The sequence below is a fragment of the Cuculus canorus genome, chromosome 3 (assembly GCF_017976375.1).
Source record: "Cuculus canorus isolate bCucCan1 chromosome 3, bCucCan1.pri, whole genome shotgun sequence".
Classification (NCBI taxonomy): Eukaryota; Metazoa; Chordata; class Aves; order Cuculiformes; family Cuculidae; genus Cuculus; species Cuculus canorus.
Window position 1 is genome coordinate 26702264 of NC_071403.1, and position 144179 is coordinate 26846442.

Consider the following 144179-nt stretch of genomic DNA (forward strand, 5'->3'; position numbering starts at 1 on the left):
ATCATCTTTCCAGCCCTTCTCTGGACTCACTCTAACAGATCCATGTGCTTCTGAGGACTCCAGAAATGAATGCAGCACTCCAGGTGAGGTCCCACAACTGTGGAGTAGAGGGGGAGAACCACCTCCCTTGACCTGCTTCTCATATTTCTTCTGATGCAGCCCAGGATACGTTTAACTTTCTGGGCTGCAAGCGCACACTGCTGGCTCACATTGAGCAAGTCCTTCTCTTCAGGGCTGCTCTCAATCCATTCTCCATTCAGCTTGTAATTACACTTTCAATTGCCGCAACCCAGCTGAGCAACCTCATTCCTAACTTAAGCAGTAGCTGCTTCCAGTTAGGCAAGACAAACAAGCACCTATGATGGCCTGTTTTGTTGGATAGCTGGCATTTTTGTAGTAGCTACTGTGTTTGGGGTCGATCTCTATGCATGCCATTTATTGCTGTGTGTTTTGCTGCTCTGAAGACCAGGGGCTGCGTGACTCAGGCTGGACACGGTCGTTTAAATTATTTGTTCGGTATCATCGAAAAACTCTGTTTAGGGCCAGATCCAATTCTCCAGGATGGTATTACCCCGTTAAACCATTGTGCTGTCCTTTTGCTTTCTGCAGTTTTCTGTTTTGTTCACTACTCACTTCCCAACTTCTGCAAAAGAAACGCAGCAGAGGCCCTGCAGACCATAGTCTCTTCTACCACTCAGTCCTGATGCATTTCCTGCTCATTCTCCCACCTGGTTTCTGGCCTCCTGGCAGCTCTCCTGCCCCAAATAACCCCATGGTTTGAAGAAAAGGTAATTGAATGGATAAGTTATCATGCTTCCTAGAGAACTTTTCTCCCTCGTGCTGGAAAAAGTGGGAAAAAAAAAGGTTCACTGAAATCCATAAGAGTGAAAACAATGGCAAATAGGCTCATAAAGTTCCTAAGGTAAAAAATGTAAGGGCTTTTGAACTATATTTATACAGGTCTTTGCCTCCTTTCCTAGAATTATACACATCACATGCCGATCTTCCTGAGGAATGGAGAACATTTTTGGAAGGGTGCAGTCTGATAAGCAAAGGAAAAACCAACAGCTTTTTCAGGCTCACCAGTACGAACACAGAACTCACTAAAGCTTAAAAGAACCGAAATTAAGGGACACTGTGAAGAAGCACCAGAACTGATGACACAGTAAGAAATGAACATAACTGAGCAGCATCGGAGGGTCTACAGGATGAGGATGTTTTTCAATTTAGAATCAAAGGGAATGTTGCAAAGGGGAGATAAAAAACTGGTAATGAGGATAGCCTTTAGATACCTCATTGGAGCGAAGACTCCAGAGGAGCCTGAGACTGTCTAAATATCTAAACGAAAATTTAAAAGAGCCCCCAGCACCAGAAATGAAGAAATGTGCCTGGAGCTCTGACCTGCCCCAGCAAACAGCAATGCTCAATTACCAGGAAGCATAAACAGAGCTGTTTAAAACAAAGTTAAATACAGTATTCACTTGAAATTGTCTTGGTGATGAACATCAATTCAAGACAATGGAAAATCTTATTACTTTTACTCTTCTTCTGCAATTTTCTCAGTAGACTTATCGTCAGTCTCTTGAGATGCATCTGTGATTGTTCAGGATGTCAGAACAGTCATCGGAGCCTATTTCTGCATTAAGACAGTCCTCTTCGGATACAAAGACAGAGACTGCAAAGTACATGGCTTTCATTTGCCTTATAAATTTGCTCCATTAAAAGTGATCTTATGTAGAGAAATCAAGTTTGGGAACACCTCAAAACAAATTTTTGAAGGCCCACTGGAAACCAGCTAGCACCACATTTGTGAGAAACTGAACTGGGGCTGCTGTAGCAGGTAAAAATGACAAATAAATTTGGTCAAATGTATCAGAATTCCACTAGCATGCAGCAGGGAGGGACTTGATCTGCTGTTTTGACATTATAATTATCTGCTACTTGATTTATCCTCTAACCTTTATAAGATATGACAGTGCTCACTGATCAAACATAGCTTTTTCAATCAAAAAGGGTCAAAATCTTTTGTTTTGTGAGCCAATGTCTGGCTAACCAGATCTCTTTGCATTAGTATTCTGATGGTGCCCAGCAGCAGAGTAGCATGGAGGGGAGCAGTTGTTTTGGTTTGAGCCCACTTTGCGTTTTTTAGCCCTGAGCATTGCCTCCAGCCACTTGCACTTACCTAAGAGGATTATTTGCGAGTGATATTTTCTTGAAAAAACATCAGCAGAATGTGATGCTGTTGCTTTTGCTTAGGAAAATAAGAGGAGTTAATGACCAGGCATATGTCCAGGAGGGATTAATGATGTCATTAATATTTCCTGTTTATTTAGAGGGTTAAATATAACAACAGAAACAAAAACAAACATCTCAAATATTTCTTAGTGCAGACTAGCTGGTCTTGGTAACCCCATGTCCCTCTTTTCCTTTCCACCACCCACTTCCACCGTGTAGCCTGGGAGAAGCATTTGGCTTTCAGCTCTACAGGCCACAGAAATGGCTCCCAGAACCAAAATGTTCCTTTAGGTTGACAGGGATCAAAGTTTTTCAGTATTTCTCATGAATTTGGGCTGCAGTTGGGGTCATTTTTGGTAAAGACCAGATCACTGAGGGGGAGTCATTTTCAAAAAATATCTCCCATCAGGCGAGGTCATGATGGGGAGGACTTTGTGCCCTGGTGAGAAAGGCACTGATGGAGTTTGGAGTGTGTTGATACAGGGACAGCTGTGCTTCCATGAGAGCAGAGAGCTGAACTGAAACCCTCCATTGTTCTGAGCAGTGCCCTAAATCACCAGTGGTCCTTGACCTGCATTGTCTCCCAGAGAATGGCAGTGGGAGATGCTGTTTTGGGATGGCAGATGAGTCTCAACACAAACCTGCAAAACATTTTCTTTGTCCTTCTCCTGAGCCTACAGCTGTTGTGCTGAGGACTGTGGAGAGCAGATCTCTGCCTTGAAAGTGTTTATGGACCTACAGAGCACTCATGCAAAGCAGAATAGCTTCAGCAGAATGTATTGCTACAGACCACACAGCAGCTCGGTGGAAAACGCTTCAGTTTGGATCAGATTTTAGTTAGATGAGGAATTTGAAGTATTGTCTCCCACAATCCAAGTGACTGTCCTAACTCAACTGTGAAAATTTTGTCTATAACTGAATGATTTACAGGTAATAATCAAATAGAAGGTTAGAAGTCATTATGGTTTGGGACCGCAAGTAAAAATTTATATCATGCTCTGGAAAAAAAATTGTCATTTCTGTGTCCTGCTTCCTTCTTCCGTTACTTGCCACAGGCCTATGAACCATAGGCAATAATTCCCTTTCCATTTGGAAAAAAACTGTTTCTTATGAGAGAAATGTCAGTACTCCTTCAGTGGGGATTCTGTAGGTGTGTTCCTGGTGGGACCTTTATGCACTGTGGCACCTTTCCAGCCTTCTACACGACACCGTTTCCCTATGTCCTTACACATTGGTCCCAAGATAACAGCAATCAATATGAATACTTAAAAAATACCTACTATAGATATTCGTATGTCCCTCTTAATCTTAGGACAAGGGAAACTCACTGTTTCCAGTCGACTTTACCTCAGAAGAGGACAAAATCAGTGTATTGTTGCTACTTTATAAAGAGGGATCTTGGAGGCCAAGTGGGCTTCCAAGACCGCACAGCAAGGAGCTGAGTTTTCAGAATTGGTTGTTGATGTGCTGGGGAAAGCGACAGATATTAAAAGAATAAAAACCCCTTTACAAAAAAAAAAAAAAAAAGAAAAGAAAAAAAACCCAGGAAAATGCCTACTTATTGATACGTAGGTCACAAGGAACCACCTGGCAGCATGCAGTACTCAGTATTTAAAGCAGTAGAAATGGTCAATACCACCCACGTTGCATTAGCTCTTCGGTAAAGGTAAAACATTCAAGCATGTCTGCAGATAGAGCTTCTCATTTTCTTCCTATTATGTTACAAAAGTCATTTAGAACCTACTTTATCAAGAGATTTTTCTGTCAACACTTATTGCCTTGAATATTGAGGAAGCCAACAGAAAAGGGGGTGAGAATCTAATATCAGAAATGTTCTCCCTGACTCACCCCAAAAAAAAATCAGTTAGTGGTGGGCTGTAAGTGGGTTTGTGCACACACACGCACCACTGTCAGGTATGAGCCTGGAAGCTCAGTTCAATACGAGTGAATACTGAAAGCAATGCAGGTATATAGAAATCCCGCTTCTTTACGTTTACAATTATGGATGTACTGTAATCCAAGCCTTCAGCTGAAAGAATTGTGCTGCAACCCAAGGCCAGTTACAAAGGCCTTAGTCCCATGCAAATTAAAACAGATTTGTAAATCCATGTAAAACCACTGAGAGAGGAATAACATATGTACCTACACAGCAAGTCAAATCCATTCACAGTGGGCCTGTGGAGTCTGACCCAGCAAGCATCAGGCTGGCCAAATAGAGATTTTTCATCAGTCACTCCATGGTTTCTGATCTGCCCTTCCTGGTTACGGGTTAGGCTCCTTTTGCTTTTTCGGTGCCGTCTGAGCATCCCCTCCTGTCGGCGTGGGCATGCTGAACCACACATCGGGAACTGGTGACCAGCCAAACTGGCAGCTGAAATGATGGGTCAATAACGTATTGATAGGCATCTGGCCAGTATATCTATACACTGTCTGTTACATGGAGTCAAAGCTACTTCGGCACAAGTTGCAGAACTCCTACCTTGTCAGCTACTAGGGGATATTCTCCTATAATTAGCTGATGGAGCTTGTACTTGAGGAAATATTTTAAGTTTTTCTTCTGCTGCAACCTTCTTTTTCCACAGTACCTCAATAAAAAGACCATCCGCTCTATTCTAAACATCAAAAAGCTTCAAAATGCTTGTGTGATGGTTTTGGATAAAGTAGAATCAGTTTTCTACATTTTCAACTAAGCCATGTCTAATAACTTTATTTTCTGAAAGTTAACTGCGTGCTTTTTAGACAGTCTTTTTCACTAGCAGTAATAAATATGGAGCATCTGTATGCTGAAAGGCTATTGCTTGTACTTATTCGTACAGAAACCAAAGTCGTCCTCGAGCTGGTGGTGAAAGCGGAAAAAAAGGGTTGCATCTGCAGGGAGGGGTGGACAGGACAGGTGACCCAAAACTGACCAACAGAGTATTCCATTCCCTTGTACTCAGTATAAAACTGAGGGATCAAAAGGGTCAAGCTCTATTCTTTGGTGGCCAGTGTCCAATATGAATCTTGTCTGGTTTTTTTACCCTTAACCCTGGATCCGTGTGTTCCAGACTCCAGCTTCTGCCTGCTGCTGAGTCCAGTCCGGGACCTTTCCCTGTGTCTGCTCTGCAGCATCAGTGGTGATGCAGTAACAGAAAGGAGTTCAATTTTATATGTTTGTATATATTTTATTATTTTCTTATCAATAGTATTGGTATTACTATTAGTAATTATTATGAATAGTAGTAATTAGTACTACTAATTTCACTATTAATTAACTAGTAAAATTAAGTAGTAAAATAGTTATTAGTACTATTATTATTACTATGGTAATACTATTAGTATTAGTCTTCCGTTAAAGCTGTTTTAGATTTAGTTTCCAGCCTGCTATAGTCTCTTTCTCTCGTTTCCCTTTTTCTGGGGGTGAGGGGAAAGGAACTAAGGTTACAACTGTTCACAGTTAGCTGCCGTTCAGACAGGCTGGGGCTAAACCTTGGCAGAGCTGATAGTATGCAAATACAGATAGACACCCTCTCGCTATCATCAAAATGTTACAAAATCCGCTTCTTGACAGGTATTCAGAGGTACCTTTGTCATCACTTTGCAGTAGGGAAACTGAGGCATGGCAAGCGTGGGTGACTAGCACAAGGTCATACACACCAGAGGGAGTTCTGGGAATAAAGCCCAGAAACTTCTGGCATATTGAGACATAGGCATATATTTCATACTGCCTTGGCAGGCTGTGGATGCTCTCCTTTCCTCCCTGCACTCAGCGTGCCACAGAAAAAGCCTTTGTTCTCCCTAACTTGTGTTCAAATGTTTCAAACATTGCTTCTGCCATGAACTGTAAAACTCTTACACAGTCTCTATGAAGCACCTGTCCGGCCCACATGTGGTTGTTTCTGCTTGCTGCTGCCCTGGACTTCCTCTGATCCTGGGTATTCACCTTGGATCAGGTTATAGGGTCAGTCTGGAGGGCTTGTCCTGACATTTTTAGTTGTCTTTTGTCCATCACAGAAACTGTCTGGCGATAAGCACTGATCACAGAGAGAGCTGGTTTCATTTATTTTTATAAAAATGTCTAATTCTGGTTGTAATTACAATTTTTACTCTTTTCTGGCTTATGCTGGAGTTGGCTGAATATCATACTGGCAAAATACACCAGCCCATTAGCAAATCTTTAAGCCACAGGAGGGTCTAGAGCTATAGTTTTGTTATTAAACTGCTTGTTAGCTGAAACCTGGGCTGAACACAGGTCAGGTCTTTCAGTGAAGAAGAAAGAATTCAGGGTGCATGTAGGACAACTTAGCACCGCAGATAGCCATTAAACTGTTTGTGGGCTCTCTGTAATTTTTTTTTTTCTTGGAAGGAAGTCCTGACCTTGAAAGTTCTGTAAACATAGGAATTGTACAAACACATTTCTCTCAGCTCCGCTCCTGCCCTGTGTGCAGTACCAGGGATGGTATCACACACTCTCCATACACTGATGATAAGCTGAACTAACAAGAATATGAAGAAAATGTGCCAAACCCACAGAGGGAAATGAAAATCAAATCCCCTTTCTCACATCAGCGTCAAATTTTTATTTCTTGACAAGATAGGAGCTCGGTGGAAGGGAAGCAAAACGATTAGAAAACAGATAAAAACGAGAAGGAAACGACATATCCAAGTCATCCACTGCCCTCCGGTGGCTGTGTGTAAAGCACCTCCAAAGCACTTGGTGGCAGAGAACAGCCTCTTCTTGAAGTCTATTCAAATTTCTCAAATTAGTAGATTGTCTTTATGTTATCTTTCCTCAGCAGTTAATGCTTGGCAGTAGGCTGGAAAATCATTTCTAACTTAAATAGTGGTAGAATATTAATTTTTTTTTAAAAAAAAAGAAACAAGAGTTATGTTACATGTGTAATAGCATCATTGTCTGAGATTAACCCTCTATTTTTCTTTAATACCACATAAGACATCCCAAAAAATTCCTGGATCAGGTGTGGATAGGATTACAAACTCTTACATATTTTCCTGTGCTGTTGCCAAAGAGGCAGGATTGGGATTGCCAAGTGTATAGGAAACATTGTTTTGTGGCTTTTGATCCCGTAGCATTTTTGATGTGCAGTATATTAGTGGTCAACACATGCATGATTGAAGTATAAGAGATGTTCAACAATCCTAAATACAAAATTTAGCACATTTTTCAGAATTTCTGCTGTCTGCTTGAGCTGCTTCCCACTTCTGCCAATCAGTAATCTACAAATTGATAAATTACTACTAGACTGATGACGCTGCACAGGTGAGTTGTTTCTATGAAAATAATGGGAAGTTGTGCTGTCACTACCGAGGTGAATGTTGGAGGTCAGATGAAGGACAGGTTGTCAACCGAGGCGGCATCAGCACAGATATGATAATTAAGGGACAGCTGCTCTGCCATGGATGTCCCCAGAGGGGGAGGGTGACCCTGCAGCAGCAGGGGAACCTGGTGGAGGGATGTCCTGTGCTGCCCAAAGCCTTTATGGCCACACTGCCTGCAGCTCCACCACGGGCAGGGTGGGCACACAGCCTGGGCAACTCAAGGAAGCTGCTGCTGTGAAAGCTGCTGTGGGGAAAACCCTGAGTAATAGGACAAAGGAGGCATTTTGAAGGATGTACAAATCTTCCTTTTTTAAATAAGGGATCCACAGTAAGCAGCCCGACACAGAGTAAGAAGGAAGGGCCCTGGTTTCCTCTGCACCAGAACACAGAGGATGTGGCTGAGTTGATGACACAGAGTGAAGCCTGGAGGCATTAGTTTCAGCACAACATAACATCTGCAGAAAGCAAGTACGCTTGGACAGCTATGTCCAGGCACCCTAAAAAGAAGAGTAGGTGGTCAGGAACTGGAAACAAGAGAAACTAAGGAGGCAGATTTGTCACCACAGGGGGATCCAGGAGTCATTCGAGCATGTCAGCGATGCTGCGCTACCACCACATATCCATCAAGGCAAATGCAGAAGTGGTGTCAGCAGAGGAATGATTCAGGACACAATGGGGACCTTCCCTGCAGCTGACAGCAATTGTTCTTCCATAAGGATTCTGCAAAAGGAGAAGAAAGGGACACAAACAAGAGAATTATGCACGTTTCCTTGATGTGTAAATACAGCAAAATTGGATGGGACATCTCATGTCTCTCTTCTAGTAACAATACATAACTAAAATCAACAACAGCGCCACATGGGCAACACCGTGAAGAAAGATGTCAGGGTTTTTTTTGCAGCTTCTTCCAGAAGATCTTTTCAAACTCTCTTTCAGCTTTCCCCAGGAAAGAAAAAACAGGAATGTTTATGGTAAAAATGTTCATTGCTGGATCCATGGCAGACTGCACCAGCAGAAGGGTGCACGTCATCACGTGCAGGAGCATCCAGCTCTACTGGAGACTTGTCATAACAACCAGGAGGAGGTTGAATTGCAAAAGCGAATTAAAGGCAAGAAAGGTAGAAGTCCAACTTCAGTCCTCCACAAAGATGTTTTGCTGAACACAAAGTGGATTATTTGCTTCTGCTTCCTCCTATATGGCTGCTAAGAGATGAAGTACCCAGTAGGAAACACTGGATGTTTTAGAAACATGGTATATCTGCATTAGATGATGTAATTGTGTCACTGAAAGCTTGTGGCATGATTCACTCAGCTTGGATGTTAAACTGCCTGACTTAACCCTGTTTAGGATGGGGGAGATAAAGGAGGGGAAGGATCAGCACTTTAAATTAGAAACATCATTCCCTCATTTACAGTTCTGGATAAACAAAAACTAATGATATTTTGAATACTTATGGAACAAAATGCTGACTAAACTAGGCCAGGAGGGGGGCATCTGAGAGGTCTGACATCTCCAGTGTCAGTCAATCATTCATATCTGTTTCATTTCATTCACATGTCAAAGAGAAAAAATATTTACTTACTTAACAAAGCTTCATTTGCTTATGTTTGCAATGGCCTAATGACATGAGCTACCCTCAGCTCCAGTACAGAGGCAAATAGGCTTAGATTACAGTTAAAAAAAGCACTTCTGTTTGACAGAGATTACACACAGAGCGAGAATGAAAAACTAGCTAAACAGGGACTTTGTTGGGCCTTTCCTTATTCGGGGCATTGTTACACCAGATCAAAATCAGGGTGATTGACGCCTAAGTTGTCATTTTAACCCCAGTACAGAAGTTTGGGGATATGCAATTAATAACTGGCCCTGGCACTTCCTAGCAGCAGGGAATCGGATAAAAAGCATCATGTGAGGTTGCTGCTTGGCTCCAGACTGCCACAAACTTATTTCCCTAAAAATATTTTTACTTTGAAGAATCCTTCTGTCTTGAATCTGGACGGAAACAGGAAAGTTTAATAAGATTTCTAAGTAGAAATGCTGCAGGAGGACTCATTCTGCTTCAACATTTTTTTCCTTGTTGAGTGGCATGGTGCACGCAGAAAGGCTGCCCCAGAGGGCAGCATCCAGCACACTGCAGGGAAATACACAAGCCAAAATAAATGACTTGTGTCTCCTCTGAGTCATTCCAGCTATGTTTCGGTATCTGTGAAATTTAATCATCGATGTTTGTAATCAGGGCTGTACAAATTATTATTTTATAAACATGTTTACCTGAATGTTAAGTAATTTTTTTTATAATTTCCTTCTTCACCCCAGTTTCTTCTCCCTTATCCCGTCTCCTCAGCCACCAAAAGGCTGTAGAATACGAGATTGTCAGTAGAACTGGAAACTGTTTAATTTAGATGATGAATGAACCTCTTCCTGACTTAAAATTGAATGAGACAAGTATGGACTTATGTTTGTGCAAACGAGAGTTGTCACAGAATCTACTAATATTTTTCGCTGGTGCTAAAAGAAATCTCAAACAACAACAGCGAATCCAGAAGCTTCTCACCTTATTAACACAGAAAATGCTGGATTCTAAGATAACCTGATAGAAGACATTCTGAAGCCTTCAAGACGCCACCAAGCCTAGGAGTCTGGTTTTAGACACAAAATTTAGTTTAGCACAAAATCTACTTTGCCTCTTTGGCAGCATTAGCTACTTTAAGAGATGGACTGAATATCATCACAATAAAATAAGCTGTTTCATACAGACTTTGTGAATGGGAACTCACCCACTGCAGCCACACAATCTCTGTTTTCGGGTCTCATAGTGTGAAATATGATGGAGGAACCCCCTCTGTGAATCCCTTCCCTCTTCCTCCCTACATGACAGCCATTAGGTTTGCCTTTGTAAAATGATTGCTTGTCCTTTTCACCCTGTCAATAGCTTCTGGTTTACCCCATTTGTTTAAATGTTTGTTGTTTTCTCCCCACCAGCTGCAGCTATTTGTCAGCATGTATCATATACACTGTCCTTTCTGACATTTACCTACTGCTATCTGACTCAGGCGATGCATAGAATCATAGAGTTGTTTAGGTTGGAAAAGACCTTAAAGGTCATTGAGTCCAACTGTTAACCTAACATTGCCTGCTCCACCACTAAACCACATCCCTAAGAACACATCTTTTTATGATGCTCACGCTGTACAGCTATTGTATATGCCATAGGTGTGTGACTTATTAAAATATATGTATGTGGAGGGGGTAGCTCTCCAAAATCTATATACAGACTAAAAGTATCTAATAATAGGGCAAATCATTACTAACTACTTCAACTTTCTCCATCTCGTTAGCCAGCCCCAAAGTCATGGAGAGATCAGTTATCAGTCATACTATTTGTTCAATGTCCCCCCTTAGCCCAGAAGGCCAACTGTATCCCGGGCTGCATCAAAAGAAGCATAACCAGCAGGTCAAGGGAGGTGATTCTCCTCTTCTATTCCACTCTTGTGACACCCCATCTGGAGTATCATTTCTGGAGTATTGTGGAATCCTCAACATAAGAAGGATATGGAGCTGCTGGAACAGGTCCAGAGGAAGCTACAAGGATGATCAGAGGGCTGGAGCACATCCCATACGAAGACAGGCTGAGAGAGTTGGGGTTGTTCAGCCTGGAGAAGAGAAGGCTCCAAGGAGACCTTATAGCGACCTTCCAGTACCTACAGGAAAGCTGGAGAGAGACTGTTTACAAAGGCTTATAGTGATAGGACTAGGGGCAAGGGGTATAAACTGGAAAGGGGCAGATTTAGACTAGACATAAGGAGGAAATTCTTCATGATGAGCGTGGTGAGGCACTGGCAGAGGTTGCCCAGGGAAGCTGTGGATGCCCCATCCCTGAAAGTGTTCTAGGCCAGGTTGGATGGGGCCTTGAGCAGCCTCATCTAGTGGGAGGTGTCCCTGCCCGTGGCAGGGTGGTTGGGACTGGGTGATCTTTGAAGTCCCTTCCAACTCAAAACATTCAGTGATTCTATGATTGTTGTTTGTCATATGTTTAGGTTTATTGCAAAAGTACTAATGTTTTCATGGCTTTCAATAAAAGATTGAAGACTTCTTTAACAATTTGTATAAGGGATTCAATGCTATGAACCAACTCATTAAGCAAGCTTTAAAAAGATTGCTACTCACATTCATTCCCAAAGTGGGTTACAGAATTATCCATTATATAATTTATTATATAAGTGGTGTATCAGGTTTACTTACTTTTTTTCCCCTCTTCAGTTAAGATTCGCATTGCTCCTTCTTCCTCATATACAGCTGCTAAGAGATGGAGTACCAAGTAGGAAGCACTAGATGTTTTAGAAACGTGGTATATCTGCATTAGATGATGCGATTTTGTCGCCAGAAGCTTGTGGTACAATTCACTTGGCTTGGATGTTAAACTAGCTGACTTAACCCTGTTTAGGATGAGGGAGGTTGAAGAAAGGGAAGGATCAGCACTTCACATAACAAAAATCATATTCTCATTTAGAATTCTGGATAAACAAAAACTAATGATATTTTGGATACAGCACAAAGCAGATAAAGTCACTAACTAGTGCTAGCAGCTAGAAAGTCTCCACACCGTCCTCAAATTTCTACAACCCCTTTGTATTCTGCAGGGCTTTGGTAGCTGGTTATGAGCTACAAGTGAAATCCAGGCACTTCTCAAATTAGATTTGTTAGGACATCTACATTAAAGCAAATACAATCTGTTAAATTATTTCAATGGAACTAGCAGGGCTGGCATTGGCTTTTGGAAGATAGCTGGGAGAATATTTACTACTCAGATAGCAGTGATCCTGAGAATACAGAATAGCTACACTCCCACCTTTCAAATGTGTGACAGTACTTTACAGCTAAAATAGTATAGGAAAGTTTTCCGGAGCTGTAAGAGGAAAAGCATAGGCTGTTCACAACTTACACAATGACTTAGGAGAAAGGAGGCACAAAGATCACCCCTTGTTTATTCAAGAGTGAAAGATTTGGCAGCCAACTGCTTTCACTGTGCTGGTTTCTTCATCAGCAAACCTTCACATTTTCCCTTTCAGAATCATTGTGTGACAGCAAATCACTGATCATCTTCAGTGACAGGACCAAAAATAGGGCTGGGTGCAGAAAAAGGCTGGTGTAGGGGCCACTTTTCCTGAGCCCCAGGTCTCCCAAGTGGCAGCAAGCACTTTGCTCCAGCTCTGAGAACTTCAGATCCTCCTGGACCTTTCCCTGCTCTGCTGGCTATTTCTGTGATGTTGTATTCACAGGTTTAAAGGGGTTGCCAAGAAGCCACACCAACAAGAGCCACGTTAGCATGCAGTGAAGTTTACACACTGAATAATTACAGTTTTCTATGTCACAATGAATCACTGTATGTGAAATTACAGCAATTCCTCTATGAGTAGATATAGCTGGCAAGTGAAAGCTTCTTATTAGATAATAGCTGTGCTTCAGGTGGCTCCCAACTAAATGCTGCCTTCAAAACAATAGTGAAGCGATGCCCAACCTTAAAGCCTTAATGCCTGGGCACAGAAAACTAGGGTCCTTTCCTTATTGTCTGTAAGGGCAGCACATCCCCAGCTGCAGAAGGTTTTGCTGTGAAGGACAGAGAAAGGGCCTCTGCCTGGTGACAGCCTATGCTGCTTCTTTCCAAATCTCATTATTTCTGTGTCACATTTCTCTTTTAAATAATTTCCTTCCTGTTTTGACAAACAAGCTCTATTTTAGACTCTCAGCTTCCATCCTAAAGTAATCAGCACTTCTCCAAGACCCCCTAACCCACATAAAGTGCATCTGCTAAGAATATCTTTGATGACTATTTCTTGTTTCCATCTTTCTTTCCTTCAAGTCCCTACACTGGCTCTTCCTATATCACATTTCAGTTTCTCACTCTTAGTTTCAAGGCTCTTGATGACTCTATCTTTCTAGTCTTGTCTATTATTGCATCTCAACAGCGATGTAGTGAAAATAAAGTTGTTAGTATTTTTGAAGCACCCAGAAACCATGGTAATGACTGCCAGAGAAAAGCTCGCGAGGAAATTAATCATTCTGCTGCTATTGTAGAGCTTGAATCCCATGCAGTAAATAAGGCTTGGGTTTTACATTTCAAATTAAATCACCACCAGCTCATCATTAATTCACATCTCTACCTCTTGCACCAGATGAGGCAGAGGTCTTAAGGGAAAAAAAAATATTAAGAGACCGAAAAAAAAAAAATGAAATCTGCAACTCAATACTTATGCAAAAAAAGTTGGTATTAAAACTATACAGGCAATTGAACTCTAGTACTTCCTGACTGGCTCAACATTACAGCATGAAGTTGCCTTGAACAACTTCTCCTGACCGCAGTGCTGCATCATTTCCCAGAAAAACTACCAAGAGAGGTGATAGTTGGGCCTCCAGATTCAGACACAGCTGAATCCCAGTTTTAGGGTGGGATTCAGCCCAGGGTTAAGAGGTGTTAACTTTGACATCTGACTGTAGAGTACACTCATGAGCTGAATGTTTGGTTTCCACTACTGCTCACGGAGATCAGGGCTGTACAGTTAGCACAGTGGAGGCAGTTCAGCCCACCTGAAAGCAGTTACTTCTACTCCACTGAGGAGGTCCAGGGCTGCAGAGACCACATAGAGCAGGTCTCCATGGATTACACCACCACGGACATGTAGAGATGTCTAGCAAAGTCTTAATACAAAAATTAAACTTACATGGCCAAATACAGAGCCAAATATTGAAACAATAGACTGTTTTCTCACTCTCGTTGCACTACTGTTTTTCTGAGATTGCAAACATCACAGTAGGCAGTCTGAGCCTCTGAAAAAAATTGTACACAGGGACTCCTGCTGGTCAGATTGTTTGGGCCCTACTGTGACATAAACGTTGAATAATAGCGGTGTTGCAACACCACTATCACCACCACTTACTTTCTTTTTTCCCTTTAAAGTGGCTACATGGGGTGGGATTCAGTTGACTGAACACAGGTAGGTCATTAGCCACCCTTTCAGTTGCTGTGAGACAGCCTGCCTCCCCCCCCACACACACTGCTGCTCCTGGTCTCCCCTGGGTCCTGCCAGCCAGCTTTGCACAGTCACCCCACATCTCCCAGGATATCTCTGGAGGTCCTGGGCACCTACCTTGGCCAACTGAACCCCAGCCTCACAACAGGCATCATAGTGGGGACAGAGCTGGCATAGGGACTTATAAGCAGCCGTCACTAACAATTTCACTGGAAAAATGAGGAATATTCCCAACCAGTGTGTGACCAATGGATAAAGGCTAAACAGTGCTTTGGAGAATTTAACTGTGCAGTTCCCTTGAAGGACACTGCCCTGAGGCACCCTCAGACTGCTTGCCCCCCCCCCCCACCTCACATAAAGCACGGGTGCACTCACCATTCTGGAGTGCTCTCTGAAGGATCAGGCTTACCACCAGTTATTATGATTCCCCCAAATTCCTGCCAGCAAGGCTGCAGTGAGCAGCTGTATGTGCCCACATGGCCCAGAACAACTACATCCAGAATATTTTTCACATGCCATAATTTAAAGTTTTGGGGACTAAGGGATAAACAAAGTTTGTGAGTATTTCACCGAGACAGAAGTTCACTGGGACAGAGAGAGACACCCGACCTTAAACAGTGTTTTCAGTTTTGGCTGCCAGCTCTTCCGAGTCTGCAATATTTAATGATTCAGGTCCTGTACTTCAACCTAGGCACAAGTTTCTGACCGCATTTATTACAACGACAGTTTTAGCCTTCACGGAGAAAGTCTATAAACATCAGCCCCATTGGCCGTAAAAATTTAAGGTGATGAAAGGAGCTAAAAATCCGTTCAGAATGGTACTACAGGGTTGAGCCTGACTTGCTATTTTTAATGCTTAAGTGGGTGAAACTTACCTGTCCCCTTCAAGACACAAAGCTGGGTAAATGGCCCATAAATCTCAGCATTCCTTTCTCTTATCCTTCAGCCAGCACACTTCGAGGCACTACCCTGCTCTTAACTGGAAGGAAAGCATCCCCTGCCCCAGGCACTGCAGGCAGGGGGGACACAAGAGTAGGACCTGCAAACCCAAGAGCAGCAGCAGAGTAGATGCTTGCAGGGCTTCCCACCGTGCCAGCGGGACTGGGAGCTGTGAAGGCATCTGCATGCCATCTTCATCACTGGCATGCTGTTGCCCCATATTTCTTCCAGCAAGGCTACATCTCCTGTCATGCCATCCCTATGCTGCGTTCAGGGCACCATGCTGTCTGGCTAAAGACTTACAACTGCTGAAAAATTTCCAAAATATTATCACACAAAGAAAGTAGCCAGGACAGTGCTTTAAGCAAAGACCTTCAAGCTTATGCACTCCTGATGGATATCTCCTCTCAGGATTATTTATTTGCATGCTGGTGACAGTAGCCACGAAATAGATAAGAGAGGGGAGCAAGGACACCTCCTCATGCCCAGGTTTAAGTAAGTGCAGTCCTTCCTCTTGTGCTGGCCCCCGAAATCCTTCCTGCAGTGTTAAGAGGAGAGATGATCCAGTGTCAGAGCAATCCCACGCAAATAATGCCGGTGGCTGAAGTATTTGCCTAGGGAGACAAGAGTTTAACTGACTGGTCATTAACGTTTCACGCACTCCCCACTCCCACTCTTCAGAGAACCCTGTTAGTTCACAGCTCTACAGAAAGCACAGACACGTTCAAAATAAGGACATGAACCAGAAAGGTATTTTAGATCCATTAGTTATAATTTACACACCAATGACATACGGCATAAAGACAAAATATACAGATTTTCATATATATACACATACATGGATCAACACAGTGCACAATTTAAAGTTATGTTACAATTAAGTGTACAATTTTAAATATGGCTTTATAAACTAGTAGTAGTAACAGTGCTACAACAATGTATGTCTCATGTAAGTTCATAGACAAAAAACATAATGCAGCTACAGCATTAGAGTTCTCATTTAGCAATGTCTTGCTTCATTTTATTTGTTAAACCTTGAACACTGCTGCCAGCTGGACATATCCCTCCCCCTCCCCTATCTATATACACTTTATTCCCATTGTATTGCACACTCCAATGACTAAAACTGTGGGACTTGCACTTTTCAAGTACCCTGAAAAATAGAAACCTGTACATTCAAGGGAAGATTAATTTTAAGAACAAACTAAGAATTAAGGGAAGAACACACACATAGTGCCCAGTGAGAACATCAACACGACTAGTGAAGCTTAAAAACAACACTTTCTTTTTTTTTTTTTTTTACAGAACTCAAAACAAGGGTCACATCTTGTTTGCCTTACTGCCCCAAAGGAAAATGTGTAGGTGAAGATAATTAGGCAGAGGAATAAGAGAAGTGGTAAATTCTGTGTCAACTTGGAAGCTTGGTCGGAAACGCTGACTCCACTGAAGCAAATGGCACTTTTGTCAGTGACTTCAAAGCAGGCAGGATTTTATTTTTTCTGCGAAAGTTTAATGCCTTTTGGAAGCATATGCTCCATTTCAGCTTCAGTTTGTTGAGCTGAATGTGGGTATCGTTAGATGAAATCCCACAATCCTACAACATGCATGAGTCAGACTACAGGCCCATAACAATCTCGTCTGGCCTTAAAAATCTGGAAGTGGGGCAACCAGGACACGGTATTAACAGTTTAGAACTGTAGTGACCCATTGAATGCTTTCATCAACTGAGATTCCTGTGCTGTACACAGACATCTCTTTTCTTCTCCTAATTCCTCAGGGAACTGCAGAAACCTTTGCTGAGGAGTGCTTCACGTTCAGGTACATCCATAGGGAAAGAGAAGCCCTTCCTGACGGCCACCAAAGAGATAATTGCCCAAAACCACAGAGACAGAGCTGATTCATGTTGCAACACTTCTCTCCATCAAAGCAGAGCTGAAAATTAAATCCCTGCTCCTGCCAGCAACCCATGCAGTACAGGCAAACACCTTCCCTTCATGCGTTGCCAGTTGGACAAGAGAGCCCATGTTGACCAGTAAGCTCAAAGCTTTGTCCTTGCCCTTTGTCACCGGGATGCAGATGACCCTGCAGCACAGGTGTGGAACGACAGCACGCTGGCAACCCCACCAGAGCCACAGCTACCAAAAGGAGTCCCTCCACCATCTACCTAGCCCTATATATATATATATATATATATATATACACACACACACATATATATATATATATGCTATAGCCAAAGCATAGCACAGCATATACAAACACCCATAGCACTAATCCACCGCTGAAAACTACTGCGGTCATTCAAAGGTACCTTTAGTTCTCTTGGCCCACGGAATTAGACACTACTGCTTGGGTGCTCCTTCAGATCACAGGCACTGACACATATAGCACAACTCAGACCTACGCTATGTACATCCATTTCCACAGACCAGCTACTGGGCCATTCAACATAATTCTGCATTCAGAGAGCACAATTTGCTTTACTTCTATAACACACCTAATTCATAATTTTGAAATATTTGGGGACAGGGTGTGGGGGAGGCTGGCCTAAATAGCTTGTCAGATTTGAATTCTTATTCAAACAGTTAAGGACAAAACCCACTTGAATTCATCCTCTGCCACAGAAATTTCACTTGGTGAGCTGCCCTGCATAAATCTGCACATAACACACTTTTCCAACAGGCAATATTTTGTAAGGCTTAGTATCTGACAGATACAGCCCTTTCAATAAAACCAGGATGAAACTGTCATGATTACTTGAGCAGGCATCACTGACAAAAGGAAATTTGTGCCTGAACTGTTGCTGCAGAAATATTTCAGGTAGTATTTTTTCAAAGAGAATACAGATCTGGAGGGACACTGCCAAGGTTTTAAAGATCAAAACGTGTGACTTGCAGTGTTATAATTGGATGGGAACAGTCCTCCAGATCTGAAACATCGGGTTTGGTTTGGTTTTTAAATCCAGCACCACATTTGCAGGATTTCTGTAGGACCTACACATCCCGGCGACGGTTTCCCCCACTTGGTAACAGTGAGCTCTGCTGACAGAGCCAATGAGTCCAACAGGGGTAAACAAATCCCTTTTGACATGACAGTGTGTTACACAGTCAAACACTGCAATTCACATGGAAAAGAAAAAAAAACAAAAAACAGCAGACTGCTTCAAATCTAACTCTACTGGAAAAGCAGGGCTTGCTTTAAACTCCCATTTGCAAAACACGGGGCAGACCAATTATCCATTCCCTTAAAGCAGCAGGACTGAAACAAATGCAGCACTCAGCCTTTGGCAGTATTTAAGGTAAAGTAACTGGAAGGAACCATGCTCTGTCCTTGCCAGAACGAGGGGTCATGCTCCAGCTCGAGAGCAGGGCAGGGCTCCTGCCCAGCTAGCTGGAACAGGGCTGGCCAGGCCAATGGTTCAGACTGTGTCCTCCTGCAGTGACACCACTTGGCACCCCCACCACACACCACCCTCTGCTCTTCTACCCGCTGCCTCCTCCCCTACCTTACAAGGACCCCTATCCTGTTTCAGGAGGTGACGAACAGTGTGAAAGAGCCCCAGACTAGCTTTCTTCCTACCAGGGCCACGCACCATCGCCTACCAGAAACCAGCCTGAGGCCACAGCTGGGACCACATCCAGGTTTGGCTGTGATGCCCTCACCTCACAGACATCTGACTCCTGGGATAAAAGTCTTTGAACCCTTCCTGATGTCACCCAGCAATGAGTGCCTGACCAATGCAGCAGGATTCACAGGTGGGGAAAAACCTTGTGTGATCAGTATCACCTCTGACACAACACCGTGGCCTCCTTTGCCCTCCAGCTTGAGGTGGTCATCCCAGATCACCCGCTGGGCAGTCAGCACCCTGCGGGTGCCCCAGGTCTCACTGCCACAGAGACACCTGATGTCCTCAGCACCCACAAGCAGCACAGCCAGGACCTCCAACATCCCTAAGACAAACTTGCTGGCAGCTTTGATCAGTGAGGCAGAAAGAAACCACAGAAAATAAAGATGCATTCTGTCTATTTTCAGTTCTGTACAGACCCTCAGCACCAAGAAAAAGAAAATAAAGATGACTGAAGGGAAAAAAAAACCCCAAACACTACAGGACTAAGAAACGGTTGCTCTTTTAGCAGAATTTTGGAAAGTTAAACTGAAGGGAAAAAAAAACCCCAAACACTACAGGACTAAGAAACGGTTGCTCTTTTAGCAGAATTTTGGAAAGTTAAAACATCTGTTCTGTTTTTAATGAAGAAAACTCTTGTTTTCTCTTCCCCCATGCAAACCAAAATGAACGAGCACTTTTTTATAGATGTTAGAAAAGCATGGGTTTTTTTTAAAACATCCTTCCTTCCCCTCGGGCACATTTTGCCAAGATGAGATTCGAAAAATAAAAAAGCTTGGATCAAATCCTTTTAAACAGGTATAATAGTCAGTATTTGGTTTTGGGTGGGATAAATAAACCCAAGGATTTCATACCAAACCTGGACAAAACACAACACCTATAAATTCCTAAACACTGTTTCTTAATTTCACCTCTAGGTTGAAACACAGCCAAACACAAAAATGTAGACTTTATCTAGAGTAGCTGTCATGAGAAGAAAGTCAACTAAATTGTCTAAGGTAACCCTAGCAATCCCTCAGAAAGGGAAGGCATGCGATGCACTGCAAAATACATTCACCTTTACTGATAAACACCCTGAAAACCCTCAGATGGTAGCAAAAACCCACATCCCCTTCTGCATCCCATTCCAATCCTCTCCTTTCTTCACCCTCCCCAGGGATGAAGCCCATCACCTGGTCAGTCAGGATGAGGTTCAGCCTCTGCAGAGGCACATCAATAATTCGAAACAACAAAAATACCCAGATGCAAACGCAACTGTGGCCCTGTGACACACCTACATCCTTGGTGCAGGTCCCCATGCCGTAGTACGGCGATACCGGCTCTACCTGCCATGCCAGCAGTGCCAGAAACTGGTGTGCAAATGAGGCCATGGTGTGACACTTGCTGTGCACATGCTGGCATCTCCATCTCTGCACCTGCTGCTGCACGGCAGTCCTGCAAAATCCAGATCTGGCTGCACGCACATGGAGGGTTAAGTAATGCCACTGACTCCTGGTTAACCCACATTTGGGGTTGTTGCAAGGGCCGCTGCCATGGACACATCAGATAGCTCACCAAAATTATAAAGGTGACACAGCCCACTAAAGTCAGGCTGGTCTTTTAATGACTGTGCCTCACAGCTGGGACTCACCTCCTGCAAACACACCCTCCCAACGCTGAAAAGATGGAGAAAGCAGAACCTTCAAACATGCAAAGGTAAATGAATGAGAACATCTCCATCGGAATTTCCAACACCCAAACATTTTTAAAGAGGAGCTTTTTGACATGGATATCTTTTATCCAGAATACCAATACCTACATCTTTGCAGGAAGCATTTGCCCTGACTTGGCTATGGAGTTTCACAGGCATTTCAGGTCATCACCTCTGTGCTTTCAAGCCAAGACTTATCTTCTCATGCTCTGCTCCTATGCTTCATTTCCTAAGAAGAGTCCCAAGTAACTGGATGACATATTCCTCCTTCTCAGTTCACTTTGTATATGATACTTGCCCACAACAACAGAGACCATTGACTGGGATGTGGCTCCAAGATCATGCCTGGGAACTGAGGGAATAGGTGCAGACTACACCCGCCGTGGCTTCCACGATCCCAAACAGATCTGGGAACTCACTGCAGATGTGTGTCCCTCTGCTTTCAGAGCCATGGCTAGCTTCATGCTTCCTCAGAGCAAGCACTTTCCTCTACAGAAGACACTCCACGCTCCAAGAAAGGGAGAGTCTTTGAAAGCTGGAGTAATTTCAAGCTCCAGACTATCAGAACTACTAAAAATTTACATCCTAAAGCAATTGTCTGCCTTGTCTGCTCCCAGACTGCGTGGCACAACCAACACATTATAAAAACTGTGCTGAGGGATTCTGATAAATCTAACTGTAACTCACTGAGAAAGTTATAATTTAAATGTTTTTTAAACAGATCACCACCAATGTCTGCAGGCAAATACCAAATTTATTCACATGCTTACAAATACTGCAACTGTCTATATGTTCTATATGCTTTATCTGTACTAAACCAACAGTCACAGCAAGCAACACTGATGTACATGCTTACCTTCAAAGTGGTGAATAAATCCAATGGATTAATTCTCACTTCTAACCTGTATTTACAGAGAAACGAACATGAAGCATTTCAGCAGCTGTGCAATCATTCTGGATTTGCAGTTTCAGATTCATGGATGTGCTAGCCTTAAAATAAATTCTGGTCACTCTTTCAGCACCTGGAAATCCCCAAAGACAGCGGTGCTGACACAGACGTTCTGTCTCAAATGCCTCCCATGAACCAGTTTTAGAGATTGTGCACTGTAAGCTAGCACAGTGTCCAGCACTTACTGACGCACTCTCCAAGGCAGCTCTGAAACATTTGATTGCCTGGGCCAACATCTTGCATTTACACAGCACTACACATCTACAAACACACAAATCACTCTGCAAGAGCTTCATGGGTTTGACACGTCTGCTGGTAAAGCACACAAAGCACCCACTGCTGAGATGCACCACACTTAGTAACAAATCCCAATTCTTTAGCCTTGCCTATCAATAACAGACAACAGCCAGTGGCAGGAAGTAAAAATATAATAATAATAATTTGAAAACATGGGCAACAGACATTCCAGATGAGTGTCTGGGAGATTATATATTAAGACTGACATTTCCCTTCTGAGTAAAAATATTTGACAGTAGCAATTCCAATCTTCTGCAAAGGACAAGGATCACAAAAAAGCGCCTTTCTGTAGGAATAGGTTTTCCTCCTGTTCTCCTTGACTGTCTCTGAAAGATATGGGTGCAGTTCTTTCCTGCAGATGCTGTAACAACATACACACCCAGAGTACAGGTAGCTAACAAATGATATCCTCCCAAAACTATGCTACATCAATACAGTATCAATAATTTTCTCCCATGGGAGAAAGGTGTGCCAGCCATGCCTCCTCTATTTTTGTCCTTAACCCATTCCAGTAAAGGTAAGAAGTCAACACAAACCAGCTCTGACAAACGCTCCACTTCCCAGAAGTCTGTCCCACCTGGCTGTGGAATTTGGTCTTGAATGCATGAAAGGTCCTGTTCCCTTTGGATCTCCAGTTTGCCCATGTGTGTCTTAAATAACTGTTTACCTTGGTTCCACCTGAACAGTTACAGAAAATGAAAGACTAAAATAGTCCAGGTAGTATGTGACAGCTGAGTCAAGCACAATGGTCTCTTCCAAAGTGGTATAAACCCCTTCTTCACCTGGAGGAGAAAATAAATCAGACTGATCTCAAGAAACAGCTTGTCTGCAAAACGGGATATGCTTGTATGGATCATTTGTATTGTTCATGATCTCTGTACTCATCCATGTCCACATCTGAATCAAAGAGGGAGTGTCCAGTGTAATCTGTGTCAGGGGTTTGAGAAATACTGTTTCCTTCCTCATCAAATGTTTCTGTCCTTGAATAAAAACTGAAGTCCTGCAAAGGGCTGTAAATCTTGCTTGCTTCGCTGCTTTCCTCAGATTCATACAGAGTGTTATCATCATCATGGTGCCATTCTGGCCAGAATTTCCTCCTTATTCTTTCACAATACATAGCAAGGTTAATTAGTTCACCTGCAACACAGCACAACAGACTCCAGTAAATACATCCAGTCCATAATGCTCTAACTCACTTGCTGATGCAGAAACACATTAGCACTATTTGGAAACAAACTGTGCAGGTCCCTTCCAAAGAAGCTTCAAAATGCCAAGATCCCATCAATCCTCCTAGCAGCATTGTTTGTAACTTTCATGTAACTTAAAACACACTATTAACTTGCATGCAATAAAAAGGGTTACAGTGGAATGAATATAAATTCATGTAGCAAAATAACTATCCCAAATTCAACATCTACAGAAATAACTCAAACCAAGATACTAACATTAGACGTTTTTCATAGTAAAATTCTTGTTTATTTTGCAGAAACCTGGTTTCTAAAGGCAAAATTTGATCCTACAAATACAATATTTATAAAAATACAGTGGATTGGGGTTTTCCACCACCAGATGGCAGCGTTGTCTGCAAGATAAATCGACGTTTTAAAGCTTCTGTATGGACACTGTCTCATCCCTAATGTTCCTAGCCTTAGTGCCTTATGTTTCTATATAAATGTATGTTTAGAGTGTGCTTAGAGAATAAATTAGAAAAAACTTAAAAGAACCAAGAAATAATAGCATATTAAATGGAACACATATGTCCAGCCTGTATTCACAACAGCATGAGTAGGTGGATGGGCACAGAGAATCATCCACACTGCCTATGTATTTGCACCCATTACCATCTATTTGTTTTCTTCAGAGAAACTACTTCAACAGCATTCCTTCTTGAAAGCCATGGACCCTTCAGAATTTTATCCATAACTTCCCCAAACATCATGGTGAAGAACTGTCTACACAATACTTAGGACCTCAAGTACCTTTATTCCTCAAAGTTTTAATAATGAAGTCTATGCCTCTTAACTGTTGCATTAGTAGCGCTCTCAAGCACAGAGAAGATCTACAGGTCGGATTCATTCCTTGTACACCTATTTCACATCTTTTTCCTCCTTAGCTGTTCCCATTTTTTCATACTGCATGGTTTTATTCTGAAAAGGGATGCAAAGACACTTTCATATGCCTATGTTGCCTCACAAGAAAAGAAAAGAAATTGTGGGGAGGAGCATGCTGGTTTCCAATTAATGCAAAAACACAGTGACTCTAAAATCAGGCTGAACTTTCTGTGCCCAGCATCTTCAGTAACAGCAAAGGCTGTAATTTCAGTGAGACAATAGCATTTACAGTTCCACCATCAATTAAACTACTCAGTTCAGCAGAATCTGGCTCACAGCCATGCTTCTGTCTTCTCATACTTTACCTCAAAGGAATGAATGCTGGGTAATCAATCTCCGCTATGTTAAACAGGGAAAAGATCTAGTACAGGAATAGAAACAATTACCATGTAGAACATTAAAGAGAAAACAAACAACTTAAAGAGAAAACAACATTACAGGATACAAATGCTACATCAAAGGCAAGAACAGCCTGTGATGCAGTTGAACTGCTGCTGCAGTCTTCAAACGTCCTTACAAGATGCTCCAAGTTTAAACACAGTAAATGCCACCAAGAGTTTGTCATCAGAGATCAGTTAAGCTCTCTTACCTTTGATTAGCCTCTCTGGTCGAGTCCCTGGTAATGTCCACATTGCCTGTGCCAGATGCCCAAAGACAGTGGCATCAACAGTGGAAACATTTGGCCCCATAATGTACTTCTTGTCACCTGTAAATACAACAGCAAATATTTCTCAACTGAATGTCATTTCTCCACAGTCAAAAAAAATTAAGAAAGAAAACTCCTTGGTTACATCTTTAAGGGTTTTTTTTTACTGAAATAATTTATCCAAAAAGCTTCACTGGTTCAAAAAGACAGGGATTCAATGCTGAATATGGTTCAAAAGCTGTTGCTAGGGTTCAGCAGGTGAGATCCATTACTGCAGCTCCCCCTGTGCTCAGCACTTATATAACTAGGCCAATTACAGAGCCACCACTGGCCAAGTGACCTCCTCCACTCACCACAGCTGGCGGCACATACACACTACACTAGTTCTGCTGCATTTAATACTTCCTCTGCAGCCAGCAGGTGCCTGAAAGCATTATTTTCTCCTTTGGTGCAAATCCAAAACTGTTCAACCGTGGTTCTAATTCATGAATGCACTTGCTGAAAGAAGATGGTCACCCTGTACCTCTCATGCATGCAGCTCCAGTTTCAGATCTCTCATCTGATTGTACAAAGAAAGAAAGTCATACCCAGAGCTTTCCTCTCCCACCATTATTCAGGCTGAAATCAATGCACCAGTCAGACTGGCAGTGAGTGACTGCTCAGAAATGACCTGCATCTCCAGGAAGAGGACGCAGCCACAGGCAGGAGGAAACAGCTCTTCTCACACACTACCAGTGTGACGCCTCAACCTCCAAACACTGGTTTCTACCTGGAAGGACCAAACAGAGGCACACAGGAAGGTAAATGAAACAGCAGCCACTTGGGACTAGCCTGATCCAGAGGAAGGACATGTCTGTTCCACACCAATCCTCTGCTTACCTCTCTAAGCACTCCAATGCCATGATGGTCCTATGTAGCCACCACAGCAACAAACAGATGGACAACTAACTAAGATAGGGAAGAAAATCATTTTTCAAAGCCACTATTTGCAAAGAAACATGCAGTCAAAACTTGTTTCCTCATCACAAGCACAAGACCTGGAGCAAAGACCACACACAGGTAAAACATGAGGTATTGCAGAGATCAAGTTAGATAGTTGCACTGTCCCCGCCTTGGCCAAAAATGCTATGAACTCTGTGAAATGTGTTTCATAATTCAGTTAACCAAATCTAGGTAACTCATCTCCCCAGGAGATTCTTTTTCCCCTGCTCAACATAAGCTGCCTGTAATTCAGCAAGTTATTAAATGTTAGGGTTATTGAGTGAGTTTAGAAAAATTGTCCAGTAATAAAATGCATCAAATTCCAGAGTACAGTACAATAAATGCTGTACTACAGTGTAGCAAAGCAGTGCTCAGGAATAATCAGTAACAATAACCTTCTCTAGCCTGTCAGACATAATTTTAATATGAAATTAACTCTCCCCAGCTCTTTCACAGTTGCACCAATCTGTCATTTGAAAACTACATACAGAGTAAATGTGTCTTTTCAGTATTTATCTGACGCATAGCATTCATCTGTCTCAAACACAGCTCAAAAACTGGTCCCCAAACCACAGTTATATGCCAGCACTAGGAATTTAGCATCATACAACAAGAACTGAGACTCGATCTATAGCAATGTTATGGAAGTAATACTGCCATTTCCACCTTGCTACAACTAAGGCGGGCAATGAGCAAGGGCTGAACCATCCCTCTCTTCTGCAAACAAAGTGGTTCCCCAGGCACAACACCCCACACCTTCAGGTGCACGGAAGCACAGGGAAGGAAGATGAAATAGAGTTGTGGTTCTGGGTTTTGGTCAGCCTTCATCACGTAACACTGCCCCCATGCAAATTTCCTTCTACCAGTTCCAATCCATCCCCAAAGCTTCCAGTGCAACCATTTTCCAGAAGACTTTCTGACAGACCAGATGCCATCTCTGTGTCTAGTTTTATGCGAGATTACACAGTGCCTGTTGCACCACAGCTGCCATAGCGCTAATAATCTCAGACACCTCACTGCATCCCCTGGCTAATCCAGCAGAAATGCAATCACCTGGTCACACTGGACTTGGATCAAATTTGTACTGTGTGGGAATTTGACAGCACGCAGCTCTGCTATGAGGCATGGACCAGAGGATCAAAAAGAAGCTGCTTCAGCACTGGGTCAAAAAATACCAGCAGGAGACAGATCCATAAGATAAGGCCGTCGGGAGACCTGTATTCTTCCACAGTATGTACAGCCCACTGAGGCTGCCAGAGGGCATTTCAATTAGCAGAGGCTCAGGTTAGACCCACCTCTGTTTCAGCTCTCGGCACCCTTGCCCTGCATAAAACGTCAAATGCTTTTTGAAAGCAAATTCAAGCAGCTGCTGCCCTGCATCTCCCTGCTCAAAATCCCCGTTTATCCAAAAGTTTGAGGCAGATACACAGCTGGGGGGAAGCACCAACAGATTTATTGGTACTGCTCATTCATTTGCATCTTTTAAATAATTACCAAAATGTATTTTTATATATATTGGTAGTTTATATACCCAGTTTCCCCTACTTCCTTATACTACTACCAGGCAGTAGGAAAGTACTACAAAACAAGGAAACATTTGTGGTCTAAAGACTGCAGGACAGAAAGCAAGATGATACCAGCAGGGCAGGCTGCATCATCGCAGGAGGGCTAGTTCCAGTTTCCACATTTATAAGAGATCTGGACAAGTCTGCTAGGGAAACAGGTACATGGGAGCAGCAAAACTGGTTCTCAGAAATGAAAAAATAAAAAAAAAAAAAGCACCCGAGATGCGACTGGGACTGTCAAAATGCGTGTCACAAAACCTGGCAGCTGCCAAGTTCTCGTTCTCTGGAAGCATCTCTTAGAATTTAAAAGTTATTCTTGTTCCCAAGTGAATGGTCTCTGTTAAAAAATGGGGAGCATTAAATTAATCAGATACGCCTGATGATTGGCAGCTACAGTATGGTATGTGCAGCTATTCTGTATGACAGGCAACTCTTAAGACTGCCCTCTAATTAACAGCCAAAATCCCAATATCTTCCTCTTCTGGGAAAACCCATGGGCACATCCATGCGGAGGGGAATCTCGAAGATTTCTGTGCAGGCAACAGGACCACCTTCTCCTTCCCCCTGCCTGCAGTAAGGCTAGAACTTCTCATCCCCGCTTGTGTTCCCATCCCAGGATACTACCTGGAGGCCATGGTTACTAGACCCAACCATAAACAGTTGGCTGGGGAAAACCTGAGCAAGCTGGTGTTAATGAAAAATCAAGGCAATTATAGAAAATTAGACAAGTGCACCAATAACCCATAGAACAAATATAATGATTCACTTAACTGCACACTGACTAATCTGACATCCATTTGAGAGGGAACATGAAAAATGTACAGTGTTCAGTTCGTAATGCAGCAAAATAAAAGCAATACAGATCCCCATCGAGGCTTTTTGGAGCACACAGGGCACAACATTCTTATCAATAATCTGGAAGTAAGAATAAAACCCCTGCTGATAACATATGTATCATACAACTAAAAAAAAAACTGATCTAGTGACGAAAATGCCTTAGCCTTGAGGATTTCTAGTGATTTTTCTCACCAAAACCAAAAGCAAGACTACTAGACTGTAGCATTTACCTTCACAAGGAAGTGATCTAGGCCACCTTGGGAGGGAGGAAGAGCTAGGAAGAGCATTTGCCTGCAGGCTGTAATCAGACAAACTCCAATTTGAAACAGGTCAGATTTTGCATAGATTTTGACGGGGACTAACATCTGCCACCAACTACTAATGAAGGTGGTAGCACCTCCACCTACTGAAATCTCATACTTAAAACAGGATGCCTTTTAGAAAGACACGCTCCAGCCAGAAAAAAGGCACAGGCCTCAAGACAGCAACCAAGCAGTCCAATTCACAGAGATCTGTCTATACAATTTAATGATCCTTTCGAACTCAAAGCTTCGCAAATCTGAGCATCAGTACAGACTCCAGAGACAGAAGGCTGCTGACTTCAAATAAGCAAACCAAGAGACTTTTACAGGTACTCAGGAACATGTTTCAGTTTTCTCTTGAAGGCTACATCTACTCTTGGCAGACAGGGATGACCTTAGCATAGACATACCCACTGCTGCTCCACTCAGCCAGCCAGCATTGTCTAGGAAGAACCAGGGGGCTCTACTGAGCCCCCGAGTCACAGGTGAATTTGCTTTAGCTTTCACCCCAACTTTATTCCTCTTTGTGACACATATGGAGCCAGGCAGTGCCAGCCTTGAAGCTACGACAACAGCAGTCCACAGTCAAGGCACCTGAGCTGGCCACAGTTCTGCAGCAGATGAGCTCAGACCTCTTCTTAAATGAGCTGCTCCTTCACTTCCTCCCCCAAGAAAGAAAAGGGACCTTGTAAGCTCCAAAAACAGGTTTACCTATTCTACTGCCTCTTCCCAGTAACTTTTTTGCTAGCAAACAAAATACAGCATGAGAAAGCATTGACAGAAGCGGAGCTGTCAATCAATTTTCCACTTGCCCATTATGTCCACACATAAGGTCTTTTTTCCACCTTCCTCCCAAGCCAGCAACTTGGTATGCTTGTTTCAGAAAAGAAGTTACAGCTAACTCTATATAGCCCCATCTGGGTCCTCTGCAAATATCTTCCCAAATATCTTCCTACTCAAAACACCTTGGAAGTCCAGAAACATCTCTCTTCCTCCACCTTCTCAGCCAGCACTAAGCTTCTGCCTTTTCCTGAGCTCTCCTCACCTTGCTTCCTCCATCCACTCTACACTTATCTATTAAAAAGACGTGCAATATGTCATCCCTCTGGAGCACGGGGCAGGAAGGCATCCCTCCTGGCCTCCACTGAGACACCTCTTTAAAGGGATCATGACAGGGATCAAAGCAGCCACATAGGTACCATCTCTCTTGGTTCCTTGCACAAGAGACACAAGCTCGAAGTAAGAAACAATCTGCCCAAACCAGCTCTTCAGAATACAAATTTTACACAGAAGCCCAATTCGGTTAGCTCTGAGCAGACTGGAAAGGGAGAGGCACACTGTAGTCAGCTCTGGTACAGATTTCAGCCTGAGCTATACAAGAGAAAGGAGGCTCATGTGCTTTGCGCTAAGCGGGGTCAACCTGAAGACTAACCCTATGGGATCTGCCCATGACAATCAAGAAGGCTAAATCCACCTATTTTCACGACACAGACCCATCTCCTAAGAGCAGCTTTGAGTAAAGCTGCTAACACCAACCTAATACAACAAAGTCCAGCTCATCAAAATAACATCAGAAAAGAATTTTCAAATGGCAGCCTCATACAGATCCATCAAGCAGCTATGAGAAAAGTAAAAATGAGAGTTCCCCAAAAATATAAATGTTTCATTTGCAGAACTAAACACTACATATTCCTAAATGCACAAGCAAAATGCTCTTCCAAAAACCACAGGCCACATTCTGCTCCTCTAGGTATATACAACTGATGCTCAGACAAGGAATCAATCCACTTACTCCTCTAGAGATGCAATTTGGTAACAAACAGCAGCGAAAGAAACACTGTGGTACTGAATGACAGCAGCAGTGTGGACTCTACCTACTGACAAAATGAGATTATAAGCGTACACGATCAAGCTGTCAGAAAGAACTTGCAGTTGATTTCATCCTGTGGACATCAGGCTGTGAACAAATGGAACGCATATAACTTGCTGTACGTTACCCAGAAGGCCTGCTAGAGTCCGCATGTCCTTCTCCATCAGCGTGTACATCTCCTCCTCCGTAAAGCGGCCAATGCCATGGCCATACATCTCCCGCTTCACGATTCCTTTTGTCAAGTGGCAGAAGATCCACTTCAGCAAGTCACTGAAGGGCCCAAAAAGTGAAACCATCTTTTGCGTCTCGTGAAGATTTTCCACCCATTGGCAATAAGCTAAAGTCCTAGAAGGATGCAAAAATACATTATGGGGGTGCAATACCCAGAGAGACCATGGCCACCCTGCAAAGGCTCGCACAAAGGTTAGGCAGGAAGCTCTCTTAATGCTGAGCGCTCACTGCCCTGATGGAGTTTCCAGTAAAGAGTAGACCCTGATGCAACTCAGAGTGGCAGCAGAGAAAACTGACTTTGCAATACTTAGGCAAACCATCCAGTGCTTGTTCTCTCAGTAAACCATGAGTCACTTCACGAGAAAAATTATATTCACTTTCAAATATAAAATAAAAGCTGCACAATTCTGCTAACCTTGCATAGTAAGATATAGTGCCAAAAGGATTTATTAGCTGAAGAGGATTCACTGCACAGACCTGGAGAAAACAACAACAGAGCAGCCCATAAAGAAACCAATCTTTCCCACTTTCTATACTTTTCCCTGCTTTCTATACTACTGAAATTTAGACAAGCAGTAACTTTGCCCCAATGTAAATATTGTAGCAGTCATTTTTCAGAAGATCTTTGCTCTCCTCAGAAACCGACAATGACAATCTTTTAAAAATAAAATTCTAAGAAATGAAGGAGTGGGTCTATTGCACTGGTTTCCTCCTGGATTTTTTACTCTCTTCAAAATGTTGATTTTACAAGAGAGACATTTCTAAGGGACTGTGGTATTTCAGGTTGCACTTCAGCTTTATTGGATGGCAAACTGATCAGTTTGAAAGATCTTTTTCTACAGTTTTGTCTTACTAGATGAAATGTTTGTTCCTACATGAATTTTTGTTCCTTATTAATATTGTAGGCAAAGAAAAACATTTATTTGTTTTGATTTATGAAAAAAAGACATAGTAACCTCTTTAACATCTAGCATCTTCTGACATTACAAAGAAACGAAAAAGACGATATGACTTTTTTCACCAAGTTCAAGGGATGTTGGAAAAAGGCTAAAGACATCTCAAAGTATAAATGACAAACTCATGAAACCAACAGCATCTCAGAAACACTGGGAGTTGACAATGTATTCCATTATGTTTGTAGCAATTTCCAAACTGAAAAATCCAGAAGTGTATTTAAATATTTGATAATGTATGAAAACAATCTTATGGAGACCTGATAAACTAGCAAAGGTAGACTGAAAAACTGAAATACCAGAAGCTGCAAGTTCACATATTCAATTATATTTGATATTAACTTTATAATCAAACGTTTCCATTTCCAATATGATCAAAGCTCCACTTTTTAGTTTGGAATATGACTTCAGTTTTGCCGTTGTACATATTTCTAATCACATATAAATTTCTTTACTGCTGATATGGACTACCTAATTCAAGAAAGAAAAAAAAAACAACAAACAAAGCAGTATGGAAAAATCCAATGATTTTTTTAAGTGAATATTTTATCAAACTCCTGTATGTCATGAAGAAAAGCCAAATTCAGCACTACCATCAGGGAATAACCACATTTACACCACGAAAATGTTCTGATCTTTACATTTCCACAGATTCTTTACTTGAATTACTATTAACAAGAGGTAAAAGGAGAATATTTGGCATAACAGCTGAAAAAACATTCACTTATAGCTCAAATTTACAATGCTTTGATTTGCTCAAATTGACAGAACAGGTAGAAAGCATTTCAATTCTATTTCAAACTGTCCACTGCAGGACAATGCCTTCTGCTCAAATTGGTTTCATTAAAGTCTGCACCAGTAAGACGTGCAAGTTTTGCTGCAAATGCATGAACAGTGAAGAACAAAAATGCACATGCTATACTTCTTATGGCTTTTAACCTCAATGTCTTTCACTGTATTAATATGACGAAAGCATCCTGCTTCAGTACCACTCTTCCGCACAGTTCTTGTTTTTCAAAACAGACAGATCAATTGAAGTCACTGGGCTGGTTTCAGCACAGTGGAGTGTGAAACAAAGCCAGATTTAGCGAGAGGTACCAGCACAAAAAAGGGGAGCAGGAAGCCAGCAAACACAGGAGTAAACAGCTACTGAGACTCAAGAAATATTAAGTTTGGCTAGAAGATGTGGTGTGAGACTGCCTCACTCCAGGAAAACAGCATAAGGATGCTGCATAGAGCAGAACATTTCAGTAGTCACATCTCACAGGCCTGGGAAAGGAGAAGGTCCCTTGTGCAGGGACAGCTCTGAATAGGAATTAAAACTCTGGTCTTGATGCAAGCACTGGGAAATAATTACAAACACTATCCACATCTGTATGTTATTATTTATTACTTGAATAAATCAAGAAAAAACTGCTCTACAAGAGCACTGCTCTGTGTTTCACTGCAAAAACTCTCCTTCGCCAGCATGGACATGACCAGCTTAATCCCCTAATTCTGCAACACAACTTAGCTGCTTTAGAGCAACAAGCCTGGCCACAGAGAGGGACACCAAAAAAAAGAAGCCAAAAAAAAAAAAAAAAAAAAGAAAGAAAAAGAAGAGAGGAGACTCTTCTGCAGCACTTTTCAAAAGTCATCACAGTCACACAAGACTAACTCGGCCCTACGGACTTGCCATCACTCCTGTTCACTCCAACTACACCAGCGAGCTGCCAAAGCACCAAGAACGATCAACCACATCCAGGATGGCTTTAATTCCACGAGACAGGATGAACATGGTTTTCCACAAAGCTAATTAGACTACACTTAAAAGCAAAAATACGTTCTCCTACGTTATACGCTTACTTGCTTGCTCCGGGGAGAAAGTCTGGAGGAGGCAGAGATCAGATGAAGTGTTTAATGATTAGGACAGCGACACGGGAAGAACAGGACTGCACAGGATTTAGATAATCCTGCTTAGGCTAAACTGCCAGGCACAATCTTAAGACATCTGCTTGTCACTTTGAATGAGTAAAGCTGTCACACGTCCCAAATCTCAAATTTACATGGGAAATGAAGGCAGCTAAATAGACAACTGGAGTTTACTCCTAAAATTTTATGGCTCTGAGCATGCAAAAGCAAAGAAAGAAGCAGGCTCAGATTCAGAGAGACAGTTAAAAACACTTTTAAGACTGACTTTACAAGTATTTTGTTATAATAATTCTGTTCAAAGGTTCATTAACCTGTGCTTCCTATCAAAACATGCTGCTCTGCATTTAATCCCACCATACCTCTGCTCAGACTATGTTACTAAAGTATTATTATCTCAAAAGTTTAGAAAATGCCAAAAATCGGGTAGTCAACATAGCCTGCTTCAGCATAACTATGCGTTTTGAACTACAGTTAGCATTTACAGGATGACATAATTATCTTAAATATTGCCCTGTACTGAGCATTTTGGGAAACATTAACATTCCCATTTGTGCCAGCACATCTGTACAAATCTTAAGAGTATAAATAAAACAATAAGGCATTAAAGAGCAATGCAGTGTGGGTGAAACAAATCTGAAATCTAAATGTAGCAGCAGCTTTGGCCTCGATACATAAATCAGGAGAGGAGATGGAGAAAGTGAGTCATTCAACAGCACCTTGCCTGATTATCTCCAAACTGCCTGAACATCAAGACAAGCAAGAGGTTTTCGTAAAGATGTGAACTCCGGGTTATTTTTCCTATCTGAACCTGTGCAGAGTAGAAATTCTTGATATACAAAAGGTTCATAATGAATTAATTCCACAATCAGCTATAAAAACCCCACCTGCTGTGCGCTGTCCCGGAAACATTGGCTTTTAAGCTGCCAGTGGCATTCAAGCCTCATCATTAATAGCAGCAGAGACGTTGTTGTTATAATTGGTTTGATGTATTTAAACATATTTATATTATAGATATATTTTATGTTTAATACATGGCAAGTTTGAATACATATCGAAGTTGGATTCGTTTGTATTCTTATGCCATGCTTTTCCAGTCCTCCAAGCTCTTGCCACATACATGATGTTAAGTGGTCGTCTTGAAGGACAAAGCAAGAAATAGTTAAATATGTATGCGTTTGACAATACAGCTAAGCCAATCTAATGGGTTAGTTTGGTTAAGCTGCATATTCAAGCCTTTAGATTCTCACTAAGCACATTAGTGTAACTGACCCAAGATACTTCTGGGATTAAAGTGTCAGAAAGCTCCTCACAGCAACTGCTAGCCCTCTGGCACCAGGAGCTGCCTGGTTTGAGTGCCAGCAGTGCCACCAAGTCCAGCATGCCACTGCCAGAAAGACATGAGAATCTGACATCCTCCAGCCCTTCTTACACAGAGCTCCAGTTGCTGCAGATACACCAAAAACTCAATGCATCCCGAAAGTGACTGTGAGTATCCCACTGGTTTCTGAAGGCGCATGGGTTGCTGCAGGCAGCAGAGGTGACTCAGGGCAAGCCTTCAGCAGATGACAGGTCTGCACCAGACCCAGGACCTGCGCGAGAGCCACGAAATTGGTCCACTCCCATCTCTTCCCTGCGTCAGCCCAGCACCCATTCAGGTTAGCAGCCTTTTTTTTCTTTTGCTGACTTAAATATAGCAAAAGCCTAATAAGTTACAGCATTCTCCAGGGGCAGGAGCTCCAGTGCCAGCTCCAAATCAGTCTTGTGCACCTCAGAGATATGTTCTAATCCCAGCACAAAAATAGGTACACTCACTTGCTGTCTCTCTGCCTGAGCACTGCCAGCATCGAAGCCTGCGGTGGAGGCAGGGTGTCTACAGGCAGAGACTCGCAACGGCCCTTCACTGCTCTCACCTCTAGCCAGAGCAGCAACTTCCACCTGTAACAGGCAATAACTGGGGAAGATGAGCAATTACCGCAGCAAAAGAAAAACATTTCAGAAGGAGACGCTAAGCACTCACCAGGATTAGCTCCATCCAGAGACAGCACACCACAAGATGTACTTTGCTTCTTTGTTCAATAGATGTACTACAGTATTATTTATTTATGATGAAGCTACTTTGCACGCTGCTGATAATGACACAGTATGAACCACATTTTACATCACTGCTTTGGAGGCTTTATTTTATAAAACTTATTCTGCAGAAAAGCGATCACTGTTACAAATTCCTCACTGTGGGACTTGAGGACACCATGAACAAACCCTAAGCTTCTGGTGGGAAGTGGGTGGGTCCAATGACCAACACGAAGGGAATCCGCAAGCATAGACACAATGCTGCCGGACAGAAAGGCGGTCCTACACAGATAAAGCCTGATTTTATTCTGGTGTAACTAAAGGATGGTCAAAGTTGTTACCTAAGAATTACAGCAGTACAACTGCGATGCTTCACAGCTCAGGCTTTGCCTAGTACAGAGAAACGGAACAGTATAACCTTACCAATACAGCAAGCCTTTGGTACAGCCACACAGTTGGGACATACAATAAGACTGACTGCAGCAAAAATACATGCCCTAGGGAAACTCAACTGTGTGACCAAACAAGAGAGGCAACAAGGGTATACAGCCAGGCAGGCACTTCTGTTTTCACTTGGTCTGGCCTTCCCCACCCATCTCAATGCCACCACCCTGAGTCAGTGCCTGAATCTGCAATACCTGTCCTACCTGTCCCCCTTGCTCGTCGATGCCATGCCCAGCAGGGCTCAGTCAGCTCACAGGGAGCCTAAATGGACAAACAACAGCTTCACAAACGAAAGCACGATTTGTAATTGAGACACAACAGCACTATGTTTGTCATCAGTAATGCTACATTTAAAGCAGTTAAGTCTATGGGCCATGAAACAACCAACACTAAGGCAAGGAGATGGAGCACTAGGGGATTAAGAGGCCTCATCTTCCCTTTGGCAACTATAATAACTGAGGGCAGAAAAATGAACAAAAAAACAAATTTAGATATGCAGGCTACTTGAATCAGATTTGAGGCTACAGCATTGCAGATGGGTATAATTGGTGAAGATGACGTTTTTTGGAAGGCAGGGATTACATATCTGAACTATATAATTTAAATCTACCTACTGAATGCTAAATTTGTTCCCAGGCAACACTAAAAATTATTTGAAGAACTATACATATACATTGTTGCTCGCTTTCAATCACAAGGTGAAAGAAAAAGCAAGTCAATGCATTCCATTTCAAATCACACATTGTTTTGAAGAAAAAAATCACAACATGAATACAAGACTTAGTACAACAAGGACTTAAATGCAGGCTAGAAAGCAAACTGTTCAGAAAAAGTCTTTTGGGCTAGCGAGGCAGCCAGTGCAGCATTCAAGATGCAAAGTCCACTTGTTACTTCTATGAATCCAGTCTGGAAAGGGCACTTAAAAAGGACTGAAATGCAAAGTGAGGGGGAAGTCACAGATATTCTTTTCAAAGGTGTCAATAAGTGCAAAAAGTACGAGCAAGGTTATATTCATGTTTTCCATTCATATACATACTTTAACTTCTCAGGATGCTACGACTAATACCGTATCCTATCAACTGGCAGCACTGTCAGCGATACATGTTAAAAGCAGAATGGCCTGTTACAGGAAAGGCAAAAATCCATATTGTAATTGATCACAGATAATAAAAATCAATAACTAAGAACACAATATTATAGATCCACTAGGAACACTGGATTTGCACTCCTGCATGCCTCAAACCTTTTTTCTCTTTATTAACAAGGCTGTTGCTATTCAGAGGTCCCATGACATGGGACAGAGGAACAGCCCACTGCTGCTCCCTTCTGCAAAGCTTCAGAGGGCTGACTCCTCACTTCGCTTACATGGCAAAACAGCTTTTAAGGGCAATTACCCCCAGCTCATTCTGGCTTATGCAGAAAGATGCAGCACCTTTCTAGAGTCAAGAAGGTTGTGAAATTAATCATTCAGTATCCAAGCTTTCTGCAAAAGAAGACACGCATTCACATCCCGCACAAGCGCAGGGGCAGGTCTGACAGCACGAGAACGCAGCCAGCTTGGCCATGCAAGCTTACCAGTATAAGTGCTCCTCCACCATCCTTGTTACAGCTCTGGAAACAGCTCTTTCATGAGGACCAAGGTGTTTATTTAAATTCACTCCAAGTTTCTCTTCCAAAAAGTCAATAATGAACTCGGTGCCAGACACCTTCTTGTGATTGTATTCAATCCATGGCATTTTCCCTTGGGGGGAAAGTTTTCCATCAAAATAGTTCTAAGAAAAAAAAAAAAAGCAAGTAAACAAAAACAGAAAAAAGAGGCCCTTCAGGTTATGTTTCAAGGAGAATAAAGCTTTTAAAATACTCTATTGTGTTTTTAAAGGCAACATTATCCAACAATTTTTTTAATTAATACTCTAGACTAATGACAGCTGTTCAATAAGGGCAACAGCTTTACTCTATATGACAACTCAGATAGTATTATTTCCAGGTCCTGCAAGGTGTTAAAAATTTTATGTTGAATGTCACATGATGTAATGTTATTTAATTATTCAGGTTATTTTAGGGGTTGGAGATGCTCAGATCTCCCAGAAGACGGGGTTCATTACTCTGAACAAGTTTTTAACCACAGGATTGACAACTAAATTTGGCTCCTGCACAGAACAGCACTTTTCACGTTAAAAGTATTTTTAAACCATGGTCTTTCACAGATACCTGCATTTCCTACCTCCAAGAATAAAACACACACAATCACAAGCATATAATGAAGCGTATATCATCCCTTCACTGGGCAGGATGGAAAATTATATTTATATACACTTCTGCATCCTCATAATTTAGTTACTTGTTACAACTGGGTATCCATGAGCCCAGCAGCAGTAGATAACTAGCGCTCTACATCTGCTCAGCATAGCACTCACACAGTAGTGATGTATTTTCCCTATTTTGCAGTTGGAGAAGATGAAACGGAGATTAGAGAATTTGTCTCATCTGACAAGAAAGACACTTCGGAATGTGTGCAAAAAAGGGCAACAAAGCTGGTGAAGGGTCTGGAGCACAAATCTTACAAGGATTTGATGAGGGAATTGAGGTTGTTTAGTCTGGAAAAAAGAAGGCGTAGGGGAGACCTTATTGTTCTCTCCAACTACCTAAAGGGAGGTTTTAGCAGGGCAGGTATCGGTCTCTCCTCTCAAGTAAAAAGTGAAACGACAAGAGAAAACAGCCTCAAGTTGCACCAGGGGAGGTTCAGAACAGATGATAGGGAAAAATTCTTCACCAAAAGGACTGTCAAGCATTGGAACGGGCTGCCCAGGGAAGTGGTTGAGTCACCATCCCTGGAGGCATTTAAAGGACATGTAGACATGGCACTTGGGACATGTTTTGTGGTGAACTCAGCCGTGGGACCTGATGACCCTAAAGGTCTCTTCCAACCTAAATGATTCTGTGACAAACAGTCAAGGAATTGCTGGGTTTCAAAACATGAGCAGACATATTACTTCAATTCTGTCTTACTTCTGAAGGCAAAATTTTTTTCCTTTCTTGTGATTCCCATCCTCACATATTGTTATTTAATGAATGAAAAATCGTATCTTAGAAAGCCAAATCACAAAGGGTCACAATAAAGGCTCTGCACTCCGTCTCTGGTGAGAATGAAATGAGTACATTTCAGGATCTATCTTCTAATTGCTGGAGGTTTAGGGTTATCAGTTCTACGACTGACAAATGTGGGTCCCGAGTATTTACCCTTCCTGAATCCACTAAAGAAAGATTAAGATCCTCCCACGGCAAGGAGCATACACCACGACACACCTCCAGCTCGGTCTGAGAGCACAGCATCCTGGCTACTGCTCAAAACGCAGCTGTGAAACACACTACGGATGCGTGGCCATTCCTGGAGGCTCTTCCATTGTGGACGAAAACAGGTGAAATAGGTAACACTGCTGGGAAAACAATGCCTTCTGGCTGTAGCCTTTTCTGGGATTTCTGCCCAAACAGCATGGGACACCAGATTGTATGCTGTCTCATCTCCTGCAGCCCTGTGTGGGCGAATAAAACATCTGAACCCAGCCCACTTGAATGTGGAGGTGAGGGGATTAATACTCTGGTCCACTGATGAAACTAAAACTGCTGAACACCTGAAACTGAAAGGAGAGTCTGATCCTTCTGCCTTTCAAACCCTCCCTTCATCAAAAAGGCTCTTTCAGCATTCAGATTGACTGATAGGCTTCCATAATATTTCATTATGAATTTATTACAGAAGCATAAGCTTTTTCTGGAACTACACAGTGTGTCTACGGCATTCAGCGTTGCTGCCTTAATCTTTCTTAAGCCCTTTCAGTGTGAGATTTCCCTTCTTGCACACAAACACTGATGTTCTGCAGAAGCTACCAGACTTGAAGATGTGTTCACTACATATTGCACTTACTGTAGTCTACATAATTTGCAACCCAGAAAAAAAAAACAAGTTCTTATTATTCAACTGCACATTTTTCAAGTACTTATACATAAATACATTGCATAAAAACCTGTTAGTACTGCATTAATATTATATTCTCAAAAGCATAAATGAGAGGTAAAGTTCTTATGGGGAAGTTGGTTTACCAATTTAAAATTTAAAAAAGCCTTCTCAGGGTGTTCATGTTTCATTACATAGCATTTATCAAACAAAACGGGAAACATCTTTCAATGACCTGAAAAAACCTTAGTCTCTGGACAAATCCATTACACTATTCTTGCATCCACTGTTCTCAAATAGGTTCTTTTAGGCTTGAAACTTCACTATCCTTAAGGCTGCTACTAATCGCCATCAAATATTTATCAGTTTTCCTCTTAAAAATTGTTCCAGCTGCAAAGCAGGAAAAAGCTATGATACTATCATTGAAAAAAAAAAAAAAAAGGCAACTGAACTATCCCCTCTTACTTCATAGTACATTTAACTGAACTGCAACCTAAGCAACAATAACAAGATGTCCTCAGAACCTCATTTACAAAGGAATTTAGAAACAGAATGGCATAGAGCACCTCTAGGGTAGTGTTACAGTACTACCCAGAAGAAATTAGGTTCTACATTTTCAATTACTGCTGCTTATGCTTTTACTTTTACTTGTCTCTCTTCCCAAGGAAACTACCATCTTCACAGAATTGGCACGAAAACATCACATTATATAAACACTCAGCACTTCATATGCATTAGGGAATCAAGGAACACCCAAAAGATCTCCACAAGCAGCCAGAATGGGCTATTTCAAAGTAAGCTCTATCAAGAAAAGTATCATCAAAATTCTTCAAAAACCAGCTAGGTACTATAACAGCCAGCTGGGGACGGGGGTGCTGCCCAAATTATTTTTGATGGAGAACTCGCACCTCGAAAGGCAGTTTTAAAAAAATGTAAGCACGTTACAAGAGAGCATCTGTTGGAAGAAATTCAGATGAGGGTGAAGTAGGAATGTGCCATCCAGTTCCACTTCTCACATGCCACTGAAGCGTGTTGTGTACCACACAGCATGTTATTCAATAGTCTGGTGCATATAATAAAGTATATAAACACAAGGAATCAAAAGGATATAAAAGCAGTCTGACCACTCCGCTGCCTTTTTTCACACCATTTCACAACCCTCCCTTCAAAGCAGCCCCTTCCTGGGAAGATGATGACCACAGCAAGTATCCAAAGGCCAGCACCAGCTGCCATCCAGAGTACCATCGCTTCTCCATTGCCGTCCCCACCAGCACACAGGGAAGAGAGGGGTTTCCTCCCGCATCCCGCCCCTACACACCCACACCACTATCCACTGAGGAGAGGCAGCAATCAGATGTCTCTGTCGCTCTACAGTGTCCCACAGGTAACACAGCTACGAGGGAACAAAATAAAACTCTCCACAGAATCCAAGTATAGGGACTGGAGAACAAGTCTTACGAGGAGCAGCTGAGGGAACTGGGCTTGTTTAGCCTTGAGAAGAAGAGGCTGAGGGGAGACCTTACTGCTCTCTACAACTACCTGAAAGGAGGTTGTAGAGAGGTGGGAGCTGGCCTCTTCTCCCAGGTGACAGGACAAGGGGAAATGGCCTCAAGCTCTGCCAGGGGAGGTTCAGGCTGGACATCAGAAAAAAAATTTTCACAGAAAGGGTCATTGGGCACTGGCAGAGGCTGCCCAGGAGGGGGTTGAGCCACCATCCCTGGAAGTATTTAAAAGAAAAGTGGATGAGATGCTCAAGGGCATGGATTAGTGGTTGATAGGAATGGCTGGACTCGATGATCCTGGAGGTCTTTTCCAACCCGGTGATTCTGTGAAAGTTTATAACTCCAGTGGAGAGTGGCACTGCTGGCTGGTTCCCCGACTGCTTAATTCCACAGCTGCATCCGCATCTTCCTCTGACCACCAGAGCTGAACACAGCATCAAACTCCTAACACAAGTGAGGAACAGAATCTGCCCCTTCTGGAAAGCAAGCTGTGTCCTCAGCTCATAAGTTTAACTCCACCAAACTTGCCTCCAAAACAATATATAGGGTCAGTAACCCCACAAACACCGCAAGTCCATACAAGCCAGCACAGTTAAAAGCAGCAACCTGGCACTCTCAGCAGGCAGAGGACCGTTCCTGCTCCTGCAGTATGGCACGTGTGGAACTGAGATAGGTTAAAGCCATATAAGCTAAACCTTCACGGCTCCGGCTAGGTGAGGTCTGGCCCAGACTTATCTGCCACCGAAAAATAAGTGCAGGAAGGGACAAGAGGGAGCCGTCAGCCACCAAATGCAGGACTGTTCTCTTGGTGGTCCTGCTGACCTATGCCAGCTTAGAGTGCTCACAGCTAACAAGTAAGGATAGAGAGAGACACAACCCCAAAAAGAAATGCTTACCAATGCTTACCATCAGTACAGAGAATAAAGAGGGGAGGATAACCCTCTGGAAATACCCCTCTCCAAAAAGCTGGTGACTCACTTCCACTCAGCATTACCTGTCCAAACTACTGCATCTTGAGTCACAGAAACGTGCAGCATTATCTTTTAGAAGTGACCATCTCTTATCACAACCATCTTTTATATTGCAGCTTTCCTGAACTACTCTCCACCAAAGCAACTTTGATCACTGCAAACCTCGGAAGCACATCAACTGCCATTAGAAAGAAAACAGATCTCACCCATATAGTTTTCCCTTCAAACATGCAATTTCTGACTAAATTACTCTGGGTGGAGAAGCAATGCACACTAAGTCCACCTGCTCCAATGACATGTTCAAACTTCAGCATCTCGCAGGTTCTGTAAACATACATGAGGTAGATACATCCCACAGGATGGAAATCTCCCTCCGTACTGCTCTGAAGTATCTGATTCAAGTACCATTAAGTCACAAGATAATGAACTTGTTATTATGAACAGGTTTTAAAGACTTATGTGAAATGTACTAATTTGGTTTTCTTTCACTTTCAATGTAAAGTAGTTACATCACATATGAAGCTGACTGAATATCATCAACCACAAATTTTAAAAAAAAAAAAAAAGCTGTAATATGTTTGGTTTCCCTCTGTAAAACACTGGACATAAACAAATCCTCCCCAACACCTTGGCATGCAGCAGTAAAAAGTTACTTGAATCCATGTGACATGAGCATGCAGCTTACTCACAGCTCAGTCTCTTTAAGACAACGTAAGATGCCAAATTTACATCACTTAGAAAAAAAAAGATAAAAAAGAAGACATATCTTCTACCCAAGATCCTCATCATATTTATCACCATTCCTGTATCATCTTAGCTGCACTCAATGCTTTACACAAAGAGAACAGAAACCTGCCCCATGTTTCAAGGATGTATGTTTCATGCTGTACAGCTTGCTGACACCCCAACGAGGTACGCACTAGACTCACGGCATCAAAACTGAACCTTGACGCAAACAGGGGAGACTGCTATATTTAAATTTCTGCTCTCCCGGCTTTATTCACTGGAATAGTTTGGTCTTTATTCCCTGTAGGAAGATGGCATGGGATGCACCCAGCCAAAACTATGCAATTATTCAGGGCCTCTAAAAGCAATCCTGTCTTCCTTCACTGGAAGGGAAGTGCTGGCAATGGGAGGAGAAGCAAAAGGCCAGCATACCTTCCCAGGAGGGCTCCAGAGAGAAAGCCTCTAGGAAAATAAGAAGCTTCACCCGCCTAATGTTATTCTCTTTAGCACAGTAAAATTAGAAGACTAAATAATGTTATCCTTTAGTTTCAGGGTATTATTTTAGCATTATATAAACTCCAGACTATTCTCCCATTTCAGTATTTCCAAGTTAGCTTCTAACATTTATTTAGCTTTGCCAGTTAAATCTAGAGCTGTTCCAGATCAACGGTATTCAAGTCATATCCTTAAAGGTTATGCATCAAATTTAACTGAAGACATAAAAGTGTCCGTGTACCCACCTCACTGTAGGTGTAAGTTTACATCTTCCTGGGTGAGACAGATTGCAGGGGAGGAGAGAGGGAATGACTCTTTGCCGTTTCATGAAATTACAGCCAGTCACAAAGTAAAGGAAAACTGCACCATGTACCTGGTAGGGCAAATCAGCCATCCTCAAGTAAGTTTCCATTTTCAGACAGAATGGAGATAAGCTTGGAACGCCATTGCGAGGCCTGGAAAACTGATGCAGTATGATAGCATCTTTAGAATCAAGCTCTTCCTCCTTCCTGTCAAAACAAAAGAGAACTTAAAAAAAAACCAAAACCAACAAACAGCCACATGATCTACCAGGCATTAAACACACAAAGGAGAAATTCTGGCTGAGGCAACACACACGTCAGTCCTTCATGGACTACTGCAGGCTTCGGATTCCTGGGATGCAGAGCTGGTGAGGAGTTCTCAGGCTGCTGTGGCTCAACTCATCCTGCTGGGAGACAGTAGAGAGCAGACAGAGCCCTGCACAGCACCCGCAGTGGGGCCACCAGCACCTGGCCACCCAGGGCAAACTGTGGCGGCCAGTACAGGGCACCTCTCCAGAGCCACCGCCTGCACCGCTGCAGGTGTGGATGGGGAAAAATAGGTTAAAGAGGGGGAGGACGGGGAAAAACAGGGTTAAAGACAGGGTGAATTAGGGAAAAGGGGGGTAAAGAGAAGGTGAATTGGGGAAAACAGGGTTAGAGAGAGGGGTGAATGGGGGGGAAGGGTTGAAGAGAGGGCCAACTGGGTGAAAAGGGAGTTAAAGACGGGGTGAATGGGAAAAAGAGGGCTAAAGATGGGGTGAATTGGGAAAAAAGGAGTCTAGAGATGGGGTGAATGGGGAAAAGAGGGAGTTTAAAGAGAGGGTGAGTGGGGAAAGACAGTTTAAGGTGAATGGGGAAAAGAGAGGGCGAATGGTAAAAAGAGGATGAATGGGGAAAAAGGTTAGAGAGAGGATGAATGGGGGAAGAGGGTTAAAAGAGGGGTTGAATGGGAGAAAAGGGTTAAAAGAGAGGATGAACGGGGAAGGGCTTAAAAGAGAGGATGAACGGGGAAAGGCTTAAAAGAGAGGATGAACAGGGAAAAGGGTTAGAAGAGAGGATGAACGGGAAAAGGGTTAGAAGAGAGGATGAATGGAGGAAAGGGTTAAAAAAGAGGATGAATGGGGGAAAGGGGTTAAGGACAGGATGGGTGGGGGAAAGGGTTAAGAGAGGCTAAGGGGGGCCGGGGCCGCGGCCCGGTGCCTCACCGGATGGCCAGCAGCTCGTGCAGCAGGTAGGCGGCCGCGGCCAGCAGGGCGCCGCCCGTCAGGTACAGTGTCTTCTTCCACCAGGAGTCGGGCCCCAGCGCCGCCATGGCGCCCCCGCCCGCCAGCGGGAAGGCGACGATCTGCCCCCCATAGAGCGCGGGCGGCGGCGGCTCCTCCGCGCCCCACCCGCGGCTCAGCTCCGGCACGCAGCACCGCGGCGCCGCCAGCGCCACCCCCCACCGCATCCCGCGGCCCGCATGCCCCCCGCCAGCCGCCCGCCTGCGCGCACCTGCGCAGACCCTGCACGGGTCAGCCCAGCCCTGCGCAGCGCAGACCCTGCCCGGTTCGGCTCAGCTCAGCCCTGCGCAGGACAGACCCTGCCCGGCTCGGCTCAGCCCTGCGCAGCGCAGACGCTGCCCGGCTCAGCGCAGCCCAGCCCTGCACAGATCAGATCAGCCTTGCGCAGACCTGCGCAGCACAGCCCCTGCCTGCGCAGCCCCATTTGCCCCTACGCCGCGCAGCCCAGCCCCTGCCCTGCCCTGCCCACCCCACCTTGCCCTGCCCTACACAGCACAGCTCTGCTCCCCCAGCCCTGCCCCGCCCCGCCCCGCCCCGCCCCGCAGACCCCGGTCCCGGCCCCGCTGCCGCGGCTCCGCAGCTGCGCAGGGCGGAGGGGCTGCGGGAAGGGATGGGGGCGGTAGCGCGGGGGGGGGGGGGCGCCGTCCAAAATTTAAGGCTGAAGGCAGTGCTGCTGCTACGGGAGTAATTAGCGTGACTGCATACGCTGCCCCACCGCAACACCGACACCCCGCAGTGTGTGAGGGACCTGCACACCCCCATGCGGCATCACTGCCCGGAGTCACATCTGCTTCATGAAGCAGCTGATCCAAGGAGTAGTTGCCGTTACAAAAAGTGGAGGACGCTGGCACAGGGTGCGCGGGGGAGCTGTGGATGCCCCATCCCTAGAAATGTTGCAGGGCCAGGCTGGATGGGACCTGGAGCAGCCTGGTGTGGTCCAGGTCCAACCTGTCCGTGCCCATTGCGGTGGAACTGGGTGATGTTTAAGGTCCCTTCCAACCCAAACCATTCTGATTCTATGATTCGATACTTTGTATTAAAGCTAAAGTAGAGTTTCATCTAAATAATTGTATCTTTGAAAGGTAGACAGAATGTCCCTCTGATCACGTTTTCTTTCAAGCACTGTTTTTCCAGACACTCTTCATTCTTCGAAGATGATGAAGTGTTGTGTGAAGTGCAATCTGTGCTGAACAGATGCATCTTCTTCTGTAATCCCCTCTGTTTGCGGCTTTTCCCCATCCCAAACACAAGGTCAGACAGAGCTGGAGCCAGCGCCAAATCAGCAAGAGTTTTGACTGTTGTGAAGTTGATAATGATAATAAAATTAGTCCCTGGAAAGTAATAGACTTTAATTTTCCCATAAGATTTCTGGGAAAATTTGTATGTATGCATGTAAATGGGAAATATATCCTGTAACCAGCTCTTATTTTGCTGCACATGATTGATGGAGATTTCTCCCTCATGTTGCCCAGGCCTGATAGGCAAGGATACTCACTTTCTAAAACTCCAAAACAAATCTTTGAGAGTTTATTTGCAAGTGTTTTCATTATCACTGCTACCCACAGTTCGTGCCTGAGTGACCGTGTATAAGCAGCTCCTATCAAAATATCCATGCTCTGCAGCTCTGGGTATTGCTGCACTGTTCCTTTGCAGAGGAACACAGACCTCATGTTTTATCCTGTATTTGGGGGAAAAGACACCCCACCGTCACACCCCAGTGCCCGACTGCAGCTGGACATCACCACACACTTCTCCAAACACCTGAAATCCAGCAGTGTCCTTTCTATTATTCTTGTGTGCAATGAGGTGACTGAGGAGAACACCTTTGCATGCAGAAGAGTACAAAGAAAGGTAAGCAAAGTGACCATAAAGCAAATCCTTCGAGATGCCCCATCCCTGGATGTGTTCAAGGCCAGGTTGGATGAGGCTTTAAGCAGTGTGATCTAGTAGAAGGTGTCCTTACCCATAGCCGGGAGGATTGGATCTAGATGATCTTTAAGATCCCAACACAAACCGTCCTATGATTCACAGAGGGTCCCTCGCCATTGCCTTGGGTTCCCCACGATGATATGAGCAGGACTTGATATCATATTCTGCCAAATACCCACAGCTCTGCACTTCACACTGACCCTGAAATGCTATCAATGCCCTTTGTTTTCTGATTAATGCCGCTGCCCGAATGCATAGTCCTTCATTAAATGCTGTGGTGTGCACACAGCTGCTCAAGAAAGCTCCCACAGGTTGGATACTCGTATTTTTTTACAGTCAGGGGCAAAAGAAGTCGCCTAGTTCTTCACACAAATGGAGCAATTTTCAGTGTCCAGTAGAGGGTAGATGGGGTCTATGACCAGGGGTTTGGCAGATGCTTTTCCTCAGGATGTGGGAGAGAGTAGACAAAGAGGGAAGATAAGGAAGAGGAGAGCCCTGAGCAGATCCATGTGCTGTCTTCTCCAGGTGCTGGTGGTGGCCAATTGCACAGGGACAGCAACAATCTTTGCCTCCTGCCTGCACTCACTGAGAAGGCTGCTGTGCTCTGACACTTCCCTGTGGTAGCTCCTTGCAGAATTTTGTTTTATTCCTCACTTTTAATTTGTTGTTTATGAGTATCCAGTAACCACAGGTTACAGCGCAAGAGCCCCATGTTTGATACACAGCGTGTGTCTGACCCTGCACTGATGCCTTGCTCTCAGGGATTAGTGGGATCAGAGAGGTCCTAGGAACCTGGTCAATCTTGTTCCACAGACAGACTGCTCCCTCCAAAACCTGCTGCACCTCTTTGCACTCATCCTTAATGAGGTGCTGGCTGAGCGCTGTCTTCACAGCATTTGGGCCACTCCAATGTTACAAGTGACACACAGGTAGTGGAAGAGTAGAAGGTGAGAGCAGCAGCGCTTCATGCCAAGGCTGATCATTTGTAGCATGAGGTTTGGTTAAAGTCTTAAAATAGGGCAGTAAAGAGACAAAGAAGAAAAGCACCTTTTTCTCTGCGACAGCACCTGCAAATCTCAGGCTGAAGATTTGTTTCAGGTGGCAGACAGCCTAATAAATCTGGACTGTCACAGCCTGGTAGCTGGTCTCAGCTTTTGCTACTGCAAGGGAATTGCTTGCTGTGTTACAGATAAGAGGGATCCAGTTACAGACAGGATCGAAGCTTCTGTGAGGGCAGAGAAAGGTCCTGGGCATCCACATCCCAGCTGCTGCCACTTCTTGACTTCCAGAGGCAAATGAAAAATGCATAAAACCTGTGTTTTGAATCAGTGGCCAGCACAAGCAAGGGAGATCCATGGGGGCGAAAAGAGTGGGAAGGGGGTATAAAACCATTTACCTGCCAGAGCTGTCCCAGGCAAAGCAGGCAAACCTGGTGTTTGGAAGGAAGCATTACTGCAATATATACTCTGGAAGTCGATGCTTTGTGTTGGTAGTCCTGCCTGTGCCTTTGCTGGCATAAAGATGGTGTACAGATGCAAGGGAGACAGTGAGGCAAACCAGCTGCCTGAGGAGATTGCCACCCTCCTTTTGGACAAGGACCTTACGCTGTGTTGCTGCTGCTCTGGGTGCGGTGTTGATCAGAGGCTGCAAGGGTCCAGCACACAGTGATGCCACAGCTCGGGAAGTTCTCACTGCAAATCTCATGTGCCTCAGGAGTGTGTTGGATATAGGTCCCTACTGACGCCCTGGCAGCCTTGTTGTCCAGCTCATAAACCAGATTTTAAGAGACTGTTAGTGACCTGCATGACACTGACCAGATTTGGCCATTTAAAAGGTGCGTGTCTGAATGTCACATCTTTGCAGCCAGAGTTTAACAACAGCAAATAAAGAACATGGATAAAGCACTTCCTCATACTTTCAAAGTCTCCTGCACGCAGGTACTGAATGCATTTGGCCTGGCAGTCTGGTAACCAAGTTTATCTGTGGGCAAATCAAGCAAAGAGCATGTGCTCAGCCTGCCTTTTTCGTGGCTGTGGAAGAAGGTATTGTCCACTCCTCCAGGGAAGACGCACAGCCTTGCAAGGGAGCCGTGTTGCCTGTGAGCAGTTACTTGTATTAGCGAGGCTTTTTAGGTGATGGTAGTGCCCAGGAACCCAAGGCACAGCACTTTGTCCAGTAGTGGGTATCACTTTCTGTTCCTTTGCATCACAAGCTGCAGTCTCAGACTGGTTCCTGGCATACACTTGGGTTTTCCCACCTTTGCATCAAAGAAGCTGAGAGGTGATGCATGCCAGACTGACTGCCACCGCGCTCTCTCACTCAGGGAGGGTGGGAATCCAGCTCTGCATCTTCGCTCAATTACCACTTTTCATTTTTCTGAGTGCGGAAGATAAGAGCTAACAGTGATACACCCACATGCCTGTCTGGCTGCAAACACACACTGAGCACAACACAGTGTACAACAGTCATCCCTCAGATACATAATGCAGAGCAAAACAAGATCTATACCTTAAAGTACACTTTTATCTATAGTCTGTTCTAGTGTGGCTGCCTAAAGGAAGGAGTATAATAGAACAGCGTAAGTAGATTTTTTCCACTTACCATAAATCTAATCCTTCTTTGTTGTATAGCAAGTCAAGTTTTTCTGCTGAGGTGTGCAGTTTGATTTAGGGGCAGGGAGGCACTAATGAACTCGTTAGTGTTTCTGTATTCTGCATATTAGTATAATAACTCTTGATCTTCAGTACTTAAATCTATTTTTTCCTGTAATGTCTTTGGGTTCATTGCACCTCTTTTAAAAAAGCCTGCGGTTAGCATGGTGGGCTGCCCACAGAGCTGTCAGCAGGTGTCAAAACCATGCTTTGAGCCTAGTGGTTGCAGTGGGTTTTTCCTGAGTCCCACCACAGAAACTGTCCTGTCTGTATTTGGGCTGAAAACTAACTAAGCTTTTTAAAAATCAGGGCTTACGCCAAATGCCTCACCTTGAGTTTTGTTTTCCTGTACTGCTGCCGGCTGGATTTGAACAGTGGAGCTTCACGTGCCAAATCTCCCACGGGGCTTCAAGAAATAGAGCCATCCATTTTCTGTTTCTCTCTCACACTGGTAGCACCAATGGCTGCTGCTCACTGCTTCTCTCTCTCTTTTCCAGCTGGCCAGGGTTTGGGCAGCATGAAGCTTTTAGTAGTTTCGTTAATCAGTACAGGTTGGTTTTATGGGTTGCTCTGTCTGAAGCAAAAGTGCTTCACTGTGCCCGTGCACGGTGACCAGCTGCCCCAGCCAAAGCGACACCCTTGCCCAGGTAGGACTCTCGCTGCATGTCCTGGTGGGGCATCCTCTGGTGGTACGGAAAAGCCCTCTTCTTTGAAATAGCCCTTGTCTGCAGAAGACATAATTTAATAGGGCTTTGTGACGAGGGCTGAATTTATGAGAGGGTGTCAGCTTTTTCATTGCTGACAGGCTCTCCAGGATCCTTTTGAAATAATCGCTGACTGCTGCCAGGATTGGTTTTGATGTAATATTAATGATCTCTTTGGGCACCCTGAGTTTCATATACATGTCTTTTTAATTATTCAGATAAAAACAGCCAAGCTAAAGCTGCAAAACAGTCATTCTGCATTTGGGTTTGAATCTAGAAAAGGGGTTAATGATAACATTAATGAAATACAAAGGTACAAATACATAGGAAATGCAAAATATCTAGAATTTAAATAACTATTGAGACTTCTGTGCTATATAGAAGCACCTATATCTAAATCTATATTATGTGAACTTCCAGCAGCTCCCTAGAGTTTACCTTGCACTTTCTGGTAAATAAAGCCACTTTCTGAGGTGATTCATTCCCTGAGACTGTCCCAAATGTTTTAAGTAACTTTGCATTCCCTTGCTTTCACTGAAAGAATAAGGCTTTGCATGAAACCTCCTGGTTTCTGCAGGTGTAAATACTCGGGCTGGCAGTTTGCTGCTAAGTTGGTCACATCCGTAAGTTATTAATATAGAGCCAGATAAAAGAAAAACATGTTCAGCTGACAGACCTACAGTCCTACAATCCTTTTTGGATGACTGACAAACCTCCTAATGTCATGGGGGTAGTTACACACTGTTTTTCTCAAATCTTTCATGTAAAATTTGCTCACTAGCAGAACAGCATTGGGAACCAGCTACAGGTTGCTTGCCACCGCCTGGGCAGTGGCTTTTAGTCCTTGCCCGTTTGTAAGTGCTCTCACTCTGCCATTCACAGCATCCTCTGATCAGAATAATTAAGATTTGCAGTACCAACTGCTGTGACCTGATCAGCATCTCAGTTCATGTTTGATTAACAATAGAGGCATGTGAAGTTTTTGCAGATTTCCTTAAACAGATTTCCTTTCCTTACCTTATTTACTCCTTTCAAATGATGTATTACAGCCTTCAGGTATAACCCTATTGAGTAAGAAGTGTTTTCTGTGGGAAAACAAGTTGTTTAATGCATCTGCCTTAGAATAGGTAGCAACTAGCCTGAGGTGGTAACAACAGAGATAAAAACCCCTGTCAGTCCAGGGCAATGGGATGATAAAATATGAGGAAAACATCGTTCCAGCACAACACATTTGTCTACAAAGCAACTCCCAAATGAAGGCAGTGGGAGGAGAATGAGAAGGGATGGAAACAGGGAGGAGGAGAGCCCCTTTGGAGGCTGTGTCCCTGTGGCCAAGGCTTTCATCCCCCAAGAGCTCTGGAAATAAAGACAGATGGGAGACACAGCAGCAGAGCCAGTGGCCTGCTGCCTGCATCCTCTGAGGATGCAAACTAATAGCAAATAGCAGGATTTTGGCTTCTTGTGCATTTGATTCTAGAAAAAGGTGCTTGTAAAGTAGTCCTGCAGAGAGAAGCTTTTTTTTGCCTGCAGGTAGGGATTCAATAAGGGAGAGAAGCTGCACAGCCCACATGGGAATGCTGTCCTGCCTCAACAACCCATTTGAATTTTTGTCCATTGCCTGCCATGGACTCCTTTGGCCTGTACCTTCCTCCTTTTCTCGTCCTTTCATGGGACATCATGTCACCTGACTACAGCTTCAGAAAAGTTGACATTTAGGGGGTCCCATGCCTCCTCTGGAGAAGGGAAAAACAAGCTCTCCAGAGTCCTCTGCCGTCAGCCATAGTGGGGTGAGACAGATTTCTGCACAAATTTCTCCTCAGCAGACACCTCTGTCGGCAGCTTCAGTGGGACGTTTCTCACTGAGAAACACTGTTCTGGTGATTCAAAATTCAAAGGGTCATGTATTTTCCTGGCTGCAGAGCAGAGGCCTCTGGGGAAGACTGCAGTCAAGGAACCATCCTCATGTTTATAAGGTTTGTGCTCTCAAAGAGTTAGATGGTCACGCTGTCAGGATGACGGATTAATGAACACTGGGGCACTTTTCTTTCACATTCAAAGGAAATCTGCTGCTGCTTTGTTTAGAAAAAACAGCATTGGGGTTTACTGTTTTTTAACATCCTGGGCATGGCAGACACAATCATAGAATCATAGAATAGTTTGGGTTGGAAGGAACCTTAAAGATCATCCAGTTCCAACCCCCCTGCCATGGGCAGGGACACCTCCCACCAGATCAGGCTGCCCAAGGCCTCATCCAACCTGGCCTTGAACACCTCCAGGGATGGCGCAGCCACAGCTTCCCTGGGCAGCCTGTGCCAGTGCCTCACCACTCTCATGGTGAAGAAATTATTTCCAATATCCAGTCTAAATCTGCCCCTCTCCAGTTTATACCTATTCCCCCTGGTCCTATCCCCACAAGCCTTTCTGAATAGCCCCTCTCCAGCTTTCCCGTAGCCCCCCTTCAGGTACTGGAAGGTCGCTGTAAGATGTCCTCCAAGCCTTCTCAGGGTGCAAAACATTTTAAAACTTGTTGGTAACAACATTCTTGCCTGTTACTTGCCTTAGGATTTTCATTTGCCTGCAGACAGTGCTGCCTTCTCAGGTCTGTGTTTGTATCTTCTACTGCTTTTTGTGTCCGACTGACTTCTTCACTGGTGTGTATCTAACCACCCACCCGCTATAGATGCCTCCATTCCTGCAGCAACAGCCGGCACTCGGTGGCTGTGTCCAGGTCAGGACCTCCTCTGTCACAGCTGGGGAGTGGGGCAAGGAGCACTCTGAAGGGAAGATCCCGAGGCTGACCAGGTCCCACTCATTTTGTAAAGCGTAACCTCAAGGTGGATCAAGAGAGGCGAGACACAGATGCTGCTTATCCGACAGCAGGAGGCAAAGCAGGGAATTAAACCCCAGACTTCCCTTCTGCGGCTATGATTCATCAAAGGGCATTGAGGGTAAAGCTGCCAACTTTTACAGTTATTTATGTGAGCTGCATACATTCTTTTGAGGTCTCCCTTCTGTTGCATTTTTTGTTTACTCTCATTAATGTCTTGAGGTTGTATGTGCCTCCTCTAATTCGGGAAATAAACCCCAGCTCTTTTCCTATATCTCCTGTTATTGCGAGTTTTTATAATGCAGCTAAGATACAAAGCAATATTAGCAGTTTAGCATCCAGGTTGTCTCCAGGTTGTTTGGGGTTTTATTCAGTTAACACATCTCATGGGGACACAACAGAGGTTTCAGATTTATTAATGGAACACTAATGATGTTCACAACGCTTTTAAGCAGAAAACAGTTTTATTTTTTTATTAAAAAAGTGAATATTGATTCTATCCCTGGAGTGACTCCATGTGGGAACAAAAACACAATAAAATGCAGATCAAAGTACACATCATGAATTCCTGAGAGGGGGCTGCGCAATTAATGCATGTGTAAGTCAAGACGTCAGGTGATTTTACATCCTAGAGGAAATCCCAGCCCTTCTGACTAGAATAAAGCATGACATCATTTTATATTGCTCCAAGACAATGGGACATATGTCACTACAAATGACGTCTACATTTAGCACAAACGTTAAAATATTAGAATTTTGTCCTATAAACTGGAGGAACCAGGGGAAATACAGGTTGACTTTTATGACAAAAAAAAACATAATCTGAAAAGAGCGTCATTTTTATTCAAATTTATAGTACTGTTCATTCTAAGCAGAATCAAACAGTTTTGAAAGGGATATAAAAAGCAGTGTTCTGCTTTCATTGGAAAAGTGGCTGGGGAAAATATGCGGTTATGATGGCAAGACAGTGCATTACATAAAAAGATCTATTTTTGTTACTTATCATGAAGCAGGAGACAACACAATAATATTCACTCCAATTTGGAAAAACAGAAACTCATTCTGACACAGCAAAGAACCAAATAAACCACAAGGTCTGCTTTAGAGGTACAGAAGGACAGCTGTACACTAAATGTTACTGCTCCCCTGTGGGATCAGCAAAGCCCAGCAGCGGCAGCAAGGGAGAAGCAGTGCCGTTGAGCAGTTCAAGTTGATAGGGAAGAGAAATTATGCATTTGGGCTTACGCATTTTTCCCTTTAACAAGACAATATTTGTAATTTTATTAAATAAATGCTGACTCAAGTCAATAGTGTTCTAGTTTTAGGATACAAGTTGTTCATACCTGTGGGCATCCTGGGATGGGGAGTGAAGAAGCTCTGCTCTAGTTTATGCTCTTGATAAAAGGGAATTAAATGCAAAGAACAGTGGGAATACATTTGCATACAGCAGGATAAGAGATCCTCTACATAAATAAGGGGAGCATCATCAATGCGGAAGCTAGCCACAAGTACTAAGTGACCAAGATTTAGTTTGAAGCTACAGAAGTCCAGCTTTCCCTTGCAGGACATCAGTGAGGTGGTAGGCATTTGGAACAAGGCACTGGAGGTTAACATCCAAAACCAGTGAGAAGGCTGTGAATAGCTGAACTGCTACGCTTCCCTCTGACACAGAACCACGCACCTAACCATCGGTAGTTCCTCTTCAAAGGCACACTTCAACCTGACTGCCCTGTACACCGTTATTTCCATTCCTCATCTCCATTGGAATCATATTTATCTTCCAGGCATTGCTCTTCTTCCTTCTACAATTTCTGGCTTTTTAGTGCTGACTCCTTTTCTGTGTACTCCTGGGTGCCTCTCAAATCCCTGTAACTACAGTATCCATACTGATGTGATGATTCATGTTCTGTCTCACTTTCTCTCCTCCAATCTGCTTCACCACGCTGGCTAATTACAGAAGTCGAGCTTTTTGACTTCTGAACCCCTAGAATGTATCTGATTATTCCTTTCAAGCATTCCTTAGAAGTGTGGGGGGAAAAAGCTGAGATTTCAACATCATAAAAGAAATTGAGAAGTTATTTTCAGAAAAACTTACTACATGATAGTCTTTATTCTTATCTCAACCCACAGCCTCTACACATCTTCTTTCCCACTACCTTCTCCCTCCTTCTTTCCATTCCCTAGGAACCTGACACAGAGTGTTTGTGGAAATGTATGTAAAGAAATCGTAGAGTCCTGCAAAAATAGCCATGAGATGTCACTTGACCTTCTGGGAACAATGGGCACCGAGACAGCATAACAGGACATCAGGGGAACTTCAAGTTCTGTTTTTACTTAAAAAAAAGGATTAAATGAAAATCTCCTCTGAGGTTCTCATACAATTAAAATTAGGGTTGAGTGCAATTAATGCTTCAATTATTATCTGAAAGTGCTGTTCCACAAGACAGGTTGAACCAACTTAAAAGCTTACTGTCCCTCAAGGAGCTGTTCTGCCCCATATTCTCCCTGGTCATGTGCTCCCACTGCTTACCTCCAGGCTGGCACTAGTCCTCAACAGTGGGAAAATTCAGCTTCCTGAACAGCACAACCAGCAGCAGCACCCCGAGGAATAAGCTAAAAAAAAAAAATAAATTACAATTCAGACAAGCATCAGACTGGGCAAAGAGGGACTGGGAGAGTCCCAGCTGGGACTGGGACCACATGGAGCAACAGGGGAGAGATGAGACAACACCCTGACCCACATCAGAGCTGAATAGCCGACACTACCCAGAACACCATGATTTGCTTTGTTGGATTTTTTTGTCCAGATCAACTCCTTGCTCTGATTTGTTGTGTTGCAGAAACAAATGGCTGAGAAAATGAGATTTAAGGGTCTACAACCAGAAATAAACAGAAGCTGAAATAGAGCAAGCCCCAGACACAACTTTTTCCCAGTCTCATGACAAGAATCATCTCTTGCCTCACCCTTCGTCCCAGGTGCATGCCTTGATGCTATAACATTACTTTTTTACCTCCTGCCATGGCTATTCCTGTAAGGATCAAAGCTATGGCTCCATACTCAAGAACAACTTGCACCAGGAAAGCCAAAAGATCTGCAAATTTATTTGACTTAAATTCTGTCCATTTCAATAGCACTTATTAAAATTTCCAAGCAGAGAAGCATGAAATCTCTACTGGTTTCCTATGCACAGGTTTTAATAAAAGAGTTTCTGCAGTATAAATTTGTAGTACATATTCAGTACTGAATTTGATTACAGTGTGCCCAAGATGCACATTTATGAATAATTCAATGATTAAAAAAAGGTTAAAAAGCAAGGTGTAGGATATTCTTGCACTGTTCGTTACCTCACTAAAATTCTCTCTAGTGCAATCATTTACTTTCTAACTAAAAGAGAGCTTGTTTTAAGGAGAGCGATGAAATACAACCAGATAGTTAGGATCCTTCACTAAACCACTCCCTAAACTCTCTCATGTTGACAGGGCCCCTAAACACGTGTAGGAGCAGAAGGTCAGCTGCTTGCAAGAAGGTTTTTGTGAAACCAGGGTATCCATCGACAATCAGGTCCATGTGCTGTTTGCTTAAATGCCAGCCATTGTTAATCTGGTACGTGATCCCTCTTGTGAGCCTGGAGCATCAATGGCTTTTTGTGCTAAGTGCAATAGAAATAGCAGTGAAAAAAACAGTTCTTTCCCCAGGCGGCTCACAGTTTAATGACAAAATAGAGGAGAGCAACAAGCAAGCAGGGAGAAACAAGAGAAAGCTGGGATAGCAGCTGGTCACACAAACATCTGGATTTAGGGCTTTTAAAGCAAACAAAAATCAGCTGTTCAATTCCAGTTTTATCCATGTTAGTTATTTCCACTTGACAGGTCTGAAAACAAATGTGTAGGGGAGTCTGTCCCGCTTGGGGAATGTTTCTAGTGGGCTACCCCAGGAATCTGTCCTGGTCCCATTGCTTTTCAGATCTGTTTCTTTCAATTTTTCAAATTCAAAGAGTCATACGGCTGTAATTTAGATTGAAGTTGATAACTTGGTTGGGGAAACTCACTCAAGCCACATGGTTTAAACAGCCTGAACACACTGTTGGGAACAAAGATGACTGGTTAACTGCTCTGGCAGTGTCACCCTGCTCCTGAATGCTAGCGGCCCCATTGCATCTATGACCAATGGAGCAGAGACTCCATGCAGAAGAACATCAGGCAGAAAGACTATTGTGATATTCTTCCTGCGGACAGCATTAGTGAGACTATCATCGGAATGCTGCATAGCCATTTCCACTGTCATGCTTCAGAAAGGATGTTTACCACATTTTAAACAAACTCAGAAACTTATCCTGTAGCAATAATAGCTGTAGAGATAATAGTCCACTTATCTAAGAGAAAATTAAGAAGTGATCTGACTCAAAACTGCAGCTGATAAAGGGGTCCTTAAGCTAAAAAATGGAGATGTTAAGATATCGCTGCTTGAGATCTGAAGTTAGACCACTTCCACTGATGAACCTCTGCAACAATTCACTTACCAGCATAGTGATTTCTACGTCACTGAACTCCACATGAAGATGAATCCTCTTCTCAAAACCAAGCTATAGCCCAAAGAAATATCATAAAGCAGGACTTACTGTCATGGAAATAATCAAACTAGACAATCCTTTTTAGTCTCAATACCTATGAATTACTAATATTTCCATTATAAATTAACTATTATTCTGGGTATCATCAGCTCCATCATGAAACTTGGCTCCTAAGGCAACATGCAGCTACAGCAAAGCAGCCGGAACACAAATATGTAAAACAATAATCTAGCCCACCAAACCTCTACAGCAGGGGAAATGCACAAGTAACATAAAAGAAAAAAAAAAAGGGGGCTGCAAACACAGCCAGGCCACCTCTCTGCCTGTATACAAGCTGAAAGAAAAAAAGAAGGGAGAGAGAAGAAAGAGATAGAGCCATGGGCACACACGAACGACACTTTATTTAGGAATTCCTATTTCATTGTAGATCAACACTTTTCCTTAATCTGACACTAAGACTTTAAGACTGAGTAGGTATGGCACTTCAGTTCTAGAACAGACTGTTCGTGGATCTTTTTTTAGCATAAAGCTCTGGTTGTTTAGTAAAATTTTACCTGCAGCTTTACTTCCCTTTGTTTGGGCAGAGGGAGAAAGTGGAAATAATAGGCACAAGTACCCTTACGGTGAAGACCAGCTGAGGCACTCTGGTCTGCACAGATACCTCATGTCAACTGTAGAAACAGCAAAACCTGACAGAAAAGGTTTGGTGCTTTTTTTTTCATCTGCTCTCAGGGAGAAGGCATAACATAGAAACAAGTGTTTTAAGTGTTTCATATATTTTTAACTCAGTTGAGTAACTAAGGTATTTTATTTATCATACATCATTGTGGTTTTTAATTCATTCTACATTTAAGCTATTATTCTACGGAGATCTGAGTTTCCCTGGTAAGACTCAAAATGCTATCACATGTAAGAGCTTCCTCCAAGCTACTGACAGATTAATTTGCATTTCCCTATCCAACAATTTGAAATTAGTTCCTTATAAAAATATTTCTCTTTTAAACGCTTTGCTCATTTCAATCTTTAAAGTTTCCTGAGATAACAGACACTTGTTTTTTTCTGAGACTGCCCTGAAATATTTGGCCAAAAATAGCATACACATTATTAATGCCAACAGCAAGCTTGTTGTTACAAAAGATTTTATTATGTCCAGTTGGATAAAACCTTCCTTTCTGTTCCTGGTGGCAGTCCATCATCATGCATCTCAGACAGTCACACGGCAGTCCCAGCTGTGGCTGAGTGCTTTTCGCTTTCCATCTCTGATAGGGCACCTGTTGGGCTTGACTGTTCCTGAGCCCCTGATTTCACAGCATGCATCGCATAGTTAATGCTTGTGCTTTCCATCCAGCTCCACGACCCCGAAAAAGGATTATACAGCATCCCATTCACAGTCTTGACTGAAAAGCCATCTAGAAAAGAAAGCAATCATAAAACATCTGATGTTCTTAAATATTGTAAGTCTCCGCAACGTCAACTCCAGCATGTCTGAAACATACTGCTCCCTCTGAGCTGGGCAGCAGTGCTTCGCAAGCTGGCCTTTGTCAGATGCCACCACAGGCACAGGTGTCACCGGTGACAGTGGGTCCTGCTACTGGCAGTAGCAGCAGTCGCTCTGTGCCAGGCTACATACTGTCAGCACGTTACGCCGTGAGCCACTGCAGAGCAGCATGCCAGACCAACATAACTGGCTGACTGGTATAATTTTCTGTAAGTGGAGTCATTCTTCAGATTGACATCACACACTTCAAAAATAAAATCTGAGTATATCTTTGGAAAGATTCTGCAGATTCCCCTTAGGAATGGAAAATATAAGTAAGAGGCAGAAGAACTGCAGAATCATTTAGGCTGGAAGAGACCTTTAAGATCATCAAATCCAACTGTAAACCTAACACTGCTGACTCCATTACTGAAATTTGTTTCTAAGTGCCACATCTACACATCCTTTAAATGCCTGCAGGGATGACGACTCCACCACTTCCCTGGGCAGCCTGTTCCAGTGCTTGACAGCCCTTTCAGTGAAGAAATCTTTCATAATAGACAATCTAAACCTCCTCTGGCACAACTTGAGTCCACTTCCTCTCATCCTATTGCTTGTTACTTGGGAGAAGAGACCAACACCCGTCTCACTACAACTGCCTTTCAGGTAACTGTAGAGAGCAGTCAAAGTCCCCTCTCAGCCTCCTTTTCTCCAGACTAAACAGCCCAAGTTCCCTCAGCTGCTCCTCACAGGACTTGTTCTCTAGATCCTTCACCACCTTCATCGCCCTTCTCTAGACACGCTCCAGCACCTCAATGTCTTTCTTGTCGTGGGGGGCCCATCGACGGCTCAGTGCAAGTAAGGAGTGATTTAGCACTCCCTGCTGAACAGTAATCAGTTCACTGCATGGCTCTATTGTGTCCCAGCAGGATACATGAGGAAGGCAGAAAACAAAACACCCTATCAAAATAAATCACTCCCCTGCACCTGCTTCTCCTTTTGAAGGGAGAATACAAAGAACCACCAGCATATAAACTCCTATTAGTCATGTTCCTCATGGCATCGCTTTGAAGTGCCAGGAAAAGACCTTGCCAAGAGAACGGCTCAACTCGTACTTCAGCTTCGTTATAGTGACTAGAGCAAAGGGAAATATTTGGTGAGAGAGTTTTTAAACATCTGCAGGGAAGGAGGGCAATGGGCAGAACTCTTCCCAGCTCCACGCTTTGTCTATTTTAAAAGCAATCAAACCAGGGTGATTTAATTATTTCTTCAAATCAGTATCATACAGTTTCTCAAGAACTGACTAATGAATTTGTGGTAGGTTTCATCTTCACATTTTTTAAGAAATCTTTTAGTAACATAACATTGAGCAGCATGCAAAAGATAAAAAGGAGAAGCTGACAAACACTGCAGTGGCAGCAGTGCAGCTCTGGAGTGCTAATACAGTTATTTTCTCAAACCTGACCTAGAGCCCATGAATCACTTCAGAGCACACATTCTGTCACCAGAACAGGATGGAAAACCTCAGAATTTTTAGCTAGACAATCAAATGCGGGGCAACGGTAACAGTGATTTTGTTTGAGTAATCTCTGCATTCTTAGGACCCCAATTAGGTTTAGCTATTTTATCTAAAATCCAGTGTATTTAAACCAGCAATTATACTCAAAATATATGACTGGTAACTCACATCGGAAAGGTCGTGTATTGCTGCTAGCACTGCCCTCAACTAGCTTATCCCCTTGCCATTTCTACAGGGAGACTTTCGGATACCTCCCTGCATTCCCATGATCTGGCCTGGAACTTACTTGATTCCAGGAGGCGCTCCAGCTCTTCAGGAGGAACAAACTTCTCCCACTCATGTGTTCCTTCCGGTACAATGCCTATTATTTTTTCTGCAACCACAATTCCCAGGACATAGGACAACTGTGTTTTATTGATTGTAGTAACAAATAAAGAACCTTCAGGCTAGTTAAAAGATTAAGATGTTCAATTAGAAGAGTATTGTAAATTGTAAAAATTGTAAATTTAATTGCATTAAAACACGTGACTTGTCTATCTACAAGTCTGCATGCTGCAAGAGTAAGAACTAATTTCATCCCACGATAGCTATTTACAAGTATACATTTAAATACAACAAAGTATATAATGGTCTAACAGTAAGACTCAGTACTTTACAAATAGCCAACATAATCAAAGTCTTGGACTGTCTGAAAACCATTTCCATGCCCAAAAAACATCTAACAAAACCACTTACAATGCAACATTGTCCAGGAAATGAATAAATAAAAGGTATTAAGGCATACACGATAACTGCTGTAAAAAGAAACACTTTTTTAACTTACAGTTAACTTAAAGCAAAACATACTCGTTAATTTTTGAGGTTGCTGAATGCCATACTTAAAATTTTAAGGGTCTACTGATCGCGGAGTCAAAAAAGAAAGACATAAATGAATTTTAAGTACCTAAGAGACTGTTTGGTAGAAAAAAAGGATAATTTCTATGTTGCAAACAGGCTGAAAATTAGTTAAGGTTCCCACTCAAATAATCTATATTCCCTCTGATGAACAGAATAATAAATCAAGACATTAAAGAGACCTGCTGCTTGTGTACTCTACCATCCTTCTTTGCAAATGAAATAATATCAAGAGGAGTAAGCCAATAGCTAACTACCTCTAAGCATAACTATGATTGCTTTAAAAGCAATCCAGGAGCACATCTGACGTGATGCTAGAGCTGGAATAAAATCTCGTGAGTCAGAAAAAACACTACAGTTAGTTTCAATGCAGTGTGAACCACAGCCATACATCAACAGCAGCATGGCCATGTTTTCTCTCACTAGGTGAAAGCAGATGCAACCAGATTTCTTAAGGGTTTAATGCAAAGCAACACTGCAATTCTGGGTGATGACATTAACACCTTCCTAAGGCAAGTTCGGGGAAATAAAATTCCTCTTTAGTTACTGAAGTTGGCAAGACATACTTGCACCATGGAGGAGAACAGAAGGCAACTCTGGAGTACAATTCAGATCTCAAACACTTCAAGGCAAATGAATGAATGCAGATTTAGAAATTTTCAGAAGCCTTCAAACGAAAGCCTTAATAGTAAAAGAGAATAAATATTCCCAATAATGAAAGCAAAAACTCTCTTACCTTTAACACCTGAGAACAAGAGTTGATAAACATTTCAAGGTCAGCCACATGCTCCACTACTTCAGAAGCTACAATTACATCAAAGGTTTCCATAGACTCTTCCACAATCTCCTCCAGAGAACAGGACTTGTACTGTATTCTCTTGTCCAGGACCGGATCAAATGACTTGTGCTGATCTGCTGTTCTAATGTTGTCCTCCAGAGGATCAATTCCAGTAACTGAAGCTCCCAGTCTAGCTAGAGGCTAATAATACAGAGTGTAATTTATTGTCTGCATGAAAACACTTTACTTAAAGGTTTCTGCAACTTCGCAACATACATACACGATGCAGGAAAAATCTACCAGAGAATAAGAAAAACAACAGTAAATAAGCTCTGATTCATCAGTTTTATTTTAAATGGTTACTAAAGCAAGAAAATCTTTAGATCTGGAGAAGGTGGTGTTAATTTTCTTAGAAAATTATGTAATGGAATGTACACATTTAAATTGCCTTTTAGAATAAATTCTTCTGGATCCATTTTGTCACACCAAATGAAGATTTTCTCCACTATCACCCTCCTACAACAAAGTGAGGGGAGAAATACTGTATTTAATTACTGTCATTACTTTCTTCAACATCCACCTTTAATGATAAATCCTCATACCTTTTTAATGGTTACTTAATACCTGATTATCTCTCGGGCTTTCTCACTGCTGAGAACTAAACACTGATGTTTACTAGGATAGCATCAGGCTTGGCTGTCACTCAAGTTTCTCTAGTGTTATTTTACTCACAGGTTAACACCTCAGCCATCACCTCTTTTGAAACTGAAACAGGCTGTAGAACATGACCACATGTATGTTATTCCAACCTGAAATTCACCGGTAGTTCAGCCTCAGAAGGTGATGCTGCACAACAGTCTTGCCAGCCTCACTGGAGAGCGGGCTCTCAACAGATAACTACAAGATTTTGCTCAGAACAGAATGATGGGGAAAAAAAAAAACCAGAATCAAAACCCACAGGATTCAGGTCCCTTTGTAACACCTAATTTCAGAGGCTGATGAAGTTCACAGAGTAAGCCAGCCAGATCTATAATCCTAAAGTCACAAACCATCCCTAGTCTACTGATAGAATACAGCACTGTTGCACTGTCCAGAGCCTGTGCAGCACAAATAGTTAGTTCTTGGTCCCAAGTTTGTGCAGATCCCTCAGGGAGCAGCAGTAAAATCAGCCCCTGTACCAGGAGAATCTCACCCAACAAAGAGGAAGTATGTCTCAGATATTTGACGTTATTCCATGCTCTTCCCATGAGATCAAAGCAAAGGCGAGAACTCCCACTCCCATATAAAAAAACTGAAGAAAAGCAATTCAAAGAAATGAATGTGTAAGAACAAGTTTATGACAGACGATACTTCTTGGGTAACAAGGATTGTCATAATTAAAGAATTCTTGCCCAGGCTCTGAAGCAAAAAAAGGAGAAAGATAAAGAGAGAGAAAAAAAGTTGTTCTTGTCATGCTGTGACTGCCCAGAGGAATATTAGAAGAATTTTATATCAAACTTCCCCTAGCTCCTTTTCTTTACTGTGTTATGAAATCTTATTTTCTGATGAACTCCAGGATTTTAGTTTCTCATGAACAATTCCCTCCTTTTCTGTAAACCACCACCACTATGCTAAACAAATATTCTGAGGGGTTTGTAGAACGTACTGCGCTCCACAAAATTTGGTAACTATTATATCATAGAAAAGTCCCTCCTGAGAGGATTAGAAATTAAACAGTGTAATAGTAAAACAATTAAAAAACTTGTTATGCTTTTCAACAAAAGAAAGAGGAGCACACTGTTTCTTACCTCACTTAGCAGACCACCGCCACAGCCAACATCGAGAATCTTGACTCCAGAAAGCGGGTTTCCCAGATGATAATTTCTACTCATGTTCAACAGAGCATCTCTGAAAGAAAAGGGATATGATTAAGGGCAAACACGCAAGGTGGTTTAGTAGATGCAATCCTATCTTAAGTACTGGTAATTGGTTTTCTTTCACAATGTTTTCTGAGGCTATGCAGAAGTTGTATATATTAAATAAAACGTCTGTCTTCAAAACCATACCTAATAAATGGCACTCTAATATCATTCATAGAATGAAGGGCTGAATATTCTCCTTCTTCATCCCACCACTTATGTGCAAGGAGCTGGAATTTTTTCATTTCCTTTGAATCTACTGATGAGTGTGAAGTGCTGAAGTTCACGAGTCTCTTCATGGTGAGCCTAAATAATGAAACTTGAATGTCATTAAACTAATACCGGTATTTCATGTCAGCTGAAATACGGGAAAAACAAATTCTGCATCAGAAAATGAAAAAAAAAAAAAAAAGACAAAACTTGTGTTCCCCTAGAGATTCCAGTTATACTTAATTAAAACCATACAAATTTTACACACTGGTTGTATAATATATCTTCCAAAATGTATAGCATCTGTTATTTTTAAGTTAGTAATTACTAAAACTACAAAAAGAAACAAAAAACAGACCACATCACACAGTTAAACATTTGTGAGATTTAAAAATGGCTTTATGTGACACTGTCACAAAGTAACATTAAATCATTGTAGAAAATGACAGTCCTTGTCACACAGGATTATTTTAGATACAATACTTACATCCTGCTTTTTGTTTCAGTCAGAGGGACAGGCAGAGTACTACTGGATTTCAGCTGTATTTTCCAGCTGTAATTCTGACTGGTACCTCTCAGGCCTGTCTGAAAAGACAGATCAGCATAGTCATCTGCATAAATAAAATAAAGGTAAGCAAATCTAATACATCAGCTTTATGAGAGCTCACGAGCAAAAAAAAAAGCTAGTTCAACAACACTGCTCTAGAACGATACTAACCATGCAGATTTTTACATGCTTACTCACTATCATACTCAGGGACTGCATGGGATTAAAAACGACAGCATCTGCTAATTCAGCACCCCAGTACTTCTCAAATTATGCATGATGACATTTTGCAGAGTCTGAATGAAAAGGAAATTTTCATGTAGCCGAGATGCTTCAGTTAGTGAGAATTTTACCAGAATGTTTAATCTGACCACAAGTTGTGTGTACACACACAAGAGTTATCAACGCTGGGCTCTGATTCCCATTTCATTACATACTTGAACAAGAAATATATAGTTGCACACTTATTTTGTACCATATATGCTGGTAAGAAAGCAAGAAAACCTCAAGAGACAGTGCAGAGCCAGCCCACGGACACGGATACTGAAAATGTTGGCAAATAAATTCTCTAAGACTCGTTTTTGGAGCTTTAGAAAGCAAGTATCCTTTATCGGGGCTGGGCAACACGACTGATCTCCATCAATTGTTGCAGCAAGACAAGAGCTGGGGACAGAATATATTTCCCAATTACATGCGTATGTATAAATTTTCTCAGAAATCTTACACCTATTCTATTACTTTCCAAGGACTAAGTTTAATGTTATTGTGAACTTCACAATAGTAAAAACTCTTCCTGATTTGGCACTGGCTCCAGCTCTGTCTGACCTTGTGTTTGGGATGGGGAAAGGCTGCAGAGGGCATTACAGAAGACACAGCATAGATTACACTTCACATGAGATGTTCTCATCTTGAAAGAATTAACAGTGTCTGAAAAAAACACTGCTTGAAAGAAAACGTGATCAGAGGAACATTCTGTCTAGCTTTCAAAAATACAATTACTTAGATGAAACTCTACTTTAGCTTTAATCAAAAATATTCTAGTTTTTGAAATAGTAACTACTTCTTCTATCAACACCGTCCTGAACCCTCTTCTCCACGCCTGCTCTGACACACATGGCTCGGCTCTGCCACTCTGCACACGGTCCAGCTGCTGCCTCATCACCACAATCCCCGAACCACAGGCACACCCCACTGCCCGACACCCGGAGGATGAGTTTTGGAGTATTGTGTCCAGCTCTGGAATCCCCAACATAAGAAGGTTATGGAACTGTTGTAACGGGTCCAGAGGAGGCTACAGGGATGATCAGAGGGCTGGAGCACCTCCCATGCAAGGACAGCTGAGAGAGCTGGGGCTGTTCACCCTGGAGAAGGCTCCAAGGAGACCTTACAATGACCTTCCAGTACCTTAAGGAGCTACAAGAAAGCTGGGAAGGGACTTTGTACAGGGGCGTGGAGCGATAGGACTAGGGGGAATGGCTTCAAATTGGAGGGAGGAAGATTTAGACTAGACATTAGTAAGAAACTGGGGCTGGACGGGTCCTCGAGCAGCCCGGCCTGGTGGGAGGTGTCCCTGCCCACGGGGTTGGACTCCAGGCTCTGAGGCCACAGCCCGGCGGGCCCGCAGGTCACCGAGCTCCCCCCTCCTCCCGCTCCCCCCGCTCACCGCTCACCGCCCGCCGGCGCGCGAGGGCGCGGGAGAGGGCGCGCGCAGACCCGCCGCCCCACATCGTCGCGGCCTCCGCAGCGCCCCGCCCACTCCCGGCGCGCGGCGATGACGTTTCCCCCGCCCATGGGTGCCGCCAGGCCAGGTGTGGGCAGAGCGCGCCTCCGGGCGGGGGCGGTGCCTGGGGCGGAGAGGTGGCACAGCAGCCCCCTGCAGTGCCACAGGCGTGGGGGACAGTGGCTGGAACGCTGCCTGGCGGAGAAGAACCTGGGGGTGTTGGCTGACAGCGGCTGAGCATGAGCCAGCAGTGTGCCCGGGTGGTCAAGAAGGCCAATGGCATCTTGGTCTGTATCAGAAACAGCACGGCCAGCAGGGCCAGCGGAGTGATTGGGCCCCTGTACTCAGCACTGGTGAGACCGCGCCATGAATACTGTGTTCAGTTTGGGCCCCTCATTACAAGAAGGACATTGAGGTGCTGTAGCGTGTCCAGAGAAGAGCCACGAAGCTGCTGGAGGGGCTGGAGAACAAGTCTTGTGAGGAGCGGCTGAGGGAACTGGGGTTGTTAAAGGAGGCTGAGGGGAGACCTTATCACGGTCCACTACCGAAAGGAGGTTATAGGAAAGTGAGTGTTGGTCTCTGTGCCCCAGCGATAGGTAATAGGATGAGAGGGAACAGCTTCAAGTTGTGCCGGGGGAAGTTCAGACTGGACATCAGGAAAAACTTAACGAAAAGGTCATCGGGCACTGGAATAGGCTGCGCAGGACGGTGGTTGAGTCACCATCCCTGGAGGTGTTTGGAGGATGGGTAGATAAGATGCTGACAGATCAGGTGAGACACTAGCAGGGGCTGCCCAGGGGAGCTGTGGATGCCCCTTTTCTGGAGGTGCTCAAGGCCAGGTTGGATGGGACTCTGAGCAGCCTGGTCAGTGGGAGGTGTCCCTGCCCATGGCAGGGTGGCGCTGTCGGCTTTAAGGACCCTTCCAGCCCAAACCACCCCAGGACTCCATGGTTTAGCAGTGGACGGGGACGGTTGGACTCGATGATCTCAAATGTCTTTCCCAACCTAGCCATTCCGCGGTTCTCCCTCCCGGGCGAGGGCAGAGGCAGCGCAGAGCCCTGCGCATCCCTGCTCCTGCCCCGAGGCCGGGCGCGGCATTCCCCAATCCCAGTGCGACACGCTGGAATAGTAAAGAATTGAACCGTGTTTAAGAAACGATCGATTTTCTGACATGTTATGAGCCGCAGGTCTTGTGGGGAATACCTGAGGAGACCAGAGCCGTCAGGGAGACGGGGGTCGACAGGAAAAGCAGAGCTGACAGGGATCAGCAGGGAAGGCAGGGATCAGCCGGGAGGCAGGAATCAGCCGGACAAGGCAGGGCTGGCAGCGCTCCCGCGCGCTCCGGGCAGATGATGGCAGTGACCGCATTCCCTGCCCGGCCGTGCGGACACCGGCATCCGCGGGCTCGGCCGGCCAAAGCCAAGGGCAGCAGCAGGGCTGGAGCAGCACAAACCACTCGCGGCTGGACCCGCTCTTTCCTCTGCCTAATGCCACTCTGTTTTCAGTAACCCACCTTGGCGGTGCTACAACCCTTGCCACTGAAATATGCCCACTTATAGGTCTCCTGTAAGTATAATTCATCTAATAGTTAAAGTTTGGTTTATTCCAAAAAACCCCAAAAATCTAGAGAAGGACTAGACTACTTAGAGATCTCCAAGAAGCCTTTCTTGGCTGCAATAAAATACCTGCCCAGTGTGTATCAGCACTGCTTCCCTACTCACCTGCTTTCCATCTCACAAAGCTCGCAGAGCAGTGGACTTGAGTCATTAATAAGACCTCAGAGCTGCTGGAAAAACAGAGCTCAAAGAAATCCCTTATGCTAAGACACACGGTCTCCTTAAGACACAAAACCTAAGCCTTCCTTCGAAGTGTGTCTGTGTATCACTCATGCAAATGAATTTATTATTTCTCATTTATTTAGCAGAGCAAACAAAATTGGGAGAGCGAGTCAATCCATACTTTCCCATTAGTTTTCTATTTATGATTTTTAAAAAATTTAGTAACAAGCGAGTAAAAACATGCACACTGGCAAGTATTTTACCTAACAGGATAGGCTGGTTTTAAACCAGAGGTAGCTATTCCATTTCTCTGTTAAACATAGACTTTAAGAAATCATCAGTTAAAAGCAGCAGCCCAGACTCTCACCTCTCCCACAAGACAAGGCCTCAAGACACAAACAGATGGGTTTTTTTTCCAGCCAGTTGTTATGCTGTATTTAAAAAAGTGTGTAGTTGCTCAATCTGTTAGAATATTTTACACAGCTAATCTGTTTTGGCCTATCCATGGCCGCAGCCGATTCCTGTCCTTAGGTGGTGTAATGGGTACCTTGGGGCACCTGCTTACCCTGGTTTTGTTGTATTCATCTTCAAAACAATATTTGTATGGAAATGACTTTTCACTTGATTCCACACCATCCCTTATTTATTAAAACAATTTTCAAGGGAACCGCCTCTGGATGTCATGTTGCTGCATGACCATGAAAATTGTACGTCTTGCTCCCCTGCAGCGCACTGGAATATTTTTGCAGTGTTTATTTAAAATTGTAAAAGAATAGAGCAACAATCCCACTGAAACTTGTCCAAAATGATACATTCCCATTTTTGCATATATTTGCACGTGTTCTAATTTAAGCTCACTTCAGACGTATGGAATTGGAGACTGGATGTTCTTTTAGCCTTTACCAGGGAGTTACTAAAGCACAAATAAGTCTGATATATGTGAGGCTGATGTAGTACTGATGTAATTACTGGTGTGCCGAGTATGCTATTCAGTAAGATTTCTGAAACAATTAAATACAGAGATCGTATGCTCTTTTATTGGCATACAGTCACTACCCATAGAAGTGCATTTGTGTCAAAAAATAATTTTCATATTTACAGGAAGTGACAATTCCAGTTGTTGGCAGAGTATATAAAGCTTTTCATACACAATCTCCTTTTTTAATAGACAGAATATAAAATCTGATCTGAAAATCAAATTCAATGCATCATGGAAACTGTATTCCTCAATAGCTTTTTTTAAACTTAATTCCAGCTTCTTTCTGTCTCTCAGAAGATAGCCTTCCAAGATATCCGAACTGTTGTGCTACCTACTTTAAAAACAAAATTGTCACTTTTACCAAGACCCTATAGTATACTGAGACTGGATCAATAAATCACTGTTTATGTTCCTACCAATGCAATTAAGTGTTGCAAATTATGCTTTATTTTGCCAAGAGTTATGACTGCCTACTCTGTGTAAAAAGACTTAATTGTGGGTGTATGTTGTTTATAACTGATTAACTATTTATCTGTAACAATGTTTTGATAAACATGCATCAGCTTGCTTAATAAACGTATAGTAAAATGTGAACCTTTGCACTGAAGCAGTTTACTTCTGCATCTAATTTATATAAAAAAAAAATTACACTGGCAAAAATGCTGCATAGCTGAACTCTTAATTTTAGTTACATGGATCGATCCATTCACAAAGACATGCTTTGCAAGTTGCCTGTACTAGTGTATTTTTTTTTTGAGAAGATACAGCCATCAAAGAGCTCTTCCTTTGATGTTAAGCCTTTTATCTTTTTCACAATTGGTATCACACCACAACTTCTAGGCACAGATCTCCAATCTTTCCCTGAATCAATGTTCTGCTGTAACAGTCACTGGCCTAGGGTAGTGTAGTGCTGTTGGTTTTTTTTTTTTTTTTTAAAAACTAGTATTATTTAACTTGTTAACAACAGCAATAGTTCATTTCCTGAAGAAGGAGGTAATCAGTGACCTCCTTCACTTTATGGCGATATTAAAAACAAAAATTTAGTTATGTTACAGCGTAATCAATGTATTAGCTTTATGGGAATCACAATTCTCATAACACTAACAAAAATAACCAGCTTTAATAATGTTCACTACACATTCAATGCATGTGTCAAGATGTAAAGTTAACCTACTGCCAGTTTTCTAACGTGTGCTCAGTGCCATTTAGAAATATATTCCATAAAAACATTTAAAATACCGAGTCTTGTTCCTGTAATATCCCTGAACAACCAGAAAATTGTCTCTGAAAACTGGGTGAGGAATATAGTTCCAGAGCTTAACACTGTGACACGAGATCAGTTAGTTGTACGTGTTCCTAATGGGGTTCAGTCTGTTTAAGTATAGCTTGTATTACAGTGACCCATATTTTACACACACAGCATATATTACTTGCTAGTCCAAATAAGAAGGTTATTTAAAAAATCTATTACACATATGTAAAGAAAAAAAATAAGATGTCTTTTCTTTTTCTTCCACACATCCCCAACAGATTAATCTCACTGTGTCCATGGATTACATATTTTGACAAGTGTTTTACGCTAAAATCTTTTTCAAGTACTTAAAAATTTGTCGTACCAAAAAGCTGCCGTTTTTTTAAAAAGTATTTTCTACAATGTAACACAAAATTCAGGTGCAAGAATTTTAAACAAAAAAATGAACTAAAGAGCTTTATTGACATCACAGTACATTCAATAGTAATTTTAAGAACATTACAGCTGAAAGAGAATGGCATGTTTTATATTCTCAATAAGCACTACCGTTCTTGAAAAAATGTAATACAAAGAAATCCTATTAGGTATTTAATTCTGAGCAGCATTTGGAAAAAATACACCTATTTACAGATAAAAAAAGGATTCTGGTTTCACCTACATAGCCACAATGTGCCTCTATAATGAGACAAGCCTTTTATAACTCATGGAATTTTTAAACGTCATAGCACTGGTGCCATAAATTCCTCAGCGTTTACGACGAAGAGGAGTTGTTGATCTGAAAAATAAAAGAAAAGGGGGGAAAAGTTAATTGGAAAAAATAAGAGAGCCCCAAACCCACACACACTTTAGGCTTAGTCATTAATAGTTTTAAAAGATTTTTCCAAAGTTACTTTTGCCTAACACAAAAAACTTAATACCATACTTCATTTAAAAAAGTTCATATGCCGTACACATGAAGACGAATATCAAAAGATAAAAAAAAAAAAGTCAGACAAAATACTTAAAAAGTATACTACCTTGATCGTGATTTAGACTTGTGTTTGCGGCTTGCCTTCTTACCAGACCTTTGAGATTTCTCCATGGAGCATGACCGAATATGCTTCGATTTCTTGGCCTTCTTTTCTTTACTGCTTCCTGGTGACTCAGAACTACTCCTTGCACTAGATTCAGAGCCTGACCGTTTTCTGCTATCTTTGGTAGTAACTTTTTTGCTTTCTTGTCTGGAATCCTGTCTTATTATTTTCACACATATTGAATCACCGCGATAGAAAGTTCTTTCGCTCTCTCTTTTTCTCTTTAATCTACTGTCATCATGACTGCCAGCCTTACTTTCCTTTTCCTCTTTTTTAGGCTTATCTTTTCTTTTTTCCTGATCTCTCTCCCTTTCTCTGTTCTTTTTTCTGTCTTTATCTACACCTCCGCCCTGGTCCTTCTTCCTTTCTTGATCTTTACCTTCACTTTTATGTTTGTGCCTATTTCCAGTAGGGCTTCTACGCTGGTCTTCAGTTTTACGTCTATCCCTGCTTCTGCTGCGGCTTGCACGGTTAGCTCGCCTGTCTCTCGAACGGCTACTACGTCTATCCCAGCTTCTCTCTCGAGAAGGACTCCGATTTCTTCGCCTCTCCCCTCTTTCAGCACTGCGATTTCTACTAGGTCTTCTCCTTTCTCTGATTTTCTCCCTGCTCCTACTCCTGTCTCTCCTATTTCTGTGGGAGTAACTCCTGCTTCTACTGCGCCTAACTTTGTGTGAAGGTGTCCTACTGCGACTGTGTCTCTTCTTCCTTTTAGGAGAGGAAGAACGCGAAGAGCTGCGACTGCTACCTGAGCTAGTGCTATAGGATGAACTAGATACAGTGCTGCTACTGCTACTGCTATTGCTGCTAGTGCTACCACTGCTAGAGCTTCTTGACCCACTCCTTCCTGTCCTCTCTTTACCCTCTTTTTTGAGTTCTATATCAGCTGAGATTGTATTTGGAGATCTTTTCTTTTCATGAACCAGATCTGTTTCAATTTCTTTTGCCTCCTGTGAAGTAGAGTTACTGTTTTGTTCTTTGTTGATAAACTCATTCATCTCTTTTGAAACTTTTTCACTTTGTAGCTTTTCTTCTGAAAAAGAGTATGCAAAAGAAAAATGAAATTAATTTGGAGTACGTGTTACTTTTGGCAAAAAGAAGGTTCCAAGCACCTTTCATAATACTTAAAATTAATACACCATCTGCCATCATACATACCAAACTTGTTCTTTTTTTTTTAATAATTCTAGAACAGTTGTCCTCCTGGTTGAGAAGAAGTGCACAACCCAGATGCTTGCATAAGTCCTTGATGTTATTTCATGTTTCAGTGGCTTAAGACAAAGTTCTCAAACAAATATTCTGAAGAACCAGAACTCCCAAATTCATCTACACATGCATACTTTTTCCTCCTGCAACCTTTCTACACACCTGGTTCTCTCCTTCTTCTTCCTACAACACTCCTCTTATCTGCGCCTACACCTCCTGCCTTCCTTCCAGCCCTGTCCACCTGCGTTTGAATAATCACTGGGTGGCCAGAAGAAGTGGGGTTAGTTCTCAACCTCAGAACAATTGTTAGCTCCATCTGCATGGTTTGGAGGCCTCATTACCAAAAGGACAAGTACCTTCTGCCGTAGTGATGCATCTTTGGGGTTTTTTTGAAAGAAAACATCAGGTTCATGGTGTTTTCCAAGGATAACTTAGATTAGTCCTAGATGCTAACTAATACAATCAATTTACATTTTTCCTCATTTTTAACAGATTTTGTAGCAAATTAATTCCAAGATGGGAGAAACAGCATAAAAAAGAGACTTGTAGATAATTTTCTGCCTAAGACTCAGCTCAAAAGCTACGACTACAGCATTTAATACAGACAGAAGCTCATACAAAACAAAAAGTTAATGTCAGTTGAGATAATATGTAAGCTCTGTAGTCATCAAATACTATAAACATGGTAAGAAGACAACAGAAGAATTAAGAACACATTCCTTTAAAGTAACATAATGAGTATCAGGCCAAGATCTTCATATAGCAATATAAAGAAATACAGACCCTCAGAGGATTTTCCAAACGTTTCCAACTTTAAACAAGTTTTCTTACTTCTATTCAACCTAGGATCCTTTGTATCGCCAGCCAAGTTTATCTCCCCTTCCCATTTTAAATTGAACCCAGAAAAAGCAACGAACATACAACATTTTTGGCCAAGAAACAGCCTTTTGATGTGGGCCATCGGTTCCCGAAATAACTTAGGGAATAAAACTCCATCCAAAAACCCAGAGTGATACAAATGGTAACTGCTGGTCAAATTTAACCCAGAAAACAATTCCGTCTGGTCCCTGAGTTATTAGGTAATATCGGCAGAACACAGTGTACATTAGAAGATGCTGTATTGTATATAAGAATTCTTCTGCCTTTCCTAAATGCTGCTACTAATGAGACACTGCGTTTAGTCTTCTTTGGTATTCTGGATGCGCAGAATCAGCTTCTCTACTGTAGATTTATATTTCTGTAAATAGCCCCATGGAGATGTCTCCAACTGACATATGGCTTCCTGCAGTAGGAAGACAGAGGTCAGAGGCCACCACTCAGTCACCCTCCATATGTCTATCCTTTTATGCTCAAATCTTAGAACACTCAGATAAAGACAGGAATATTAAGGAAAGCAAAAGTTTAGCTAATTCAGCCTTTTTTTAAGGGATCCATATGTCATTTGTAGGCCTTTAAATTAAAGAAGTATGATGTCATATTAGCACTTTCCTTCTCCTCTAGCCTATGAAATTCAATCATGACCTCTTACCATCGTATTCATCTGTTGATCTAGACTGCTTTTCAACAGTGCAAGGTGACTGATACCCTTTTGATCAACTTTACTGGTACAAAAGGACAAACCTTACTTTGTATGGAGAAGCAGAAGTAAATATAGATTTATTTTTATATTTTTTTAAATCAAGCCTCCCACCTTCTCAGAGACTGTGAACTAACTGGGTTCAATAATCTTTCCGCAGTATCAGGTTTAAAAAAACAGTTATGAAGATGCAGTGTATGGACACAAATTTCAACTACAACCGAGAACGGCAAGCTCAAAGAAACTGCAGCCTCCCACTGCACATTCTGAGAGGTGCACAGCACAACATTGTAAAATAAAAGTAAGTTTTTCAGTTGATATGAAATGTGCTTCATGTAATTAAGAGTATACAACTTTAAGGAATCATGATTATATAATAAACTGCAGCTGGTGCAGCAAGGTGAAATTTATCCCCTGGTCACAACTGAGATAACTCTCAAAAACTGTATTAAAAATACACATGCATTTTTATAGAGATACTATTATTTATATGGTACAATATCTAAAGCATATAAACATATACGCAGCATGTCTGCTCTTCAAACACTGAAGTAGACCAGTTTACAGAAAACGCTACATGGATTTATTTTTTTTTCTTATTAGAAAAAAAGAAGCAAATCCCATTTTGAACAAGCAGCTCAGTCATCTCTTTTGTTATAAAGAACATTATTTCTAAATTTGGCTTCATAGTTTTTTGCTTAAACATGCATCTCTTCCACCAACTTACACATAATAAGTAGTAAATTCAGTATAAAGCAGCATAGTAAGAAGACAGTTTATGGTTTACCTTCTAGCTGTTTTTCTAGCAGTAGTTGCTGTTCTCTCTCTTTTCTCCAAAACGCTTCCTGTTTTTGCCTGATTCTGTGTCGTAATTCCTCATCATCAGTATCAGATGATTCAGAGCCTCTGTCACTCCTTTCATCTTCGCTGTCTCCTGATCCATAACCACCCAGTCCACCTGCGTGCATAAAGTCCAGTCTATCACGAGGAAAGATTAAGCTTTGTTCTTAATATTTCTGTGGGGCAAAGATGAGAGTAACATTGCCCTTCCTTCACTTCCTCTTCTCTGAAGAAGTCACTTTATTCTGGTGAGTGCAAATGTTGTTTGACTGGTGAGATCAAGGCCCCCTTATCTGCATTGATGCTCACTGTCTGGTTCTACTCCTCCTGGAACAGCTCGTCTACTTTCGGCAAGCAACCACTGTGATCACAGTACTTTTCCCATTGTATGGAAGGGTAAAAAGGCTCCCTGTGGAGATTGTAACAGTGCCTGCCTCTGTATCAGCAACTGGACAGAAAATGCCTGGGACCTTTCCCAGAGGACATCTCTGAAATTACTTCAGCCGCCTCCATAGTCCAAGGCTACAGAAATTCTGAACGCCATATCAATTTTTCTATATTGATTTAGAAAACACTCCACTTTGACAGGTACCGAGATGGAACAGAAATACACTTTCTTCTTCCCTAGAGACTTTAAAAACTACTGAACTGATAAGAAAGACAAAGTCGATCTAATCAGAATTCCACGTAACATTGGGAAGGATCTTTTGCTGTTGTGTCTCAAGCTGGAATTTCAATCTCTTTTTCCTGTGTTGCTTTCTGGTAATATATGATATGGGAACCTCTGTGCTTATGTAGCTTTTCAATAAAACAATAATTCCAAAGATGATAATATTTTTGTTAATAGATTTTCACATTACTCTTCTACCAACTTTGCCTTCTTGTTTGGGTGGACCAAAATAGGAGAAAAACATAAAACAGCATTCCTATCTCGGAAGACTGCAGTGTGCTTCTGAAACCATCACACTTTAAAAAGTAGATTTATCTGCAATTTTCAGGTATTTTCAAAACTACTGCAAGATTCTTACACACTAACTCACACTGACTAGTCCTTTACTCCAAAAAAACATCCCACTTAACCAGTAGGATCACCTGTGGAACAAACAAAGGCGCTGATAATGATGAAGTTACTGGAAATTGACCCACACTCCTGGGCAATTAAAATCTAGTTTCAAAATGCAATTTCTAGAAATGCAAGGCAAGAGTGAAACTTCCCCTTTAAGCCCTCTCAAAAATAAGGAACATACTTACCGAGTCCAGTGAGGGAAGCCAGTGCACTGGACTGTGCCAGCTGTTTTGCAGGAGCTTTGTATCACATCAACAACAGGAACAACATGTTAACACAAATAGCCACGATTTCATAGTCATGAGTCTATGGTATTGTTAAATCTACTACTATTGCTGTTCTTTGGAGGGAGAGAAGAAACATTAAAAACACATCATCCATTTAAAACCACTTCTAGATTTTCTGACCCCGAAGATTTAGAATGTAACTGCAAATTAATAGTGAAGAGAAAAAAAACTCAAATAAATACTCTTAAATCACTTTCCAAGTTACAGCATCTGCACATAATTTTCAAGTTTCAGTAGTTACATATTTAGACTAACTTGATTATGTTAAAAAAATCTATTAAGTAAGTACCATACATGTTAATAGTGAAAGCAAATGAATTACTAATTGAGGACTCAAAGTTTGTCTCTTTTCACTTCTGAACAGCTAAAAACTTGAGATAAAAAACAATAGCATTAAGAAGCAGCTAGAGCTTGAGAGCCATTGACACAAAGGTACCATTTTAACTAAAATGAATTTATGAAAGAAATGGAGTAACTGAAGTAACTCACAATACACTGCACAGGACAACAGTACATGATTGCTGGATTTGAGCTCTACCAAGTTGGATGCATTATACTGGAAGTGTTCTTGGGGGATAACTATGGAGGTTAAATGTTCTAGACACATGCAAATATAGAATATTCGCAGAAGAAACTTAAAAAAAAATAAAACCGACATACCTTTAGTTGCTTTACGGTGAACATCTTTGGCTACATAATAGATTTCTTCATTTGTGACATCTAAAAGAATCTCTGTGAGCAGCATTTTCGTCAGCATCATCTAAAGAAAGTCATATGTATAATTAAAGGCGAAAACCTCTTGAATAGATGCTGCATTCATATTATATCCACAGAGCTTCACTTCCTTTGATGGCTATGAAAGTGCTCTCCTGTATGTTTCATTTAAGGGTTTCTTTCAACAGACATGGCTTAAAAACACAAGTCTGAAGTGGTCTAAATTCGGCCTGATTTCAAAACTTGAAGAACAGTTTGTATTTTGACTGTGAACTGCATCCACCTGTATTACACACCCAGAGCAATGATTCCTAATATCAAAGATGATATAGCAAAGGAACATGTAAATCAGAAAGGTACTTAGACTGATCCCATTTATTCTTTCAAAAAATAAAGAGCACATTTCTGCCTGGTACACTGCCTTGCTGATCTAAATCCTACAAAGAGGTTACTTCTACAGGCTTTTATTATTACATATTTGCTACAAAAACTCAAACTTTGGTAGCCAGTTCTCCAAGCTGCCCAGTCTGGTTATGTGCTTTACAAAAATATATTCATCATACTTTTTAGCACTCAGAATCTTCATTTAACAAGGTTTCAATTGTGCAACTATGACTTCAAAATACGAAGTTCCTAGAGACACAGCGGTAACTGTTGCTGGTCTAGGACTTAGGTTTCTAGCACTTTCTTGCAAGAATACATTTCTTAAATTCCCTTTCACAGGAGCTGAAGTTAAAGCATAGAGTATCAAAGATTTAATCATTAGAAGCTTTGAGGAATTTGGCAAGTTAAGCAAAACCACAGAACTAGTAATGATTAATGTAAAGATTACAGTCATTACATTCTTTTACTATTGTGCTAAATAGGAGTTATATAACCTATATCCTTGGATATATGTAAAAGACAGCATTAGAGAGACATGCAAACATAACCCTGCTTTACTCCGTGATGTGTTCTATATCTCTTCTGACACTAGCAGACAGAGAAGTGTTTTGCTATACCTGAAAAATATGAGCAAATCGACAGAAATACTTAGTGAGAACTACATTATTAATACCATTTGATACTCCTTTTCTTCTTCTGTCATTTCTGGTTCACTTTGCTCCTCTTGAGGAGCTGGGGATGGACTCCTACTGATTTTTCCAATGCTTACAGCTTCTGTGTTTTCAGCATCTTCATCTTCCTCATCACTGTCCTACAAGAACAGCATCATACATTTCAGGAAAAACTTAGATGTTAAGTTCATTATGATAGTTAACTTGATTTACTTTGTACTGAAATCTCTATTACAGTTACCACAAAACTTTATTTCTTTTCCCCTTCTTAATAAACATGCAAGTACCTCTCTCCCTACACAAGATAAGTAAACACATAGGTGTCAGTTCACTGCCAGACAGGTACTCAGAACTGCAAACAAGTGAGAACTGCTAAAATGAAGGCTACAAAAGGCTTCCTAAATCGGCTCAGTTTAGCAGAAACAGGTATCTGAATTTTTTCAATTACTGATTTAGACTTCAAACCTTCAAAGACCATGCATCTTCACAAAACACACAAAAGAAAAAAGTCCAATTTCATTGCCTTTTCTTTGCTACTAGAGATGAAATAATATACTTTTACCACTAAGAGATTAACAAGTTCAAAACACTGAATAAGTATCAACTGAGCAGCAATTTTATTTAACTTCAAGCAACAGAAACAAAAGAGATGGCCAGGAAAACACAGTCTCTCTTCTGAAGAAACCAAAAAGTTGATACCTTTCAGGAAATACAAACCTGAGCAAAAAGCAAACCCTTCTACTTACAAATTTACTTTTCTGAGGTAACCGTGGGCCATCCCCTTCTTCAGCCTCCTCACTTTCTTTTTTTTCTTTTTTAGACATCTGTGAACGTTGCTGCTCCATCCTCTCTTTTTCCAATTTTTTCTGTTTTTCTCGTTCCATCTTTTCCAGGCCCTCACGAATCCAGGCAGGCAGAGTTCTACGCTTCACAGCATCTACATAAGCAAAGTTTATAGTTTTGAAAGATGAAAAAAATACTTACACTCAAAAAAGTGAAAAAAAAAAACCCAAACAAAACCACCCAAAAACCCCAAAGCAGCAAACCCTCCAACCCCAATCTAAACAATCCACACATCTGATTGTGGGGAAAAAAGAAAATTTATAATCAACTTTTTCTTATTAAAAAGAAGTCTTCGCATTTTGCAATTCTTTTTAAAACACAGCTTTTATGTTTTTTTCATTACGAGTGGTTAACATGTACCAATCTGTGGAGGCTCCTGCTTCACAGGCATCGCAATAGGTGAACGTTGTCGGTCTCTGAATGAGGGTCTTTCCCTTCGATTTTGAGGAGGTGCAGGAGGTGCTGGTGGACCTGGCGGCCCTGGTGGTCCTGGCTGCCAATAAGGTGGATGAAATCCACCTTGAGGTGGACCAAAAGCAGCCCCATGCTGAAAGAGTAATGCAGTTTATTTTTCTTCACATGTAACACTAAATACAGCATGTGCGCAAGTCGGTCTACAGAAATCCATGCAAGTAGGAATCCATGATTTCTAGGCTACTGAGATCTTTCAATTTCTTTTTCTGTGGTCCCCAAGAAACAAGTTTTCCTTAAGTATTTAATGAGCAAACTTAGATTTAAGCAGGGATACTAACAAAGCTGAAACAGCCTCAATCTCCTTTCGTATTGTGCTAAACATTAAGCCCTATAATCACCATCTATCTCCAGCAGTTCCTTGCCAGCTTATCATCAGAGCATGCAGGTAAACGAAGACTACGCAAAAATCAAGGTTTAAAAGTCTAGCTCCTTAGCAGTCTTTCCTTGTAACTACAACACGAGGACAAAAATGAAAAGTTTGAGCATTTATTACAAAAGAATTTTGCACTGTGGACTTTTCAGTAATTATTCATGGAGGTTATTAGTATGGCTGATTAAAATATTAAATGCATAAATCTGCAAGTTTAGTAGACACTAGGTTCTGAGGAAGCTGTATACAACCCAAAAGTCACATGTTTGGAGACATATGTGGTGGTGGTGGGTGTTTTAATATTTGCTGCCCAGAAACACCTAATGAAAATATTTAAATGGGGAGCGTTTAGGAAGAAAGTTATAACATGAAGTATTTTTTTTTAATAATATTCTATTGAATATCTAGCTAAGTTACTAGTGACAGAGGCACTCTTCCACTACAATTTCAGGCTAAGCATCCTTCCGTTCTTCACTGCAAAACAAGTTTTCTGTAGTATTTAGAGAAATTAACTTTAAAAATTGGTCCCACAACAGTCAGCAAAGGCAATTATAATGAACTAGAATAACTGAAAATTATTGGTTCATTTCCTAACAATATTCTTGAACAACAGAATTTAATAACAGAGAAAAGTAGGCCAGAAGATCGAAACATTTCTGCCCGTCTTCTCTTGCATTTTGTTTATGAACAGAAGGTAGGTGTTTTAACAGGTAGAGTTTGTCATTTATATCAAGAGTTTTGAAAGAAAAACAGTGAAAACTGGGGAAAGATCCAAAACTTCTTTGCATAATAAGACTTGTGCAATGTCCTCTGCTATTATGCTATGTAACTTATATGTCAGAATGAAGAAAAATTGGATATGGATTTCTTAGAAATACCATTGTTTATTCAAAGAATCACAGTAGATAGATATGGAAAAGATCAATGGATCATCCAGTCTATCTTCCTGCAAATACAGGACTGTTCCCTATGGTACATCACCTAGTGTAATTAAGTAGGTTTTGGGGTTTTTTTCCCTCCTCCTTTTTTTTTTTTCCTAAAAACACAAAACTATGTAATGTTAATTTATATTCTGGAACATAGTGATCTATTTTAATATTGCAGACAACAGCTATATCTCATTATTATTTAAAAAACAAAAAAAGCCTTTGGCCTCAGAACAGAACTGAAAACTAAAGTCTCTTCGGTAAAGTATTTGATAAAAATGCATCTTAGCAGAGAACAGATTCTGTAGATGTTTGTAGAACTGAAGAATGAAAGTCGCCGCTAGATGATATTAGAGGAACACATCCACGGAAGGGACTCTGCGAGTCTACAATATTAAAGCAACAAATATGTTTCACCTGATAGTCAAACTGGTTCACTGGCCCCATTGCAAAGTTATCGGGAGGTCCCCCAAAGTTGTGATTGTTCTGGTTAAATATATGCCTGTTGTCAGGAGCAAATTCCCCACTGTCCTGACTGTTGCTGTCTTCAGACGGAGGAACAATTTCCATTTGACCTGGGGTTGGAGCCATCCACTGCTGATCTGGAGGTGGGTGAGGGGGTTGGTGAGGCATTCCCCATTCTGTTCAGGATTTAGAATACAATTCAGTACAAAGTTAGTGCAATTTATAGGAGTTATCAGTCACTCGATGTTCTTGTACTTATCACAAGGTCCCTCAAAGCAACACAGATTATTGAGTTAAAGAATCATCAATCTACGGATTGTAGTATACTGTCTCAATAACTTCAACTAAATGAAGGAAATACAAGTAGGTGTCACTGAACAAAAACATGAGGTACACAGAACTGGATGGACACAAAAATACTGTAAATTTGTTTTTACAAATTCCCAGTGATGTTGACTCCACAACAGCAGTTGCAAATTGAGTAAAATGAACTGCTCCTCCTCTATTTGCATGTTTTCAACCTTCAAAGTAATGAGCTATTTTATTCCTTTGCATAACAGACTTAAAAGACCTATTATGGAAAGCAAATAGTTTTGTGATCAGTAGAACCACCGAAACCTGCTTTCCAGAGTCTTGTGTCCTGATAAAGGATGATTCCCTGGATTCTCCAATAGTCTTGCAGAGGTGCCAACACAAGCCACAGTCATAAGCCCTCAAACATAAATTACAGTTTGGCTAAGAGAGTGGAAGAGGGTTTAAGGAATGAATTAATAGCTCGTGTAGCCCTAAGTTTTGCCTTCTTAAGGAATCAGTCTAAAAATTGTTGACTGTACAGATATTTATAGACTGTGACAGAACTACCTTGTAACTTTCACCAGTAACAGAATTAATACCTACCCTCTCAGTTCAACTCCTACAGTCCTTTAATAAGTCTTTCAATTTTTCTGATTTTCACTGTCCTTCCCCACATCATTTAGTAGCAACTTAAAAGGGTTAACATAGCTTTTCTACGTGGTTGTTCTCTTTTTTTGTTGTACGCTCAAAGACTGTATCACTCCTTTCACTCTGTCATCGTGGTAGGTCATGTTTAGCTGCTTAATCAAATCTTTTTACAGAGTCAATACTCCTGAAGGATTCTAAGGGGCAGAATCCTTTATCCTCTAAGTTCAGCTTACAGGATTTATTGTTCATAAATGTATGTGTTAACATGTGACACTATTTAAAGGTCCAGTTTACTTCAATTCAACTGACTTGAGAGTCTGCAAATCACATACAACAGATCCTGTTTTCGCTTGTGGAACACGAATGCCTTCCAAATTAATTTTCTCTTAGTTACACAGTTGGTTTTCAGATTGCCATTTTATTAGTAGTGTGTAATGGGCTTTTAGATCTAAAAAGAAACTTGGAAGGAGATGGAGAAAGAAGAAGCTTTGCAGAAACAGAGTAAATACACGACAAGAACTTTGGCTAACTATGCATGCTATGACTCGGTTTCTCTGCTATGACTACCTTTACACATTAGGAATGACATGACTTAAATTAGGGGAAGCTGGGACATATCTGCATCAGCATGGTCTTTATCAGTGTGTCCCCCAAATGGAAAAACACATACTTTTTGAATGATGCATCCAATGATAACAAAATGCACTGGCACATTGTTTTCCGTTAACAAAAGGTGTTAACATTATTCTCACTCCTAGATCCAAGATGTTTTCCTGTTCTGCATTTTCTGGGTGAACTTGGGCTCCTAATATTTACAATTATCAGCAAAACATCTTCTGCGCTTTTACCATTCTGTGACTATTTGCAAAAACTACCACTTTAGATATTACTCTCTTTCACCTCACAGACGAAAAAGCACTGGAGAAAACTCACCACCACAGGATCATAGGAAAAACAAATTTGTCCAATAAAGACACAGTATTTCTGTGCAAAAAAAGTCTACTTACTATACAGAAACACACCCTGAATACACTCTACGCACTGCCACATAAAATTAAAATTCTTACATGCAGCTACAATAATTTATAGTCCAGGTCAGGCAGGTTAAACTTAAGTGAAACCTGATGTCTAACTCCCTTTTGCTATGCACATGGAAGAACTGCCACTGACATTTTAAGCCTGCTTTTATTAAACACTGCACTTCAACAAACTTCAACAGTCACACTGAAAATTTGACATGTTATTCTTTCAATCATTATCAAGCACGAAGTGCAGTTTGCACCGAGACAACAGAAGGCATCTGCGCAGCCCTAACAACCTCACTTGCAGATTTCAAATTGCATTCTAGTGTGGTGACATAACAAACCTTGCAGAAAACCTTCAGAATACAACTTCAGACAAATTCTTAGCAGAAAATACGCCATCTCTACTCCATGCTTATTGCCAGTGTTATTTTTTTGAAGTTTTGAAAACAAAATGGATTTTTGGCCAAAACTGGAGTTTTGAGGCAGCTATAAAGAACTGAAAATAATCAATACAAACACTAACGTTCAACCAACTTTAACTTGGGATAACTGAAAACTACACAGACGACAATCAGAGAGTTAGGTGAAAAAGGGCAAATAACTTTATGAAACATGTAAAACATTCTACGCACAGAATTTTGCTCATCTCCTTTTTCAAGATTTTAAGACACCTGAAGTCAGCATCTGCTAGCTACATTGTGAACTCATTTTACAGGTCAAGATCATGCTAGAAGCAGGTATTACACTACAGGAGAGGGCAACAGATGCTCCTGAATTTTGAGGCATCCTGTTGCTTTCAGTGCTGCTGTTCCCGGTGCAGTGGGATAAGCAACATAACACTTAAGATGTAAGAATAAGATCCAGGGAAATAAGTATATAACTGCAATTCACACTATCTGCCACATTTAGGAACAGAACAAATCTTTTACATATGTGTATTATCAAATCAATGCATTTATTTTACATAGAGATTACTGAGATGTGTTATCAGACCTCTATGTCTGTACTGCTATCCATTTTGTGGAACAGTTGACTGGAAAGTAGCAGACTGGTTAATTAGTTGATGCTACTGGTAGTTTTGTATCTTGAAACCTGAGGGACAGGGCACATTCACCCTCAAACACATCTGATGAAAATAAAATCTCATTACATGAAAAAGAAGAATGAATGGGAACAAACCTGGCTGCCACATTCTGTTAAAGTTGGGATCCCCCTGGAAATTATTATGATTGTTCGGACCAGATTCTATTCCTGAAACATCCTGTCCGTTTGGCATCATTCCTTGTTGTTCCACTACACTCTGTTGCCCTGAGGCTTCTCGCTGAGCAATCCATGCTTGAGCTAGTGCAGCCCAGTCAATCTGGCCTAAAATAAACAGGGGAAATTTAAAAGGTTAGTATTCACATGTCTGAAGTTTAACACTGTTTTTCAATTACACGTCTCATTGCTCAAGAGAAACAGGCAACATTTACCTTCAGCAAGTACCACAAGCACCATTAAAACTTATTCACAGCGTGCAGTAAAAGACACTGAAAGCAAATGTCAAAGCATACATACTTGCTGAAGTAGAGTTTCTCTGCATATGTTCAAAATGCCATAAGGTAATTATTTAAGATTCACATTAGCACTGAATGGGTAGTTTGTAACACACTTTTTTTGTAAGTGAACTAATTTTGGTATCAGAAAGAAATTTATATACCCTTAGATTCTAAGTTCATGAAGATTCAAGTGTAAGAAAGACACAGTTAGAAAACTACATTTTGCAATGCATACTCTTTGTATAACCCCCGATTTCTGGAATGCTATTTTACATTACAGTTTTCCCCCCATTTTTGTCTTTACTACCATTCCTACCATTAGGTAAATAAATTACACTCTCAGATGAGGACACTAGTATCTTCTGCTAAATATCGAGTTGGGAAATCCCTCTAGTGAAGTTACAGAAATTGCAGTGACAGGAAACAATGTAAAATCGGTGTGCTCGACTACTCTGCCCAAGTACTAAATACAGTTCTCCACTCTTTATCCATTTATGTATTTCTCTTGATACATTGAAATGTTGTCACCTCACTCTCAATTTAAAGTAAATTATGTTCTGTTGTTTAAAATAGGGGGCATTTTTTGGTGGGGACAAAAAGAAGTCCAAATAACAGATCATTTTATCACTGCTATAACCTAAAACAAACAACGTGCTAATCTTCCAGTGAGTTTTTCTGTGTATCCATCCGCATTACTAGTTCTGCCACACAGGCACCAAACAAAAAACAGATTTTCTCAAATAAATGATTCAGCTTAGCTAAAGAACTGACACGGATACAGACTTTGTAAAAAGTACATGTGGTCTAAACATTCAGCTGTATAATTGGTAGAATGTTGGTAATTTGTCCAGTAGAACTCGGATTACTTGCCTGTATTTTGCGTATTAAATATTAACCATGTCAAAACATTCGGAATCAATGTACATTTTCTATTTTTTCCCAATTATCCAGAAAAGCATCATAAACCTATTATCTTGAGAGCAGCTACAGAAAAGCAACTGTCAGTCATGCTCTGTAACAAAGATTCAAAAATTCAAATGACAACAGACTATAAAAAAATTTTAATCCACAAAGCTTTCTATATACTTACTTGGATCTTGCTGGTGTTGAAATGACTGCATCCACTGCTGTTGGTTCAAAGGCCATTGCTGCCAAGGTTGTCCACCTTGATCCCACATCTTTTAAGTCTTTATATAGTCTATATTTCAACTAAAAATAATAGTTGTATGTTTAAATAGATGCCCACGAAATATCACATAACTGAAACTTACATAACTGCAGATATAGTTAAGCCCTGCAAAGCAAGCTGAAGCAATGCTGGCTTAATATTTTTAAGCTGAAGGAAATGGTTCATCCTTTAGAGTAGTATCTGAAAATATTACTGTAAGATTTCAGAAGACTAGTAGGCTTCCTCTGTATTTCACAAAGAAATTAACTACAAAATGACATTCAAGGAGAAACGTGACAAGCTTGTAAGACAAAAACTCATCTGACAATAAATGCAATTTAAAGTCAAAATATGAAGGACATTACTGAAATTATATCCATGGCTGTTCCTTGTGTATTTTTCTACACAAGTGTCATGCAAGGCTGTTAAGCCAGACAAAGGGAAGTCACCGATGGTAAAATACATCATTAATGATTGCACTGGAAAACTGCATGTGTACAAGACGGTGTCTGTATATGAATTTTAAGCATTATACAGGCCCATTATAATTTCTAAATAGTATATGCTTTCAAATCTGAGAAAGAACAAAAAATATCATTACACAACTGCACATTTATCACAAAGTCCCTTCAAATCACAGGAAACATTTTTTGGTACATCTTCACCGACCAGGGAGCAGCAGCCCTAGGACTTGATGACATGCAAGCTCCACAACCTACTTTGTGAGAATCTGATGAGGCATAACAGTCTACGAGGTAGGTGAGCCTATAATGGTATACCAGTTCCTTCCAGTCCCTTGTTGATCCTGCGTGCACTGAACCCGCTACACGTGGAGGAAGACCAGAGAGCTGTCACCTATACTGCTCCAAACAGGTTTTCTGCAGACGCAGCCTGGGCAGAGTTTTGGGGACACTTCACTCCAGGAACTGTTCTCAAACACCAGTGTGGGTCAGACTGCAGTGACTGTGACCTCATCTGTCCTACCCAGTCTGTTAATAAGTCCTCAGCAGGCTGTCCACTCTCAATGAAAACATCTTCATGCCATTCAACACACAATCTTTGATTTCATGCTATAAAAACACATGAATTTAGGCTGTTTCAAACACTCCAAACTTAAAACAAACAGAGAAAAATTAATTCACTGAGGTCCCAGAAGCAGCACACAAGACCTAGTCATGGCTCGCCGCCAAGTGCGATACAGAATAGATGAATACAGGCCTGTCTGCTCCAGAGGGAACTAGCTCAAAGCAGACAGCATCACGTGGGTGGCCAGCCAGGAACGTAACCCCAACTGTTCTTACGGATGCACGCGGCCCCAAAGACAAACCTGGCTTTTGGCAGACAGACAAAGAGCAATTAGAGTGGATTCTGCTTGCAAAGGGATCTCGTGATTAGTGCTCACACATTCATACAAATAATTGCATGACTGCATAGGAAGAGAGCATCACACTACAAATATGCACAACAAAATGAGCTGTACATAGCACTGTGGAGCATTGGGTCATGCAGAGATGAATGCAAGTTCATATTTTGCATTCTTCTGACTAATTTTATTTTTAATCTGAAAAACTGTAGGTCAGTTTTGTTTCAAGACCACGTACACATTTGCTGCTTGGAAAAATTCAGTTGCAAATGCCTACGCTTTTCAGTGGCTTTAAACACAACTAGATCAACTTTGGGAACCAGCAGAAGTACCAGGCAAAACCTAACTTAGTATTTTCACTATCTTTTCTTGCCAAATTAAGTATGGGGTATTTTTCATTTCAATAATATCTATATGATATTTGAACCTGTAATAGGTGCGTACAGTGCACTTTCCATCACCCTCTTACATTCTGATCTGTACCTAAGAAACGAACTTTCTTACACCAGCTGAGTGCAACAGTGGCTAATAATACACTCAATGCAATGTTCAAACTGGCCCTGCTGTATCAACCTCTCTGAGTACTTATATATATGCCTTTCATATACAAAGTATGAAGAAATAACCTTCCTTCTTCATACCTATTTTCTTCCTAAGGCAAGAAAAAAGTAACTGTTTCTTCCTTCCCTTGGCTCAGCTTTCCATCCACAATTCAAATTATTTCAATTGCCAAAATAAATCCATTTACATCTTAAAACAAAGCTGTAAAAACTGTGGCTCAAGAAAACCGCAAGTCTTCAAAGCACTGCAGAGCCTCACCATGCCACTCCCTTTGTTTCCAGCTGTTAAATCCCACTAGCAATAACAGAAATGTATTTCAGTAATTCTGGAATCACTTTTTTACCTCAATACACAATATCTTGGAAAAAGTTTGTGAAATTTCACCAAAATAAACTCAGCAAAAGAATTAGAAGATTAAATTGTTCCACCAATACTGGGAAAGGTAGGTTTGTATATATCTGAATGCCAAAAAAATCAAATTGTCAAACAGTTAAAAAACGTAAGTTTCTCTCACGGAATTATAACAATATTAAAAGCACCTCTACAAATTCATCTGAATTGGAACTTCCCATAGTTTTTACTTGATTGGATCAGATGAGATTTATTTTTACTAGACTGGCTACGTCTCCATCCTGAAATCTTGGGACATTTGGGATTTTTTTTTTTTTTTTTTTAACACATCCTAGCTAACAAAATTAGCCTGTAATAAACCCTTGTACCTGTTAAAATGCTAATCAGTTACCTGTTTCTCATGGATTCTCCACTAAAGAGGATTTCTAGTGTGCTATGAGGCCTTGATCCTCACAACTGGTAACGGGAAGCACTAGTTTGGAGCGTACCTTCTAGTTTGGAGTGTTACTTTCTGTCTAAGGTAACAAATGCCTCCAGATCACCTCTGTACAACACGCCCCCAACAGAGCAATGACCTTACTATTCCACAAGGTGTTCAAAGAAATTAATTCCACCTTTTTTATAAGGGAGATAAATTATTCTGCAGATATATCAGCTGGCATCTGAAAAGGTAATCAAGAGACATAGAAGACAGGCAGTGATTTTAGGCAGCAGCAGCACTCATTCCCTTCCTGGCTTCCCTCTCAGCAAGTCATGACGCCCTAGGATGCCAAGGCCATGTCTACACTCCTATGGGAAGTGGTGTGGAAGGAACTCCATCTCCTCATTAGAGAGCAGCACCAACCCTGGCCACCCAGCACTCCTCCAGGCTGCTCCCAACCACATCTGAGGTGTCAGCATGGAGCTCGGACTCAGCAGGGAGTTGGGACGTGACCATTCTGGTTTGGAAGGTCAGAGACTTTCATTCAGTGCCAGCTGGCTTCAGGGCCAGAGTAAAAAAACCCAGTTGGGTTTTAGCTGCTCCTCCATCACTCTGCAATATAATATGGCTCAGCGTCTTCAACTTCCCCAGAGAGATTATTTCACCTTATTATGGCTATTTTGGGAAGAGAAATCAGGTGGGGAAGTGCAAAGCAAGAGGTCAAGACATGGATTTGATTTCTATGTTGATGCAAAACAGTATGACAAGACAGCAACAACTGTGTAAAACCCTGAAGAACTTCAACATTTGGTTAATTTATGCCATTCAAAGCAGACTGATTTAAGATCACTGCCATTTGAAACTGCTAATTTTAGTTTGTGAACTCTATTCGAAAGCTTTCGATTCTCTACCACATTTGTACTTTCACTGTTTTCCTGAAGAAATGCTGATTTTCACAGGTCAGAAAATATAAAATGTGCTGGCTCCCAAGTGCACGGATTTATTACCAAATTCATTGTATAAACTTTCTTCACTAATCAGAAATATGTACTGCGCAAATACTTGGGCAATGACATCACTTTCTTTATGCAACCGTATAAGCAAAAGTCCTTTTTCAAACATCATGTGAAAATTGGCCAAAAGTATTTCTAATTTCCTATTTATTTAAACTATCTTTCTCATTGTGCTATTTTTTGAACAGAAACAGGAACTGTATATGGAAGGAACAAAATTAGCAACTTAAAACGTTTATAAAACTAATCATAAGATATACTGACCAAAAGAGAAGACCACATGTATTCAAATTCTTCTAGTACTGCAAAGTAAATGATGCATTTTAACATGCACTACACAGGGCCCGTGAACAGGTTTGTTCCAAGGCCTCCATCTATATAGTGACCTGAAAAAGCAGGACACTATCAGTTTCTGTGAAACAAACTTCCTTGCTTCCTTCCTTGCCTCTGCTTGGTTTCCTGCACTTTTTCCAAGTGTTCACTAACTGCTGTATGGTAAATACGAAAGAGGTACTTGATGTAGCATTTTCTCACTTACTACAGGTAGGCTACAGGCGTTCAAAGGTGTTTATTGTCTTTGCAAATTGTTTTGCTAAGCTCTGCAGTGTTTCATGGTTTCACTTGCTTTTTAGCTTTGGAGGCAAACTGCCTTTAACCCCTCATTTTAAGTTACTGTATTGTAAAAGATAATTAAATAAATCATATATACAGATACATCTATTAAATCACATGCACAATCACAGCTGTTTGATGTTACTTTTTTTTTAATATAAAAGTAATTTAACTTTGTATACTGCTTGTGAAGCTTTACTGAGAGAAGTACATAAGAACTTTTCAACAGGATCTCAATATCGTCACAATCAGATATCACTAACATCTTCCTTCGCCGATGGTGCTATTTTAAAGATGTCGAAAATAAAAAAAAAAAACAAAGTAAGTCTCATGATAATGGGCTAACCAGATGCAAGAGTCACCAAAACACTTTTGACATTAGTGCCATAAACTGGAAAGGGCCTAAACCACTTACAATGTCTCTCTCCCACCGATCGGTAACTTTAAGGCTTGAAACAGCTGAAACCTCTTGTCGTAATGTAAATGACAAGAAGCAAATATTGTTTTCCTGAGACACATCAAGTAGTTACAATGGAGAAAAGAGAACCAATGTCCTCCCCCTAATTAAAATCTGCATTGTCAAAACTAACTTAGGACGCCACATGAATAATAAATGAGCTTTAATTTCTTACAAAGTTCCAAAAGCAGCATCACCCAAAATACAGAGGTTCCACCTAACACAATGGCCAGCTCTAAGCCTGCTTCCCACTGAGAAACAAGGCCATCAAAGCATCCAAATCACAGTGAAACTGGCTTTATTTTCCACTGGAGGGGCAGGGAAGAAAGAAACACTGTCTGAAATCTACTAAATTCCAACAGTAGCAAGACACTGGTTCCAATGTCACCAGTGCGTACAACAGGTTTCAAAAGCAAAGAGGTTCAAAGAATGGATTCATAGTACACGTACTCACTTGCAAAGCAAAATGGAGATACCACCCTCCCTTATGATGATGGGTTAAGTGTCTTTTACTTAGCTGTTCTACCCTCCATATAGCCCATGTCTCTTTTCTCTCTCTAACAAACATGAATAAACAAAAGAACATTTATCAGTGCTTCAAGAGCCATTCGCTGATGTCAGATCATAGAAGAGGAACCTGAATCTATTAAAAATCTGTTTACCAGTAAAGAAACAGAAGCCAATTCAGGATTCTTTTTGTTTTCTACAGGAATACAATCACATGGGGAAAACACCTCACCAATTTACATTTAATTTCAGTTAGATGTACTTAATAAATTATGAAAAATTAACATGATATCTCAATATTTTGCTAGAGTTTTAAGAGCAGACATTCTGAAATATGTTCTTTTTCAAAAAAAAAAAGAGGATTCCTATTCAAAGGCTGGACCAACTGAAACTTTATTCAAAGGCAGGATCTGCTGGAGTTTTATTGTCACAAACTACTGCTACTAAAATGTGCCACCTTTAAGATGATTATTGGTGAATGCTCCCCTGCTGGCAATAAAAGCTGACATAGTGGCATAGATAGGACTTACCTTGATCCCCAGCAGACAGCAACCTCTGAGAGACAACAGTACTCAAGAAAATGTAAAAGTTGGTGCCAAACTCTCTACTACTATTTTATCCAACAAAAAGCTGGGTTAAGACAGAGAAAAAACAGATATTTTAAAAGGCACCTTTCCACTTCTTTCCTTGATTGTGATGTGCATCTCAGCTATAGATTAAATCTCATTGTTAACCTGTTATTGTAGAGGAAAAAGGCATCTCCATAAACCTGCCTATTTGTCCGCGAAATAACATATTTTCTGATATGGTTGTATGATGTGTCCGGATGCATCACACACTGGAAAGTATACAATTAGAAACTACTTACCCTCAACCAGAGTTTTGAGTGATAATTCATACGCTCACCTGTAACTCTGGGAGACTTCCCCAGCAGTCTCCACAAAACAGAGTTACCTTGAAATTACAGACTTTCACACCAAGAGGAATGCCACCCTGTCAAATACAGTGTGGTTTCCCAACAGCACATTGCTTGGTGAAGGCCTCCATAGTTAGTTACCCACTGATGCCAAAGATGGGCTCATTATTTACATAAGGTCACCAACAGAACTTAAGCTGTAATGGACTCCCTCAGATTCCTCAGCCAACTCTAGCTTAGCAGTTCTGTAGTGTAAACTCATAAAATCTGTTATCTAGTTCAATAGCGCTTGTGTAGATGCAACTACAGACAGACTTCTCAACAACAGAGAAGAGGAGTCTTAGGGAGCAAGGCTCAGTCCTGCGAATGTCAAAAGACAAAATCCGCTTGTCATCCTGGAGATGCTATCATCCTTATATGTCTTATGGCACTGCCTGCACAAGAACTGATAAATATCGAGAAATTTCCCCTGGAAAGATAAGCAAGACATGCCCCTAAATAAAATTTAATAGTGTTAATGGACAATCTAATTCATGCTGATATGTCAAGACAAGAAGCACAGAGATGACGTTAGGTCAGCTCCATAAGAGCATCAGAAGACAACTAACCAAACCTACTGGGCCAGATGAGTACATCCAGTAGACACTTCCTTGTTCTTCCCAAGAGTAAGGTTCTAAGAACCATGCGTCATTGTGACAACATGGTCCCCTCCAATAGGAATGTTACACAGCATCCAAACCATACAGAATACCTTACATATCAACAGCTTCTGCAGAAAAAGAGATGTGGAGATTCTAAACAGCTTGTCCCATGTAATTTGTAGTAATGAGATATCTTGGCAATGAAAAAACAAAACTCTTTGGAAGATTAAACAGGATATTTGTTAGAAGCAAGATTACCTCAACTCCAAGAAAACAGGAGTCAACCTAGCACTCAGGCTGCCCCTAGACAGAAAGCAGCAGGCATCTTCTGCTGTGTCACAAGAAGAGATCAAGATTATGAACTCCTACATCAAGGCATCAACATCATTTGACCACATCTCCAGGACGCAATCAGGCAGTCTGGATTATTCAACCCTGTAGACAGGTAGACTACTGACAGATGGTTCTGGAGCCTACAGAACCAGAGCCAATAATCAAGTGCTTTCTGATGTGGAAGAGAGGCTGTTGCATCACCTTTCTGGTAACGTCACTCATCGTCGTTGAACAGCAGGTCCATATGTGATGCGAGACAGCCTGACAAGTTTTACTTGCAATCTGAACTCCAACACACAGCTGCACAAGTTCTTCTGGCGACTAAAGATCTTGTCTCGCAGGCCTTCCAAATAGGCACTGCATTTCAGCAAAGAAGTGTCCATTATATAAACAAACAAAGAAGCTGAAACCACAGGCCATCATGCATACTTTGAGAATCCCTACACAGCTTGTCTTTGGACCCCAGCATTTAAAGACAAGACATTTTTTGATATCCATAGGTCAGATATCTAGGTAAAAAAAACAGATGTTCCATCTCCTCTAAGATAAACTGCCATTGCAGCCATGACTTTTTGACTATTTATAGGTCTACAGAGAAGCTGAAGGGGAGGACCCCAAGAGGTAGGAGTCCAGGTTTATAATAAACTGCACATACTGTCCCTGAAACAAACCAATGTTAAATAATTGGTGTTGTTAGCTAGGTAATGGCACGAGCTCAAGACAACACAAACAGCAAAGGTGCATCAGTCTCTGCTTGATGCTCTGTGTGGAATTCCTGGGTTGCAGGGAGTCATCCACGTCACACCTTGAGAAGGATCTCAAAATCACCACATACTCTGTGGGCAGAGCTTCTCTGCCCGGTACAGGCTTAGGCTCTGGAGATGGACCTAAAGGAAAATGGAGACGTATCAGAAGTAGAGATCCTTGAAATCAGCAGCCTGATGTCTTGATCTTTTGTGCCAGCACCTTGTTCTAATATAATAATAAATACAGTATCTCTACCAAGGAGAAAAATTTAACACAGAAAAGGTAGCACAAGAATCATCAGCTGGTGGTCTTAATGGCGGAGACTCAGAACACCTCTGCAGCTGAAAATATCTGCGAGTATAGAAAAGCACTGTGCCCTATGCACCCATGCAGGAACGCACTCTAGGAGTTAACTACAGAAGGGTTGCAGACATACGCACACTCACAAATCAGAACAACTGCATTCCACCACTCAGACAAAAACACAGAAGCTTTCATTTTATTTGGGAAAACAAATATTTACTATTATATTATACTCAGCTGCTTATTAGAAAATGAAATATTTTAGAGGTGAGTTTACTTTGCAATAAATCAGTTAAATCAGAAAATATCAGAGTTAAATCAGAAAAAAAAAACAGTTAAATAAGTATATTTACTACTACTGTTTCACCCATCCCACTTCTAGTTTGCCAAAGACTCCTCTGTATCACCTAGGGCACCATCCTAAGTTGTTGTAGGTATTTAATGCCCAGGTACTATGTGCCTTTTCTCTTCCTGAGGCCCAGAAGTTATGGCCAATGTGCCTGCTGGGATCTGTTAGCAAAATGTCCGGTCAAAAAACGTATAAAATTCTTCCCGCCCATTTACAGTTGTAGATCACTACAATGTTGGAAGCCAACTTCAGTTACTCCACTGGATTTTTTAACATCAGAACTATTCTTCCTCAGATTGCATAATACAGGCTTTCCAAACGCTTAACCAAGATCCCAAATACAGAAACAGAAAAAAAACTGAGAACAGCTTGTTTGGTATCTACATAGTTTTCTAGAGCCCAGTTCACACGTCAGGGTGTCTGACTAATATTCACAGTGCCACCAAGATGAAGTAGGCTGAATAAAGGCCAAATTAAAAAAAAAAAAAAAAAGTACTATAAAACTTCTTCAGTGAGTCATTCAAGGAGCGTAGCTTCCAAGATCTGTTATGTTAAACTTAAATCCACTGAGCTCAAGCCAATCCTTTGCAAATAACTAAATGAGCAGGTACTGGCAACTCAGATATCATTTGCTTATTTTTTTTGTATTGTGAAGACATAAGGGGAAACACATATTTTGATTATCATATTGCAACAAAACCACTGCTAAAACATTCACTATCACAGAAGCAGCACAGTAACTTAACCAGTTTAAATTAAAACTCTGTCAGGTTGGGGAAAAGTCTGATCTGATTATTTTTTGCACTTATTCCACTAGAAGACCCGATGCGAGATTTTCAACCAGCCACGGAACACAGCTTTATTTTTTTCTGAAGTGAATGGTTCATCTGCAACCTCCTCCTTGACAAACACGCTCTGTACAAAAATGAACAGCACCAACTAAATAAATGACAACCATTCCTCGGTGCTCATGAGCAGATATTATCCGCAATGATAAACACAGTTATCACTTAAGGAAGAGAGATCAGTCAGTGATGAAAATAAGAACACTTAACAAAACCTACCCACAGTATTATTTGTTGCCAAAGGTAGACAGGATCATTGTGTACCTCAGTAATGAAAAGAAAAGAGACTGGACACTCCTGTCTCCATAATGTCTTTACACAATCCTACACTACTAACTGAAAATCACAGAATTGTTCAGGTTGGAAAAGACCTTTAATATCACGAAATCCAACCATAAACCTAACACTGTCAGCTCCACCACTAAACAAATATGGTTAACGCTCTTCTCTAGCACTGCAGGTTATACAGCGATTTCTCCACTGAAAATCTGTGGAGCTGTGCTAAATTTACGGAGTCAAGCCCTGCAATATATCTGAGCCCAAAAGTGGAGCAATTGTTCTTTCAGAGCAGGAGTTAGCATGTCACAGGTGGCAAAGAATACAGGAAATCTCGTAATGGGATAACAGCAGAGATGACACAAAGTTTGCTGCTGCTCCAGAAAAATTAAAAATCAGTAGCTTGTCTTCTGATTTGTCATGGAATTGTCAGTAAAGGTAGCGACTTCTCCCTGAACAGAGCCAGGGCTCCCAGTTCTTCCTGTGTTCAACAATCAGGCAGAGCCGCAGCATCTGGTGCCTCTCATGGAGGTGACATCTCTCAGAACAGCTGGACTTCAGAATTCAAAAAAATCTCTTACTCCTACACATAATAATCTGGACATGAGGAAAAAATTTTTCACAGAAAGGGTCATTGGGCACTGGAACAGGCTGCCCAGGGAGGTGGTTGAGTCACCTTCCCTGGATTGAAGTCACCTTCCCTCGAGGCATTTAAGGGATGAGGTGGTGAGGGGCATGGTTTAGGGAGTGTAGGAATGGTTGGACTCAATGATCCAGTGGGTCTCTTCCAACCTAGTGATTCTATGATAACATAGAATTATTCTATTCAGCTGGACTGAACCCTGTTTTTGTAAAACAATGCTTGACAACTTTCTATGGGTAGACATGCCTTACGCTTGGAAGACTACCATTCCTCATCTTTAAAAGGTGGCGGACCCTTCGCCTTGCACTCTGTATCCCACACCTTTCCATAAAGATTGTTTGCATACGAACATCTACAGGTATGACCGCAAAAGAAGACATGAACAACCACCAAGGCTGCTGAATATGCTGTATAGTAATTTGCTCCAAAATCTTGGTAAATTTCAGATGGGGTAGCTCAATATCATAGAACATTACTTAACATCATAGAAACATCCAATGGTTTGGGCTGGAAGGGACCTTTCAAACACCATCCAGTCCAACCCCCTGCAATCTTCCACTCCTAGACCAGCTTGCTCAAAGCCTGATCCAACCTAATCTTGAACAATGAAGAGGCTGGCATCCACAAATTTGTTGCAGTGTCTCACCACCCCTATCATAAAAAATTTCTTCCATCTTCCAAATCAAAACTGTTACGCCTTGTGCTGTCACTACAGGTCCTGGTAACACATCTCTCTCCACACATATTTATTATAAGCCCCCTTCATATACTGGAAGGCCACAATAAGGTCTCCCTAGAGCCTTCTCTTCTCCAGGCTGAACAACCCCAACTCTCTCAGCCCTTCTGCATAGGAGAGGTGCTCCATCCCCCTCATCATTTTTGTGGCCCCATCCTCAACTGTAAATCCTAGCACATCCCATCCAAGTTTAGTTCAACACTGAACTTTGTGGGACTGGCTTAATGCAAAAAGGCTTCCAAACCTGCATTCTGTTCCTGTGTTTCCCAGGCTACTGAACAAGGTTGAGGTATCATACAGATGTTGCTGCATGTGACGATAATGTCGATTTTAGTTCTCTGGAGCCCTCCAGTGGAGCGAACTCATGAGAATAGTCACGAAACTAGTGGATGCCCCCTCCTCAGAGGTATTCAAAGAGGGTGGAGAAGCCTTTAAGCAACCTGATCCAGTGGGAAGTGCCCCTGCCCACGGCAGCGGGGCTGAAATTAGATGATCTTGAATCACAGAATTCATAGAATGGTTTGGGTTGGAAGGGACCTTAAAGATCCTTTCCATTCCAAACCATCTACGATTCACATTCAGCAAAGTCTCTCCACATCACTCTCCTCTCCCCAGTGCTAGCAATCCCCCTTCCCACCAAACCAAGAAGAAAGGGGACAGCAGTCAGACACTGCTCCTGTGCCACAGGTCTTGCCTGTATGCACTCCTCTCTTCCCACTCTTTCTCTGCTTCTTTTTTTTTTACCTACTCCTGCTCACTCGCAGCCTTGTCTCGTAAGCTCTCTGGAGGCAGGGAACATCGTTCTGTCCCACAGCTGCACAGCACCAGCCCCACGGGTCTGTGACTACAGTTTCTAAGCCCAACATTGACGGGGGGGATCGGAGCTGGATGATCTCAACGGGCCCTTCCGACCCGTTCCGTGGCCGAACCCCGGGGCACAAGCGCTCCACACAAGCGCTCCCCCTACTCCCTCGGACACCGCCCCCCCACCCCACCCTTGCGGCCCCGCCTCGGGGATCCCGCGCCGCGGGGGGGGCGCGCGCGCGCTCCTCCCCCCTTCACGGAGACCCCAGGGCCGCCCGGCCCTGCCGCGGGGCGGGGTGGGGAGCGACGGGGCCAATCGGGGCCGCGCGGCCCCCGGGAGCGCCGGCGAGCGCGGCCCGCGCCGCTACTTACACTCTTCCCCCGCCTCCCGCAGCCGCTACCGCTCCGCGGCCGCTTTCTCGCCTCTTTTCCCCTCCTCGTCTTCGCGAACAAGACAATATGGCGCTCGCCGGGGTTCACCCGGAACTGAAGCGCGTCACCGCGCTGACCCCGCCGCGGAGCTCGCGAGGGCCCGCTGCCGCCATCTTTGCTAAGGGCGGGCGGAGCCTTCCCCCTCCCCCTCCCTTGGTGGGAAGCGGGCGGCCGCGAGCGACGCCGCCGCCGCCATCTTTGCTAAGGGCGGGCGGGTCGGAGGATACCTCGGAAACCTCCCCGCTGCCCCCTCCCTTGGCGGGAAGAGGGCGGCGGAGGGCGACGCCAATACCGCCATTTTGAGTGCGGGCGGGGAGGTGGGGGAGCGGTCCCTGCTGCTTCCCGCGGCGGGAGGGGGACACCGGCCGCTGCTCGAGTCACCCCCAGGGAGACCCGCGGTTAGGGCGGCAGCTCCCGGCCGGGCGGGGGGAGCACGGGCTCCAGTGCCGGGTCATGAGGGAGTTAAACAGAGTCAATAAAGCTGTGGTACCGAAACGCCGGGTAATACACTCTCCAAGGCTCATTTTGGAGGTTTAGAAAGCAGCATCCTGTGGTGGGGTTGGGCAACACGGGGCAGCGAGCTCCATCCGTCGTGTGCAGCCAGACAAGAGCTGGTTACAGGATATATTTTCCATTTACATGCATACTTATAATTTTTCCCAGAAATCTTATGCCTAGTCTATTACTTTCCAGAGACTAATTTTATTATTATTATTATCAACTTCACAACAGTCAAAACTCTTGCTGATTTGGTGCTGGCTCCAGCTCTGTCTGACCTTGTGTTTGGGATGGGGAAAAGCCGCAAACAGAGGGGATTACAGAAGGAGATGCATCTGTTCAGCACAGATTGCACTTAACACAACACTTCATCATCTTCAAAGAATGAAGAGTGTCTGGAAAAACAGTGCTTGAAACAAAACGTGATCAGAGGGACATTCTGTCTACCTTTCAAAAATACAATTATTTAGATGAAACTCTACTTTAGCTTTAATCCAAAGTATCATAGAATCAGAATGGTTTGGGTTGGAAGGGACCTTAAACATCACCCAGTTCCACCGCAATGGGCACAGACAGGTTGGACCTGGACCACACCAGGCTGCTCCAGGTCCCATCCAGCCTGGCCCTGCAACATTTCTAGGGATGGGGCATCCACAGCTCCCCCGCGCACCCTGTGCCAGCGTCCTCCACTTTTTGTAACGGCAACTACTCCTTGGATCAGCTGCTTCATGAAGCAGATGTGACTCCGGGCAGTGATGCCGCATGGGGGTGTGCAGGTCCCTCATACACTGCAGGGTGTCGGTGCTGTGGTGGGGCAGCGTATGAATATCTGGAGCATTCATGGAGCAGGACTATTCTTTTAAGTAGTTTCTTCAGAATATCCAAATTAATTTTGAAGTTATCATCAGGTTTACCTTGAAATTATTATTATATTTCATGCATGACGATAAACTAAAATCATCCCTGGTGTATAGCTCTTCTTGTATCAACGTTGGGGTTGATTCTGTAGGCAAGGGCTTAGTAGTTGCATTGCTTTTTGTGGAACACGGATTTTCATTAGCTAGCACATTACTTACTGCTGTGATCACTTCCTTTCCTTCTTTAGCGTCATCTGTTGTAAATGCCTAAAGCATCCATAATCTCTTTGATCACTGGATAAAGGAATGCTAATACCCACATGAAGTTTACAAAATAAATTTAATATCTGTCTATCTATAGAGAATTGAAAGCTTCAAGAAACTTACGCTTTGCTTCATGTACTATTTCATTCTAAGATTTGTTGGTGACACACTACGTATCACTGTTAACTTAAGCATTGCAGAGTTCTGCCTTTTTGTGATGCGGTGGCTGGACCAAGAGTGCTTTCCGTGGACAGAAGTGTTGTGGAAGTTTGTAAAGTTTGTGTGAAGTCTGTTCAGCATCTTCTGACGCACAGCTGGAACTCTGGAGTGGTACTTGGCGGATGTGCAGGTGTGAAACTGCTACTGAAACTGAGAATGTGAGGAGGACCCACTCTTGGTCCTGGTCTTATCACAGTCAGAGAACTCAGTCCTTGTAAAGGGAACAAACTGTCTGACCCATGCAACGGGTGGTTGGGCAGGGCACACACGCGGTGTAGCTCCAGTGCTCAAAGATAGGGACTCATCTCTGGGCGGGTCTTCCAAGTGTAGTCAAGTTGTGACACAAAATTAGAGGGAAAAATATTTTCAGTTGGGGGGAAAAAATGGAAGCTTTGTGAACTCAGTTGTACAACATACGGCTCATATTTAAATAATACAGTTCTCCAAATGGTTGGATGTTTTATTTATACATCTGCCAAATAATATATGAAAGAGATGAAAAGACAAAATGAATAGAAGACCAATGGCAGCTTTGTTCTGAGAAACTTGTTAAAGCACCTGGGATAGAGTGGAAAACCGATCACTCTTGGCTTGGTTTTTAAATACAGTCTGTGTTTAAGGCCCTGTTTACTTAGCAATATTTGGAATTAGAATTCTAAAAATAAAGCATGCAATGTGTCAGTACTGTAGTAAAGGTCTAAAAATATTATCTGTTTTTTAAATACTTGCAGAGTACACCTAGACCATTAGTTCAAAGGTGAAAAAAAGTAAATGAATGAAAACAAGATGAAAATTTTAACATGCATTGGTTTATTGCTCACAATTATTTCTGACTTAGCAACAAGGGGTTTTTTGATTACTCAGATTGTCTTTTGTATCAGTGCAAGCACATACAAACATATAGGGGATTATTCCCCTGCATAAATGACAGTAGAATCAGAACTCGACTTTGTGAAATGGATAAACAGGGAATGGCTGCCACTGACATGGTGGTTTCATTACAGAGTGCACTGCAATAATCCCCAGGTTACGCAGCTCAGAACCAAAACATGAACCTATCAAAGCAATGAGGTACGCATTGAGAAATCATAAACCCACTCAAATAAAAGGCTTTCCTGTTTTCTTTTAAAAGCAGCACTGCACCATTATACTTTGTACTAGAAAAATATTGGATGCTGTTACAGATGTAAGAAACACTACTGACACTTTAAAATAGTTTTTCTGCTAACATCAATGAAGATGAGTATTTGTAACTTTATATAAATGAAATGTATACCAAGTAGTCTTACAGTAGTTACAATGCATTGCAGTTGTTTTATCATAACGAAAAATTCATTTAGATATCTTATATAATGTGCACAGGAAGTGTTTTGACTTGCACTAACAGACTTCTGTCTGAAAATATATTTTATAATTTCAGTTTACAAAAAAATAGATATTGAATCATTTTGAATAATCACTTTCCCACTGTTCTGCAGTTTATTTATATGCCAAGGGGAGGTACAAACAGGTAAAACAGCTGGCAAAATGACATCCTAACACAGAAAATAGATACAGAAGCAAATACAATCCATTCTAAAACACTTAGACTGAAACGGTTCTACTGAAAACAAGTGGCATCTCTCATATAGATGTACAAATCTTTGTACAAACACATCAGTGTGTAAAGAGCACAGCAAAAGTGTCTTCTGATGATGAAAACAGGAATATAAAATTTTTGTTTAATCAGGACTGCTGTGAAGCTGTTTTGTGAAGTATGCTACCACTTTTTAATTAAAATTGGATTTGCTAATTTTTGCTAATGTAAAAGTTGTATTCAAATGCTCTCTGTTCCCATTTAATACATCTTAAAGTTTCACCTCAAGAAATTATTCCTTTCCAAATCTTCCATTTGTTACCAAGATGTTCAAATAAGATTTTTATAATGGGTTGAGAACATAGATGCAATAATTTCATGTCCCTTTAGGATTCTGTTTGTGTTAGTATAAAAAAGAAGTCCAAGGAGAAGCAAATGGTGAAGTTAAGCTATCTTTGGCTTTTAATGAATTTATAAACCACTCTCACCTGCTACCACTTGAAATCCACAAGCAAAGAGCTTAATTGACAGAGAGCGCAAATGGGAACAAGCAAGGAATGTTTGGCAGACTGCGTGAATTTTGTTTTCTAAACAGTGACCATTTCAGTGCCTACACTTTGGGCAGAGACCTTTAGAGTTGGCTTGGTTTTCCTGCACCACAAACTATTTGTAGCCCTCTCTTGGGAGAACAGACTTATATAAGCTTGATGTTTGTACACACATTGGTGTAGGTAGGCTAGTATAATAAAACTTCTCCCCATCACTTTTTGCCGTATTTACCACAAAAGGTATATAAATCCAAAGATGAAGTTCTTTCTGAGGAGAACAGCTCTATAACCTGGACTAACTCTTTAGCTGGTACAGCTGCCTTTCCTGATGCCTCCACTCTGGGGAAACTTTTGTAGAGAGTTCCAGTTACCCATATGCAAATCAAGTACTTCTTATAAATTAGGTCTTATTGAAAAGTGAGGAACTATTTGCTTTCTTTCTCATTGTTCTAAAGGCACTCTCTTGTGGCTGGTGAGCAGAAAGCTGCTCAGGAGTCACAGCTTTCCTCAGACACCCGTATTGCCATCAGCAGGTAGAGCCACTATGGTGGTAGGGAGAGGCAAGACTATCATTACAGTAGCTCTTCCAGTAAGTTTTGCTACTTCATGGAATGCAACTGATGGGACTGGGAAACATTTTGTAATTGTTAAGGATTGATGAAACAAAAGGCATTGAGAGAGGCTTGTGGAGACCTCAGAACATAAAGAGGGAAAGAAAACAGTGATATCCTTATGAGAAGCAAAGTGTGTAACACAGAGAAACCCGTTTCTAAGCTATCCCACGTGAAGAAAGCAGCGATTGCACTTCCTTAGGGTGTGCAGGACCACAAAGATACGGTGTAGGCCTGCAAAGACTTTTGGTCTGGTACCAAGATACTTTAAGGAGAGTCTTCAACTTTAGAGCCCTTCAGTAAATTCTGAAAACGCACAGCTCTTCCGCAGTGTGCACACGTTTGCAAATAACCTTTCACGTTTAACACTTTAGCAAATATATAGGATGTACATCCCTGTTTTCCTAGAATGCTCTGACCTTCTCTTGCAATTCCTGATAAGGAAGTATAAGAGGTCCTCAGTATGCACGTTTGTGTACTTCCACTTCCTTTGCTGCAAAAATCCCCCAGTCCTTGAAGGACACATCAAGTGTGACTTGCATCTAAAATTGTGTATGACGTTCTCTCATTAGTCATCAATTCTTCATTCTAAACCATAACTTCACCTGTGGCCCTCTTTTTTACAGAATGTCTCCTATAATATTTTCATACCCGTTCCTGGCTCTGAAATTACTGGAGTTGCTACTAACACTTTTTCTTTCAACTCAGAAGCCTCATCCAGGAGCAATAGTGATGGCTGTCTCTGATAAAGGCACTCGCTTTTCTTCATGCCATTTTCCCTCCATGTTCTATAAAATACACACATAGCAAGGAAACATTTCCTTGGTTGTTAATGAGGAAATAATCTTGCCAGCATCTTTCATGGCATCCTGGTCAGTATGTCCGCTTGGGAAGACTGCAGCAGTCCAAAGAGTGTGTGAACTCCAGTTAAAGAAAAGACCATCTCAAGTTTCCTGAAAATAGCATTAAAATTAAGACAATACAGGTTAAGAATCTTGTTCCATTTCTCTCCTAGTTTTGTACTCTAGGGAGGTAGATCAAGGTTAAAAAGTAGGAGATTAATATAGGTACTTAAGTTCAGTATTTTTAAAGATGTCAGCAAAACCAGGAACTTCAGGCCTCATCTAGTCAAGTCTTTTGACTTTCAGGTGGATGAAATACACTCCATCTGTGGTCTCCTAGCAAGACTGTGCCACAGAAGTGAAACTCAGTTGGTAATTGCTGTGATTTTTGCCCAGAATTTTGTGGTTTGATCATCTATAGGCAAAGAGAGGCAAGGTGCGTGTAAGTGGATGAAGGAAGGGTGCGGGAAGATGAGGTAAAAGAACTAACATTTTCACCAACTCTAGTCTAAATGTGGTTTTCATTTTTTTTCTTTCTTTCTTAGTGTAGACTCAGGTTAAGATGTGTTCAGTTGGAATACAGATGGCTACAGCTGACTGCTTGGTTTTCTTGGTTTTACTTTTGGGTAGAATGAGACAATTTTAATCTGTGGAGGGAAAAATATATTGCCTTGGCCAAAATGCATAGCCTCATTTTGACCTACAGAGGGGAGCTTTCCTTTGGAACACAAAACCCTGTGCAACCAGGCCCTCACTCTGTTATGACTATCAGTTGTATGGCGTAACGATCCCTAGTGCCTGTGCAGGTATGTACGAGTAGTATGGCTATAAAATACACCTCAGCAGTCTGAGAAAATCAGCTGTTCAGCTGTGCTGGGGTTTGCTGTTTTCTTATGCAAAACAGTGAATGCAGAAAGCTGTGAAACACAACAGGAAAGTCGTGCAAGTCGTTATGACAACACGTGGTAGAGAGACTAATAGGGATAGTGTATTTTTTTCATCAAAAAACATGTCATAAATGGAAACAGTAAGCAGAAATAAAGAGTCTTTTCTCTACCAAACAGCAAGTTGGACAGGATGGAACTGTTATGTAAGTAATTTGTATTTAGGTAACTGCTTATTAAACAAATGAATTGCCATATAGCTTCAAAGCAGTCATCAGAATTTGACCTTAAAATCTATCTATTACTCTCCATATTGGAAATGAGAAATTACCAAAGGAATTAACAACTCAAAACAGGCAGTCAAACAGGATACAGAAACAAGTTCTGCCAGTAGGACATGTATTGTCCTCCACTGATGACAAAGGGAAGTCCAGACATGTATCCAAGCGCAAAAATCATCATTTACTATCCACTACACACGCACTGTGCAAAAATAATTTATAGTTTATTGCTCCTGTGAGAGAAGTATTCAGGAACAGATAAACAAATTCATGTTTATAACCAAAAATAACAGAATTACTCAGTTACACTTAAACCCTATATATATTCATACACAAGCTTATATGCTGTACATTGTCATAATTTTGAAGTTTAAAATTTACTAAGTACAGAACTATTTGCAATTCTCTTTCCTAGTAGGTAAAATGATAATATATATTGATGGATTTACAGTGTGTGTATATCTATCAGAGGATATACATGTGCACACCAAGTATAGATTAAAACAGGAGTACATTGCTATACCACTGCCAGCTACAGAGAGCTGAAAGGGTACCAGCTATCTGAGGATTCACTATCACTTTGTTGAAGCCACGTTTTCCCAATCAATTCCCACTGCAGCACTACCCAGACACTGCTTTCCTATCCCTACATGTGGTAGCAACACTATTAGGTTCTGGCATCCAGCCCAGTGATGGGAAGGATGGACTAGGTCACAAAAAGTTCTAACACTTTATATTGTTACTGTACAGCAGCAAATCCAGGCACTTAACACTATCATTATTTTTATTCTCAACTGTTCTAGAACTATGGATGAAAGTTTATCTTTACTAAAACTTTCCACAGACCTCAGTAGAATAGGGTATCATCTTACATTCTAATGGTACTGTATTTTAATGAACCCAGGAATTTTAAATGTCTGGCAAAGTGCGTACCTTAAGAGAATCATTCAGATATTTATAATAGCTTGACTGAAATTCAGAGTCAACATATGACAAATTCTCTACAAGATAAAGGCACAATATTTACAGGTACTCTTACCACGGCAGCTTTAAATACAACAAGCTAAATACTTGCTACCAGTCTTTTAAATTAAACTGTTGAGAATTATAGTAATAATCTTTCATAAAAAAGTAGATATGCTTGTGCATTTAGTACTCTTGATTCTGGAACCATCTGAACATGGGCATCACTAACGTACACCCACTGTCCTCCTGACGCTCCCACAGCTTCTTTTAAACCTGAAATGCAAGAGCAAAAGAAACTGTTTCATGTCATTCACATCATCACTGAACAAATACAATGGATATTTCAAAAAGCAAGAGAATGCTTATAACCCACAAGAATAACTCATTATTGAGATGCGCTCCAGTATCTGTAGTTAGAAATTTACACGTCAAAAAGTACTGTAAGAGAAACTGGTGGAAGACAATGCTGACAAATGTACACTGGCGCTGCAGTGTATTTATGACCTAGGAAAAACAATCATATTTCCAAAGCTGGCCAGTGTGAAATTAAGATCACAAAAAGATCTAATCTGACCTAGTAATCATTGCAAGGGAAGCACAGGACTGAGGGAGACTTCTGTTTCAAAAATAATTTTAAAAAATCATCCTTCTGGGAAATAAGCTGCAAATGCAAAGTGATACTACACAGGTTAGTCAGGATAGGAATTGGTTCTCACTCCTGTCATGAAGGGAAATAGGAAATATATTTACCTTACTCTGATAGCTCAACATTCTTGCCTCCACAAATCATTCACTAACAGATTCTATCCTAGAATCTTATTTTGTTCTGTATATCCAAAACACATTAGTAAGAACTACTGTGTTGGTCTGAAAATACCAACAGAAAACCTATAGCGAACCTTGTATTCTTCATGAAAAAGTTTCTTTCTGCTCACAGTAACCCAGAGTATTCCAGATTTTTAAGCATTAAAAATTTTCAATCTTAAAATAGGTGTAATGCTCAAATATACAGAAAATTTAACTTAGGTTTTCATGGATTCAGCTCTTGTACTAGAATATTTTCAAGCAACAAATATGCCAAATAATTATATTTTACAGGGCACAACTATTCATCTCTATGTATTATTTTGACTAGGAAAGAGAGGAGAGTTATGTTTTTAATAACTGAAACAAAATTCCTATATTCACTCAGCTCAGTTAATACAGAAGTAGTCATGTACTGGGTATAACGGAAAAAAAATATTTTTCTGGCCCTAAAAATAACAGAATACTTTAAGCTAAAACAATTATTTGCTATAAATACCTTTAGAGATAAAGAGCTGTAGCTAGTGGCTGCTTTTGGCGTTACTCACGAAGAAAGGAGGCTTTGTTTGTACATACCTAGAACATTTTTAGTGGTAGAAATATGCTCTAGTAATTTCTTGGAGGGTGTCCTGACTTTCACATATGCCACGTAATGGCCACCTCTCATTGACCCACTGTGCTCCACTATCCCATAAAGGCTATATAGCACTCTTGCACCATCCGTAACGTTCTGCATTCCCAGAAACACAGAAAACAAAGACAAATTATTTGATGATTTATTTTACAGGCATTTTAACTAGTTTTCAATAGTATTACTTTAAAAGAAGTGAACAGACATCTACGACATTTCCAAGGGTGAAATACATCTATTAAAAATACTCAAGAGTTTATTCATTGCATTTATGTACCTTGGAAACAATAATACTTTTCCTTAATGCTGTTAGATACACTAACACCATCAGGCACCACAGCTTAACTAGTACTAGTTAAAAATGTAATAGTCTTGATATGAATGAAATTTCAATCAGTTGAAATTCTGATCTCAGGATACTATCTGAAAACATTCACTCTATAATTTCCCTAGAAAAGGAAGGAATAATCATCATCATCTTCATCAATCCAGTTTAACTTGCGCTCAGGACAACAACTGTTGAAGTGCAAAAGAAATAAAGATTTGAAATATGTACCTTGCATAATGCAGAACAAAATGGTGCCAAGTCTAAAATCAGGGGGAAATCCACATGCCTGTTTACTTTCCGTAGACTCAAACCAGCCTTCAAAAGAAAACGAAAAAAAGACTGTAGGGTAAGTATTTTTACTAGGAAGCTTTTTAAAGCTGAAGTGTATTACTATGGTATTAAAAAAAACCAAACCCAAGAATAAGATTGTAACTGACTTGAACATCCTTTGTTATGTTTTCAATACAGTGCCTGCTACAAATAAGCGTGATGGGCATGTAAGAGGTTTGCCTGGATACATTTAAATGGCTCAATGCACCCTGAAGGTATGAGACAGTCAAAAAACCAGCGTGTTTCAGAACAGCAATAAACAGCAGTTCTACCAGTTCTCCGTATAAAAAGCAAATATCGGTGCACACAATGACAGTTAAAGAACTGCTTGTCTGCCGGTAGGGCGGAGGAACATACAGGGGGCGGGGGGAGGGTTGGCCTTTTACCTGGTGGAATCTTTTCAGATGCAGAATAAGAATAGCAGGAACTGAAGAAATCAGCAGTTGTTTGCGAGCATTTGTGTAGACACCTTCCATTTTCTTTTCTGTATTTATGAATACCAAAATAATTTGTAAAGTGAGGGCAGTCACACAGAATTTAAGGATTTTTTTAGCATCTGACAGAATAGATCTATGTTGCCATGATTTTGTACATGTTGTATAAAATCCAAGGGAAATTTTCTGGAGTAATAGGAAAATATTTTCTTACTTTTCTTGTTTTTAATAAACGTCACCGGCCAAATCCGAGCATTATTTTAGTCCGTCCAGTGCAAACTGGATCAAAAGTTAGAAGCATGTACACTATCCTGGTCAGCTGGCACACTGAGATACCTAAAGCATACCTATAGCACCCAACTTTCTTGTTAAAACCACTTCAAACTGAAATACACGGATGATCGCTGGAACAAGAAACAGAAGGCACGGGTCTCTTCATCTGAACTAATGTCCTAAACACTAAGACAGAAATTAATTTTCCATTCTTTAGTTCTTCCTGAATGACTACATACTTTAAGAGAAAGGCCTGAGCAAGAGAGTGTCTACTTCAGGAGGACTCATAACCTGCTGGTTTGGGTGCAGAGGACTGGGAAATGGGGACTCCAATCCCACCTTGGTGCAGAGGGAATTGATATCAGGGTTCTTAGCAGAAGTAGCTCAGTGGTTAGTGACACAGTAAGAGGGAACACGCCACTAGCACTTTGTTTGCTGAATAATTCATTGATTTACTGGGTTTACACACATACAATGGAAAATATTTCATTTGAGGTAGAATGGAGCATTTAATGTAGAAGTAGGCGACTTTTAATCTTTTGTTTTGGAAGGAAAAAATCAATAATGATTAGATTTTCCTTTTTGATTTTTTCACTGTGCCATATAACTTATATATCACTTAGTAAAAAAAATGATAAATGAATAATTATAAAATACTATTTTTAGACTATTTTTTCTGAATTTACTCATGCTTAATTTCTGTCTCTCGATAACTAGAATTGCACGACAAATAGGCAATTTTTGTTACTGTAAATCTTCCCTTTCTATTTTACTTTACAAATAATCAGAAGAGCTTAATTTTTACATCTTTCTGATTTATTATACATAAAAAAATTCCTCTAGTCCTTTTTAATTTTTTTTTTCATTATATTTAAACTGGTTTTCTTACTCAGTGAACTCTAATGGTCTGCCTGGGCTATATAAATATCAAGGAAAAGATTGTCACGAGAAGGTAGTTCTCTCTCATTTCCCTTTTTACAAATTTTTGTAAGTATTTTTTCCCCCCTCTTCATTACGATTGACTTTTTTTGCTTCTCTTACATACTTAATTACATTAATTCATTGAGATGTAAGTTGCTAAAGCTGAATATTACAGCATTTATTTTGACGCTTCTAGGACTGTAAAGAACAGAAACAGCAGCAAAGCTTAGTATCGAATGATGAACCTACGCAGTTAATAGTAATCTTTACATTATCTGGGATAAAATAAAAAAACACCATGCAAAGTGAATTTTAAGTTACACCTACAATTATATTCTAAAATAAAATTTAGTCTTATTTCCTTCTCGAGATGAAGTTTTAAGTTGTTGCAAGAAAGTTCGCTTGGGGAAACATTTTCTATTTAGCCACAAGGGGGAGACCCGTGCAGGAGCAACGCACAGGTTTCCAGAGGCAACTTTGCAGTGTCCAGACAGATGCAAGCTCCTTACCTGTGGAGCTGGTTTTCTTCTGATGCTTCTGTTTCCTTTCTGTGCAGCTCTCACATAAAAGCTTGTTATTGCCCATTAAGAGCTCTACAGAGGTGAACTGGTAAAGGCAGGACTGAACAGAACACTCCTTTGAGCTGGTTATGTAGCTTTGGGAAAGTGTCTGGAAAGCATTTTGAGGGTTTTGGGATACTGGAGATTTGTCTACTGAGAACATGGAATTATTTGATAAACCTAATGCTGGATCCCCACGGCTCAATTTTTTTTCTTCATTTCTAGTATCGCAGAAGCTGAGTTTGGATATGGCACTGGAAATCACCTCATCATTACTTTCACTTGGTTTGTTGTGCGGCATTTTAACATTTATGTGGTTGACATGCAAACCAGACACATTGCTGGATGGGCTGAATACTGTTTGCTTTGAAGTACTTTCGCTTTCTGAGGCTTCACTGTCTGCATCAAAGCTGCTTTCAGAGCGGCTGGCTTCCTTCTCACTGCCATCCGTCTGACTTCCATTTACAGTGGAGTCAGCAGTCATATCTTTAGAGTATGGGACACCAGAGCTACCTTCCAGCTCAAGCTTCTTGGGTTTTTCCTGCATGATAACAGGACTTCTTTCTTCTTCATTTGAGGAAGCTTTTCTGCCAAGCCGTCTTTCCTGGTTCAGTTGATTCTGTAAATTATGGCATTATTATTTCAGTAATATAGGGATGAAACAGAAAACAGATCTGTGATCTAACATAGCTTTTGAAACATGACAAATTCAAAGCAAATTAAACCTATTATTTTCTATTCTCCGTTTCTCACATTTTAAGCTACTTGATCCTCTTAAGATCTTTTTAAACTAATTTAGGATTAGAAACCTACACCCCAGTCAGCTAAGAGCATTATACTTGCTAACAGATCAATACTTACCACAACTGATTACATTCGGCCTTAGCTGCTGAGCAGCTCCAGAAGAAAATTCAACTCAGCCTGCAGACATTTGTCTTAGAATTAAATAAAGCACCCCTAGTCATGTTTGCTAATTTGCGTATTACCTGAAGGTGATGGTTTTTTATTTTATCAGGATTGCAAGAAGGAAAAGAACCCCAACAACTCTGCTGCCACAGAAAACTACTACTATATATTTAAAACCAAAATCAAAACCAACTTAAAGCTGCAATGATTTTAAGTGTTTTAATAAGTAGTCATGTTTCTTTTCTTTTGTTTGGCTTCTTTCCAAAAGCAGAAAGCAACTTTCCTTCCCCTTCACTTTATCCTTTATCGAAGTTGGATCAAAATTCCAGTGATGCAAGTGGGAATCCTTCCATTCACCTCAACAGTTTTAGGCCTTTTCACCTGTTAACAATCAGTGTCTGCACCCTCTTTCCATTCTTTCCTTTGTTTCCACCACACTTGCTTTTTTAACTTCTGTCTCACTTCTATCAGTTTTTTATATGGTTACTCTCTTAGATTTTTTTCTTCACACATGTTTAGTGTGTGAGGACTTGATTCAGGATTCTGTTTATGGTCCCCAAGAGTGCCAGTTGAACTCAACTCCCAAGCCCTCAGGTTGCTGAAGGCCGAGTGGATCATGGAAACCATGCTCTCGGTCTCCAAGACTCTCTGCTGGGTACTATTTTTGTTGTACCCACTACCAACTAATCCCTTGGATGGCACCGATGCAGATTTGCCTGCTCTCTTAGCCATCATCACAGTTCCTATGATTGCAACCAGAAACAAACTAGGATACCAAAAGAAAAGCAGGCAGCAAAACCAAAAGCAACATGAATTGAAACTAAAGTGCAAATTTCTTTTTTTTCTTACAAATTAAACCCTGCAACTGAAAACTAAATGGTTCCCAATGACTGTCCTTTCTCACACTTCTAATAATGACCTAAAAATTTTTAAAACCAAGTCTATGTCAGCTATATGTATAACCCTTTCATTGACAGGTGTCAAAATTCCACTCCCCCGTAACTCTAGGATCTTCAGAATAAACTCAAGATGACTGGTTAGTGTAAGCATTTAAGTTCTTACCTTATCTTTTGTTAAAGTGTGTTTCTTGGCAATTTTGGGTTGATTATTCATAGCAGTGACAGAAGAACAGTTACACTGACCAAGATCTGCCTCTTGTGCACTTTTACCTTTACCTGTTCTTCCCAAAGGCACAGGTTTTGCAACCTAAGAAATTAGACAGGAAATTAGGAAAGGAAATATGCCAATTTTATATTCCTTTGCAACCTACAGAAAAGATGAATGTAGGTAGGGTTTTCTCCATTACTTTAGAAAATAGTAACCTACATAAATCCAATTAACTGGCCCCTGAATTGGGGTATAAGACTACTTTGTAATTTTATTTATCATAAATATGCTGTCAACATCTTTGAAGGACTGAGAGCCACAAGAAATAGGAATGATAAAAGATTCCTGTACAGAATACATATAATATATCTTCTACTCTAGTATTGTATAAGCACATGCATAGCTGTACAGCTGTGAATTTATCAAAGGGGACACAGCTCCCCAGAAGTCAGTCTCTCATGCAGCCTCCCACCTTATGACATGATGAAGGAGCTGCTGCACATCCCTCATCACATTGATGGCAGCAGCATATCTAGACTATAAAGGAAAGAGACGACCATAAAGTAACGCACATCCTCAAGTAAGTGCAGCAATAGCTAAAAGGCAGCAGATCTCTCTCTCTCTCTCAAACAGAACCCATGAAGTTTGCATGTCACATGTCAGCCAGGAAGCACAGTGGCCCAGATACTCAGAATGTTCTCAAGGCTTTAACTCCCACAGACATCTGCACTCAATGCAGCAAAAAAGATGAATAATTTATTATAAGCAAAATGGGTGCTCGCAGGCAAGTACCTTTTATACTTTACATTACTTTAAATACTCTCCCTGAGATATACATGAATATATGCAGGATAGGGGAAGAGCCTTCTCCTAACCCACCCCTCCTACTCTCAACTGAAAAGCCTAAGTCCCACAAAACCAGAATGTATGCCTTCAAAGGGACACAGTTCCTCTGCAGCTAATGGGGGTATTCTGTAAAATGTTGAAAACACCAGAATAAATATATTTGAAGTCTATCCATTTTTACACTGTCTCATCCCAGAGGTGCACTTCAGCCCAAGGGACTAAGGTTCTCTAGATGCAAACCAGCTGGCTAGAATCTAACTTTCTGGACCTTAAAAACAGAAGTTTATAATGATTCTGTTCATACAAGTATGTACTAAAAATACTGATAAATTAAGCTAACGTCAGACCTACACATACTATACATTACAATGGTCATTTGTTCCAAGTTTAGACTAATTTAAAAATATATTCATTTACGACATTGCATGTCTATATACATCTATAAATAAAATTGTATAATCAACAGATGTATGATAATACTTGTAATTATGGGCAAGCATACATTTTTAGGCTTAAAATCAAAACTGTGTGTATATGCATAAACATCTCCATAGAGGTATATAAAAATAATCCACTAGAAGTGATACTTATTTATTACATGTTCTGTTTCTTACCCTCTCCTCTATTATAGGAAGTGAAAGATCAATGAAAGGTTCTTTTACTGTTGAAATCTTGAAGAAAAAGAGAAAATACATACTAAATGTGAAGAACAATGTATGGGTTTAGCACATAGCTCTCTTTTTTAAAATCAGATTATCAGAAAATATTCAAAAAGCTAATTAGTTTCAGAATATATCCAACTACAATGAAGAACTTCCCACCTCCTTTTTATTCAAAAATGTTCAAGTTAGTTCTAATTTTCTTTCTAACACTGCACAAAAATACAGCACACAGACACAAAGGGCAAGGCCCTTCATCTGGGCATGAACTGGACCTAGAAGCAGCGTAGTACTCAGTTTCTCTAAGCTAGAGAGAGATTTTCAAGCCATGCGGGCCTTCTAGATGGAGAAATTCTGCAGAAAGGTGACTTGTAGAGCTTCCTGACCCTGGACACTTCACGCAGGTGTTTGATCTCATATGTGGTCAAGCAGCAAGGACTGGTTAATGATAGTCAGATGATAGATTCTAACCTGATGCTCTCAGAAAACTTTAAGTAAGGCTTACTGGTTACAGCCAAAAGACTTATTAGAACCTTTCACACCATAATACACACTAGTAATTGTTAAAATAAATCAAATTATTGGCAAAATGGGAGCTTAAAGAATGCAATCTTCTTCAATCTTCTTTTCTGTATGGAAGTTTTATTTTGCTATCTATAAGCCATATAAAATCTAAGCTGAAACTGGAAATATTTGGCAACTAAAGACATTCTCTCTCAGCACTCTCCATCTGCCTTTATGACTAGAACATCTCATCCAAGCCTGTTCCTTAAGCTCTCCCCCTTACCATTATCAAATTCCTTCCTAAAGTGACTTATCTTACTTCCGGAAAGACTGTGAAAAACGAGGCCTTAAAAAAAAAATAAAAATCATGTGGTACATGAAGATTACTCAATTGCTCTCATTGTTGCCCTTCTCTTACATTTGTGACCCTACTTTCCACCTGCAACATTTGATATGGACTGTAGGTCTACTTTTACCTGTTGTGTGAGGGACTCAGCATAGTTTAGGTTCTAGTAAAGCAATAAATGAGATCAAAACTATTTTAACTACGATGACTGTCTACCTGATGAGCAATGTTCAAAGAAGGATTCCTCTAGAGTGCGAGTTTGCATGAACAAACGTGAAGTCAAAAATATCTTTGCCAGTGCAGGTAAAGCAAAGCAAGTACTAAACGCTCCCTCAAATGTCTACAGCTAGCAAATTCCCAAGTCCTGTGCAGACAGAATATAAAAATCCAGCAAAAATAAATTATAGACACAGGATACATACAAGTCAAAATTCTTCACTGATAATAGCAGCACACGACGTTTAATCTGCACATCACACACAGGGAAGTTTACCTGGCGCTGCAAGACTGCGCTTAATTATTCAGACTGATTGGCTTACTTAATCTTTATAATATGAAATGCAATGTTTTAAACCAAACACAAATGTAACATTCAGTTAGAAAAGTCATGCAAATAAGATTTTTCTCTTCCAAAGTTAAAGAAAATTATAAGGATCATGGAAAGCATTTATGATGAAATGTCAGTAATATTAATTATGAAAGGATATGCTGTTCATTAGGGTTATTATGTTAATTATAAAATTACTTCAAGATACAAAGAAGCAGTTTTAGCATTTCCCCACTCATACTAATTCAAAGCAAGTAATTCCCAATTTTCAGGTATATCCCATAAGCAGGCAAGAGGATTTATGTTTTAAGATAGGCAGGTGTTTTAAAAATACCAAATAAAATTGAGATGTAACACAGATCATTATAAAATTTGGAACCTCCGGCCTTAAGTAAGATATAAAATCAAGCCAAATACTTGAATCCTTTTTGAATTCAAAGGACCTCTCTTCATAGGTTTGGGAGGATAATGCTTTAAAGAAGGAGTAAATAATTTTAAATGAGAAACTTTCAATAAAATCTTGCTTTTACAAACAAACAAACTAGTATAAAATTGGTAATACAATTTTATACTTTCAAGACAACATAATTAAACCAATATGTGATCTATTCCACATCAAACCAAATTCCAGAATACCTACATTTTCACATTCCTCACACATGACAGTGCTAGTCAATTCACCAACAAAGATTCTATCTATGAAGTTCATCTTCACACCCTCTCTTCCATATGCTGAAAAAACATTGCCTTTTTTAAATGTAAAAAATAATAGATCCAATGCCACACTATAAGTACAACAAAATTCCTTCTAAGTCATATTACAAAAGCACAATTTTTAAATATATTCAACTATTTTGAACACAATACAATAACTAATACATCGTATACTGTATTATCTCAACATTTAAAGATATTTTTGTGAGATGGTTCCCTTTTATTCTTCCCTTCCCCACCTACTGTAACAGAAAAATAACACCGTATCTCTCAAGAAGAAGCCTTTTAAATAAAATCTCATTTTTCTTTTGAATACATAATATTGTATTGCCTTGCCATAGACATTAGGGTAGCAGACAGACTGCCATTCCTTCTAAATAGTTTCTGAAATTATAAAACTCTAAAAAATGAGACAAAAGCTTGTTGCAAAAGGTCTCTATGCGTTAAACATTGCAGATTTGGGTAGGAGACTTTCAAGACAGCTTAACCATTATTCAAACTTTAATTAAAACAAAATCCCTCAAATTAGAACTTTTACATAAACACACAAAACTGAATCAGAAAACTCCTGTTTTGAAAAAAAAATAACATGCTTTCTTTTGTAACAGCTCCCTATCTCGACTTTGTAGTCATATTTAGAGTGGTTGCAATATCAGTCAACTGACAGCAATCAGTTTTATTTATGAAAGTTGGCTTCTCTGAGTGATACAATAATTGTGGCTATATAACAAACCTGAAGATGCAGCAGGCTCTTTTAGAAAACAAAATTAAATTCCAGCTATTATTAAAAGAGGCATTATTATACAGTGGAAACCTTTATCCTCGATAAATCAGAACACACTAAGCCCTCTAAACTTTAGATACACACTAGGTGGCACTAGAATAATACATAATAAAAGTTTTGCAACTACAGTACATTTGGACTGCTGTTTGCAATAGCCAGTTTTGAAGAAAATTGCATTTAAACAGTTGTGCATTTTTAAAAGTTTTCAATAAAGTTGCATACCTTTGACTTTTCTTCTAGTTTCTTCATCAGCTGTCTTAGTAGTTGGATTATTAAATGCTTTTAAGATACCAGTTTGTATACGCTATAATTTTTAGAAAAAGGCAAAACGCTTAGTATTTTAAGGACAAACATTCTAAAAACTATTAATACGTCATTAGATTTTTTTATTTCCATAAAGTAAGTGTAATTTAATATTTTAAAACCACTCTAACTCACTAGCAGTGTCAAAACTACATGAGCTTAACTTTAGTAGGTAACCATCCAGAAAGTTCCTCCCCTTAATAAGTAAGATGTAGTAGAGTGCTCAATAGGTTATCAAGACAGTATGAGATTTTCAGTGAACAAACACTATCCATTTCTTCTACTGTTGGGGGGAAAAAATATACTGCAGAATGGACTATTACTGACTGACAGCTAAGTTGGCACTGGCACAGGCTGCCCAGGGAAGCTGTGGCTGCCCCATTCCTGGAGGTGTTCAAGGCCAGGTTGGATGGGGCCTTGGGCAGCCTGACCTAGTGGGAGGTGTCCCTGTCCATGGCAGGGGGGTTGGAACCAGATCTTTAAGGTCCCTTCCAACCCAAACTATTCTATGATTCTAAGTATCTTTTAACAGCCACACTTCAATGACTGTGTTTGGGCAGTATCTTTATTATTTCTGTTTCTTTTCTAACAGTGCACATTTTAGAGTTATGTTAGAAAATCTTAGGAGAAATGCAAAACTTTTTATGAATCCATGTAAATGTCATCAACATTTACTCAAAAAATCCTAAAAGCTACATTTTTGAAAGAAAAATCAGAAAGAGATAAATTGATACAGGAGAGCTGTAGCTGCACTTTAGATCCGGGGGTGCTTCCCCTATCCTGTTTCTCAGGTGCCCTGGGATAAAGAGATGCTGTGTTCCTGAGAAGGTACCCTAGCAGCACAACTGCTCAGGCTGGTACCAAAGGCAGCTCAGCCCAACCTCCGACATGCTGCAGAGAGAGATACAGAAGGATGAATCAGGTCCCCTGACACAGAACACTGCAGTGTGCGTGACCCGTGCTACCCTTCTTCCTGGCAAATGTACTTGCTCTCTAATCCACAAACTCTTGTAATGTGTACGTGTCTCCTGTGTCAGTATGCAAATGACATTTGTAATTAAATGTGTCACTGAAGTCACTCTTGGCACAAAGTACTATTCTAGAGACAAATGGTGACACCAAACCTACTGCAAGTAACTTAAACCCCATATCTTAGCAGGAAAAGAATAACAAATAGCTCTTGTTCGCAGGCAGCAAAGTACACATTCAGGCCATAGATTACAAAAGTGTTAGGATGACAGGCAGCATCAGAGGTTCAGTTTCCAGTTCAGGCATCCATCAGACCAAGTCATAGTCCTACCTTATGAGTATGTGACCTGGCTTGTGAATTAACTCCCGCTGCCCTAAGCTCAGCTTTGTTCATCTTAAAGCCAACAATATACTAAAAGGACTAATCAATAGGTAATTCATGAAGTTGAGCACCATAAATGGGTTTAGGGCCATAAGCAACCCTTTTGTTGAGATTAGCGCGTTGAACCATTTATTTAGGTCAAAGAAAGACACAGTCTTTGAATGGACAGGGTGCTGCGGACAATGGCAGCAGACATTAATCAATTAGCAGCAGGGTTCAGCCACTTCAGGCCCTGGTGTGAAACCATCTCCGGCCCACATTGCTGGAAACGGCAGACGCTATGTCATCTTTATTGTAGTATCGACAAGCTTTTATCTTAAAAATCCACTTTGTGTACATATGCACTTTCTAACTTTTTTTTAACAGGGATAGGAAAAAATTCATTGCTGGTGTCAGCTGCAAGATACAAAACCACAGAGAAGATTCAAAAGCGTAATGTGATTTTTTTGAGTTCCTATAACTAATGATATGTTATGCATCATATCCATTTCTCATGAAAACTCTTAGGGTTTAAAAAAAATCTTGGAAGGGATAGGGAAGCAGGGATGGCTGCGTTCAGCTGTCTCGCAGGTAGACGGCACAGCAGCAGGCTGCCCATTCAGCAGGATTGTTCCCTCTTCTACAGTAAAGTTTAAAAGCAGTGTGAAAGAGAAAGGTGAGTGGCTGTAACCCCTGGCTACTCAATGCTAGTGGCAGACAGGCTGCTGCACGCAGGCAGAGCCGCTCCTGCCTGTGTCCGGCTGGTGCTCACCACAGGCCTGACGTTTGCTGATTGTCACACCATCTACAGACCCAAAACATGGCTTAATTAAACAAAAAAAAAAAACAAAAAAAAAAAAAAGAGAGCTTTTACTAATACTGTCGGTGGTGAAGCAGCCCGAGGTGATAGATGGGTTTGCAGTAATGCAGCGTAAAGGCAGCAAAGGGGTGTTATTGCAGGGCAGGGAGGGAGCAACCTCTTCCAGCCTGGTGATGGGGGAAGCAGAAATACTGCCCTAAAGGTCACTTAAAATTCTCACTGTCTACCATTATCCTTTCATGGTAGCTACTGTAGCTGTCACTGCTCACTAACAATAAATGATTCAAGAGGGAAATACAAACACAGGTTATCACAACAACAGCACATTCGCTGGTGAAACAGGAGACCGACTTGAGGGGAAAGCATAGTCACCCACTGGGTGAAGCTGCTTAGTTGTTGTAGTAAGACTGCTTTTGGTGAATCCTCGTTTCTGAAGCAAATGTAGTTTCCACATTTCTTTACATAAAAATCAACAGACAACAAAATAAAGTTTCCCTCTACTGCGAAAACAAGACAACTGCTTTTTAACAAAGGTCAGCTGCTTCTGTTGCGTGCCCGGTTCATAACAGTTGAATTTGAAAGCCCAATAAAGTCAAGGTTAAGCTGTTTCTCCCTGTAGTTCAGCTCTGCTTATGATCAAGTGTACCGCTGCCAAGACCAATATATATATTAACATTCTGGTAACACGGGGATTCATTCAGTGCTACTCTAGCCCAGGCACTGAGTTCAGACACAGCTTTGTATCTCATCCCCAGTGTAATTCGGCTCAGGATCATGACATTCATCACATTACTAAATGAGAGGGAAGAGCACGCCAGTCAGGATGAGATTTAAGGCCTCCTTGTTGATAAGGCTTAGAAAATGCTACTTATCAAAATATCATCTGAAATGGAAGTTCCAAGACTAAGTCGGGCAGAATAAATCTGATATGGTCAAAATAGTTTGAGGAAGCAAACACACACTTCCTTGTACTCAACTATGCAGGACTCAGAGATAATGATGGAAAAGAAACATGCGAAAAGCCACACAACGAACATTTTTAATATAAAATGTTATATACTTAGCATACTCAGATATAGATTTTAAGTAATGAAAAGCAGCACCTTCACACTTTCAAGAGATAGAAGAAACTTCGCAATACTTTTAATTTTGTCTTAATTTTTTCACTTAAATAGATGTCAGTGAAAATTACAGGCAAGCCCACAGCTAGGAGCTGACTCATTTCTGCCCAAAAGCTCTGTCCTAAAATGCATTTTGTCAGCTACATCAGAGGTTCTATTTCTATTTTCTTGACCACCCAGAAGTCCTTTTTTTGTCCTTTTATTTTTTTTATAAAGGCAAACATTTCAGATCCCTAAAGATCTACTTACCATATTCTTTCTGAAACTGAAATTTTTATTCCAATCAGCAGCTTTAACATAGAAACATGAACATAATTAAGTGCTCTTTCCAAAAGTCATTATTTTTCTAGGGAAAACAAAACCAGCCACTGACACTCCATTAAGCATATCTTTAAAACACAGGGAACATGAAGAACATCGAAGAAATGGCTAGTAGTTCACTAACATAGTCAAATAAGTTCTTTAAAAGCACACACAAAGACATTACCTTTGTTTCTTCAATCCTCATTGCATCCAACAGATAGTGCAGAAGCTCCTGGCTATCCTGCTGCTGGAAGCCCTTAAATCGAGGAGCCCTATGAAAGAAGCATTGGGAGGTTATTAATAAGACAAAGTCTACATCAGACTCTTGTCATATGCCAGGGGTACAAACAGGTGCAATCCCTGCTGGACCTAATGGGGCTTTAGAAAGCTCCTGCTGTGGTTGCAGTTACTCCAACAAGGCAACACTTGCATCTGAGCAGCATTTTGACCCTCTTGAGATGGCTTGGCTAAAATACAGCTTTGCCAGTAGTGTTTCATCCATGCCAGCATCACTTTGCTGACAGACCACACCAGTACTTTTGTATCATCGAACAGTGCCAATGTTATGAAGGAGAGAGAAAGAAGATTTTTGAAGTGTTTAAACCCTCTCTGCCAATTCAGCCTTCTCCCTACAAAGAAGAAATCTCAATTGTGCATAAAGCAGTCTGTATACAGTAAAGCAGAAACACGACTGCAGTCTGAACAGGAAAAAGATGATCTTGAATAGAAGGGAAATCACAAGGTTGTGCATGAAGCGAACAAAAACTACGGGTCAAAATCCAAACGACTATTTCTTAACTTCTTAAACAAAAGTATACACAACCATCTCTTCCAAATGGCTTCACACTCAACCACTCCTGCAATCTGCAGCTTACTGGACTGAGTGAACAGTCAATGACTAAGATGGCAAATACACTTAAAAGTAAGTACCACCACATAAACGTATGAATTTCAAATGCTATTAAGAAAACGTAAGAAAAACTGTAATAATATGAAAATCAATATATGTAATTTACACTGTATTCAATTAGCCTTTTATTTACGCAAAATTTCTTCAATTAATATTACAGATATTAGAGATAAATGCTGCAGATTTCTACTCTAAGAGTACTGCTAATCAGAAAAGCCAAGGTTTGAGGCACGTTTTTGTGGTAGGAAGAGTTAATCGCCCTTCTGTTATGAGGTAAGAGTTACTCTTGTATTTGATTCATGGAAGTTTAAAAGAACGCTTTAGAATTATCAGCTCGCAACATATCCACATCCAGCCTCCTGTTCTACAGTCTAATGAACTGCAAAACTTCACATCTGAAATTCATAATAAAACATGTAGTATTACCAGAAACAAAAGAAATGCAGCTTCATATCTAAAATGGACAGACCTCAAAACTGATGAGACAATCCCTTCACAGTTGTTCTGATTCAGACAATACATCTGAATCCAGATCCCAAGAATTATCATGTCTGTAAAAGCAGGTATTAAATTAGCTACATATAATCTGATTTTTTTAATCCTCAAAGATGGTTATGGGAATTGTATACGCAGATGGTTTCGAGAGTAAAAAATAAATCAGAGATGACAGAGGTGGCAGTTTCACAAATCTTCTTCACCAACTCAAAGAAACTTTCCTGGTTCATGCATCCTAACAATGAAGTATATCAAGCATTTTGCTCCCAGCACATATTGAATACAAAACCATTACAAAATTTAGGGGTTTTTGAGATTTCTGAGTGCATCAAACCAAGTTACCTAGACAACCCATGGAAGATCATAAAGCATCCACACTGTTACTGTGATTTAATATCACTGCATTTCCTACCAGCATTAGCTTACTTTACTAAGACTGCAGCTCTCCAGCTATCCCATGAGTTTCTGCATGATGCGAGTGATAAGCACTTTTTGTATAACTGTACACCATAGCCATCCTTTTTCCAATAACACTGAAGGAAGGCACACTGTTTTGTTCTGTTTTGTTTTGTTTTGGCTTTGAGATTCCCAACAAGCTAAAAAGCATTAGAGCTGCAACAGAAAAAGATACTGCTTCTACATAAATAGTAACAGTACTACCTTTTGGATGTGTGATACCAAATAACAGTCTGAAATTCCCAGATTACAAGCTCACCTTCTAGAATAATATGTACTGGCTACTCAGGTTAAACAGAGACCTAAGTCACCAAAGACTGCAACAGATTCTTAAAAAAAAAAAAAAATTAAAATAAAATCTTCTTACTTCCAAAACTTCTCATCTCTAGAAACTAGAAGTCTTAGAAAAAGGTCTACATGCCTTGGAAAACACATATCTGGTATCGTCCTTGTGCCTTCAGCCTACACTGTCCTTCGAGCTGCCCTCCACCGTGGTGTCTGGCCACAGCACCAGCACAGACGAGCCAGCTTGTGAGTCAGCCCAAGGACACGGAAGGGACACTGGCACTGTCTGAGTTTCTACCATTAATGCTTTACTACACAAGACAAACAAAAACCAAAGGCTCCACAGGAAAGGCAGTTCTTGTAAAAAAATGCCACCAGCAGCATCCACGCGCGCCATAAACCAGAAGAAGAAAAGGCTCCGTTTCAGGCTATGGTACCATTTATGCTAGTGATCTTTTAAGTCAACTACACAGGGGTAAACCTGCATCTCAAACACTGCCATTCAAAAACTGCAGATTCCATTTTTTTTCTGCTCATAGCAGCTATACATATTCTACATATAATAATGTGCAGGCACAGATTACAAAGAAATTACAGAATAGACTTGTGAATATGGGATAGATCCTTAAGGTGTTATCCTTACTAATATAACCATAGCTAGAAGGCTTCTCAAAAACTATTTGGATCTCCAGCTTCTTGCAGTCCCAAATGAAACTGTGTAAATATTCACTATTAACATATCTTTAACTCTAACTTACTGGCCAAACCAGATCTGTATTTCCAGGCAAGTTACCCTTTAGATGTTTAATTACAGACTTGGATCAATTAATCTAAAATAGGACTTGGAAAGGTGGGGTTTTTGCATTTCCATTACTGCCACCAAATGCCAGCTATGACTCTCGCTGCATGCTGGTAAGAGCACACACAGCCTTAACCACGTGCACCCTTTCCAAAACCTAGCACAGGAGACAACTGGCTGGAATGTCATCAAACTGACAAAGCAGCCAGGAAAACCAACCACTTACTCCACTACTCAATTTTATTAAATACATTTTGAGCCAGTTCTCATTTTCAGCCTCAGACTGCATGCTCTGCCTGACCAGTGCATTGGGCTGTAATACTCATCAGTATTTTCTCAAGGCACAATAATTTTAGTTGCCTAGCCATGCTCTTCTGCTGTTCTTGCTTCAGAAATTCATGCTCATGGACAGGAGAAATTAAAGGTGATCAGAAAATGCATCACACACGCAACGTGCCTACAACAGTAAAACTTAGAGCTGGGCAAGATGTCGAGATGCCAGGTTAGGGCACAGCAGTCCTGGGCTACAGGCAGTACAGGGATACAAGGGTCTCAGTTTTGAACTGCTTGCAGGAGGCACTTTGGGATGTAACTGGAGAAGGATCTAAGGTGACAAGGCATCTAAGGTCAGTGCTAAAATTAAGCGGAATAAATCCAGACCCGCATAAGCAAAACAACATGTTCACATTTACAAACATTACAGTTTCGCATTTGTACTTCATATCTACTTTTTGACACAAAGTTGACAATATCCCTAGTTAAAAACGATTTAATGATGCTGCCCTACTATAAAATCTGGAATCAGCAGAGCAGGTGATTTTTTTAAGCACTCTTTTTAAAGCCAAATTTTCCCTTGCATGTGCTAGTCAAGCTGTAAAATGAATTTTAAATTTAAATTAAAAAATCAATTAATTCAAACTTGAAAAACTCCTCTTAAAAATTACATGTTTTGGTTTAATTATTAAAATGCAATTTTTTGCTTCCATTAAAATAAAATGTTTACCAATAAAAGAACCAAAACTTTATTTTGGATTCAATAGACCAGTCAATATTCATTAAAAAAAATAAACGACGTGTATCTGCATGCCTATGTTTACATGCATGCACAGTTTCACTTTTCAATTTGATAAAACAGTTTTCTCATTGTTTCTTTCACTGAATGGCCCAGAACTTGAAAGAATCTTTTTTTTTTTTTTAACCCAGATGCCACAATCAGTTCAATTCTGAGAAATCAAATTAGTTAACTACAGTATTATCATTAGTTTTATTTATGAGAAATTTCTTGTTTTCCTGAGATACGGAGAATCAAAAGGCATGTGAAGCCTGTCTCCCCAACATACACACGTTAATAGCTCCAGTGCATAGTGAGAAAAGAAAATTTTGCATTTACACAATCTGGATCCTGTTAGTAATTTTTTTTTTTTGTGGAGGAGACACGACACAGAAGCAGGGCCACTGCAAGAGACATTATCGTAAAAAGGAAGAAACTTACTTGACAAAGAAGCAAGCAAACACTCCACCACTGTTACAGGAGGTTTTTCTATTGTACACACACCTCACAGAGCTAGATCTTCAGAAAAATGCTCTACGTATACTTTTCATGGTTTGCAATATAACCTCCATTGTATGTAACACAATGGCCATTTCAGATGAAAATGATTTTACTAAATGATATTTCAAGGCAAAATAGTTTACCCTTAAGTCCCACACAATTTTATTGGCTTTAATGAAAGGCAGGGGGAATGAATTCAGCCAGGGCAGGTTTTTTGTTTCTTTTAGTCTTTCATTTTACTAGCACATAGTGCATCTATGAGAACAAGATTATTTAGGCTTCCCTGTGCTTGTACTAAACCCTCTTCCAGCCTCACATAAATCTACATGCTTGAATATAAAAGGGAACAAGGATGATTGGAATATAACAGCTACCACTTTAAAAGTGAAGTGCCAGGGAAAGCGACTTGTGAGATGTTGTGTAAGGCTTGCATCATTTACTTTGACTGACAAATGATGTCATTGTTAACACTGCTTAAGATACAGTTAATCTGTCATTCATGTACATAGCATGCTATGTAACGTATATAATTCTAAATATCTGGTGTTCTGTGGGAAAACATTTCATATTCATGCACTTGTTTTGGAGGGGAAAGCACAAAAGAAAACCCAAAAACACAAGAAAAAAGAAGGAGGGAGAGAATTTCACACCACACAATGCATTTACTGGAAACTTCCCACACTTACAAACCGGTATTAGAGGGGAGAAAAAGGAATTAATCCATGTTGATACAGAGAAATCTGACAACTAAAAGATGTGTGCTCTTGTCTCCTTGAAAATATGCTTCAAGCAAGATCCTTGGCAAAAGTGGGGGACTTGAAGATGGTTGGTTGAGTTGACCGCTCACAGATGTGCTGACATATGGAAGCCAGTGCCAATGTGATACAACCTGTTGTACAGTGTCAGCAGGATAATGACAGAACAGGTTGAACTCCTGCTAATGGCCATAAGTGGTGAAGGACAACTGTGACATCTACACGCATACTCCTTATCTAGCCTCTTGTTCCTCATCTGGAGACCAGTTACAATGGCTTGACTGTCAGTTAAAGAAATACTTTTCATGGTGAGGGACTTACCAGAAAGTTTTAATAACAAAAATTACATTTTAATATATTTTTTTGAAAGGAAAAAAAAAAAAAGCAATCCTCTAAGCATTAATATTTTTAATTCTTGGCATATAAATTTGAGGGAAATTAAACTATGCTTCAAAAGCAAAACTGGAATACAATTGCAGTCATTCACTTATACTGAACAAAATTGCTGTACCCTTACTGTCTTTAATAAAAATCCTCTCCAAAATCATCTTTTCAATAATTACTATCTTTGAGCAGAAGATAGCATAATACCTTGCAAAACTTTAGAAGTAAAAAAAATAGGTGCTTGGAAATAGAAAATGGAACACACTCTTTTATTTTTTCCAGTAGTGCAAAATGCAGAGGAAGTCCTTTAATACTGCAGTACACTATAGAGAGGCAAAGAAAAATGTTTACTTAATGTTAGCCTGAGAGAACAAATTCTGTTTATCTGCAGATGAAGACACTTATTTCTCAAGACTGAGGAGTTACCAAGGAAAGGTACAAAAAAAAACATGCAAGGGGCCAGTTTATAAAAGTTACCACAATCCACAGAATTTACCTTTCCCAGTGACTCTATGAAATACTTCTTCACTATCATATAATAGCAAGAATGAAAAGTTTTATTCTTCCTAAACCAATCTTTCTCACTGGTGATCCCAAGTTATATGCAGCACTATGACAGAAAAGAGAGCAAAATCCTACAGCATCATTAATTTCTACATTTAATCTTAGCTCAAACCTGCCACACAGACATAAAGAGTTCCGCTAGCATAAAGTGCTTGGCAAAGCAAAACCCAACCAAACATAGGCTTATCCCCATATGTAACTAACAAATAACACCAGACGTGCCTGTCCCATCTTGATGGCATGGATAGACAGCACTTGGCTCTCCTTTGGATGTTCTGGCCAATTTATTCCATCATTTTTTGGCCCACCTTTCCCCAAAAGAGACAATAAGGCACTATCACTTTCTTGTGACGCACCAGATCTCTGGTACCTGAGCAAAAAAGCACTTGTTTGATGTAGTTCTGAATGGACATAACAGCTGACATGCTGCAACAGAGCAATTTCCCACTTGACCATCAGAGGGAAAATACGGCTTTCAGTACCGAATACTGGAAATACCTGTTTGGGGAAATTTCCTTCTGCCAGCTGGTAGCCAAGAAAGGCCTTTATGCATGAAGTGTTTCATCGCTATAAAAAGTTTTCTTTTTCTATGGAGGTCTAATTCTTCTTTCTTCCTTTAAGTCCTGCTAAGATTTTTCAACAGCACTCTGTGACAGCGAGTTCCATAGGTTAGTCCCATAAAATGTTCTAAACCCCTTTTCTTCATCCCTGGCTCTAAATCTGTTGCCTTTCAGCTTCACAGACAGCTCCTTGAACTTTTATGACGGCAGTTAAATAAGCACAGCTAATTTACCTTCGATAATTTATTGTCTTCTCTTGCTGCTGTGCCTCCTTTTCGTGTCCTCTCCTGCCTAAACTTCCAATATTCAAGTCCCTCTTGATGCGAAGGCTTCCTATTTTAGTTAACTCTCCCTAAAGCTCCAAATCGGCTTCATCTTGTAACACTCTATTCAGGTTAACACGAACATTGCTTCTGAGAATACACCTCCAATGTACCCAGTTATTGGTTTTCTCCTTCATTGTATCTACAAGCATTCCTACACAGTTCACCAACACCACACGCACTGCAAATACTTGTGTAGGCCAAAATGCTGCACAGGTCTTTATCCAGAGAAGATGAACTGCACAGAAAACTCAGGAACAAGTGCAGATGATTCCTGCCAATGCACTCTACTTCTATACACAATTAATATACTTTGCACTCATAAATCTCACACATTCAGCACCGTTAACTCATTCCTAAGGAAACTCTTGCAAAGTTAAGTAAAATGAAGATCTGTAATCTCTCAGCTGCTGCTGCGCAAAGAAGAAAGTTCCACCTCCTCTGTCAAAGAGCTCCTGAACATGATACAGTACCATCAGCGAGGCACACGGAGCCACAACAGAGACCCAAAATAATTCTTCACAACTGATGAAGGAAACATCAACCGTCTGTTCTGCTGCTATGGCCTTTAAATCGTAGAAGTCAAATGGGAAAAACAAGCAAGCTGGAAATCTTTTCTAGAAAGAGATTTTTCTCTACAGTGATATTATTTTGAAAAAAAAGGCTCAAAAATACCCCTAATAAATGAGAAAAATCCCTCTAAATCTTGCATATTACCTCAATTTCTCTTAGCATTTCCTCTCAGAACTGATAAATGCGGAATGCTCCAAGCATTTAGTTTTCCCTCCAGAACTAATGAACAGTCCTAACTGCACATGACCTCCATTCCGTCAGTATCATTCTACTTTCTGCACCTGAGAAAGCAGGATGGATACTCTCTAGGGAGGGCAGATCGATGCATATTTTGTGACCACAAATAAAACCTTTGCTAGGCAAGTATTTTTTCACGCATGTTGACGTGGCAATATAATACCCCTATAAATAATTTTTCAGTGGAGGCTTGAAGCAGCTAAATTCTGTACCTACTTTCTGTGCTCATATGCTGCTACATTTACTGCTACACAAATCTAAGCTTTCTTCCACCAATAAAATTATTCAGTCATAGCAAAGAAAGGAAATAAAATGTATGCCCTTTTAATAAAGCAGTGTTGCATTAGTCACTAAGTCTCCAGATAAGTCAAAAGTCTGCAGTCCTGATATTCAGCATAGTGGAAAACCAACAGAAGGGCCCCGTAGCTATGCTCGCAATCTGTCCTCGCAAAACATCTGACAGCTGCAACACTAACAAAATTAACAGTGGATGAATTAGTACCAGACGCTAAACAGTTGCTATAGAAAGACTCATCCATTTCTTTTCTTCTTCTTCCCTTCTTCAACCTGGCTACCCCACCACTTCATAAAATTAACACTCAGTATCATTTTTTTCTTTTGTTATTTAATTTAAAAAGGCATCACAAAAATACCCTTTCATACAAAAGACTACGAACTTCACACCATGATCTCCCTAGACTCTTAAAGAAGCCATTCACAATCGAAAGGACTGCGTCCAAGTTCTCTTACTGCTTTTAAGCAGCAAACGTGCATCCACTTGCAGAGTTTCTCACTTGCAGGTTTTGGGATCCCACCCAGTGCCATGAGCTCAACAAGCCTGCTCCCTTTCTTTACAGGTTCTCTGCCCACAACAAACTCCATTCCCACGTGTCTTTGCCTGCTCGCTCGCTCCTTCCTTCCTTCCTTCCTTCCTTCCTTCCTTCCTTCCTTCCTTCCTTCCTCAAACTCTTGCATTCTGCAATATCTGAAACAGGCGGAGTCCAAAAGTCCTACAAGGACATCAAATAGAGAAACTCCAGATATTACATTCAGAAGTGCTATTCCAGCACTGAACTGGAAATGAGGACAAGTGTCAGCTGTTAAAATTATACAAGTATCTCTACTATATCTTGCATCAACTGATCCAACATGAAAATATGTCACCATTCAGCTAGAAGATTAAAAAGAAAAAAAACACCCAAACTCATCAATACCAATTTAATCAAAATTTGTATGTGGATTATATATATAATCAAATCGTGTCATCAGGGAAATGTAACCGTCTTTAAAGGATCAGCCTTTTGCTACACATGAGAAAAATGTTACTAGGAAATTGCTGTGTTACATTTTGTGTACCATCACCTGCTGACTGCTTCAGCATTTCAACTGCTCACATTTGTAAGAAGCTTAGTAGGATTTTGAAGTGGCTATACTAAGTATTAAGTAAAATCTATGTTCTGCAGGACCACTCAGTATGTGCGTCCCTGTTTTGCAAGCTATAAGCAAATATCCAAAATAATGGTGAAAACTGGGAAGACAATTCCTGGGTTACTGAGTCCAGCTCTTCATATCACAGACAAGTACATCCCACATTGTCTGCACAATCTGCTTCACAAATTCTTTACTGAAGAAAGACATGGTCATACACTGTAGACTAAGACTGGGACAGCATGATCTGTCACAGGGAGAAAAAAAAAATTAAAAATTGAGGTTGCAACTGAAGTCAGCAAACATTTATGTAAAATACATAAAACCGAAACATTATTACTAGAAGTCCTTCCCCATGCAAGGATGATAACAAGTAGTTAACAGATTTATCTTTCTCTGACATATCTATCTCTGAAACATGGACTTTTTTTTAGTGTAGTTCTTCATTTTACACATTCATCCTGTCATCTCTCAAGGAAAGATACTCTTTGAACTTTACTCGTTAAGTAAAAACAGTAAATGCTAATGCATATGAAGACCACAAGTAATGCATGCCTCTAAAGATTACTCTTATTAACATGACTTCTTGGCAGGATTCAAAAAGCAGCTTATGGAAAATACTGCAGCAACATGGACTTCTTCCTAGCTAGAACTCCTGCAATCATGCCACGTTCTCGCTTTCATTTCAGCTTTGCTAAAGAAAGACAACTTTAGAAGATGAAAAAGGCTTTGTAAAAATGGCATAACAGAACACTGCATTCACATTGATTACGTTAACATAGAGTATATTCAGTTTGCAAAGATAAAGATTTCCCATTCTCCCGCTTCCACCACTGCAGACTGCCAAATTTGCTGAAATTCTCCCTTTCTACTTTCTTGCTTAGGTCACTGTCAATAACAAAATAATTTAAAGATCAAAACCTTCTGTCATATCTGTGGAACCACTTACTGCTCCCGGACACTTAATTTCTTGCTAACAGGACATGGCTGACACTTTTGTCATTGATACCAGAGCTAGCAAAGAATTTACATCTAAGTTGTGTTCTGCAAGGCTAACAAACGTAGGAAGCAGGGAAGAAAGCGAAAGATTGCAGAAGCTGACAGATACATGTCTAAACTTAAAAGTCTGCTGCTCACATGAAAATACATTTCAATTTTACCTGGCAGGTAAAGTATAAGCCCGTCTTAAAGACAGAAACCTCCAACAAGAGAAGAACAACTAGATATCTGTGATTTAATAACAACATATTGTGTGGCCATCACCTGGTAACTGTACAAAAACAAAACCACACATACAGCAGATACAAAATAGCTATCACTTAAAAAATACAATGCCATCTGAAGTACATTCACTATATTATTTTACAATGAGTTTGCTAAGATGGGCTTCGAAATATGTTTAACACCATCTTTTCCCTTCCATCCTTAGAGAGAAAAAAACCCTACTATTCCTATTAATCATTTCCCTTCCATTCCTTAACCAAATTTTGTTCTTATAATCACATTTTTTGACTCAGCCTCAAAACAGGAGGAGAACTAAGGAAACAATACATTTTTCTTCCTTGCAGATAAAGCTAAAGAGAAAACGCTGCTTTTTCACTCAAAATCACTATAGGGACACTGTAGACACATTTCCTTACAGGTCAAAAGAATCAAAAGGTATCCAAGTACAACAGAAAAAAATACATTATTCTCAAAATCCAACTTCAGAAACTTAAAGAAGAAGTAATAGCTTATTTCTTTATCAGAATTAAATTGTCCCTGCTATGGTCTAAAAGCTTTTGTTTCTTTATACCGTATTTTAAACCCATGCTTGCACAGTGAAGCTGCCCTGGAATGCCATGGTAGGAGGCTGCAACTTTCCTTCTAACTCTCTTGCTGCAGAACACTTAAAATTCCATACAATAGTATTGTAGCAAATAAATTAACATGCATTATCAATTACCTTAAATGTGAGATTCAGCTATATCATCCTCTAATTACTCTGCTTCTGCAGCTTCTTTTATTTGTAAAGTCAATATTTAAATCTTTACATCAACTTTTAAACAGGTCTTCTACAGGTGTTTTAAAAAGCAAGATTGTTTGCATTATAATTCAATCACCTACAAAGCACCACTGTGAACGTTTTCCACATCAAGAAACAGGAGTTCCTTTAGGGCTTATAAGCTCTTTGCAGTCTGGAGCCATATGCCTTTTCAGTACTGCTTCAAGTCCTTACTTTTTAATTTTGAACTGATGCCAAGGTCAGACATGTAGCAGAGGTTTCCCATTTAAAGGCTTACCCTTTTTTGTAAAGTACCTACATACACTTTGCAGTATTAACACAGCTTTATGGTAACATACAACAAAACCTGATAGGTAATTCTGTTTTCTTCAGTTTTACCGTGCCTTCTTCTGCTTCCTCATACTCAGTTCAAAGCCCACTGAAAATTAGTGGTTATGGAATTGGCCATACGCTTCATGAAGAGCAGGTAAAAAACCCGATGTGCAACAAGGAGCCCTGCAACTTCAAAATATTGAAGGTGACATTTTCTGGACTGCCTGGTAAAAATCTAATGGCACCTTAGAAAGGACAACAGGCATGGAACATTTAGAAACATATCACTGGAAATTAAAAACAAATACACTACGTACTTTTGACATAGCTGGCTGAACAGCATTTTGGGAGAAAGAGGACCTCTTCCAGCCTCCCTCATGCTGTGAAGGAACAAGAACATCGCTGAAGTCAAGGGTCCTGGGCTGGAGAGATTTACCACCAAAGGATCCTTCAAAGCAAAAGTAAATTGCACATCATACTTCAAAGGTAATGACACATAAGACCTATTTCAAGTTAGTACATTTATGAAAAAGAACAATGTTTTGGCTTTTTATAAGAAATGTTGGTGTCACTACATCATTAAGAGTTGAAGAGAAAGCTTATTATTTAAGCGCTAATAGTTGCAAAACCAAACAATTCTTGTCCAGCAAACTGGTAACCACTAGTTTCAGAAACAGCCATGTCAATGAGCCAGTCTGACTCTCGCAAAAGCAGACTACCTCCTGTATTACCTGCTTTACTATTACTCCCATGTGCATGGAAATTTAATTGGAGAGACAACCCAGGCAACCTCTTCCACGGGCCAACATAAGATGAAACTTAGTGGTATTCTGTCTACTCAGCCTTAGGGAAGGGGTGGTCAGCTTCTCTAACCTGTGAGCTGTGCACCAAAATCTCCACACATTTGACAGGCACAGAACCATACCCTGTTCCTCCAGGAATGAGGCACCCAGAAGGCACTGCCAGTTGCTTTGCAACAGGGGCTGACAGGAGACCTCACAGATCCACCATGGAAGTAGAGGACTGGCACAGGGTGCATCCCACACAGCCCCTCCTGGTGTGAGATTCACCCTAGACAGCAGATCCCAAAGCTGGAAGGAGCCGGCCAGCAAGCCACCTATGCCAGTCTCAGAAGAAGAGATGCTCCTGCACTGCTTACATGCCACGTGCACCTCAGCAACCACAGATCACCAGCTCTCCCCAACACGCTCCCAGTTTCAAACATGACCACAACACTTCTGACTAGCTGGCCTGACTCTCACAAAAAACAGATTACAACTGCCAGACAAACAATTAAAGAGGTTGTCTCGTCCAGAAAGAAGATCCACATGCAACAAAAGCACTATGGATACATACAAATATAGAGTATTTCCATTACATACATTATCAAAAGGTGGAGAAATACCCTTTTACCAAGTGGGAAGCTGGGAGCACCTATATTACTCTTAGTTGGACTACTGCAGCCCTCTAGTCCTGTGTTGACGTACAAAGATCAGAAAAACACAGTCTTTGCTCTGAGACCTTATTTACTTTGTAAGCATTGTCATTAAACAAAAAATAAATCTTTCAACCTTATGGCTGTGCAAGTTTCACATCAAGCATAAGCCAACATACCACTGGCTTTCTAAGCCTCCAGGCACAAACAAGCTCCAGATCTCCCTTGAGGCTCAGGATAACTTGGTGAAACATGCTGCTGCTCAAAACTGCCAATGGAGGTAACAGACAGCAATGAAGTGAATTTCACACTGTTCTTGCCTGGAGAATCTTTTAATACCACCAACAGCAAGGTACAGAAATCTTCATCATTTCAGAGGCATTTGAAACAGAATCCTACCCCTCAGCCCTCACTGCCACCAGAAAGCTCCAGTGAACAGCAGAAAAAGGAAAAAAGAAAAACAGAAGAAAAAAAAAAATCCACTGTAAACTGCTTTCTTTAGCTAGCAGAGGGAAAGTGGTATTATCTTTATTGCCAACAAGATATTATGGAAACCCAAGTCTCTGAGACATGACCGGGAACAGCAGTACATTCTTTTGATAACCACAGGAGTCCCTTTCCTGAATGCCTGCAATGAGCTTGAGGACAAGAAATTTGGTCCTTGCTGAAGTTTTGCTTCTCTCAGTTTAATCCTCTGACCTGTGAAGCACATAATAAATTTTAAAAGCCTTATCAATGAAGGGTGGGGCAGCCTAGAATAAAATATTTCAGGAACACTTTCTATAGCAAAGCATACTATTTCTGGGATTATACATGCATGCAAAAGAAAGGAAATAAGACACAAATATAAGCCAGCTACTCTTTCTTAAGGTCAGGCATTATTTGCTACTTCAACGTCACAAAATGTGAAAGGAAATTAAATTATCATTTCTCCTCCTCCAGGACTGAATAATTAGTTTGGTAAAAGTTCACAGATATCATAAACCAGCTAAACAATTAAAAGGCAAAAGAAACAAGAGAGTAAGAGTGTGTCTGTAACAGAGATGTGCTTTCTCATCCTACAGCTTCTTCCCACATTTCCCCAAATTTGTGTTTCTCACTGTGTACTTACCAACTGGGAGTCTGAATTATAACAGATTTTTAACTTTGTTCCTTTCTCCTTCATCTCACACATCAGTTCATTTAGTATGTGTGTCTGTGCCAAGTTCTTAAAGAAAAAAAATAAGCCAAAGAAATACACACTGATCATTCTACTATAGATTTTCCTTAGTTATAAATTCTAGGCTCAAGGACAAACAAAACATTATTTTATAATGCACAACTGAGGTTTAAATTGGATCACTAGAAAAACAAGGTATTACTCTTAAAAAAGCCAAGATCATTGATCTCAGACTATTTTTTAAATTTTATCTACTGCTGCTTCTGTATTTCCAAAACAGTTTCCTAGTCATAACTTTGTTATTTTTGTTGAACACCAAGAATCTTCTTTTTATTCTTTTTTCAAATGGTGAGGACATTAGTATCAGAAATAATTTATTTTAAACTTTGTAGTCCTTCTCATTGTGCCCCAAAAAGCACAAGGGCTCTGGCACAGTGAAAAGCATAACCTCTCTGAATTTAAGAGAGAAGCTATCTCAACATATTTCAGCTTTGTTTCTTTATTTTGGGCTAACTTTGACTACAGATCCCTTAGATTTCTACAATCCCCTAAGCATGGACAGAGAGAAATTAGCAGTAGTTCTACTCTTTAAAAATTTACTATTTGTTCACTGAGTTTTATAATCACCACCAGAAACACAAGGTAAAGAGTCCCAGTTCAGAACACCTTCCAGGCAGTTTTGTCTCATTTACACATTCCTGTCCGCAGACATACAGATGATAGGCTCAATCTACAAGCAATAGGATGGTCTGCTATAAAATACACTAAGCCTGCTGCCTTTCTGAGGATGCTTGATTAGTTGTACACTCAATATCAATAGAATTCCTCTTATTCTGGTCAGAAAAAAAATCATAATCAATAAAAGTACTTTTATGACTGCATCTATTGCAGGGGCTTAAAATCATCAGAATGCACTGTGCAGACATGTACATTATGCAGAAACTACCACTTTTCACACCCACCAGTATGGTAAATACTGTGCATTACTCATGACTGCCTAATGCTGAACTACAAATAAAACCATATGCTAGAGTACAACCCACACACAAATGCAATGTGTAAACACTTGACATTTTCATTTGTCTCATTACTGTGAAAAACACTACTGATCCAAGAATTTTATTTGTTATAACAGGAAATATTGCTTGGAGAGCAAGGAGTGAAAAGAGTTTGAAAAGGACCTTCAGAAAGCAGAATTAAGATTGGCAACAGTTTCTGAAAACCACAGTTTATACAAATTAAGTATTTCTGATATCTGTGAAGAGAAAGAAAGCTGTGTGATCTTTCCCTCTTACCTGCATCACAGCATTAAAAAAGCATGTATTTCCTAAATTATTTATTCCTTTGACTGGAACAGAGGCACCACTAACAGAATTTTTTCCTTTCAGTATTTCTCTTGTTTCACTGTTTTCTTCACGGAGTCGTATGATTTTTGATGAACCTATAATTAAATTATAGATCAACATTACTACATAATTGCAGAGTTTAATTAGTTCAGTCCCTCCATGGATTACATTTATCCTTTTTAACATATAGGAAAGTTACCTTGATGGTTAGAGTCAGAAGTTACAGACTCCTTTTAACATAGTTTTTTTTTCTTGAAAAAAAAAATAAAAATCAGCAGTTAATGCCCTGGAAAAAAGAATACCCACAACAATTACATATATCCAGCAAAGCTTTCCACAACTACATTGTCCCATAAGGCTGTAACTGCTTCCATTAGCTACGCAATAAAGTAAAACTGGCTCTGTTAGTTTACTAATAATAGGCAGTTTAGATGTACATTCATTACACAGGCTAGAAACACCACACGAAGTCTGCTATTTGGTGCATTTAAAGAGAGGTAACCAAAAGTTACCACCTCAATGCTATAAGTCTTTATCAATTATCACACTTTGTTTGAATTGCCTTGTACAACTCAGTCAAGGGCCAAACTGGAGCTGTTATCAGTTTCCCCAAATGCTACATTTGCTCCTCCACCTCCCTTTGTCACACAACCCAAATGCACAGCATACAACGCTGCTGTTTTAATTTTATACAATAAAAATCTGATGGAACTGCAATGGAATATGCTACCAGTATAACATCCCTGTATTTCCTTATTTCCCTTATTATTTAAATAGATGAGGGGCAGCAAACTTAGACAGTCATTAACTTGTAGCCTAGAGGTAATGGAAAGACTTGGGATAACAATATTTAGCCTCAAATTCTACTAGCAACTTTCATATTGTCATGATTGCAGGACTAAATATGAACATTACTGACATCTGCAGTGTTTTAAATATTGATTAACAATGCATGTCAATGTAAACGAGTTATGGACTTAATAGATGCCAAGAACTGTGATGCTGCAATCTCTGTCTTGACATATGAATTCATATATTTGTTCTAATGAGTTTCACATTGAAGTCTCATTAAAGTGTTCTTGAGAAATAACTAACAGACCTATTTATCTTAATGAAATGATCATGCCAAAAGGTTCTTTTATGTACACTCCTAGGTAGTTTCTTTTAGAAGATGAAAAATATAATTAAATAAAAAAAAAGATATTAAAATATCTGTTCTATCTGGCAACAAGCTTCTGACAGTCTGTCTACACCCTACAGTGCCATCAAGGTATAAGTATTTTTTCAAATTGTATCCAGGTTTGACAAAATGCATTTAGAAGTGCTTTGCTGTTTAGAAACGCTTTTTAAGCGTTCTTGGTAATACTGCTTACACAGCTTAAAAATATTCTCCTTTCCACTGGTGTGGAAAATTAAGACAGTACAAGGGCAAAGTAGGAGATTAAGTTCTCCTTGAAAAAGCAGACAACAAAAGGAAGGATGAACAGCCCAGGAGCTGCTCAGGCCCTAAAACAGTCACAGTTTTAAGGGCTACGTCCAGGAATACCTTTTCTTTGACATGTTAACAAGGGGCACGACACTATGTCTGAAAGTCATCCACCCACACAGAGCTCCAAAAGAATTCTAGCAGAAGAATGGCAGCTCCAAGTGTCTGCAACTCAAAGGCACTGCTCACTCCCAGAAATTTATTAATATAAGTGGAAACTTCTTCTCCTCAGAAAAGTGTGCCATACAAAGAAGTGCTGAGGAAAAGAGATGGTTAAAAAGAAAAAAGGAAAAAAAAAAAAAAGCCAAAATTGTGTAAATAATTTGTGTATTAGTATACCACAGTTGTTGCATTTATCCATCGGCATTCAAAAACATCTGGGACAGCATCTTAAAGTAAACAATGTTCACAAGGCCATCTGGACCAAACTGCAGGCAAAAATTAAAGCATAAGCATATGGAAAAGCAGATTTTTCTCTTCCCTTTAGCAGTACAGGATGACAAATGTCAAACCTAGATCTGTCCACGCTTCACTGTGCTATGCTTTGCAGCACCACCTGGCTCTCCTTGCACAGCCACCAAATATGGACAGCACTGCCACAGCGGACCATATCTGCAGGGCAAACTCAATAAAAGCATTTCACTTCATGGTTAAATGGCAGCTTCACACAAGTAGCAAGGTTCCATTTGTTGAACCTTACATATAAATTATTTAAGGGAGGGAAAACAAAGCCAAAGCATCCAGCTTTGCGATGAGAGCTGGATGAATATGCATTTATAAAACACAATAAATGAGAACCAGACATCCAATTGCCACAAATCTGGATAATTAGTATAGGGCTAAGGAGAAGCAGTAGTAAATTAAGAAAAAGCCTGTATGTTGTTACTTAAGTCTAAGAACCTCCCTTCATTCAGAAGGTTTTAATTACTGCCTCTTGATTCTTTAATAAATTTTGCAAACACAATCCATGTGACGTTTTCCTAGTTTTTTGTATCTGTGAAGAAGTCTTGACAGAAAAGCGTTGCTTTGCCATTACAAACATTATCTGCTGCTTTGCCTATTCCATGCACGTATTTTTAAGGACACAGACAGTGCCAGAGGAGGGACAGCATTTTTTAATTTAACTCCGCTCAGTGTCCCCAGCTCAGTGATAATGACAGACAGGCCTGAAGCAGAATGTTTAGTTGACATGTGAAGAGTTGGTCAGTCTTAATAGAAGATGCTGGTAATGACTGTGATAGCTAATCCTTCTACAGCGTGGGGCTGGAGGGTCCTTTTTTAAGATTAACCCAAGGCTACAGCATGTTATTAATCAAAAGGATAATATGTAATTTTTTAAAGTGAATTATGTTACCCTAAAAAGTAGGCAAAATTTCTTCACCGAAAGGGTTGTCAAGCACTGGAACAGGCTGCCCAAGGAAGTAGTTAAGTCACAATCCCTGGAGCTACTTAAAAGATGTGCAGATGTGGTACTTGGGGACATAGTTTAGTGGTGAACTTGGCAGCGCCAGTTAACGGCTGGACTTACTGATCTTAAAGGTCTTTTCCAACCTAAACAATTCTGTGATTCTATGAATTTGCACTGAACTGTTCCATAGACTCTCGCTCACACAATCCTGCAATCCTGTAATGTTTTAACAGACGTGTTTGTGGATATGAAAAGTGACTTTTACACCAGTATAGACACAAGGACCTCACCAGAAGGATTCTATCAAGATGGCTGTCATCTATAGCTGCCCATAACAGCCTTCAGCTCCTGGTCAAGCAGTGTTTTGAGAAAAGAAGTGCTCCAAGCCATTTGGCTGCATGCAGTAATACTTGTTATAAAGGACCTAGTTAATATTAACAAGAGCAATGCAGATGAAAAGTACAAAAGTAATTAAATTCATAGATTGGTTTTTGTATGTGGTTCACTATTACAACTTCTAGAGAGCTGACACGGTGCCTGTCAATCTCTCTTGCCCTTTTCAGGCATGGCGGACATCAGCCGCAGACAGGCCTGTCCCTCCACAGTGGAGACAGCGTATACAACTGTGACTGTTTTGGGCTGTTGATTCAGACTACATCTCTCTGACAAGACTACTTCTGCAGTTGTTTTAGAGCTGGCCTTTCTAATCCAGTCACAAAGGGAAAACTCTCACTCAAATTGTGCCTTTTGTGATCACAACCTCTTTTCCCTCAACAAAGTGTATCAGGCTGCAGAGGCGCCTTGCAGAGCACTCTGACAAGACCTATTGCCCAGCTCTCCGTCCAACTCCTCACACCATACCAATCACCAGTGCCTGCCTCTGGTACCACTGTGACATCCACCTCCAGTGCTCACTCCTTCGACTCTTGGACAGTTGCATTTGTGCTTATACGCAGCCTCTAAGTCCAGAGGAGACCACGAAGATGGTCAGAGGGCTGCAGCACCTCGCACACAAGGACAAGCTGAGAGAATTGGACTTGTTTAGCCTAGAGAACAGAAAGCTCCAAGGAGACCTTATAGCAGCCTTCCTATACTTCCAGGAGCCCTACAGGAAAGGTGGGGAAGGAGTCTTTATCAGGGAGTACTGGGATAGGATAAGGGGCATAGTTTTAAGCTGAAAGAGGAAAGATTTAGATTAGATATTGGGAAGGAAATTTTTCCTGTGGGAGTGGTGAGGCACTGACACAGGTTGCCCAGAGAAGTCATGGAAGCCCCATCCCTGGAGGTGTTCAAGGCCAGGTTGGATGAGGCAACCTGATACAGTAGAAGGTGTCCCTGCCCATGACAAGGGGTTTGGAATTAGATGATCTTTAATCATAGAATGATTTGCATTGGAAAGCATCCCTCAAGGACCCTTTCAATCCAATCCATTCTACGATTCTGTGATTCATGTTCAGAAAAGCTTCTCCACATCACTCTCCTCTCCCCAGTGCTAGCAATCCCCCTTCCCGCCAGACCCAGAGGAAAGAGGACAGCAGTCAGAGACTGCTCCTGCGCCACAGGTCTTGACTGCAATGGACTCCTCTCTTTCCACTCTTTCTCCGCTTCTTTTTTTTTACCTACTCCTGCTCACTCGCAGCCTTGTCTCGTAAGCTCTCTGGAGGCAGGGAACATCGTTCTGCCCCACAGCTGCACAGCACCAGCCTCACGGGTCTGTGACCGCAATTTCTAAGCCCAACATTAGCACAGACAGTGATTCAGTCCATGAATCACAGCAAGTTACCAGACCAGGCGTACAAACACACACAGTGCTGACACATCCACTTGCAAAAGACGTTCAGAAAACTCATCACAGTTTCTTTATCAATTTGCTTTGCCAGTATTTCAAATATTTGCAACAGACATGGACTTCTGTATCACCATTGCTGAAACTGAGCCGTGCCGGGAGGTGCAGATGGTATGCAAGTAAAAAGATAAATTACATTCAATTTTTCCTTCAGCCGGGGGAGTAAGCATTTTTGCTCATCTTTTCAATACAACTTTTTTTTTAATTAAAAATGAGAGTTCCAGGAATATGCACTTTTATTCCAAGGTCAAGCCTTTTCTATTGCATACAACTCTGGTACTTCAGATGAAGGTCTTCACTGTAAAAGCAAGGTTAATAGATTGCCTTTCTTTTACCAAGTTCTCATCCTGCTGTATTATGAAATGCTACTAAATTGCATGGCAATCCTTTTTTATTTAAAACATTTTAATTTTTTTTTTCAACACTGTACAACAAGAATCTAAACCTTAGAAAACAGCATGGCTCTCTTCTGAAATGTTCACTAGCTTCAGGTTTTAAAAGCCAAACTTCTCTTGCAGTATGATAATCCTACCAAGTTAAAGATTACTAACTGTCATTTTATTTCTCTGGTTCCGCCAGAATGTTATAAACTAAAACCCACGTCTGCACAGCGTGAAAGAGCAAGTTATTCAAGCACCAGTTTTGATCCTCTATGCTCAGATGACTTGTGCTACACTTCACAATTAAATAAGAATGTGGACAGAAAAGAGAAGAATCAATGGACAAAATGACAGGATGTCTGAAGAAATTTTTGCCAGTGATTGAGTTTTCTTTCTTTGCAACATGTAAAATTAATAGCAGCCCCTCGTAAACAAGTAAATTGACAGGAAATTTATGACCAACCACAGAAATGTCTTTTTGTTGAAGTTTATCTTGGATTTGGAGAATCAAGATATTCTGCTTTATTTTGCTAGGTAATTTTCTTTTTTTGACACAAATCCGTTTAATTAAATTCTCTATTAAAAAAATTGAGCATGCAATTTATGTCTCCACCGATGTCTAATTTGGCTTTTGTAAAGGAAAATACGCGTAATATTCACTTTTAAGACTGCAAAACAATTTATTTTCTCCAGCAAATGAGCAGACACACAGATCGCAATGTCTCAGCATGGTTTCTGTGTACTACATGTGCATTATGTCCATGTGAAGCTCACAAGTGTGCCACACGGACAATACTGCACCTGCCTTTCTGTGAAAATCATCATGGCCTGCTAACCTTTTCCACAAAACAAATTTCTGGGTGGTACACCCTAGAATGCAATCTTGCTTTATTCTTCCATCTTGTGCCCAACATGACCTCTTAACCAGACAGACCCCTCTAAAAAAAAAAAAAAGAAAGCAAAGACAAAAAGCAGGCATTGCTGGGTACAACAAACCATAGGATCAGATGCGAAAATCACACAGCTGCAAGCATTCTTTTGGGAACCCAGCACTGGGATTTATCTCAATCGCTTAATGTAATTACAAAAGTCAGTCATGTAGTAGTAATGTAATTTGCACATTTTTACAGCTGAAGTGAAGTTGAATCTTTATGAGAGGCCAAGTGAAAAGCAGGGATCCTGCTGCCACACTATTCCACCACATTAGTACCAAATGACAAGCATTTTGCTTTTGTTTATTTTCCAAGATGCATTAATTAGGAAATCTATATAACCCTCAGTTATATGTTTAAGCTGATTATTTTATCTTTAAATGACTCCTGCACTTTTGAGAACCAAAAAAACACCCCAGCAGCCCTCATCAGCTACTTACATCCATGTTCATACTGCATTTCTGCAGAAATTTCTACACAATGCTATTTGAATTTTAATGACGCACCATGCCAACCAGTTGTTACAACAGAAAGAAATGCAGACATAAGATGAATTGTTACAGTGCCACTTTATGTTATGAAAAATAACAGTTGCTTTTTTAGGAAGAAATAGAAAAGTAATGGGAAAGAAGCACAAGACTGATTTTTAAGTGGGAAAGATGAGTTATTAATTGTCAGTTCTACACTAGTTGTTTCTCACAAATTATTTTTCATTTAATTAAAATTAGTTTATTTTTATTATGGGTGAATAAGTAAAACAACTTAAAAAATCTGAGCCAACTCTGACTTTAAAGGATAAGAACCTGAAAATATCACTGTAACATGAAATAAAATGTTAGGCTTAAGAAAATGAAGATAACATGTCAACTGTAGAGTTAATTTTCACTGTCATACTTTGTGGCATTTGTTCTCTGGACAACAGCATGAATCAAACTTTGATTTCAGATTTTATTATTTTAAAAAACCTTAAAGGCAGTCTAACTTTAAAAAAAAAATTACATCAGTGACAAATCTTTAGAGGAAGTATCAAGTGTGTCAGACCAAGTACTTGACATGAAACAGAAAAAGCATTGCTGTTACATTTATCAAAGTGAAGCAAGAATGCCAGACCTGCTTGGCAGTTGCTTCTCACGCATACCACTTATTTATCAATACATGGCTGTTTCCCAGCCTCTTCCAGCAAAGGGCCTTGCCCAAAGCAACAGACAACACCAGGCAAACAGCTTTTTCCTCGTTTCCTTGCCACTTAAGAAAACCCAATGAATCATCATAAAGTAATTTTTTCTAATATCTAGTCTACACCTTTCCTGATGCAACCTGAGGACATTTCTTGTCCTATCACTTGCTACTTGCCTTTTGCCTGAATACAAGCTTGCACTTGAGCCTCAGCCCTTTCCCAGCACACAGCCCGAGACACCACTGCCCTGCAGAAGCATCCTCTGCATGCCGAGACCTCTTGCTGCCAAGGCAGCCACGTAGCAGGTCTTGTGCATCACTGCCTTAGATTTGAAGGATGCCAGCATCACCATTTGCACTATTTACACCAGGCATGTGCATGAATTGGAAGGATGAAGCATAACATAAC

General features: G+C 40.8%; 4 protein-coding genes across 20 annotated transcripts in view; all 4 read right to left on the minus strand.

The window, feature by feature from the left end:
- Positions 1-5703: 5703 nt before the first annotated feature.
- On the minus strand, positions 5704-45434 carry FAXC (failed axon connections homolog, metaxin like GST domain containing). 2 transcript variants are annotated; one of them, XR_008449239.1, is made up of 7 exons: positions 45158-45434; positions 44024-44159; positions 37580-37776; positions 30523-30740; positions 24784-24900; positions 21694-23220; positions 5704-8274 (listed from the first exon to the last, which is right to left on the minus strand). XR_008449239.1 is itself a non-coding variant. In XM_054063270.1 (6 exons), exons 1-6 carry the CDS (start codon positions 45400-45402, stop codon positions 22937-22939), a joined length of 1197 nt encoding a protein of 398 aa, XP_053919245.1. In that variant the 5' UTR covers positions 45403-45434; the 3' UTR covers positions 17712-22936. The 2 variants fall into 2 exon arrangements, 1 of the variants encoding a protein (XP_053919245.1); XM_054063270.1 differs by lacking the exon at positions 5704-8274 and having other exon boundaries at positions 17712-23220.
- Positions 45435-53822: 8388 nt separating this feature from the next.
- Positions 53823-67003, minus strand: COQ3 (coenzyme Q3, methyltransferase). 5 transcript variants are annotated; one of them, XM_054063547.1, is made up of 9 exons: positions 66904-66996; positions 65181-65304; positions 64631-64789; positions 64373-64472; positions 62544-62786; positions 61200-61359; positions 57867-59326; positions 55877-55959; positions 53828-55218 (listed from the first exon to the last, which is right to left on the minus strand). In XM_054063547.1, the coding sequence occupies exons 1-7, from the start codon at positions 66965-66967 to the stop codon at positions 59130-59132; spliced, it is 1047 nt and encodes a 348-aa protein (XP_053919522.1). In that variant the 5' UTR covers positions 66968-66996; the 3' UTR covers positions 53828-55218; positions 55877-55959; positions 57867-59129. The 5 variants fall into 5 exon arrangements, with proteins under 5 accessions (XP_053919521.1, XP_053919524.1, XP_053919525.1 ...); XM_054063546.1 differs by having other exon boundaries at positions 53823-55959; XM_054063549.1 differs by having other exon boundaries at positions 53823-55959; positions 65181-65278; positions 66911-66995.
- Positions 67004-69003: 2000 nt separating this feature from the next.
- PNISR (PNN interacting serine and arginine rich protein) lies at positions 69004-98943 on the minus strand. 2 transcript variants are annotated; one of them, XM_054061499.1, is made up of 12 exons: positions 93638-93656; positions 86460-86578; positions 85011-85196; positions 81817-82040; positions 79990-80176; positions 79533-79723; positions 78789-78926; positions 77678-77777; positions 76916-76969; positions 75612-75782; positions 71986-73075; positions 69004-71744 (listed from the first exon to the last, which is right to left on the minus strand). In XM_054061499.1, exons 2-12 carry the CDS (start codon positions 86545-86547, stop codon positions 71714-71716), a joined length of 2460 nt encoding a protein of 819 aa, XP_053917474.1. In that variant the 5' UTR covers positions 86548-86578; positions 93638-93656; the 3' UTR covers positions 69004-71713. The 2 variants fall into 2 exon arrangements, with proteins under 2 accessions (XP_053917474.1, XP_053917473.1); XM_054061498.1 differs by lacking the exon at positions 93638-93656 and adding an exon at positions 98788-98943 and having other exon boundaries at positions 69006-71744.
- A 2333-nt stretch (positions 98944-101276) lies between these two features.
- The window catches only part of USP45 (ubiquitin specific peptidase 45), a 56643-nt gene continuing 13740 nt past the window's right edge, over positions 101277-144179 (minus strand). For 7 of the 11 annotated variants that reach the window (XM_054061368.1, XM_054061372.1, XM_054061366.1 and 4 more), the window contains 13 exons: positions 136492-136637; positions 135149-135244; positions 132920-133050; positions 121149-121236; positions 117310-117391; positions 116230-116321; positions 114148-114204; positions 112643-112786; positions 110624-111293; positions 108873-108970; positions 108385-108471; positions 107774-107927; positions 101277-106666 (listed from right to left, as the gene is read on the minus strand). In XM_054061368.1, the coding sequence (XP_053917343.1) occupies positions 106533-106666; positions 107774-107927; positions 108385-108471; positions 108873-108970; positions 110624-111293; positions 112643-112786; positions 114148-114204; positions 116230-116321; positions 117310-117391; positions 121149-121236; positions 132920-133050; positions 135149-135244; positions 136492-136637 (1979 nt within the window). In that variant the 3' untranslated portion in view covers positions 101277-106532. Of the gene's footprint in view, positions 106667-107773; positions 107928-108384; positions 108472-108872; positions 108971-110623; positions 111294-112642; positions 112787-114147; positions 114205-116229; positions 116322-117309; positions 117392-121148; positions 121237-130089; positions 130533-132919; positions 133051-135148; positions 135245-136491; positions 136638-144179 lie in introns of those variants that run through there. The other 4 variants (XM_054061373.1, XM_054061374.1, XM_054061375.1 and 1 more) reach the window with 4 other exon arrangements.

Coding starts and splice junctions, on each gene's coding strand:
- PNISR (XM_054061499.1), bottom strand. CDS start 86,547: ATGTGGGATCAAGGTGGACAACCTTGGCAGCAATGGCCTTTGAACCAA. Junction 85,197..86,459: donor TCAACACCAGCAAGATCCAA/GTAAGTATATAG, acceptor TGTTTATTTTAG/GCCAGATTGACTGGGCTGCA. Junction 79,724..79,989: donor GCAGGAGCCTCCACAGATTG/GTACATGTTAAC, acceptor TTGCTTATGTAG/ATGCTGTGAAGCGTAGAACT.
- COQ3 (XM_054063546.1), bottom strand. CDS start 66,967: ATGTGGGGCGGCGGGTCTGCGCGCGCCCTCTCCCGCGCCCTCGCGCGC. Junction 61,360..62,543: donor CTTGTTCTCAGGTGTTAAAG/GTAAGAGAGTTT, acceptor TCTTTTAACTAG/CCTGAAGGTTCTTTATTTGT. Junction 59,327..61,199: donor GGAGCGCCTCCTGGAATCAA/GTAAGTTCCAGG, acceptor TTTCTTTTCTAG/ATGGCTTTTCAGTCAAGACT.
- FAXC (XM_054063270.1), bottom strand. CDS start 45,402: ATGCGGTGGGGGGTGGCGCTGGCGGCGCCGCGGTGCTGCGTGCCGGAG. Junction 44,160..45,157: donor CACGAGCTGCTGGCCATCCG/GTGAGGCACCGG, acceptor TTGTTTTGACAG/GAAGGAGGAAGAGCTTGATT. Junction 23,221..24,783: donor ACCAGAGAGGCTAATCAAAG/GTAAGAGAGCTT, acceptor GCTGTGTTGCAG/GTGAACTAATTAACCTTGCT.